The sequence below is a fragment of the Pelophylax lessonae genome, assembly GCF_965119305.1.
Source record: "Pelophylax lessonae genome assembly, chromosome: 4".
NCBI classification, from domain to species: domain Eukaryota; kingdom Metazoa; phylum Chordata; class Amphibia; order Anura; family Ranidae; genus Pelophylax; species Pelophylax lessonae.
The window spans coordinates 482,799,629-482,943,807 of NC_138771.1; the positions used below are offsets into that span (position 1 = coordinate 482,799,629).

Sequence of the window (144,179 nt, forward strand, 5' to 3'; positions counted from 1 at the left end):
CTTCCTGGGCTCCTCCATTTTCTTGATATTGCTCCAAACCCTTTTCCAAATTGATTGCCGATGTGGCAGCAGGCCCAGCTACACTGCAACAACCTTTGCCACAGAGTACCCTGCATGCTTGCTCAAGATCAGCCTCATCATCATGAGGGTCCCCTCCAGTGAAAACACCATGAACAAGACCACCCCACTGGCTGGTGGGCTTAGATAGGCCTGGGACACCTTGGTGGGTGAGTGGCCTGCATTCTTTTGTCTTTTCTGGCCATTGGGTACTGGAGTTGAAAACTGAACTTTGGTAATGGGCTTAAGTCTCCTCTTTCTTGGGGTACCCCCCTTGGCCACCGCCTAGTGTTTTTTTTCTGCTGTAGCCTCCAGCGCAGGGAGCCCAGGCCCCCATACCGGTGGGACTTACAGTAGGTGGATTCCGCCGTGTTATCTTTTCACATATGTTGTTTTATGGTTACTTAGAATTTTTATTTATTTTGGTACTTTCAAATGTTTATCTGGTATACTGTGGGTTTGGGCCGTCTAGGCTTTGGGTGCATACTTTTGGCTTCAGCCACCTATAGATGTCTCCACGACTACACAGGCATTGGTATAACTATTTGTAGTCTACCATTATGGTACAGGCAACAGCCACCGGTGACCCCCTTCTCCTGGTTACTATCTTAATGAACAGATGCAGTGTCCTCATTTTATTTTCCCTTGTCCCCTTCTATATGGCCTGGTTATTCTCTCAATTCATATAACCGCTAGACCTGTTTCTCACCATGGTGATGAGGCCCTAGTGTAGGCTAAACCTGCCAAGCTCATCTTATAGCTTGAGTAATGAAGATTGGGCCTCCAGTACAGGGGGTTTGCCTAACTGAATATATATGTTCTCTTCCTACTCGCTTCCTATCAACAGTATGTCATTTTGAGGATGAAGCATGGAGCAGTTCTGATATAAAGCCTAGGGCTGTCTTACTATTATGATGTTGTGTTTATTGTTCTTTTTGCTTTGCTAAGCTGGCCAGGCCCCAGTGGGTGATCCCCCACCCCCTCTTTGCTTCTAGCCCAGGCACTGAGTCAGATGCTGAGGGGGTGGGCAAGGCTCAGGGGGTTGCGTCTCCCAACCCACTTCCTCTGCTAGCTTTTCAACAACCTAATATACAGCTCTGAGTTACCTTACCAATCGCCAAGTTAGGATCCGAACCCTTTTCTACAGCTTCCACTTTCCCCCACATAGGTCTTGCTCCTAACTATGTTTTTCCCAGGATGGGGGCATGTGATTTTTGTGTTTTCCACTGTTTCCCTTTGCTCATTCTCCCATGACATTTTGATGGATGACTGTCAGGTCACAAAGTTATTCATGCTAAATATGCTCCCAATACTAGTCAACTTGGATTCCTGGAGGACTTCTTTGAGCGTCGCTCTGCCTTTGGGGAGAGTCTTTAGATAGTTGGGGGAGATTTTATTGTGGCCCTAGATGCTCCGTTTGACATTTCCAGGGATGCCTCCCCCTTGTAGGTTGCCATCTTACGCAGACTTAAAAAATTACTTATGCCACTACAATTAGTGGACATATGGAGAATTTATTACAACAACGCACGATAATACACATTTTATTGACCACCTCATGACTCCTAATCCTTCTTATATTTTCTAGTACACCTGATTTGAAAGACGGACATAGGCACTACTGTATTATTCGACCATGCCCTTGGTCATTTTTTGATCGCCCTGGGTGAACGCCTACAGCCTAGGGACATTTTGTGCCTAAACTAAAATTTAATCCAAAACCCCTAATACGTTCAGGAGGTCCAAAAGGCCCTGTGAGAATATTTTGCCTTGAATACACCTTCGGATGTGTCTCCTCTAGTTTTATGAGAGTCACATAAATGCTCAATTTAGGGAACGAATGTGGATAAGTGTGTACTGTTTGGGTGTAAACTACATTTTGTTTGTTAATTGCACTGTTTCTAATGGAGCACCCTTATAGGTAGGTGCTAGAAGAAATAATATAGTTTTTGGATCTTTCTGCTTACCAGAGAGATTGCCAATTAAAGTTATATATCTCTCTGCCTACCAGAGAGCAGAATCTGCTAGTGAGGTCTGCTCATGGTGCTCAGGTGCAGCTCAGTTTGTCTGAAGTGTTTCACACTGGTCCAATAGAGAGGCATATTGGACAGTGAGAGGAGATTTGACAAATGAGTGCACAGGCATTTAGTACAGCCCTAGTATTTGGCAGAGGAAAGTGCCTTGGTGCATGCTGGGATACTGTATAAACGCCAAGGGCACATGTACTCAGGGTCTTTCAGCTGGAGAGCAGGGTCCCGGAGAGAGGGGGCAGCTGCCCCTCCTCTCTAGAAGCTGCCATGCGGCCTCAGGTGGTCGACCTGAGGACCGGAGAATCAGACAGGAGCTGAACCCAGATGTCCTGCAGAGCTGACTAGAAGGGAGACACTGGAGAGGATCTAAATCTGCCTACAGTGAGTACAGATCTGTGTCATGGGGCCTGTTCTAAGAGGGCCACCCCTTCTGTAAAATCTGCAGGTAATCAGAGAAGTCCAATAAGTCATCACACAGCAAGCCCTATGGGAACAGTGCTACACTAATAAAATATGTTTTAATGCGTTCTGATGTATTAGGCTGCCCAGGGAATTAGGAAGGGGTTAAGACTGCTGACTCCCAGGTTCATGACTCTGCTTCATTGTGGTGGGCTATGAGTACAAGGGGAGGCAGCCTAGCTGCTTACTTAGCCTTCCACATAAGAATAGACTGGAAGGACTGCTGAAGAAATGTGGTTCTGCTCTTAAAACATAGCCTCTCTTTTAGGGTAATCAGTCTGGGTGCCAGAAATTGGTTATGGACTCTGCTTAAAAGACTACTTTATCTAGCGGTATAAACTGGGTGGCCTAAGTTAGGATGAACTAGAGATATGTATAGAGGGATCTCTGAGAGACTGTATTATATATTAATTCTGTATCTGCTGGAAGTTTCAAATAAATGTGCTAAAGTTCTAAAAGTGCCTGGTCTGAAGAACAGGGTTTGTAACAGAGATGAAGAGGAGTTTAGGAAAGAATGCAACCAAAGGTTAACGAGTGATGAAGCTGAGAAGTGATAGGCTATATTGCCATTGCAGTAAGTGAGTAAGAGGAGTGTTGGGGGCTAAATAGTGTGACTTGGCAGAGATGACGGTGTGCTCTGGTAGTGAGGGAGTTTCTGAGCTTAACCTCCTCCCTACTACACCATGAAGTACTTCTTTATGTCTTCTTTATGTCCTACATCCTAGCCTTTCCTGAGGGATCTAGAAAAAGATTGGTGTTATCTAAGGAACAATCTGGTTTTTCAATAACTCTTTTCCTGACCTTCTGTAAAAAGGGGTCATAAACTTCTGGTGAGTTGCCATCCTTTTTTTTGAGCAATCGTGGTGAAGGAATCAGCAGACAAGATTATCTAGAAGCATTTTACTTTTGGTGTTGGGATTGTCACATTGGACTTTTATTATACATAATTGTATATTTCAGCACATTTGTGACCACACTCCAGGTGGTCTTCATGCACGTTATTGTTGTTATGGTTTAATTTATGTTTTGTATTTATATATATATATATATATATATATATATATATATATACCCTTTTGTTTGTATGTTGAATGTACTGTATATACTGTTACTAATTGTTTCTTTTATAAAGCTTTTCTATACTGGTGTGCACCTGTATGCTTGTGGTTAATGTTATATGCTGGTTGCAGTAGTTCTTCTGCTTCCAATTACTTTGACTAATTACTGGACTAATTACTGGTTAATTTCCAAGGAAGGTAATCCCCTCTGATCACTGACCTGGATGGAGGCACTGCCAGCTTTATTATCATTCCCACTCTTCCACATAGCAAGGGTTCTGGTTCTGTTATTTACCTACAGATTTAGTGCCATACCGTGCTTGGGGATGGCCATTTCTCATATCTCCTGCAAAGGAGGGCTACATTGGTACAACTGTTCATCTTCAAATACACCAATAGCAAGGTGTGTAGGGTCAGACTCACAGAGTTCAATTGATAGATGCGTTTAAACTGATCATTTTGTTGAAGTCATAAGGTGTTTGTTTTATCTAGAGATCTTATTATTTGGGGTGTTTTCAATACACTTGGTCAGGTTTTTCATTTTCCACCAGCCATGGGACTTCCATAAACACTGTAAACCTGTACACAGTAGAAAACAATGTCTGTATTATAGCAGTCCAGAGGCACTGACAGAGCAACACTCCCTATACTGCCTATGTCTGTACCAGTAGATACAGCCAATGGATCAATCTCAGTTAGGCTGAATCATTTTAGGCAACCATGGCCATTTCCCTGATGCCAAAATCACTATCACTAAAATAAGAGCAAATTTATTAAAAACAATTATGTGACAACGCAGTAATCACATTGGATGGACCTCCATCTAAATCTGGCGATACCTACAGGGCCTGTTTGGGTGATTTGTTTGGCTCACAATTCTGCTTCAGTCTGGTGACATTGACATCAGAATTTGGGAAAAATTTCTACCATGTGAACTTCTAACTCCTTCCTCTGCAGATTACGAGGAAAAAAAAAAAAAGAGCTGAATCATTCTAATCAGTAGATTTCTGGCTGTTCCAGCTCTGCCAGTTGTTATTATTTCACCTATTCTTCTGAGTGCTGAGCTGCACTCCGCCGTTATTTTTAACAGAAACTTACGATAAAGAAAAGCTTCTGCTGTATGCAGTTTTGCCTCTAAAAACAATTTAGTTTTGAAACCCTCTTAATTTCTGCTTGTTTTAAGTGCCAACAGAACCATCTGCCATCTGGCGTTTGCTGCGCTGCTACGGCAGGTGGAGATGAAATTTATTTAAAAGTTCTTTGTTTTCCCATCCGTCTCCCGGCTGGATTCCTTCCTAGCTGCAGACAACGGACCATTTATTGGTGCAAAGAAATGCCAAACATTTTATAATACACAAGCCCATGTCACCATGGCAAAGCCAATCTAAACGACCCATGTCACTGCAGCAGAGCCAATCTGAGCCACCATCCAGGCCTTGTCCACTTGTCACATTAGGATAAAAGTAGTTTAAGCGCTGTTTAAACACAGATATGTACTGCACACTCTGTTCAAGGGCGCCTGCATACATATACTACTCAGTGGCGGCTGGTGCTCAAAATTTTTTTTTGGGGGGGGGCGCAAACAGAAAAATGTAATAGGCATTGCTTTGCGGCAAAAAACGCTGTAAAAAATTGCGTGACTTTGAGGTTGCAAAAGTGTGCCCCCTTCAATGCAGTGACCAGCGTACATGCCCCCTTCAATGCAGTGACCAGCGTACATGCCCCCTTCAATGCAGTGACCAGCGTACATGCCCTCTTCAATGCAGTGACCAGCGTACATGCCCACTTTCAATGCAGTGACCAGCGTACATGCCCCCTTCAATGCAGTGACCAGCGTACATGCCCCCTTCAATGCAGAGACCAGCGTACATGCCCCCAATGCAGTGACCAGCATACATTCCCCCAATGCAGTGACCAGCATACATGCCCCCAATACAGAGATCAGCGTGCGTGCCCCCTTCAATGCAGTGACCAGCATACATTCCCCCAATGCAGAGATCAGCGTACGTGCCCCCTTACTTACCTGGAGCAGCAGCGGCGGCGGGCGGCTTCTCATCAGTCTCTCGGCGTCGGATTCTCCTCGGTCCTGGCATCGCGTCTCCTCCAGCCCTCCCGCTCCCGTCTCCTCCTCGGCCAATGGCATGGGGTTTGCCTTGCGGCCAATCAGGAAGCGCATATCAGACGCTCTTCCTGATTGGCCAGGAGGAGGATCGGTGTGACAATAGCAAATCATTCGGCTCTGCGCCCCGGGTCCACCCTTTGCATTGCCCTATTAGAGCCTCTTGCTCTACTCAGGTGATGCCAAAAAAAAAAGCCCCATTAAACTCCATTGCGAATGAGAGCTGCTGCATACAAGGACTCCAGTGTACAAAGACACTGAAATACACAGACCGCAGCTTACAAAAAAGCCTGCATACTAGAACTCCTTCTTCCAAGGTCTCCAGCATACAAGAACACATATATATGTACAAGGAAACCAGAATCAGGGCCATTTTTAAGGCAGGGCAAAGGGGACAGATCCCCCGGGCCCCATCATTGTTGTGGGGTCCAAAGCAGCTGCCTTAAACTTGACTACTGCCCCACTTTAAATTCCCTTGTCCCTTGAAGTTTTAGTCCCATGCTGTATCCTGATAGCTCAGTGTGAAATTTTATTACTAATGCTGCCCAGCTCTGCCCTATTGCCGTGTACAGATGACTCACCTGCAGACCCTGTGTTACATGTAAATAACCTGCAATAATATATAAATCGCATGGCATTAATATATAAATAGCCGTGGACCAGCTGCATTGATATGTAAATAAAGGCAGCATTCATATGTATATTATGACCCCCTGAGGTCATATCCACCTTCACTTCTGCTGAATGCTGTCCACTGGGGAGGTAAAGAGACATGCTTGAAAGTCCTTCCTGGTCATTAAGCCTACCATCAGCCTGTTCTGCAAAGGTAAGCAAATTGGAGGTGGAACCCTTTTTCAAAATACCATGGTGGCGCAGCACCGTGAATTATGGTGAATGTGAATACACACATCTCAGCAGATTAACAATTAATGCCACTGCTGTGTACCAGCTAAAGGGCAGCACGTTTCTGTGGTGTTAGGAAAGCGATTTTGCATGCGTTTCTGACACAAGAAATGTGAATTCAGGCTAAATGTCTCAGTTACATTGGTAGTCAGTGTAAATCTTCTCATTACATTGGGGATTGGTGTACAACCCTTTCATTCACACTAGTGACCAGTGTGAATGCCCCCCTTACATTGGTTGTCAGTGTAAATTCTTCATTACATTGGTGATCAGTGTACCTTGCCCTTTACATTGGTGGTAAGTGCAGAAATGCCCTTACATTGGTGTTCAGTGTAAATACCTCTTAACCACTTCAATACAGGGCACTTTCACCCCCTTCCTGCCCAGGCCAATTTTCAGCTTTTAGCGCTGTTGCATTTTGAATGACAATTGCGCGGTCATGCAACACTGTACCTAAACCAAATTTATGTATTTTTTTCCCCACAAATAGAGATTTCTTTTGGTGGTATTTGATCACAGCAAGGTTTTTTCTTTTTTTGCTAAACAAATAAAAAAAAGACTGAAAAGTTTGAAAAAAAAAAAAAAAAGTTTTTTTTGTTTATGTTATACAATTTTGTAAATAGATAAGTTTTTTCCTGCACTGATGAGCACTGCTGAGGCTGCACTGACAGGCAATGATGAGGAGGCACTGATGGGGTGGCACTGATGGGGTGGCACTAATATTCGGCACTGATAGGCAACACTGATAGGCAGCACTGATGGGCACTGATATGTGGCACTGATAGGTAGCACTGATATACACCATTGGTGGGCACTGATAGGGGGCACTGCTGAGCACTGATAGGCGGCATTGACGGCACTGATAGACGGCACTGATGGGCACTGATAGGTGGCACTGATGGGCACTGATAGGCGGCATTGACGGGCACTGATAGGCAGCACTGATCAGCACTGATGGGCTGCACTAATGGGCACTGATAGGCGGCACTGGTGGGCAATAATGGGCATTGGTGGGTGGCACTAATAGATGGCAATGATGGGCACTGGTGGGCAGCACTGATGGGGAGGGCATTGGCGGGCAGCACTGATGGGGAGGGCACTGGCGGGCTCCCTGAGCCCTGATTGCCATCCCTGGTGGCCATGGTGGGCATCCCTGGGGTCATGGGTGGGCATCCCTGGTGGTTCTAGTGGCACCCCCCCCTCCCTGAGGGTCTGCACTGGTAATCAACGATCTGATTACCAGTGCAGATCCCCCCCTCTCAGGAGAGCCGCAGATCGGCTCTCCTCTACTCGTGCCTGTCAGGCACGAACTAAGGAAAGCCGATCAACGGCTCTTCCTGTGTACTATGTGACCAGCTGTGATTGGACACAGCTGGTCACATGGCAAAGAGCCTGCGTCAGTAGGCTCTTTACCGAGATCGGAGATGCGGTGTGTCAGAGTGACACACGGCAGCACCGATCGCCACTCTGCGCGCCCCCCTATGACGTCCGGTCAGGATAATGCAACCACTTTCCCACCGTTAATCGCCTATAGGGCTGGCGGAAAGTGGTTAAAATTGGTAGTCGGTGTAGAAGTGTCACCTTATATTGGTGGTCAGTACAAATCTCCTCAACAATGGTTGTGGGTGTAAATTTACCCTTACATGGAGGTCATTGTATATTTCCCCTTACACTGGTGGTTGGTGTAAATGCTCCTATTACATTGGTGTCAGTGTAGAAATCCCTCTTTATTTTGGTTGGGGGGTATACAATCCCCTGTTACATTGTGGCCAGTGCAAAGTGCCCCTCACATTGGTGGTCAGTGTAGATTCCCCCCTCACATTGGTGGTCAGTGTAGAATCTCCCCTCACATTGGTGGTCAGTGTAGATTCCCCCCTCACATTGGTGGTCAGTGTAGAATCTCCCCTCACATTGGTGGTCAGTGTAGAATCTCCCCTCACATTGGTGGTCAGTGTAGAATCCCCCACTATATACTTGCCAAAGATTTCCAGCTATGCCCTACATGATTCAGAGTTTGCCACAGTGTATTGCCTCCTAACTAATCCCATCTCCTCACCACTGCCATTGATCCCATCTACCCCTCAGCATTGCCACTGATCAACCCCCCCCCCCCCGCCCTTCCCCAGCATTGCCACTGTTTCCAGGATTCCTAGTATCCCTAGGAGTTTTCTATCTCTTGATGGGTCCCCTCACCTTCCCAATCCATGGTGTGCAGGCAAGCAACCAATCAGTGGGCAGTAATGATGTGCACTAACCTCTTGCAAACAATCATTGAGCTGTAAGGATATGCAGTAACCGCTAGAAACCAATCAGTAAGCAGTAATAATGTGCAGTAACCGCTAGCAACCAATTTGTGAGTGATAAGGATGTCCAGTAACCTCTAGCAACCAATCAGTGAGCGGTATTATTGCACAGTAATCTATAGAAACCAATCAACAAGCAGAAGCCATGTGATGTAACCTCTACCAAATAAACAGTGAGCCATTATGTGTGCTGTAACCTCTAACAGCAAGTTAGTGAGCGGTAATAATACACTGTGACCTCTGGTAACCAATCTCAATTGCTGCCTGATCTGATTCAGTAAACCGATTTCGAGTCTAGCTGCTATTTATTGTACAGTATGCCTCAGAGCAGGTGGAGAGCGAAATTGCATGGGGGGGCCAAGGAAAATGTCTGCCCAGGGTCCAATCAATATTAAAGATGGCCCTGACCGGAATACAAGCACTTTAGTGTACAATGATACCTGTGTACAAGGACACAGATGTACAAGGACTTAAGTGTACAAGGATACCAATGTAGGAGATTATTTCCTAAAAGTACATAATATAACTGGGTACTACCATTTATAGGTAAAGTTGATCCAGGGAATATCTGATTTCCTCTCGGGAAAATCAGAAAGGAATTTTTTTCCCCTGCTGGAGCAAATTAGATCATGTTTTGCTGGGGTTTTTCGCCTTCCTCTGGATCAACTGTGGGTATAGGATTGTGTATAGGGGATTGTATGATTTTTTTTTCTTTTTTATTGGTTGAACTAGATGGATTTTTTTCAACCTGACCAACTATGTAACTATGTAGACAAACTCCAGTGTAAAAGGAGTGTAGCTTAGAAATGCTCCCATGTACATGGACACCTTTGTACAAGGACATCTGCATACAAGGTCACCTGTGTACAAGGATTCCTGTATACAAGGACACCTATATAGAAGCACAGTGACAAATATGAACATCTGCATACCAGGACTACAGTGTGTAAGCACATTGAGGTATAAGGACTTCAGTGCACAGGGACACCCACATACAAGAAAACCGGCATACAAAGACTACAGCTTACAAATAATCCTGTGTGAAAGGACATCTGCTTACAAATACTCCTGTGTACAAGGATGCCTGCATACAATGACTCCAGCGTAGAAGGAGTGCAGCTTACAAGTACTCCTGTGTACAAGGTGTGTACAAGGACACCTGTGTACAGGGACACCCCCTGCAAGGATTCCAATGTAAAGGGACCATAGTCATAGCATGGGCCTGGCTACAGGGGGGGGTTGCCTGGGTGCAAAATTCTTGAGGGTGAAAAATTTCAAAAGAGCAAAGTTAAAAAGCAACAGGTGGATTGAAGTTCAGCAGCATCTAGACAGCTCTCAGCAGTGAGGGCTATGTGTGCCTTGTGAAGGTTATCTGTGCCTGGCGTGTCACCCAGGGGGTGCAGTGCATGTTGGCATACTGCTACACAGGAGTACCACCACAGTCATAGGCTGACAGAGGGACCTCTACCAGGGTGTGGACATCTTTGAGTAGATGTGGACAAGAGGATAGTGACAGCACTGGAATATGATGGCATGGTAGGCTGGTTCCATTGCGTAGAGCAAAGCTGGCACCTGTGTACCAGTGCTCATCTTGTACAGGGTGGAGACAGGTGATAGGGGGTCAGCTGAGCAGATATAGCAGTCTAGAACAGAGGTCTCCAAACTGCAGCCCGGGGGCCAGATGTGGCCCTTTGCCTAATTTATTCTGGCCTATTTTATCTGGCCCTTTGGGCACTATCTCATCCACTGACACCAACGATGGGGCACAATTCCTCCCAGTAACACCAAAGATAGGGCACAATTCCTACTAATGACATTAACAATGGGGGCACTGTTCCTCCAGATGACACCAATGATGGGGCACAGTTCCTCTTACTGACACCAAAAATGGGGCATTGTTTACTCTCACTGATACTAGGACATTTTCTACTCTCGATGGCTAAAGTCCAGCCCCCCTAAGGTCTGAAGGACAGAAAAACTGGCCCTTTGTTTAGAAAGTTTGGAGACCCCTGGTCCAGAAGATGAGCAGGAGGATGTGGTGGACCCTGGTCCCTGAGAGAGGAGCCTACAGGCTCTCAACGTGCTGATTTTAATCTAAAATTGCTGATCCTGAACTCAGAGAGGATCCCTGGGTGTGATAAAAGAACCTATGTACATTGTAAGGACTCCAGTGTTAAAGGACTGCAGCTTACAAGTACTTCTGTGTACATAGACAACTGTGTACAAGGACTCCAGTGTACAATGACACCGATGTACAAGGACTCCCATTTACAGTGACACTTGTATACAAAGACACCGGTGTACAAGGACTGCAGCTTACAAGTACTCTTGTGTAAATGACACCTACATGCAAGGTTTCCTGTGTACATGGACATCTGCATACAAGGACTCCTGTGTACAAGGCCTCCAGTGTACAATGACACCTGCCTATAAGGACTCCTATGTACAAGGACAACTGCATACAAGGATTGCGGTGTACATGGAAACCTGCGTACAAGGACATTGAGGAACAACAACTCCAGTGTACAATAACACCGATGTACAAGGACTCCAGTTTACAGTGACACGTGCGTACAAAGATGCCAATGTAAAAGAACTTCAGCTTAAAAGTACTTCTGTGTACGTAAATTACACCTGAATACAAGGTCTCCTGTGCACATGGACATCTGTGTACAATGACACCTGTAAATAAGGACACCAGCATACAAGGGCTGCAGCTTACAAGTACTCCAGTGTACAAGGACACTTGTGTACAAAGGTGTGAATTGGCCCACAGAGGGTTTTTTGTTTTTAAGAGGAAAGAAAATTGACTAAATTGTGTGTAGCAAGATTCCCAGCCGTTTTGCTGGATATGGGTCCGCCTGGGTAACCGCTAGCAACAACAGCACATTTAAGCATGTTCTCCAAGTGTGAGCACTGAGACAATGACCAGTCCAGTATCTTTGGGTTTTTATATTTATTGAGAACTTGGATGTGAAAAGGGAATGAGTGGGATACTCCTTTGGCTCAACTATACACAAATTGCTAGGTACAAATGAAAAATGCCGAGTGGCGCTGACTTGACGCTGGCTAAATGCCGGTTGACGCTGGTTAACACTGGCTTGCTGCCTGTTAGCTCCAAAGTGACTTTGGACTGCTTTCTTGAATAAAGAAGTCCTCTTTGAGCTCCCTTAAGCACTCCTTGCTGAGGTAGCTACTTGTACTATAGCTGCACTGCTGAACACTTCAGGGCCCACACCGCACCCCCTTTCACTCACTTATCTTCAGGGCTTCGACACTGGCACCCCCTTTTCTAAGCCTTCCTCTACTGGTTAGCTGGCTCCCGGATCCCTCTGACCTTCTGGAGTGGTCCCCTCTCCTAGGCAGACCCCTGGGCGGTTTCAAGTTTTCACAACACTGTTTTTCCCTGAAACATCTGCCCAGCAGCTCCACTCGGTCCACAGCACTCTGGATCCTCTCTCTGCAGCCCAGCTCAACCTTTGTCCTCTAGGCCGACTGCCCAGGACACCCTCACTAGCGCTGACAGGAGGAGAGACAGCCGTCATCCTCCTCCTGGGATTCTGCTTCCCGCCAAAGACACCCTGTCACATGCTCCCCTCAGACTTATAACTCATCCCGGGGTGCATTGCGGCAAACTCCGCCCACTGAGATAGCCATAAGCCCTGGTGTGTTATTAGCTGGGTTTCCTCCACTGTCCAATAAGAGCCCTCATTGGAAACAGTGGGGAGACTCCCCAGGCTCAACAGGTCACACCTGGAAACATGTGACAGCCTCACTAAATGATCAGGCCCCCCTGATATGCAAACAGGGCCACTTATATATTTTTTCCTAGCACCTAGGAGGGTGCTACATGTGTTTTAATGATGTCAGTTTCAGCTTAAAAAAATGCATCCTAATAAAATGTTGAGTCTGATTCTACAATGAGGAGCTGATGAAATCTGTAGATAAAACCCATTACTTTTTCACCTCACAATGTTATAAAAGCTAGCATGCTATTTAGAACCTGACGCCTTCACAAACTATGTGTCTGTACCCCACATTCCACTGTTATGTTGACTGACAGCATGGCTTGTATAGGAAAAGAACAAAGAAAGAGCCACTAAATCATGGGATGGGTGGTAGGGGCAACACATGGGAAATAGTATGCAGGAAGATGTCAGCTCCATGGAGAACAAGCTCTATCATCAATGTGCCCGAAATGCTGCACATAGACTGGACCAGATTTACTATAGAGAAGTTCTGTAAATGTTCCAAAGCCTAAAACATCCAATAGCGCGTTGGAAAAGTTCATGACTTTGTTGCAGTTCCATGAGCGGGAGTGGGCGAACACACGTTCATTTTAGTAAATGACCCCCAAGGCGGCAGGTGGACGCCTTAGCTCTCTTGCTGCATCACAGAAAACACAATAAATACCCCATTATCTCCTCAGCATCAACACACATAATCAGCTCCGGAAATCTATAAAGTGCTTCACACTCTACGAACAATCTCAAACAGCCGGTGATAAATCTGATTATATTTAATGTGATCTCTAACAAAAGAAATCCAGCAATCTCCTCCAGGGAGACAAATTCGGATTATTATATTTCATTTTGAAGTGAAGCTAATTCCAAACGTTTTGCCCCCTCCAGATGAGAGCCGTCCATCGGCTCTTCTACAGATTTGTGGCCCATTCTGTGGCTGGTGTTGGAGAGGAGTTGAGCGGCGGCGCACTAAGCGGAGTCCTCGTGAGTTAATAACACCTCTGGGGGATTATTGCAGCATCTGGCTGTGACTCACAAAATCCCAGAGGAGTGCGTTTTGTGTTCCCATTATCCCACCCCCCACCGTGTTTTTGTCTCGCTAAAATTACCATAATATGCAGAAATCTGTCCGTGCTGTTCTGTACTAAGCTACCAAAATGTTAAACAATTTCAGCCTCTTAGTTCTACTGTATCCAACCAAATGGATGATTTGGAGCGGACGGAAAGAAACTGTGCAGATGTCTGATGGCTCCTTTCCAGGACTGGTGCCATAAGTAGGCAAACTTCAAAGACATTAGATTGGATGTAGCAGCAAAGAGGTTAAACATATCCGTATTGCCTAACGCCAGGCGACCATTTGTCACGGTCCAAACAGCGGCCATCCCTGCATAAGGACATTTGAATAATAGAATGATAAGAACCTGTAGGGATAGGGGGGGCAGGCGCCACAATAGCCCAGCTCTGTTCATTCACCATTCTTTACATTAATATTAAAGGAAATTACCATAGAAAGTGGTGCTTGCAGCAACAACTTTTGTGTGTATGAATTTTAAAATCTTCTTCTTGACCACATGATAAGCTCCCTCAGCGAACACCAAATTTCTCTCCATTTCTAGGCCTGTCATAGTCATATTTTGTGTATCCCATCCTCTTCCTAGTCTTCTTGGTCTATCTCATAGGTGTGCGCAGCCTAGTGCATTAGGGTGTGCACACCAAAGGTTAAACACACACTACCAATCACTCACGATGTTCATTCAGAAAGGGAGGAAGCCGGGAAATTATATATTTGCCGGCCCCTTTCAACAGCCGGCTGGAGAGGAGAGGAGGGAAGCCGGAAGAGCTGTGGGGGTAAGGGGGATAGAAGCCAGGGCAGTAGGGGGAATCTGTGCTTCACAGGGTGATTAGGGTGTGTCTGGGCACACCTGGCACACCCTGTGCGCACACCTATGGTCTACCTCTCTCCCCTCTTCTAATCCCTTTCTACCTTTCTCTCCCTTTCCAACTCCTGCCCTATTTCCCTTCTTCTTCTGACCTCTTTCTCCCTTTTATTCCCTCCACCCCTGGTCCCCTCCCTTCTGATCTCTCTCTCCCTGTTCTCTTTAACCACTTGCAGACCGCCGCAAGTACATATACTGCGGCGGTCAGCCCCTCACAGGCAAAGTGAGGGAGCGAGCGCGCGCCGCCGGAGGCGCGCTCCCGCGCGGTCACGGACCCCCCCGGCGCTCACTCACGATCGTCCGTGACAGCGGGAGAAAGGCAGGCGGCTAGTGTAAACAAGCCGCCTGTCATTCTCCCCTGTGTAGGAACAGTGATCATACGGTTCTACTATGTAGGACCGTTGATCATTGTTCCTACACCTCAAACCACAGCCAATCACAGTTAGAATCACGCCCCTAGGGACACACACAGCCCCTCCCTCTCAAATAAAGTTAACCCCTTCACTACCAGTGTCATTTTACAGTAACAGTGCATATGTATAGCACTGATTACTGCAGTAATGTCACTGGTAACCCCAAAAGTGTCAAAAATGTCATTTAAGGGTCCGATCTGTCCGCCGCAATGTCGCAGTACCGCAAAAAAAATCGCAGGTCGCCGCCATTACGCGTTAAAAAAAACAACAAAAATGACAAAAATCTTTCCCTTTGTTAGTAAACCCGATAACTTTTGCGCAAACCAATCAAAATACGCTTTTTGCGATTTTTTTTTACCAAACATATGTAGCATAAAGCAAATTGGCCTAAAATGTTAAAAAATTTAAATTTTTACATTTTTTTGGGGGGGAATTTCATATAAAAAAAGTGAAAAATATTGTTATTTTTGAAAAATTGACGCTCTTTTTCTATTTATAGCGCATGATCAACAAATTGCACAGGTGATCAAATACCACCAAAAGAAAGCTCTGTTTGTGGGAAAAAAAGGATGTCAAATTTGTTTAGGTACAGTGTCGCACGACCGCGCAATTGTCCGTTAAAGTCACGCAGTGCCGAATCGCAAAATAGGCCCTGGTCAGGAAGGCGGTAAAATCTTGCGGGGCTTAAGTGGTTAAGGGACAATTGCGCGGTCGTGCGACGCTGTACCCAAACTAAATTGACGTCCTTTTTTTCCCACAAACAGAGCTTTCTTTTGGTGGTATTTTTATTTTTTGCGCTTTAAACAAAAAAAAGAGCGACAATTTTAAAAAAATTACAATATTTTTCACATTTTTTATATATAAAATTCTCCCCCCAAAAAAATGTAAAAATTAAAATTTTTTAACATTTTAGACCAATTTGTTTTCTGCTACATATTTTTGGTAAAAAAATTGCAATAAGCGTATTTTGATTGGTTTGCGCAAAAGTTATTGCATTTACTAACTATGGGAAAGATTTATGTCATTTTTATTGTTTTTTTTTTTACTAGTAATGGCGGCGATCTGCGTTTTTTTTTTTTTTGCGGGACTGCGACATTGCGGCGGACAGATCGGACCCCTAACTGACATTTTTGACACTTTTGGGGGTACCAGTGACATTACTACAGTAATCAGTGCTAAAAATATGCACTGTTACTGTAAAAATTACACTGGCAGGGAAGGGGTTAACTGTACTGGTGATCAAGGGGTTAAATATGTCCCTAGGGGAGTGATTCTAACTGTGGAGGGGCGTGGCTTGTGAAGTAATCACAGAGACATGTGATCCTATATAGCAGGATCGCATAGCCTCTGTGATCACTTCAGGGAGAAGGACAGACAGCTGTGTTTACATTTTACATCAGCCGTCTGTCCTTCTCTCTCAGCTGCGGGAGATCACGAGTGGCCGGCGGACATCGGAGCCCCCGGTCACACCCACTGGCTCCCCAGCTAACGAGCGGGGGCAGCGGTGCGCGCTCGCCCCCCTTAAGTCTCCTGAGCAAGCGACGTAGGGCTACGCTCAGGAGACTGGTCTCTCTGCATTGAAAGGGGGCACGCTGGTCACTCTGCATTGAAAGGGGGCACGCTGGTCTCTCAGCATTGAATGGGGGCACACTGATCTCTCTGCATTGAATGGGGGCACGCTGGTCATTCTGCATTGAAAGAGGGCACGCTGGTCTCTCTGTATGGAAAGGGGGCATGCTGGTCATTCTGCATTGAAAGGGGCACGGCACGCTGGTCTCTCTGCATTGAAAGGGGGTATGTTGGTCATTCTGCATTGAAAGAGGGCATGGCACGCTGGTCACTCTGCATTGAAAGGGGGCACGCTGGTCATTCAAACTTGTATTTAGATGCATTTTACTTTAATTACATCAGTATTTTCATAACAAACAATACATGTGCTTAGGGGGTAAGGGTTTCTTTAACCACTTTACCACCGGAGGATTTTCCTGCTAAAAGACCAGGGGTTATTTTGCGATTTTTTACTGCGTGACTTTAACGGACAATCGCGCGGTCGTGCGATGCTGTACCTAAACGAATTTCACGTCCTTTTTTTCCCACAAACAGAGCTTTCTTTTGGTGGTATTTGATCACCTGTGCGATTTTTTGATCACGCGCTATAAACAAAAAAAGAGCGTAATTTTTGCAAAAACAACAATATTTTTCACTTTTTTTTATATGAAATTCCCCCCAAAAAAAATGTAAAAATCAAAATTTTTTAAAATTTTCGGCCAATTTGTTTTACGCTACCTATGTTTGGTAAAAAAAATCGCAAAAAGCGTATTTTGATTGGTTTGCGCAAAAGTTATCGCGTTTACTAACAAAGGGAAAGATTTTTGTCATTTTTGGTGTTTTTTTTTTTAACGAGTAATGGCGGCGATCTGCGATTTTTTTTGCGGTACTGCGACATTGCGGCGGACAGATCGGACCCTTGACTGACATTTTTGACACTTTTGGGGGTACCAGTGACATTACTGCAGTAATCAGTGCTATATATATGCACTGTTACTGCAAAAATGACACTGGCAGGGAAGGGGTTAACAGTATTGGACAGGGAGGGGTTAAGTGTGTCCTAGGGGCGTGATTCTAACTGTGCAGGGACAGGTCTACTAGTGTAAAAACAAAGATCAACAGTTCTACATAGTAGAACTGTTTGATCTTCACTTTTACACAGGGAGAACTGACAGGTGGCTTGTTTACACAAGCCGCTCTGTCTTTCTCCCGCTGTACCGGCGATCGTAGTGTGACCGGCGGACATCGGGTCCGCCAGTCACACTCCCGCACTCCTCCGTGAACGAGCCTCAGCGGGCGCGCGCCTCAGCGGGCGCGCGCCCGCCCGCTATTGGCTCTGGAAGGAGTGACAGGCGAGCGACGTAGACCTACGTCACTCTGCCTGGCCGGGGCCGACTGCCGCAGTAAATATACTGTGCGCAGTCGGCAATCGGTTAACTAATCTAGTGGAAGAGACTCGAGTGCTAAAATCCCGCGGGTTAGGGGGCGCAAATTACTTGCCTTGCCCCGGGTGCTGACAACCCTCGCTACGCTATCCTGAATGTATATATTGTTGCATCATGGGCACTCTATGAAGTCAATTAGGAAGGTGGATTCCCCTGGCTATATTGAGCAGAGGTGGGGGACTTGAGTCACATGACTTGACTTAAGTCACCAGTTTGAGGACTTGAGACTTGCTTGACTAAAGTTAATAAAAGACTCGACTTGACTTTGACTTGGTATTCATGACTTGAGACTTGACTTTGACTTGGTATTCATGACTTGAGACTTGACTTTGACTTGAGACATATGACTAGAAATGACTTTACTTTTTTAAGTTATTAAATATTTGCATTTTCTATAAATGTGTTAAAGCAAAATTAATGTGTCTGTTATGTTTCTGACACCATAGTCACTTAAAACACCTCAGTGTGTTCTTATTTTTAGGACACTGGCTGCTTAACAATGGAAATACTTAAAGCGGAGTTCCACCCATTTTAGTATGTAATCCCCTTTTAAAATGCTTTTACCAATGTGAACTATTTTATAGGCGATTATGTCACTAGACGATTCGCAATTAGTTTAAGGGCCACCCTGCCACAGTAAATGTACAGTGGGAGGTCCTTAAGTGGTTAATTGGTACTAAGGGGCCCAAAATGTGCCAATAAAATATCCCCCACACCATTACACTACCATCACCAGCAATTGTAGCCTCAGTTTCCTGTGCTTAGCTGACAGGAGTGGCACCTGGTGTGGTCTTCTGCTGCTGTAGCCCATCTGCTTCAAGGTTTGATGCGTTGTGCGTTCAGAGATGGTTTTCTGTATATCTTGGTTGTAACGAGTGGTTATTTGAGTTACTGTTGCCTTTCTATCATCTGGGACCAGTTTGTCCTTTCTCCTCTGACCTCTGACATCAACAAGGCATTTTCCCCCACACAACTGCCGCTCACTGGATATTTTCTCTTTTTTTCACTCTTCTCCGTAAACCAGAGAGATGGCTGTGTGTGAAAATCCCAGAAATACTCAGACCAGCTCGTCTGGCACCAACAACCATGCCACATAAAGCGGAGTTCCAGCCTCCCCTCTCCCCCTCCAAAAATTAAAAGTCAGCAGCTACACATACTTGTCCTGGAGTCCAGCGATGTCGGCACTGCAGCCGATGTTTCCATCGACTGTCGGGTGTTGCCGCCGCCATTGCCGGTGAGGGAACCTGGCAGTGAAGCCTTGTGGCTTGACGGGCGGGTCCCTAATGCGCATGCGCGAAGCACGCTGTGCATTTCGGATTGGCTCGGCGGCGGGGAAAGGAGGAGGGGGTCAAACTTCTGAGGGACAGTGCCTTTAGCGCCGTCTCCAGGAAGTGGGGAAGGGTACCCGTTCTCCCCTCCCCCCTGAAAGGTGCCAAATGTGGTACCGGAGGGGGGGGAGGAAGCAAATGAGTGGAAGTTCCACTTTTGGGTGGAACTCCGCTCTAAATCCCTTTTCTTCAGCAAGTTGTCTTTGCCCCATCTAGATGCCTAAATGCATTGAGTTGCTGCCATGTTATTGGCTGGCTGATTAGAAGTTTGTGTTACCAAACGATTGAACAGGTGTACCTAAAAAGTGGGTGTATATTCTTAGCTCAAAAAAAGTTAATTCTCTTGCTCTCAGCTTTTTCCAAATTCCCCCCTTTTTTTTTTTTTGCTGCGGTGATCTGACTTTCTATTAGAGGGTGGATAAGTTCCCACTTCATGGTCCTACTGTAGGTAGGAATGTAGCCGCCCTCTCTTGCTCAATCCTGAGATGGACTATTGGAATTGCTGTGTGCATAGAGCAGTATACATGGCTGAAAATAACATGAGCATGAATAGCAAAGATTTTTTGGGATGTTGGGTTGGAAAGCAAAATTGCATGGGGGCCCCAAGAAAATGTTTGCCCGGGGTCCAATCCATATTAAAGACGGCTCTGCTCTCTCCCATACCCACTCTACCTCCTCTCTCCTCCTCTTCCCCCTTTCTCTCTTCCACTGCTGTTTCCTACTGCCTCTCCCCCTCTCTTGTCACCCCTACCCTCTCCCTTACCCTTCATTTCCTCTCTACCTTGCCTTCTTTCTCTTCTTTTCCTACTTTTCGCTCTTTCCCATACCTGCTCTACCTCATCTCTCCTCCTCTTCCCCTTTCACCTCTATGTCCTACTTCTGCCCCTTCTCCGGTTGCTTACCCCTCCTGCCCCCCAGTCTCTCTCTCCCTTGCCGTCTTTCTTTGCTTTTCCTTCTCCTCCCCTCTGTAGTGCTAGTCCCACCGGGGCTGCTGATCTTAGCGTGTTCTCCCCCAAACAGCACAGAGGCTACCAGACACCAAAGCGCCAATAAACAACCTACGGGTTGTCATTTTTGTGGTTTATTGCTGATAAAACTTGTAACAGGAGTAGGGGTTGGGGGCATGGGATACTCTAAAATGCTCAGCAGTAGAGAGTAAACAGAGGACAGTCTTTCTAGCAGTAGCAGTAGTAGCTAATAGTGGACTATCCAAGGCACCAAAGCTGAAAAGTATGGAACAAGTCTTTGGGCATCTGGTTACCTTGCACCAGTGCGCAACTATCAGTACCCAGTGCAGCTTCCAACACACAGTCTCAGGGACAAATCCCCAGGACAGCTGCCCCTTGCCGGCTTCCTTCAGGCACAAACCCAATGAGTGAGATGGAGCCTCTCAGGACCAAATCCATTGTTACATAGTAGGTGAGGTTGAATAAAGACAATAGTCCATCCAGTTCAACCTGTGTAGGTGTGTGTGGCTGTAATCATCTCACATACCCCTGAATGTTCTGATCCTTGAGATGCACGTCCAATAGTCTTTTGAAAGCCACCATACTACCCGCAGAAACCACCTCTTGTGGTAGAGAATTCCACAATCTTGTAGCCCTAACAGTAAAGAACCCCCCACGTTGCCTGAGGTTAAAACGCTTCTCCTCTAATAGCATTGTATGCCCCCGAGTCCTCATGCAATCCCTTCGACTGAACAGCTTTTTTTTTAAGCTGAGATCCCCATTGAGATATTTAAAAATTGCTATCATGTCCCCCCTCAGGCGTCTCTTCTCCAGGGAGAATAAATCAAGCGATTGCAGACGCTCTTCATAATCAAGGTCCTCTAATCATCTAATTCGTTTAGTTGCCCTTCTCTGGACTTTCTCCAGCTCCCACACATCCCTTCTGAGGACTGGCGACCAGAACTGGACAGAATACTCCAGATGTGGTCGGACCAGAGTTTTATAAAGTGGAAGGATTATAGTCTTATCTCTGGAATACATCCCTTTCTTTATGCATGCTAATATTCTGCTAGCTTTGGCAGCTGCCGCTTGACATTGCATGCTGTTGCCTAGTCTATTATCAACCAAGACTCCCAGATCTTTCTCCATTTTTGATTCCCCTCCTAACGTGTATTGTGATTTTATGTTTCTAGTCCCCAAGTGCAGAACCTTACACTTCTCTACGTTAAACCTCATTTGCCAAGTCGTTGCCCACTCCGTTATTTTGTCCAGGTCATCCTGTAGGATATCTGCTTCATGCTGTGCAGTTATTGCCCTGCCCAATTTTGTGTCATCTGCAAAAACTGATATAGAACTACTGACCCCGACCTCAATGCTTTATTATGAATAAATTGAACAAGGTTGGTCCCAGGACTGAGCCTGTGGTGTGGTTCTGCAGTTCCCTCCAGGAAATTTACTAGACACTGATAAATGTTCAGGCTGGTCAGTTTGAATCTCCCACCCTAAGCTCTGGAAGCTTCTTCCAGTGGCAGAAGGTAATAAAACTCCCAACTGTGAGACACTCAACAGGCCAGACCAAACAATCACTGATCCCTTAATAACAGAAGGAGCCAAAGCTCAATTTACCCAGTCACCTTTGTTAGAAGGGTGCTACACCTCTTTTCCCCCATACTCTACCTCCTCTCTCCTGCTCTTCCCTCTTCCCTTTTTTTCTTACTCCCTCCCGCTCTCCTGTCACCCCTGCCCAATTCCCCCCATTAATCTTTCTTCTTAATCCTTCTTTCTCTCTTTTTCTTGCTCCTTGCTATACCTGCTTTACCTCCTCACTCCTTATCTTCCCTCTCCCTTTCCTACTTCTGCTTTCTTTCCTGTTTCTTCCCCCCTCCTGCCCCTCCAATCTCTCTTTTCCTTGCCCTCTTTCTCTCCCTTTCTCAATCATTCCCTCCCCTCTTCTATACTCCCTCTACTTCCCTCTCTCCTCTCCCATTCCCTCCATTATCTCTGTTATGTTTCTTCTGTCTGTGCCTCCTCTGATGTCTTTCAGGGCTATAGATATTTAGAGATACACACAGTACCCATGTATTGGACCCCATAAGGTCAGCAGAGGAGCCCAGGTCTGGCAGGGGCTGCCTGTAGGTCAAGTGCAGCAACATCGCTCAGTGGCGCACACTCCTCTCTCTCCACTACCCAGTGTCTGCTGGCTCTATGAGCTCCTTCATATATACTGCTCATGCTCCCCATATATCCCATACCTACACCCACCTGATTCTGTGTTTTCACTCATTCCAAGTCTAGTAAATATGCTTCAACTTTCAACATCATTGGGCATCTACCCAGGATCCTTAGGGGCTGCCCTGAGCGTGATTGCTTTGAAGTTTGCTGTAAGCACGTCCACTTTGTTTCCAGGGATCTGTAGCAGCTTTTATGAGTGACTGGAGAGACTGTGCAACTAGACGCACTTCCGGGCAGAGGAACATCACACGACGTCACTTCCTGAAACCACCGTGGAACGCATGCCGGCAGCGTACGCGGAAGTGGGATGATTCGTTGTGATACTGCTATTTTCCAATGCTGATTATTACTGCACTTTTGTGAGTAGTTTTATTATATTTTATTGAATAAATACACCCTACGGGCTTCACTATGTTTGGCTCCTTCCCCTTCTTTTTAATACATGATTGAGGAGAGAGCATAGAGGAACAGGAACAGAAGTGCCTGGAGGCTGTGCTGGACCCATCCATCCAGGGAATATTGTCACAGTTTAAGGCTTGTTTATATCCCAGGTCTGGTGAGTGCATCCCCATAAGGGTTTCTTCCTTGAGAGCACTTTGGCACCTATGTGGAATACTTTGAGCACCTTTCCAGCACTTTAGTTCCAGTCAAGGGAACCATTTACTTTGTACTGCACTACTATTCAGTAATCTTTGCACCATTTGCATTGTTTGCACCATGGACATTTCATGAATGCACTTTACTCATATATGCACTTTATGGTTTATGAATTTTGAATCAAAGGCATCTATTGATAACGTCTATGATGACGAAACGCGTCAGACACGTTTGACGCACGCAAGCACGCCACCGCCGCGGCCATCTTGGATTATCCACGCTGTATACAAACTTATCATATATGAGTACCTACATTTTTATATTTAATATGGATGTATTCATGACTGGGGTTCCTACAATGACTTTCCAGGCTTTGAATTTTGAGCAGCAGATAATGGAGGTCCCTCTCTGTAAAATGGCAGGAGGGTTACAATGGGTTTATTTTAGCTCATATGTAGTATAACAGCAATATGCAAGGTGCATTAATGAATGGCAACCACTTGCACAGTCACTCACTGAAGTGACTGTGCAACTAGACCTCTCCATACAGCCTGCCGCATTGGCTGTACAGGGACCCCATGATTTCTATTAGCAGTCCTGCACTTGCCAGTCTCACAACTCCCCATGTCTCTCCGCTCTCTCTCCAACTCTATTTCATAGATCTCCAAAGTATTTTAAACATAACATGGCAACAGGTTAATCTGAGCTACCAAATCGTTCAGTCTATGGGCATATTCATGACTGGGGGTCCTACAATGACTTTCCAGGCTTTGAATTTTGAGCAGCAGATGATGGAGGTCCCTCTCTGTACAATGGCAGGAGGGTTACAATGGGTTTATTTTAGCTCATATAAAGTATAACAGCAATATGCAAGGTGGCAACCAATCAGCCATCAACTTACTAGAGCCAGAGAGGGTCTAACTACATGGATGATGTTCATTACCAGATCTCTGAAATGGAGTCACAGACGATCACCTGCAAACAGAGATGCAGAGATCTTTTTGCAGGTGAGATAGAAAGGGGTTAAGACAAGAAAACAGTTTTTAGAACACTGTATTCTGCCTAGGAGATGCTCAGCAACTAGTAAATACTCACAGTATGAAGAGATGTTCAGTGACTGGTTAATACCCACTGTATGAGGTGAACCAAATACTCTGAAAGCGGGAGTACCAAGAGACACCTTTGAACTGATTCCCCCCTTGGTCTCACCTCAGGACGGCCTTGCGCCTCCCCATGCACACTGCCAACTTCTGACTATGTTCTCCCAATTATTTTGGGAAAGTATTGATTCCAATTTAATTTAGTGATCCTAGCATGAGTGGCGTCTCAGAGGAAGCCATAATCAGGGCCTGGCCTGGAGGTGAAGAGCCGACACCAAGGCGCTGTCTATCAGTGCCGGCGGACCAGAGCAGAGGTCATTCGAAGGCAGATTAATTTTTGACGCAAGAATCGATGGAAGATGTTTCTCCTCTCCACACTGAATCGTGTAATTTGCTGTTTATCTTTGGCTTATTGAGTTGGGAGAATTGTTAAATCATACCTTTCAGCTCTTTAATTTAAAATGTGAGTTTTAGCGCTCCCTCCTGTCGCAGCGCATAAGTCTTCGGGCTGCGGCGATCAGCCAGATGGGCTTCGCGCTGACACTGAGCCTGTGTCGAGGCCTCCAGGGTGATGTTAGCGCACTTTGGAGTACTTGCTCGTTGCTTGCGGCCGTAGATCAGCTGATCTCTGGGGAAATCAGAACTCGTCATCGTTAGTTGTATCGTTAGCTGTGGTGTCTCCCGCCGTGTCCGGCACATGACAAGCATTGAGGCGCGAACTCTGCTCTCTGAAGCTTCTGCGGCTCCGATAGGCGATTATTAATGTGAAAGCGCAGGAAGAAAAGACGCAATATTCCCATCCAAGCACAACAGGCTACCAGAAAATGGCAGCACAACGAGGCCTTAGTCATTAAAAAACACATGTTGTCAGGGAACAAAATACTTTTTTTATAATGGCCAATATTCATTTAGTCTTTAATTTACGTTTGTTAGTAGGATTGGATGAATTAGGCAAAATGTTTGTGTATACAGATTTACATACACAAATACACTGCTCAAAAAATGTAATATTTAATCAGAGTTTAGCATCAAGTCAAGTAAACTCCTGGGATATTGATCTGGTCAGTTAAGTAGCAGAGGGGGTTGTTAATCTGTTTCAGCTGCTTTGGTGTTAATTAAATTTACAACAGGTGCACTGAATGGGCAACAATTAGATGGCCTCCAAAACAGGTGGAGGCCACTGACATTTTTGTTTCCCTACATATCTTTTCTGACTGTTTTTCACTAGTTTTGCATTTGGTTAGGGTCAGTGTCACTACTGGTAGAATGAGGCGATACCTGGACCCTATAGACGTTGCCCAGGCAGCCCAACTCCTCCAGGATGGCGCATTAATATGTGGCATTGCCAGAAGGTAAAAGCATGGAGGAGATTCCAGGAGACAGGTAGTTACTGTAGGTGAGCTGGACAGGGCCGTTGAAAGTACTTAACCCATCAGCAGGACCGGTATCTGCTCCTTTGTGCAAGGAGAAACAGGATGAGCACTGCCATAGCCCTACAAACTGACCTCCAGCAGGCCACTGGTGTGAATATCTCTGACCAAACAATCAGAAACAGACCTCATGAGGGCAGTGCCATCTTAAGAGCATTATAGGCCCCCGGGCAATGCCGTGCACTGGGGCCCCGTCTACACAATCACCCACGAGAATAAAAATGCAAATTATCGATAAGGTGATATTTATTGGTACAGCAGTGCCAGGCTAATGAAAGCTTTCAAGTTCGACGGCTGGGTCCAGTGAACACAAACACAGACGGGAGTCAGACTCGACTGTCCTGTGTGTGTGCCCGTTCCCGTGGAGGTGGACAGTCATTCCTGCAGTTGTAGGCTCCCCTCCACGGCCCAAGTGGCCTGACAGCAGCGCAGGGCCGACAATCGCTTGCCCCCTGCTAAGTTCAGCTGCGGGATGCACACGGGAAATGGAACTAATGTTTGGCTGGGGCTGGGTCACTGGGCTGGTGGGGCCCCCTGGGCAAGTGGGGCCCCCGGGCAACTTCCCAGCATGCCCATTCAGTAAGATGGCCCTGCATGAGGGTGGCCTGAGGGCCAGACATCCTCTAGTGGGCCCTGTGATCACTGCCTGGCACCATGGAGCTCGATTGGCATTTGGCACTAAACACCAAAATTGGCAGGTCTGCCACTCACGCCCTGTGCTTTTCACAGATGAGAGCAGGTTCACCCTGAGCACATGTGACAGACGTGAAAGGGTCTGGAGAAGCCGTGGAGAATGTTATGCTGCCTGTAACATCGTTCAGCATGACCAGTTTGGTGGTGGGCCAGTGATGGTCTGGGGAGACATTACCATGGAGGGACGCACAGACCTCTACAGGCTAGACTTCCATTAGGTATTGGGATGAAATCCTTGAACCCATTGTCCGAGCCTATGCTAGTGAAGTGGGTCCTGGGTTCCTACTGGTGCACAATAATGCTCAGCCTCATGTGGTGAGAGTATGCAGCCAGTTCCTGGAGGATGAAGGAATTGATACCATTGAATGGCCCTCACGCTCGCCTGACATAAATGCAATAGAACACCTCTGGGACATTATGTTTCAGTCCATCAGGTTGCATCTCAGTCTGTTCAGGAGCTCAGTGATGCCCTGGTCCAGATCTGGGAGGAAATACCCCAGGACACCATCCGTCGTCTCATTAGTAGTATGCCCTAACGTTGTCAGGCATAAATACAAGCACATGGGGGCCATACAAACTACTGAGTACCATTTTGAGTTGCTGCAATGAAATTTCAGCAAAAGGGACTAGTCTGCTGCATCATTTTTTCACTTTGACTGCGGGGTGTCTTCAGCCCGCTGTAGGTTGATAATTTTCATTTCCATCAAACGTTATAGCATCCTTTTGATCCTAACACATTACCCAGTCCATATCAGTATAGCTATCCAGCATGATAATTTTCCCCATTGAGATCTGATGTGTTTTTAAAGTGTTCCTTTAATTTGTTTTGAGTAGTGTATATACACTATCTTGCCAAAAGTATTGGGACACCTGCCTTTACACGCACATGAATTTTAATGGCATCCCAGTCTTAGTCCGTAGGGTTCAACATTGAGCTGGCCCACCCTTTGCAGCTTCAACTCTTCTGGGAAGGCTGTCCACAAGGTTTAGGAGTGTGTTTATGGGAATGTGTGACCATTATCATTCTTCCAGAAGTGCATTAAGGTCAGGCACTGATGTTGGACGAGAAGGCCTGGCTCGCAGTCTTCACTCTAATTCATCCTAAAGGTGTTCTATCTGGTTGAGGTCAGGACTCACTCCTACAAAGTTGGGAGCATGAAACTGTCCAAAATGTAAAAAAAAAAAAAAACCCTGAAAAACAACCCCATACCCTAATCCCCTCTGCACTAAATGATTTGGACTAGTGCACAAAGCAAGGTCCAAAAACACATGGATAAGCAAGTTTGGGGTGAAGGAATTTGACTGGCCTGCCTAAACCCTGACCTAAACCCGATAGAACACCTTTGGGATGAATTAGAGTGGAGACTGCGAGCCAGGACTTCTCATCCAACATCAGTGCCTGAACTCAAACATGCGCTTTTGGAAGAATGGTCAAACGTTGTTGTTTGACCAACCTTGTGGACAGCCTTCCCAGAAGAGTTGAAACTGTTATAGTTGCAAAGAGTGGGCCAACTTAATAGTGAACCCTACAGACTAAGACTGGGATGTCATTAAAGTTCATGTGCGTGTAAAGGAAGATGTCCCAATACTTTTGACAATATAGTGTATATATAGATAGATATAGATATATACAGAGAGGTGGGAGTGGAGAGTGCAATAGGGCATGTCAGCAGGAGGCAGAGAAACAGCATATACTGATCTTCCCATTCAATGACTGTGCAGGGCTGTGTGCCAGCACAAGTCTGACCATTAGAGGACAGGCAGCACAGCCAGAAAACTGACCACGCTGGGAAAGCTATGCTACTATGCCTAGTGTGGCCAGTTTAAAATAGAAAAGCAGGGGGACTGGCAGGATTGCCAGGTATTTTACACAAAGCAAGCAATGCAAACAGAACAGATATTTTTCAACACAAGATCATGGTACCACAGGCACATATCAGGAATATAAAATGTTGGGGTAGCAAACACTTTAAAGATGAACTCCAGGCAAACAGCTAAATACACATATGAAGTACATAGGGGTTGATTTACTAAAGGCAAATAGACTGTGCACTTTGCAGGTGCGCCCTGCAAGTGCAGTTGCGCCAGGGCTTAGTAAATTAGCAGAAGCTCTGCTGACTTCCATCATCCAATCATGTGCAAGCAAAAATGCAGTTTTTTTTTTTTTATTTTCCTTGTACATGATTGGGTATTGCATAGGGAAGCTTTACCTCATTTACTAAGCTTTGGAGCAACTGTACTTGCAGAGTGCAACTGTATTTTGCAAAGTGGAAAGTCTATTTGCCTTTAGTAGATCAACCTCTGAGCATATAAGCGAGAAGCCATAAAGATTCATATAGCACAGCCAGCCTGATGAGCAGACTTTTCTCTTCTTGTGGCTGTAATTGGGCAATGGAGGAGCAGCAGCAGACTGAAGAACTCAACGTTATGCTCTTTCCTCTGTCAGCATGTATGAATATAGGACATCTGTTTTCCCATATCCTGCCTCTCCCTCTCCTAGTCAAAAAAGTGCTGTACAGGGGAATGATAGAAGGTCGATATCAGGACATCGCCAGGTTGATTGCACTGGTCACGATTAAATTACATTCAATTCGCATGACATACGAGTGTGACCGGCTCTCAATAGAGCCGGTGCACACAGCTCCGGGGTGGCCATGGTTTGCACTGGAAAAGGATCCTGTGCGTCTTTGACTTCATTTCAGGTCTTAATTCAGGCAAAATTCAGACCTGATTCGCATCTTAAACGGTGAACAGGGAAGCACCAGACTCCCTTCTGCGGCCACGGCCAAAGCTTGTGTGAACCCAGCCTTACTGCCTAGTGTTTCAGGTTCTATGACCTGCAAACCCCGAGGTGGTCTTCTGTCGTGACCCCTTGTGCTCCTTCATTAAATTGGTCCTGAAGAAATCAGACTGGTCCCCAGATCAGCCATCCACATGCTACTGTAAATTTGCAACCTTAGCTAGAAAAAGAAAAGCTAAAATCTGATTGGTTGCATGGGCGTCCGCAGGTAGGGGCAAGGGGGGGAAAATGCCCCCCCCCATTGGAATCTCAACCACCTCTTTAAAGTGGTTGTTAAGCCACTTTATACCATCCTTTCTGGTCTGTTTAATAATCCTGTGTGCCCCTGTGTCTGTGTTTAAAAAAAATAAGGCATTCTTTTCCAGTTTTCAGAGTGCCGAGCACCGCTCACATGCCCTGTCGAGTCTCTCCTCTCCCTGTCTGACAGCTGCCTGCAGCGGGTGGGGCCGAGGATTCCTCGCTGTCGTCAGTCGGGAGGGGAAGAGGAGGGGAGGAGAGAGGCAGCGGGTCATGTGAGCAGCGATTGGCGCTCTGAAAACTTGTAAAGAACGGCTTATTTTTATAAAACACAGACACAGGGGCACACAGGATTATTAAACAGACTGTGGACAGGGTATGAAACTTTAAATGAAACTACAGCAACAGGAGGGGCACTGACACAGGAGCAGACAGGCAGGGAGGGAGGGGGGAGAGAGAGGACAGAGGAAGACAGGTGAGCTGCGGATGACGGAGGCACGTAAACTGACCACAAAGTCAGGGCTCCGCAGCTGTGGTATACCGTGGTCAGTTTACAGAGGGGAGGACATAGCCAGGCAGGATCAGCCAGGTATTTAGGTGATACTGGGGGGCCAAATTACACAGCATAAGCACTGTGCTGTATAACATGCTTTAAGGGAACAGGATCATTTTTTTTAGGTAACAAATGCTTTAAAAATAAATGCTGCTGTTTGCCTTTTAAAAATAAATACTCAAAATAAGTATAATGACTAAGCCCCTCCCCTTCATGACATTGTTAAAAAGGGGCGGAGCATGGTCGACCTTAAAATGATGCCCCCCCCCCCTGAAAAAAGTTCTGTGGATGCCCATGATTGGTTGCTTAGGGTAACATGAGCTTTTCCCCTCTAGTTTTATGTCTCAGAATTGTGGCTGGAAAATGTCATGTGATCACTTCCCTGTAAAGTTATTGGCTGCAGAACCACACTGACATCAGCAGATACTCCCTGATTAGTGCAATCTGCACCCACTGGCAGGATGGCAAGCGTTATCTTTACTGTTCCTCATTGGTTTTTCTCCCGTCAAGCAGCCACAATAGTCCGCCAGCTCACATCCTTCTAGTTAGTGCAAAGGCTGAATAAAATATTGGAATATCCCTCTCAGAAGGTTCAGCCGGCAGATTTGTGCCGTGCCCATCGGCCCAACGTCCTCAGCAGTAACTTTAGTCGCAGAAAGCATTAGGAGGCGGAATCTGCAGAAACAAAACCAAGTGAGGGACCCGCACTTTCCTGCCAGAAGGATACTGAAGAGGCATTGTGTAACCAAGTTAGATGTACAGCCTGCACTGGGTGCACAGGCCACGTTAGAAAAAGATTATAGTGTTTTTAAACGTATATTGTCAGATTTGAAGTAATAGAAATGTTTCTTTAAAGGGTAAGGAACTATGCCCCAGTCGCTGTACTATGGCGTTGTTTACATCTCTCCCCTGGCTTCTCAATCTGACATCTCCGAGCGCACAGTTCAGCCCCATTGAATTCTTTGGTAGAGATAGACAGATCGCCTCCTATCCATTTACAAGCCCCAAATAAGTCCTTCCAGTGGAGGGATGTAAACAATGACATGACAAGGATTTAGGGGGTGGGCTAGACCTATTTGTGCGGGTGAGGGCAAAAGGGTAGAGAAACTTTGTGGGAAAATTTCCTTACCCTTTAAAGCAGTATTAAACCTAAGCAAACATTTATCATATTGCAGCTTACCAATTCTTAAATGTGACGGCTGCATTTGTTTTCTTTTTTAGGCTTTCACTGCATTCAATATGTTGTATATTAAACTCATAATCCCTGTACTGCATTACCTATGTTGTACAATATACTCCTGACCCCTGCACCATATTTGGTATGTTGTACATCATGCTCCTGACTCTGACAATGTTTAAGCTATTTTTTAAATGATACTTCTGACCCCTGCACGGTATAAGCTGTGTTAAATGTTGTACTCCTGTACTGCATTTTCTATGTTGTACTTTATACTCATAATCCCTGCACTGCATTACCTATGTTGTACATTATACTCCTGATCCCTGCACTGCATGTGCTATGCTGTACTCTCTACTCCTGACCCCTGCACTGTATATGCTATGCTGTACTCTATACTCCTGACCCCTGCACTGTGTATGCTATGTTGTACATTATACTTCTAACCCCAACACTGTATATGTATTGTTTTACATTATACAGTACTTCCAAACCCTGCACTGTATACACTATGTTGTGCTTTATACTCTTGACCCCTGCACTGTATATGCTATGTTATACTCCTGACCAATGTATTGTGTACACTACATTGTACATTATACTTCTGACCCCTGCAGTGTATACGCTATGTTGTACATTATACTTCTGATCCCTTCACTCTATAAATATGCTGTGTTGTATGATATAACCCTGATCCCTGCACTGCATTTGCTATGTTGTGCATTATACTGATAAACTCCTGCACTGCAATAACTATGTAGTAAATCATACTACCTGACGTTTTACTTTATTCTTTGACCCCTGCGGTTTATATGCAATGTTGTGCATTATACTCCTATTATACTCCTAATCCCTTCACTGTATACGCTTTGTTAGATGTTATACTTATGAACTCTGCACTGTTTGTGCTATTCTGTACTTTATACTCCTGACTCCTGCACTATTAATGGTATGTTTTACCATATACCTCTGACCCCTGCACTGTATATGCTCTGTTTTACATTATAGTCTTGACACCTGCACTATGTACACTACGGTGTACATGATACTCCTGACCACTGCACTTTATCCACAATTTTGTACATTATACTCCTGACCCTAGCATTGTATATGCTTTGCTGTACTTGATACTCCTGGCCCCTGCAATGTATACGATATGTTGTATATTTTACTCCTTCCCTATGTTGCATTCTCTGCACTGTACATTATACACCTGACCCCTTCACTGTATATGCTATGGTATACTCCTGACCCCTGCACTGTATACACTATATTGTGCATTATATTACTGACCCCTGCACTGTATACACTATGTTGTGCATTATATTTCTGACCCCTGCAGTGTATACGCAATGTTGCACCTTATACTCCTAACCCATGCACTGTTTGCTATGTTATACTCCTGAACCTTGTACTGTATACACTGTGTTTGCTATGTTATAGTCCTGAGCCCTGTAATGTATACATTGTGTTGTACATTATACTCCTGACCCCATGTACTGTATACACCGTGCTGTATATTATACTCCTGACCCATGTAGTGTATATGCTCTGTTGTACATTTTGCTCCTGACCCCTGTGCTACCCTATTTTGTACGCTATAGTGAGCTAGGTGACAGAGTCCTAACTAGTTTTATTACAAACAATTTTTCCCATCTACACTAGCCTTTAACCTATGAGCAGCCACAACAGGTGTTGTAGTACTCATCAGCAGGTCAGTGTCAAATGCAAGTGTGATTGCATTGTAACTTATCACTGTATTCTCTGCTAGAGCTGTTGAGGTGCTGCAATTATAATAGACTGTACAGACTAAAAGTTGAGTCTAGTTAAACTAATACATAAATCATTTTACTATTGAACAATATCTTATTGGCTGTTTCTGTCCTTATAATGGTGAATCTTCCTGTATATACAGTATTTTAAAATTAAATTGTATAGTAGATTATTGATATGCCTATTCGTGCATATTTTGAATGCTCTGTCCCTTATAAAAACATATTCTCCTACACAGAGAGCTGTATATGCTATCCTAATACAGCGAGGGGGGTGTCGATTTTGTAATGTTTTGGAGGTTAAAAGATATATATACAATATCTCACAAAAGTGAGTACACCCCTCACATTTTTGTAAATATTTTATTATATCTTTTCATGTGACAACACTGAAAAAATTACACTTTGCTACAATGTAATGTCGTGAGTGTACAGCTTGTATAACGGTGTAAATTTCCTGTCCCCTCAAAATAACTCAACACACAGCCATTAATGTCTAAACTGCTGGCAACAAAAATGAGTACACCCCTAAGTAAAACTGGGCACAATTAGCCATTTTCCCTCCAAGGTGTCATGTGACTCGTTAGTGTTACAAGGTCTCAGGTGTGAATGGGGAGCAGGTGTGTTAAATTTAGTGTTATCACTCTCAATCTCTCATACTGGGCACTGGTTCAACATAGCACCTCATGGCAAATAACTCTCTGAGGATCTGTAGGATTATGTAGATTGTTGATCTACATAAAGATGGCCTAGGCCAGTGATGGCGAACCTTGGCACCCCAGATGTTTTGGAACTACATTTCCCATGATGCTCATGCACTCTGCATTGTAGTTGAGCATCATGGGAAATGTAGTTCCAAAACATCTGGGGTGCCAAGGTTCGCCATCACTGGCATAGGCTATAAGAGGATTGCCAAGACCCTGAAACTGAGCTGCAGCATGGTGGCCAAGACCATACAGCAGTTTAACAGGACAGGTTCCACTCACAACAAGCCTCGCCATGGTTGACCAAAGAGGTTGAATGCACGTGCTCAGCGTCATATCCAGAGGTTGTCTTTGGGAAATAGACATATGAGTGCTGCTAGCATTGCTGCATAGGTTGAAGAGGTGTGTGTGTGTGGGGGGGTAGCCTGTCAGTGCTCAGACCATATGCCGCACACTGCATCAAATTGGTCTGCATGGCTGTCGTCCCAGAAGGAAGCCTCTTCTAAAGATGATGCACCAGAAAGCCTGCAAACAGTTTGCTTAGGACAAGCAGACTAAGGACATGGATTACTGGAACCATGTCCTGTGGTCTGATGAGACCAAGATGAACTTATTTGGTTCAGATGGTGTCAAGCGTGTGTGGCGGCAACCGGGTGAGGAGTACAAAGACAAGTGCGTCTTGCCTACAGTCAAGCATAGTGGTGTCATGGTCTGGGGCTGCATGAGTGCTGCCGGCACTGGGGAGCTACAGTTCATTGAGGGAACCATGAATGCTAACATGTACTGTGACATACTGAAGCAGAGCATGATCCCCCTCCCTTCAGAAACTGGGCCGCAGGGTAGTATTCCAACATGATAACAACCCCAAACACATCTCCAAGAGGACCATTGCCTTGCTAAAGAAGCTGAGGGTAAAGGATATTGACTGGCCAAGCATGTCTCCAGACCTAAACCCTATTGAGTATCTGTGGGGCATCCTCATACGGATGTCGTCATGGAGGAGTGGAAGAGGACTCCAGTGGCAACCTATGAAGCCCTGGTGAACTCCATACCCAAGAGGGTTAAGGCAGTGCTGGAAAATAATGGTGGCCACACAAAATATTAAAACTTTGGCCCAGTTTGGATATTTCCACTTAGGGGGTGTATTCACTTTTGTTGCCAGCGGTTTAGACATTAATGGCTATGTTTTGAGTTATTTTGAGGGGACAGCAAGTTTTCACTGTTATACAAGCTGTACACTCACTACTTTACATTGTAGCAGTGTCATTTCTTCAGTGTTGTCACATGAAAAGATATAATAAAATATTTACAAAAATGTGAGGGGTGTACTCACTTTTGTGAGATACTATATATATATACTGTATATATATATATATATATATATATATATATATATATATATATATATATATATATATAAATATATATATATATATATATATATAGATGCAGTTGTATATTTTGTTTTGGGAAGGGGTTTATATATTGAACCGTATGATTTTTTGGAAACTAAACACTATAACGTATATAACTGAATTAGTTAAGCCGCGTTGCCACTTTGGGGTTACTTGGCAAGGGGGGGGGGGGGTCCTAATATGTACTTTTATTTTAAAAGCAGAGCTCCAGCTATCCCCTCATATAGAAATGGAAGGTTTAGTGGTTTTTAGGGCCCCAGATGACATTTGAGAGAGTGACTTTCAGTGCTTCCCACCTATTGCATGATGTGATGGGGGATTTTTGATGTGAATGGGGGGACTTTATAGTGAAACTGATGTTAAGGAGGGAATCTGTGATGTGAAAGGGGCTGTAATTGGGGAACTCTGGTATGAAGGGGGAACTCCCCCACATGGCAACAGGGAGAGGGTGACATTTTTATCCAGTGCAGATGTCAAGTGTCCTTTAGCCCAAAAACTACAGTTCAGGATTTGGGTGCCATGAAACTTTGCATACTTTTTACAAGTGTTGTAACAGAAAAAAGGTAAAGAAGGCTAATACATGTACTTTTTGTCAAAGTCACAAAGAAATGCAGGGAACTAGTATTTCCTGTTCACTCCTGCACCTGTGTACTACCCAGAAGTAAAGACAGGCATTACTTTGGGACCATGACTTGTAGTACAGAAGCATGCTGCTAAAATAGGGAATACTGGCTCCCTGTATCTTTGCCAGACTGTCATTTATTCATACACAGCCATTACCAGCAGAGAGACCTGGAGAGACAGAAAGACAGGGAGAGCTAGCTGGAAAGAATAAAAGAATGGTATGTCGACAAATGTCCCCTAACTTTTTTCACTACACCCCCAGTTCAGACAAGCTAGTCTCTTTGGAGGGCCATGTGTGCAGTCCAGTCTGGTTATAATGGCTGGCTAGTCACTGAATTAGAAGGATGGCCCAGGGCAGTTTGGCCAGTGAAGGCAGAATCTAACATCCTCACTATATGTGCCACCCACCAAGAGAAAATGAAGACCTGTCTATACTCTGACCAAAGTCTGTGGACTCCCTAACTTGCCTCCTGTGATCCCCAACTGCCGCACTGTCACACTCTGCGACTATTTCGTTTTTGGTGACTCACGGAATGTGTGACTTTTAAGTCCTCAGTTCTTAGCACCAGGCCACATTTTCTGGTGTCTGGGGGCACTGATAGCGACACCCACAAAACCTGCAGTAATTCCGGGAGTGGAAAAGAATGAGTCAGGGAAACACACAGGGCTCAGTCAGTGAAAGCATATACGGGATGAATTACACACTGAGAATCCATTTCTTATTCTAATCTGCAGCCTTGAACCATCCACCTCCAACCCATAGCCTGATCCCATGTAAAACTGTAAAAGTTACTGAGCATTCAGCAGTGCTGATCTATAAGCAGTGTGGGAGAGATAGCATTGTGACTGGAGAGCTGTTAAGTGGTCTGAGATGTGGCACTGAGAAGGAGGGGGGCTCAGTGACAGTGAGTGATACCATGAAAACCTTCAGAAATGGACACCCATGTCCTCTGATTGCAGACTGGTGACAAACACGGGAAGCGGAGGCCCTTTTATATAACCAACATGTTGTGCTCTTTAATTCTTTGTTCTAGAAAGTTCCAGCTCTGTAAAATTGCTGAAAAATCTGTCAGGCGGAATATACATCATCAACACTGATTGTACCAACAGCAACGATACAAAGAAAGCCACGACGGCACAAACGGTAACACAATAAAACTGTATCCCGTTTGTGTCAGGTTCGCTATGTACACATCGTCTCATGCCGATCACACAACGGGCGAAAGCGAAAGAAAACCGCAAACAAGAAAGTCTGTACAGGATTGTGGGCGGAGCACACCCAGCGTCCAATTAGGGCTCCTGCCATTTCTCAGCGCACCTGCGCCACGTAGCCCTCCTTCAGCAGCCCCTCCTCGTAGTCTGTCTGGCACAGAATCATGTTATTCTTTAGAAAAAATTTGTCCCCAACGCAAAACCTGAAAGAGAAGAACATTCGATGAGTGATAATAAAGTGACAAGAAATTAATCAACAGAAAATACAGAGAAATTGGAAAATTCCTACAATAAGAACTACCGCATCCTGAGCAGTGAATGGAATGCTGGGAGAAATGCGGGAGCAGTGCAGATGGGTGAGGACATATAACTTCCTCCAAGACACACGGTACTCCAGACACATTGCTAGCAGGACAGACACTACCAGGATGCCAGGAGCACCGATGACTTGTATCTCGCTGCGCCATAATATATATATATATATATATATATATATATATATATATACAATCTAAAGCACACATTAATTTCCTAGACCATATTGCTGGTCGATCCTTGTACAATCAGCATCACTTACACCGTTCTCCCCCGTCTCCCTCATGTTTACAATGCTATAATGCTGCTTTAGTGGGTGGACTAAGACTCCCATTTTCTTCAGCTGAATTATTTATCTCCTGCCTTCCACTTGTCCCACAAGTTTGATCTGCGAAATATAATGGTATCAGATGGAAACTTGACTTTTTGTGACTCTCATTTGTCCTCTACGTCTGCTGTTAATTCAGTAGCCAGAGCAGGCGCTCCCTGGAATGTCAAAGGCAGATTTTTTTTTACTGCAGATTAAGTTGTGATATGGCAGTGGATGTCGGAAGGGCAGCGCATTTACCACAGAATTTGTGTATAAGGTTTAATGCAAAGCAGAAGGGATCATCTGTGTGGACCGGGCTGAGCAAACTGTGGTTCAGATAGTCTGGACACATCTGGGGGCTAGTAGCAATAAATGGCTATATAGAGAAGCTTTCCAGACCATGTTATGGAGCTCTCTGGATCTAGGACCCCTTTAGGGGGTATTTGCCAAATGATGGCTCACACATTCAGGAAAGTTGGCTTACAGAATGTTTCCCAGGTATTAAACGTTTGTTCTGGATGGTATTTCTGCCTTCTTTTGTAGGAATGAGTTTGTGTTTGTGCACAGCACTAATAATGGCAGATCCCACTACAAGCCCGTTTAGCTGGCAGTGGATGGAAAAGTATTTTCTGCAAATAAACCCTAAAGTGAGAGGTGACGGAGCTCCGCATAAAGATGCTCACAATACGCTATGCTCATGGTCAGATAATTAAGTGAAACCACACAAACAATCATTTCACAGATATTTGGCAGCCTTAAAACTGGCTGCATTTACAGTGATTGCCGACACAGACAGGGCTGCATCTGTCTTAATTGTAACAGATTAACCTCAGAGTGACCGCAGCTGACCTGCAGGGAACACACGTAATTGCACCATGTGGACTTTCATGGTGGTGGCTCACTAACGCACAGTGGATTGGCGGTGCTGGGGCTGCAATCAGGGAATTGTCACACAGAATACAGAGAGTTTGGAAATTGGCTTTTATGGATCCTTCAGAGGGAGATTTACATTTCTAAAGGGGCGAACAATGGCGCCATTTGCTTTCCAACGGAGCTTCGATGAAGACAGCAGAGAACGGCGTGCTGGAAAAGAACTGAAAAGGATTTCAATTGTTCATCTTTATTGTATGATGTGAAGCTCAGAAACTCGTCCTGATTACCTTCAATTGGGCTGCAGCAAATCCCAAATATCGCAACACAAACTGCCAGATGTAACGTTGAAATGAGAAATAAAATCTGCCAACAAATAGAAAAGCCAAATCCCAGAATTCTGTGTGCAGAACAGAGGCATTTCCTGCTTTTTACTGATTCATGAGCCGCCAAACGGTCTACATTAGCTGCTACTTAAGCTAATAGCTGTTCTGCAGTGACAATTGTTAGTGCTCTTCAATGGGGTTATGAGACAGGAAGACAGACGTGTTCGTTAAATATCTTCCCCCGCTATATTCCACTTTCTCTACAGATTGGTACAGAAGATCCCTACAAACACTTCAATACATATCGTATACATAAAGAGTGTTCAAGTTGCTTCTAATGAATCATCTATGTCTATGGGTGAAGACAAACACCATGCCCCCACTTCACCTACAGAATGGCTTGGGTAGGGTGGTAGCAGATAGGGGTGACACTGGGTAAGGCTGGCCCTTGATAGAGATTAAAGTTTTTAGGGGTGACACTGAGTAAGTTTTGTGCCAGGTATAGATAATTTTGGTTAGGGGTGATACTGGTTTGCTGCTAGATAGGGATAACATTGGTTACAGTACAGGTGACACTGGGTAAGGTTAGTGCAGAGTAGAGATGACAGTGGTTGGGTTGGCATTGGGTAGGGGTGACATTGGTTACGGGTGACACTGTGTAAGGTTGGTGCTGGACAGACATGACAGTAATTAGGGGTGATACTGGGTAGGGATGGCACTAGGTAAGGGTGACATTGGGTAAGGTTGGCACTAGGCAGAGGTGAGATTGATGCTTCTAAGCTAGTTGGCCCTTAGAAGCTAAACTGGAGAGGTATGCTTAGGCCCCTACCCATACCTGACCATACAGCGCACAGGGGTTTCAGGCACACAGCAAACTATGCAGTGTGCAGCTCTCAACATAGTGGAGCCCAACAAAAGTTGGCTATCCAGGGGTCACGTAATGAGATAGCTCCCCAGATTTAAATGGCTGAGCATTGAGCCTCATTATTTGATTATTTTTTTTGCTCTGCAGTGTCTGGCCACCAATAATGAAACAGACAGACGATGAGCAGATGCTAATTGTGCAGAACCAACAAGAGCCTCAGCTCCATTACACAGTGCCAGGGAAGGATTTGTTCTAATGAGAGTCATACATCTCCGGTCCACAATTTAATGCTAGATCTGGAATCTGATTGGGCTGTCAGTATTTCCCCAGCAGAGGTGACTGGAGCGCCACATCATGCCTACTATAAGCTACTCACATTCTCCGATAATGGGATTCTCTCAGGAGCTGAGAAAGAGAATAGTCTCTATGGAAAAGGTTGTAAATACTTTATGGAGTTGTATATGTTCCCCCTGTATAAGATATTGTGTATTTATGTTCTCTGCCATACTGTCTCTCAATTACCTAATCCCATCCGTTGATATATTTTAGATCGCATGATCATCCCCTTTTTTTTAGATGAATTGTAGGGCTTGCCTGGTATGTCTGCCCCCATCCCCCAGATTTCCAGGGGTTAGGGGCAGTTACTGGGAGTTTATCAAAGTTTATAAAGAGCACCAACCTCTGATTACACAGCTGACAGGCAAAGCAGTCCAGGTGGTAGACATTGTCCTTCGCTCGCATCACCATCTCGAAGGCTGGAATTAGTTTACTGCACGCTGCGCAATTTCCCGTCACCCCAAATAACCTGAAGGAGAAAAGGAGGAGGTCAGTGAAGAAGTCCAGATCTGACACAATGCTCAGTTCAAAATATGTCATCAGACTTTTAAACTAGTATGTGAGCAGGGGCTGGGGAGTCATGGAATAAAGTACAATACGTTGCATGATATATAGAATGAAATACAGTATAAAGAGCATAGTATGACATAGAACACTGTATATAGAGTTTAGTATAATATATAACAATGTATAGAGAGTATATTATGATATAGAATACAATATAGAGATTATAGTATGATGTGTAACATGGTACAGAGATTATATAACCATATACAGAGAGTATACAGTAAACCCCCCTCCATTGCGGGGGTTACGTTCCGGACCCAGCCACGAAAAGTGAAAATCCTCGAAATAGAAAAACCCTATTAAAATGCATTGTAGGCATGTTTTTTTTTACTGTCACTGTACGTGTAAAAGCATTTTAAGGTCTTTAAACACACTTTTAAAACAATAGAAACTCATTTATACACATAAAAGATACTGAGAGACATAGCAAGAGCTATGGAAAACACAAAAATATTTCATTTTTAATGATTTATATAGTAAAATAACATTAAAAAAAAAAAACGCAATATACCGGGACCGCAAAAACTGAACCGCGATGGAGCGGGGGTTTACTGTAGTATGATCTAGAACAAAGTATTAAGAGTATACAACACTGTTTAGAGAGAGGCTATAGTTTGACATAATACACAGTATAGCAAGTATGTAGGTAACAATGTATAAAAGGTATAGTATGATATTTAACATGATATAACACAATATACTGTAGAGAGTATAGTATGATATAGAGCACAGTATAGAGAGTATAGTATGGTATGTAACATGGTACAGAGATTATATAACAATGTAAAGATAGAGAGTATAGATGATATGTAGCATAGTATTGAGAATATAAAACAATGTATAGAGAGTACTTTATGATATGCAACACAGTACAGAGCATATAGTAGGATGAAGAACACAGTATACAAAGTATATCTCAAAGTATAAAGAGTATCGTATAATATACAGTACTGTGCAAAATTTTCAGGCAGGTGTAAAGAAATGTTGTAAAGTAAGAATGCTTTCAAAAATATATACTTTAATTGGTAATTTTTATCAATTTACAAAATGCAAAGTGAGAAAAAAAAAGACAAATTGAAATCAAATCAATATTTGAAATAGAAGTGCTGAGAAATACAGATACTTATCCAATATGCCATGCCATCAGGAAGGCGTGTGATTGGCCCCAAATTTATTTTGCAGTAGGACAACAACTCCAAACATACAGCCAATATCATTAGGAACTATGTTCAGGGTAAAGAAGAACAAGGAGTCCTTGAAGTGATGGTTTGGCCCTCACAGAGCCCTGATCTCAACATCACCAAGTCTGTCTGGGATTGCACGAAGAGACAGAAGGATTTGTGGCAGTCTACATCCACAGAAAATGTGTGATTAGTTCTTCAAGATGTTTGGAACAACCTACCTGCCGAGTTCCTTAAAAAACTGCGTGCAAGTGGGCGGTTTGATTTTTTTTGGTATTGATTTGATTTGGATTTCTCTTCTGTACATGTATTTCTATTTTGCTAATTGATAAAAATAAACTATTAACATTTTTTATTTCTGAAAGCATTCTTAATTTACAATATTTTATCTACACCTGCCTAAAACTTTAGCACAGTACTGTATTTATCTCTATAAATGGTATATACAATGTATAGAGAGTATATTTTGGCATATACTACTGTATAGCTAGGACATAACATTGTATACAGCATATTATTATTTATTATACAGGATTTATATAGCGCCAACAGTTTGCGCAGCGCTTTACAATGTGAAGCATATAGTATGATGTATAACACAGTAGAATATAGTATGATATAGAACACATTGTAGAAAGTATTTAACACAGTATATATTATATTATGATATATAACAATAGTCAGAGCATAATATGATATTCAACATGGTATAAAGAGTATATAACAATGTATAGAAAATATAGTATGATTTTGAACATGGTATAGAGAGAGTATATAACACTGTACCGTGACTATTGTATGACATATAACAGTGTAGAAAGTGGATAACAATATTTAGACAGTATAGTATGATATATAACAAGATATAACACAGTACAGTGAATATAGTAGGATACAGAACTCAGAATAAGGAGCATATATACATGTATAGAGAGTATAGTGACATATTACACAGTATATAGTATTTACATTGTATAGAGAATATAGTATGAATATAGTATGATCTATAATACAGTCGAATATAGTATGATGTAGAACTCAGTAGAGAGAATATGTAATGCAGTATAGAATAAAGTATGTTTTATAAAAGCATAGAATGCAAAGTTTACAGAGTATAGTATGATAGAGAATATGATATAGAGATTATACAACACTGTATAGAGAGTATAGTATTCCATATAACATAGTATAGTATGATATAGAACACAGTTTACATAGTATAGTATGAACGAGAATATGATATAGAGAATATAGAACACTGTTTAGAGAGTATAGTATTCCATATAACATAGTATAGTATAGTATGATATAGAACACAGTTTACAGAGTATAGTATGATAGAGAATATGATATAGAGAATATAGAACACTGTATAGAGAGTATAGTATTCCATATGATATAGAACACAGTTTAAAGAGTATACAACACAGTATAGAATTTAGTATGATATATAACAGTGTGGAGAACATATAAATATGATTTATAATACACTATGGAGAATACTGTATAATAGAGAATACAGTATAGAGAATATAGTATTATATATAACACAGTATATCGAGTGTATAGTATTATATGTAACACCGTACACAGAGTATAGTATGACATAGAACACATTATAGAGAGTATATAACACTGTATTGAGAGTATAGTATAACATATAACACAGGAAAATACAGAAAGATATTGATAAAATACAGAAAGATATTGATCAAATAAAATAAAATAAAATAGAACGAGCCCAGAGACGGGGTCCTGGGTGATAAAACACATCGTGAGCAACTTCGAGGAACCTAATACATCCAGTCTGGAGGAAAGAAGGGAAAAGGGAGACATGACTGAAACCTTTAAATACATCAAGGGGGTGAATAAGGTTCGGGAGGGCAGTTTTTTCAATATGAAACCAAAATCAAAAACACGGGGACATGACCTCAAACTAACTGGAGGGAATTTCCAAACTAATCTTCGAAAGTATTATTTTACTGAAAGGGTAGCTGATGCTTGGAATAAACTATCAGCAGAGGTAGTGAGACAGTCAACACTAAATGGCTTCAAACATGGGTGGGACAAACATAACAAGACAATAAGGCTCCATGTACACGGGACGTTAGAAAAAACGTCCTGCAAAGCTATTTCTGACGCCGGGAAAAAGCAGCTGTTAAACGTGCTTTCAGTAGCTTTTTCCATTTGCGTTATTGCACGTTTGGCCACGTTGCTTTTAGCAGCGTTTTTCTGCCTCCATTCAAAATCAATGGTTCCCTATGGGAGCCTATTGATTTGAATGGAAGTCGCACCGCAAGTGGGATCAGACTTGCGGCGCGACCTGCACTGTGAGAATCTTGAGGGGGAACTCCACGCCAAAAATGGGAAAAAAACTGCGTGGGGGTCCCCCCCAGGTTCCAAACCAGGCCCGGTATGGAATTTGAGGGTAGCCCCACGCCGAAAAAACGGCGTGGGGTCCCCCCCAAAATCCATACCAGACCCTTATCCGAGCATACAGCCCAGGAAAGGGGAGGGAACGAGCGAGCGGACCCACCCCCCCTGGACCACACCAGGCCACATGCCCTCAACATGGGGGGGTGTTGGTGCTTTGGGGCAGGGGGAGCTCTGCACCCCCCACCTCAAAGCACCTTGCCCCCATGTTGATGAGGACAAGGGCCTCATCCCCACAACCCTGGCCGGTGGTTGTGGGGGTCTGCGGGCAGGGGGCTCATCAGAATCTGGAAGCCTCCTTTAACAAGGGGGCCCCCAGACCCCCTCCCTATGTGAATGGGTATGGGGTACACTGTACCCCTACTCATTCACCACATAAAAGGCAGTGTATGGAAATAACAACAGGAGACGTTTTGGAAAGTTTATTAAAAAATCTTCATCCGGCTCTTCTTATGTTCTCCTCTCTGGGGTCTTCTGCTGTCCGCTCTTCTTGTGTTCTCCTCTCCGGGGTCTTCTGCTCTTTTGCTGTCCACTATTCTGCTGTCCGCTCCTCTCTTCTTTTCTTCTCCTCTCCGGTCTTCTGCTCTTTTGCTGTCGGCTCTTCTTCTTCCTCCGGTCCTCCGACGACGACGTCTCCGCTGATTATGCCGGTCTCCGCAGCTTATTATATAGCCATTAGGGGCGTGGCCCCCAATGACGTCATTGGGGGCCACGCCCCTAATGGCTATATAATAAGCTGCAGAGACCGGCATAATCAGCGGAGACGTCGTCGGAGGAGGAAGAAGAAGAGCCGACAGCAAAAGAGCAGAAGACCGGAGAGGAGAAGAAAAGAAGAGAGGACAGCAGAATAGCAGAAGACCCCGGAGAGGTTTTTTTTCGGCGTGGGGCTACCCTCAAATTCCATACCGGACCCGAAGGGCCTGGTTTGGAACCTGGGGGGGACCCCCACGCAGTTTTTTTCCCATTTTTGGCGTGGAGTTCCCCCTCAAGATTCTCACAGTGCAGGTCACTGTCGCACCGCAAGTCGGATCCGACTTGCGGTGCGACTTCCATTCAAATCAATACGCTCCCATAGGGAACCATTGATTTTGAATGGAAGAAAAAAAACTCATCACGTTCAGTCACGTTTAGTCACGTTCGGCCGCGTTTCTGCGTTTGAAACGCCGGAAAACACACGTTCAAACGCAAATAATTGCGTTCTAAAAAAAGTCCCTGAACGCAACTGCCTGCAAATGACTGTAAACGACCATGTGTACATGGACAGATAAGATAACATGGAGCTGCGTTCAGGGGCTTCTGAAAAAAACGCCCAACTGCTCCTAAACGGCCATTTCCAGCGTCCCGTGTACATGGACCCTAAGGGTCCATTCACACCTGGGCATTTTTGAGCGTTTTTCAGCTCCAAAAACGCTAAAAAAAAAAAAACGTTCCAAAACGCCCAACAAGTAAAACCCCATTCATTTTAATGGCCCCTGTTCACATCTGAGCGTTTTAACGCCTGAAGCAAAACGCCTGTAGCTGAAAAAAGTACATGACCTTCTTTTTGGGCTGATTACCAGCGTTTTTAATAGATGTCAATGCCTGCCTCCAAAAACGCCTGAAAAAAAACGCCTGAAAATCATGGTAAAAATCGCGTGAAAATGCTACGCTCAAGTGTGAATGAAGCCTAAAGTTAATGAAAAAAAAACAAAAACAAAAAAAAAAAAAAATGGGCAGACTCGATGGACTACTCAGTCTTTTTCTGCCGTCACTTTTCCATGTTTCTATGTAGTATAGAGCGTATATAACGATGTGTATAGAGTATAGAATTATATATAACACAGTATTAAGCTAGTCATAGATTGGTAGAATTTCCAAAAGAAAATTCTTAGCAGAAGAATGTTCTAAAAAGTTCAATTGTTTTTATTGATAGTAGGTCAGATTGATGTTCGTTTTAGACCACAGTGAGAAGAAAATTCGAAGGAGCAGGCTGGAAACATTTTTCTCGAATGAATGCATTTTAACATTGTATGTGTTTTTTGTTTATTAACCACTTGCCGACTGCCTAACGACTATTTACTGCGGCACTTAGCCGCTTACAGGCAAAGTGACGTAGCCCTACGTCGCTCGCCCATGAGCCTGTAGGGGGCGAGCGTGAGCCGCCACCGGCGCGCTCCTGCCCCTGCTCATTTCCAGAGGAGCCAGCGCGTGTGATCGCCGGCTCCGATCCTGCTATGTAGGATCGTATGTCTCTGTGATTACATCCCAAGCCACGCCCCCCCACAGTTAGAATCACACCCCTAGAGACATACTTAACCCCTTGATCACCAGTAAAGTTAACCCCTTCCCTGCCAGTGTCATTTTTACAGTAACAGTGCATATTTATAGCACCGATTACTGTAGCAATGTCACTGGTACCCCCAAAAGTGTAAAAAATGTTAGTCAGGGGTCCGATCTGTCCGCCGCAAAGTCGCAGTCCCGCAAAAAAAAAAAAATCGAAGATCGCCGCCATTACTAGTTAAAAAAAAATACACTAAAAATGACATAAATCTTTCCCATAGTTAGTAAACGCAATAACTTTTGCGCAAATCAATCAAAATACGCTTATTGCGATTTTTTTTACCAAAAATATGTAGCAGAAAACAAATTGGCCTGAAATGTTAAAAAATTTTGATTTTTACATTTTTTTTTTGAGAATTTCATATAGAAAAATGTGAAAAATATTGTTATTTTTTCAAAATTGTCGCTCTTTTTTGTTTATAGCGCAATAAATAAAAATCGCACAGGTGATCAAATACCACCAAAAGAAAGCTCTATTTGTGGGGAAAAAAGGACGTCAATTTCACTTGTACTTGGGTACAGCTTTGCACAACCGCAAAATTTTCCGTTAAAGTCACGCAGTGCCGAATCGCAAAATAGGGCCTGGTCTTTGAGCAGCCAAATCCTCCAGGGTTAAGTGGCTAAAGTCCATTAATTCCAAACTCAAAGTAAATGAAATCTTTCAAATGACATTCCAATATTCTGAGAATGTTTGGACGAATTTTCCTAAAGCCTAGTACACATTAATGGAAAATCAGATGAACAATTGTTCGTTTTTTGCAGAGTTTTTTCAGAATGTTCATATAATGCTGAAAATAAGAATGCCATTAATTGCTCGAAAAAAATTTTAAATGACACTGGAAAACTTCCCATGTACGTAGCTATGATACAGTGTAGGATCGGAAGTGATGTAATGTGCATGTGACCCTTCTAATCATAGTAACAATAATATAATAATATCAATAATAATAATAATAATGAGTAAAATCGAAAATAGTATTAATAATAATAATAATAACAACTATTAAAGCAATTATAAAGGTACAAATAAAAACAAAAAACAAACATGCCTATACTTAAAATAGAATTGCACAGAGCGGTCCCGAACTTCCTCTTCTTGGGTCCCCCGCCAGCGCTCCTGGCATAGTGTAAAAATTTAAATAATGTAAAAAAATAAATATTTTTTTTTTTCTAAAGCACCCTTGTCCCCATGTGCAGTAGTGAACGCAAACGTAGGTCACATCCACATATAGTGTTTCCACCACACATGTGAGGTATTGCCATGAACGTCTGAGTAAAATTAATAATTCTAGAACAGGACCATCTCTGTAACTATAAACTGGTAACCTGTAGAAATTTTTAAAGCTGCCTATGGAGATTTATAAGCACTGTAGTTTGGCGCCATTCCACGCAATTTTAAAGTATGTCATGCTAGGTATCTATTTACTTGGTGTAATATTATCTTTCATAGTATACAAAAAAATTGGGATATATGGTATGTTATGTTTTTTTTTTAAATTCATTAAAGTGTACTATTTCCAAAAAAATTCCATTTGAAAAACCGCTGTGCAAAAACCGTGTGACAAAAAAAATTGCAACGACATTTTATTCTCTAGAGTCTCTGCTAAAAAAATATATAATGTTTGCAGGTTCTAAGTATTTTTTTTTTTAAATACAGATTTTTACAACAAAGGCCTGTTCCCTAATTTTTAAGCATGTCACTTTAGAATTTTTTGTCTTAACTGTTGACCTCCGCTCTCGAAAGCAGTATACTAACGAACAGAAAATCGAACAATCATTCCGAATACAGATATTTTCTTCTGATTTCTAGAAATGTGTACTAGGCTTTAGACTTTTCCTAAGACCTTTTGTTAGAATCTATCTATGTTCAGCTTTAAGCTGGACATACATGGTGCAAATCTTGGCTGGCGATCGACTTGGGTACAGCCAGCATGTTCGATTTTTCATGTGAATAATGCCAGCAGCTATAGCTGCTAGCAATAATCACTGTGTTTTCACCCCCACCCCCCCCCCCCCCCCCGTCTGGAGAAAACAATAAGTAGATTCACTAAGAGATCAATACTGCATTGGATTTTTAGTTAAAATAACTCATGCGGTATTTAGCTCAAAAGTAGTCAATTCACTAAAAAACTTGCGTTATTTACCGAATGTGTTAAATATTTATGTTTTGCGATATTAAGCGCTTAAAATTTGCATTATTTTTCACATTTTTTCGCTATTTTTTGCAGGCTAACACTGCACTAGAAGGCGCACAGCAATATTGTGAAAATATAAAAACATTCTAGTGTGCTTTCATTCACAAAACTATCTCCCTCTGATGAAATGTTACAATTTATTTTCATTCCTGAGTTCAGAGGAGAACATTTTGCACACCGATATATTGTATACTTTTCACTTCATGGCCAGTGCAGAGTTCCTCTAATTGTTATTTTGTACATTTCTAAAATACCACTTGCAAACACCAGGTGATAAATAATGAATGTGTGTGTTTTCTAGTGAAGTGACTTTATTGATTTATCTCATGTTTTTTTGCAGTATTTATCTCACTATTTTAACAAATGTGCAGTATGTTCCCTACATTTGTATTTTACTTTAATGAATTGACTCTTTTATTATCTCATGCAATATTTCCAAAAATGAGTCATGTGACCTTCATATCACATGTGGTAGCCTTTAGTGAATAGACCCCATAGGCTCCGCAGGAGCAATTCCCCCGTCAACAGTGACTGTGTTGATAGGGGAATCAAGCGTTTTTCTTTCCTGCAACCTTGGAAAAAAATGCACCATATACAGTGGGGAAAACAATTATTTGACCCCCTGCAGATTTTGTAAGTTTGCTCACTTACAAAGAAAAGAAGGGTCAATATATTTTTTTCATTGGTGTATTTTAAACGAGGCAGAATTTCAAACGAAAAACCAGAAAAAACACATGAAACAAATGTTATGAACTGAGTTGCAGTTCAGTGCGTGAAACAAGTATTTTATCCCCTACCAATCAACAATAATTCTGGCACCTACAGAATGTGCTCATGTGGTACACAGATTAGTCCTGTCAATATAGGAAGGTGCTCCTAACGACAACTCGTTATGTGTATAAACATACAGTCCACAGCATCTCTTTCTTCCATTTAATCCTCACCATCGTGGGCAAGACCAAAGAGCTGACAAAGGAAGTCAGGGACAAGATTGTAGACCTACACAAGGCTGGAATGGGCTACAATACCATCAGCAAGAAGCTTGGGAGAAGGAGACAACTGTTGGAGCGATTATTCGCAAATGCAAGAAATACAAAATAACCATCAATCACCCTCGGTCTGGAGCTCCAAGCAATGTTTTGCCTCATGGGGTAAGGATGATCATAAGAAAAGTGAGGAATCCACCCAGAACTACATGGGAGGAGCTTGTGAATGATCTCAAGGCAGTGGGACCACAGTCACCAAACAAACCATTGGTAACACAATATGCCATCATGGGTTGAAATCTTGCAGCGCCCTCAAGGTCTCCCTCCTCAAGAAGGCACATGTAAAGGCCTGTTTAAAGTTTGCCAATGAACATCTAAATGATTTAGAGAAGGATTTGGGGAAAGTGCTATGGCCAGATGAAACCAAAATTGAGCTCTATGGCATTACCTCGACTCGTAGTGTTTGGAGGAAGAAAAATGCTGACTATGACACTAAGAACACCATCCCCACAGTCAAACACCGAGGTGAAAACATTATGCCTTGGGGTTGTTTCTCTGCTAAAGGTGCAGGCCAACTTTTCTGCACTGAGGGGCATATTCTAAAATCTTGGATGAGAACCTTCTTCCCTCAGTCGTAACACTGAAGATGGGTCGTGGATGGGTCTTCAAGCATGACAAGGACCCAAAACATTCCGCCAAGGCAACAAAGGAGTGGCTCAGGAAGAAGCACATTAAGGTCATGGAGTAGCCTAGCCAGTCTCTAGACCCTAATCCTATAGAAAATTTATGGAAGAAGCTGAAACTTTTAGTTGCCAAGCGACAGCCCAGAAACCTTAAGGATTTAGAGAAGATCTGTAAAGAAGAGTGGACCAAAATTTCCCCTGAGATGTGTGCAAACCTGGTTACCAACTACAAAAAATGTCTTATCTTTGTGCTTGCCAACAAGGGTTTCTCCATCAATTATTAAGTAATGTTTTGGGGATTAAATACTTATTTTGCTCAGTGTTTTGCAATACTCAGTGATTTGCAACTCGATTTATAACATTTGTATCATGGTTTTTCTCAATTTTTGGTTATTATTCTGTCTCTATCATTTAAAATACACCTAGATTAAGTATAGACCCTTCATTTCATTGTAAGTGGGCAAACTTACAAAATCTGCAGGGGGGGTCAAATAATTATTTTTCCGACTGTATGGCTGGCTTTAGTGATTTGGCTTTCAGGTTGATCCTTATCTAGTATTAGACAACAGTGTGTCGGTGTGTAGTGTATCCCTGTACAGAAACTCCAAGCCTGAAGCTGGGAGCTCTGCAAGACCGGCACAGCCTGTGTCTGTGTAAACAAGGGTTTGTTCACACTGTGTGCATTTCATTGTATTTTCCTACACTGTCATAATGCAAGGGGCAGTAGAAAACACTGGGGGTCATTCACAGCAATATGCTGAATTGTGATGTGCTGAGAGGACACTTTGCATTTTACCAAAATACAGTGTATGGTAATGTGTAATTATGTGTCATATTAAGATACAGAGCACGTTACTTTTTTCTCCAGGTGTGGCCTGACAGGAAACACATTCATCCCAAAGAGAGCAGAGATGAAAAATGCACTAGCGTATGCAGTAATGCAACACAATGCAGGAAGCTGTTACAACAAATTTGAAAAATGTTTCAGACATTTTCATGTGTAACAAGCTGTTAGGCAGGTGCAATGTACACAGAACACTGACCTGTAAACACCTAATGTAAGTCAGTAACAGGTGGCAAAAAAAAACCCCACCCAAAGACAATAGTGGCTAGCTTATGGGGAACGCATCATAAGTAAGCTGAAAAAAATCAACATGTAGAGCAGGGGGTCTTCAAACTTTCTAAACAAAGGGCCAGTTTACGGTCTTTCAGGCTTTAGGGGGGCCAGAATGTGGCCACAGGAATAGAAAATACTCTAGTGTCAGTCGGAGTAAACAATGCCCCATCATTGGTTTTAGTGGGAGGAATAGTGGCTCATTGTTGGTATGAGTGGGAGGAATAATGTCCCATCGATGGTGTCATTGAGAAGAATGGTGCCCCATCATTGGTATCAGATGGAGAAAACGTGTCCCAAGGGCTGGAGAAAGGGAAGCAGAGAGCCACATCTAGCCCCTGGGCCACAGTTTGGAGACCACTGATGTAGAGCTTTGTAAAAGCACAATGATATGTACAGTATGTGCATAAGTCATAGGAACTGTTCTCTCTGTTCAGCCATGTTTTAAAATATAGCTTTACCTTTGTCTCTAGGTGAGACAAAGGTTGTTTTGAGTTTTGTATATAGTAATAAGAAACGCCGCCTAAGGAGACACTAACCTGTGCGAGATGCTGCAGATGTCAGGGATACCTTTTCCTCGCCTTCCAATAAAAGGGATTTTTTTAAAAATCCTACCATCAGAACCAGAACCTGTCTCAATGAAGAGCCTTGGACATGTCTTCTGCAATGGCTGCAGCGACAGTGACACCATGACATGGCTGTTGCTATGTAGTGTTTCTCCCATTTACAGGGAGCCTTGTATTTTAATCAATGATTGGCTGAGATGGAGATCATGATGTAATCTGCCCATTTTTCCATTTTGGAAAATCAGAGGAAGACTTGTATTAATTCATATAACTACAAGGCTTCCTGTGAATGGTTGAGACACACTCAGCCCGACTCTATTTTGTTCCAGCAGGAGATGGGAAGTCTCCGTACAGCGCTGTATACAGTGCTGACAGAGGCCATATCAATAAGTAAACGTTTGTTTGGTCCAGCTTGGCTAAAAACTCACCTATAGTTGGGTGTTAAGGTGAGGGCTAGTGAGTTATGTTTATCATAACTTACCCTGTCTGTACTGAGCTGGCAAATCTTCATAATCAATTGTAAACTTTATGCAAACACTGCCTGTCCTCATGGTTAAAGGGATAAAGATGTTAAAGCTTGGGTTAATACACTTTAAAAAACAAAACTGTCCATCATTCCGTCCCCTAATTGCACATTGAAAGCAATCCAAAAATGTCTATAGTGTCCTGTATAAACCCACTCCAAGGAAACAACTAGAAAAGGTAAGAAATATTTTTAAAATTATTTTTAAGTATGGTGAAAGGGAACAAAAAGCAATCATGTAGTAAGGATTTTTCAAATTTGACTGCAAAGATGAAAACACACTTCTTAAGACCTGATTCACACAGCCTTCAGCTTGTATACGAGCAGTGTGAACATCAGGCTTTAATGAAACTTTCATCAAGCTTGTGCAAGGCCTTTGGCAAGTTTCAAGAGGCTTTCTCTAAGCCTTTAAAGTGCCCTCCCGCTCCGGTTTGTGAATGTTCTACAAAGATCTTAACGGAAGTGCTGGTTATCACTTTAAAAAAGTTGCTAGCAGGCTTCAGCAGACTTTCAACAAGCTTCTAGTAGTGCTGAATCTTGCTAGCAGCTTGTTTAAAGTGGCAATCTTTCTGTTAGGATCTTCAACATTTACAAATTCGAGATGAATGATACTTTAACAGCTTCAACAAAGCTTGCTGAAGGGTCTGCAAATGCCTTGTAAAAGCTTGCTGTTCACACTGCTGACGTCTGGTGTGAAGCAGGTCTAAATTCAAACAGGATACAAAGGCAGAAACCAACTGCTATGGGTAATTCCCTGCCTATGCCAGGAAAACCGGAAGCAAAAACCAAAGCACTAAAACGATTTTCAAAGTACAAAATTGCAAATGATTGTATGAATCCAGAAAGCTAAGAACTGTTGGTTACCAACACGAAAAATAAACTCTATTCTGGACAGCTGAACATGGATGGAGATGCTAACCTCCAACAGAAGATTGAGTACAAAATAAGTCTGCCACAACAGAGAGACTTTTCACTGAGAAATAGATTGCACACAGTCTACGGAAATGGAGCCTCTAAAACAGAATCCTAGAAGTAAAGGAACAGAACAGGGTAATACTAATAGCAATTAAAGAATTTCTAAAAGCAATTTTTTTAAAAATAAAATAATAAATATGTTATACTTACCTGCTCTCTGCAATAGTATTGCACAGAGTGCCCCAAACTTTCTCTTCTGGGGTCCACTGTCAGCGATTTTGGCCCCTCCTCTTCTGTGTCTGCCCCCATAGCAAGGCGCTTGCTATGGTGGCAGCAGACTTGCAGGCTCGCTCCCAAGCTGGGGTTTGCATGTCCAAAGACACACACAACATGACTCGGCCCCGTCCCCCCTCACAGGATTTGACTAATGGTAGCCAATGGCTCTTGCTGCTGCCCATGATGGCAAAAAAAGACCAAGAGGTCTATCGAGTCTGCCCCATTTTTTTGTGATATATATATATATATTTTTTTTGGCCAAGCATAGATCTATGTTTGCCCCAAGCATGTTTGAATCCAGTTGTTTTGAGGTTTGAGGATGTCAAATCCATATGTTCTTTTTTTTTTTTTGTTTTTAGTTGATAGTACATAGACCATACGCAACAATTTTTAAAAACAGAAGCATACAGGGATTTCCAAGTACAATGCCATATTCCCAATGTCTTGCAATTCAACCTATTTTGTTTCTAACACAAACGCTTAACTTTTGATTCCCTTCCTTTTTTGTTTTTTTCCCTTCAGAAAAAAAAAAAGAAGGGGGAGGGAGGGGAAACAAGACTAAAGAAGAAAAAAAAGAAAGAAAAACACATGAGAAAAAAAAAAGGGAGGAGGATTATGGTGAAAGTCCTGCGAAAAATAGGTATTTAATATATCTAGCATATCGTATTCTACCATACTTTACTAGGAGTCTGAAATGAAATCGTAATACAGTGAAGTCGTTTTCAATTAAAACCATTTTGCCCATGTCTTAAAATATCTCCTGATTGGGTCTGGGGGAACGAAGAGGATTTCCTATTCTCTATATACTCTTGAATATTTACTGCTTTATGCAGTATTATTGAAATTGTCATAGGTCCGCTACTCGGTACCACTCATACAAAGTCTTATTTTTTCTTGATCCTGTTGTTTAATTATATCTGACATAAGAACTTATACATACTTTCTTTAACAATGACTATTGTTTGTTGTTCACCTCACTGTTAATATACCACAATTTTTTCACCCAAATAAAAAAGTTTGTATACAAAAAAAAAAAAAAAATTGTCTCCTGATCAGCCCCCTATTCCTACGTTAACTCTTCCATTAAATGGAGATCTTTAACCTTACGTAGCCATTGGTAAATGGTAGGTATCGATCGTTTTCCCCAATAAGATGGAATTAGGGATTTGCCTGCATTTAATAATTGTGGGATTATGGGCGCCCTATATTGACCTATTGACTCTTTCGTACAGTATAATAGGAATCAAAAAACAAGTAAAATGTCCCGCACTCAGGTGCTGCATTATAGAGAAGGCTGTGTTGCTGGCATCTAGGCTCTTGCTGCCTTCTCAGGACGATGGGTATCCACATGGACTAGAAACATAGAAAAACAAGAGAAAGGCGCACCGACCTAGTGCAATATCATAAGACATTTATTGGAAAATTGAAAGGAATGCCATACATTATACTCACAAAAATATGCCTAAAATATGCATACAAAAACTCCTTTTGCAATCAGGAGACCTCCAGGACAGGGATGCTTTTCAGTGATGCAGGAGGACTGGAAGTTGTCCGTGCTGATGGGGCTGGCGCGTTTCAAGGGAGAACCCTCTTCATCAGAACCATTCCTTTTTCCATTCCATTTTCCAATAAATGTCTTATGATATTGCACTAGGTCGGTGCGCCTTCTCTTGTTTTTCTATGCCCATACTATAATAGGAATGCCAATGGTTCAGGTCTGATTACTTCCCCTTGTATCAAAGAGATCATTTTCCCACTTCCTCCCAATACGGACCAATCTTAGGGCATGTTATCTTATGTTGCTCGGCTTCTACATTGTGCATAAAGGGTGAATTTGACATATACATAGAGTGCAATTTCACTGGATAAAAATAGGTTGATACTTTTTACTACATTTGAATTGGGGTATACAGTATCTCAAAAAAGTGATTACACCCCTCACTTTTTTGTAAATATTTTATTATATCTTTTCAAGTGACAACACTGAAGAAATTACACTTTGCTACAAAAAAAAAGTAGTGCTGGAAGCACTCATACGTCTGTTTCCCAAAGACAACCTCTGTATATGACGCTGAGCACTTGCACTCAACGTCTTTGGTCGACCATGGCGAGGCCTGTTCTGAGTGGAACCTGTCCTGTTAAACCACTTGGCCACCGTGCTGCAGTTCAGTTTCAGGGTCTTGGCAATTTTCCTATAGCCTAGGCCATCTTTATGTAGAGCAACAATTCTTTTTTCAGATCCTCAGAGAGTTTTTTGCCATGAGGTGCCATGTTGAACTTCCAGGGACCAGTATGAGAGAGTGAGAGCGATAACACCAAATTGAATACGAGTCACATGACACCGGGGAGGGAAAATGGCTAATTGGGACCCAACTTGTGGGGTGTACTCACTTTTGTTGCCAGCGGTTTAGACATTAAAGGCTCTGTGTTGGGTTATTTTGAGGGGACACTCACTACTTTACATTGTAGCAAAGTATCATTTCTTCAGTGTTGTCACATGAAAAGATATAATAAAATATTTACAAAAATGTAAGGGGTTTACTCACTTTTGTGAGATACTATAGATACAGAAGGTATATAGAGACGTGAATTCACACTGTTTTGATACTACTTGTGTGTTTTGACACTGTATTGTTTTTCTATTCTAAAAATAGCAATTAAGGAAAGATTTAAAAAAAAAAAAGAAATTTCAATGTCAACTATACAAAGTGTGGGCTTTGTAAAACACGGTAAATAAAATTATGAGCTTGTCTAATGACCTGGCTCAATAAAGCTGTACAGACTGAAGGAAGTAAAATCCGTTACCATATATACCATATTACGCATGTGTCTCAGTACTCATAAAAAAACCTAAAAATGGGGGGTGGGGGGTTTACTCACCTAAACTAGAAAGGTAGGGGAAAAAAGGGGAGGGGGTGGAGAAAGGAAGAACAGGAAATGGAAAGGATAGGGTAAATGCTGGTCATGTGGTAAGGGGCCCCACACAGCAGGTGGCTGGCCCAAGTGATGCTGTGGGCTGGAAAGGGGTAGGTCCGGTTCTCAGTACAAAAAGTCCAATCCAAAGGTGTCCCGCTAACATTATGGGTATCAGATCAAGTTTTTTAGAGCTGTATACTCTGAGGAGAAGATAAAAGCATGCCAGTAGAACCATTCTTTTCAAAATGTTACCTCTCTGTTGCAATGAAGTTTTCCATTTCATTGTTTTTCCTGATTTTTGCTAGATATAAAGCGATTGAGGGTAGTTGCCATTGTTTGCAGAAAATAGATATGCAACTTTTTGCTGCTATCACCAGAAATGGAAAAAATAGAGCATCTTACCAAGGACATCATGATGATGTAGCAGTAGGAAGGCAGGGCCCAAGGGACCCAAGGGAAAACCAAAAGAATTTTAAGAAACACCTGCACTATGTCAGTGTATAATATTAAGACTGCACCTTTTCAAAGGTTGCCCTCTTGCTCTATTACCCCAATATACTGTACCACTCACTCACAGCGCTGTCCCTCTATCTCCCCCTATATGGGAAAAAACAAACAATATGAACATTTTATCACAATAGTTACATACAGTGGATATACAAAGTCTACACACCCCTGGTCAAATGTCAGGTTTCCGTGATGTAAAAAAATGAGACAAAGATAAATCATTTCAGAACTTTTTCCACCTTTGTTGTGACCTATAAACTGTACAACTCAGTTGAACAACAAACTGAAATCTTTTAGGTGGAGGGAAGTAAAAATAAAAAACGAAAATAATATGGTTGCATAAGTGTGTACACCCTTAAACTAATACTTTGTTGAAGGACCTTTTGATTTTATTACAGCACTCAGTCTTTTTGGGTATGAATCTATCAGCATGGCACATCTTGACTTGGCAATATTTGCCCACTCTTCTTTGCAAAAACACTCCAAATCTGTCAGATTCCGAGGGCATCTCCTGTGCACAGCCCTCTTCAGATCACCCCACAGATTTTCAATCGGATTCAGGTCTTGACTCTGGCTGGGCCATTCCAAAACTTACATTTTTTCTAGTGAAGCCTTTCCTTTGTTGATTTGGATGTATGCTTTGGCTCATTGTCATGCTGAAAGAGGAAGTTTCTCTTTATGTTTAGCTTTCCAGCAGAAGCCTGAAGGTTTTGTGCCAATATTGACTGGTATGTGGAACTGTTTACCACCATGCTTCACTGTGGGTATGGTGTTCTTTTGGTGATGTGCAGTGTTGTTTTTGCGCCAAACATATCTTTTGGAATTATGGCCAAAAATTTCAACCTTGGTTTCATTAGACTATAACACATTTTCCCACATGCTTTTGGGAGACTTCAGATGTGTTTTTGCAAAATTTAGCAGGGCTTGGATGTTTTTCTTTGTAAGAAAAGGCTTCCATCTTGCCACATAACCCCATTGCCCAGACATATGAAGAATATGGGAGATTGTAGGCACATGTACCACACAGCCAGTACTTGCCAGATGTTTCTACAGCTCCTTTAACCACTTGCCGACCGCCGCACGACTATCTACGTCGGCGGTCAGCCCCTCACAGGCAAACTAACGTAGGGCTACGTTGCTTGCTTGTGAGGGTCTAGGGAGCGAGCGCGCGCCCCCCGGGGCGCGCTCCCGCTCCCGCGTGGTCACGGACCCCCCCGCGCGTGTGACCAGCGGACCCGATGTCCGCCGGTCACTCGGCGATCGGCGGGGGAGAGGGAGAATGTCAGGCAGCTTGTGTAAACAAACTGCCTGTCATTCTCCTCGCTGCAAAGACACTGATAAAACGGATCTGGTATGTAGATCCGTTGATCAGTGTCCTTACAGCTAGAGCCACAGCCAATCACAGTAGAAACCACGCCCCTAGGGACACACACAGCCCCTCCCTTCCAAATAAAGTTAACCCCTTCACTACCAGTGTATTTTTACAGTAACAGTGCATATATATAGCACTGATTACTGTAGAAATGTCACTGGTAACCCCAAAAGTGTCAAAAATGTCAGTCAAGGGTCCGATCTGTCCGCCGCAATGTCGCAGTACCGCAAAAAAAATCGCAGATCGCCGCCATTACGCGTTAAAAAAAAAAACAACAAAAATGACAAAAATCTTTCCCTTTGTTAGTAAACGCGATAACTTTTGCGCAAACCAATCAAAATACGCTTTTTGCGATTTTTTTTACCAAACATAGGTAGCATAAAATAAATTGGCCGAAAATTTTTAAAAATTTTGATTTTTACATTTTTTTTTGGGGGAATTTTATATAAAAAAATGTGAAAAATATTGCTATTTTTGCAAAATTGACGCTCTTTTTTTGTTTATAGCGCGTGATCAAAAAATCGCACAGGTGATCAAATACCACCAAAAGAAAGCTCTGTTTGTGGGAAAAAAAGGACGTCAAATTCGTTTAGGTACAGCGTCGCACGACCGCGCAATTGTGCGTTAAATTCACGCAGTGCCGAATCGCAAAATACCCCCTGGTCGGAATGGGGGTAAAATCTTCCGGGGCTTAAGTGGTTAATGTTGCTGTAGGCCTCTTGGAAGCCTCCTTTACCGGTTTTCTTCTCATCTTTTCATACATTTACTGGACGTCCAGTACTTGATAATGTAACTGTTGTGCCATATGTTCTCCACTGTACTGACTCCCTTTAACATGAGTTTAAATGTGATTGCCTACAGTAATTCTGAACACAGCTACATCCCCAGTTATAAGGGTGTCCCCCCCCCCCCCCTTCTCCAAAGGATTTCAGTTTGTTTTTAAATTAAGTTGTACAGTTTATAGGTCACATTAAAGGTGGGAAAAGTTCTGAAACTATTTATCTTTGTCTCATTTTTTTTACGTCAAAGAAACCTGACATTTTACCAGGGGTGTGTAGACATTTTATATCCACTGTATATACATTAAATCGCTCCAAATCAATGTTAAAAGCCCCAGTTTTCCAGTGCCGTGTGCACAATATTATATCATAGTCTACCAGTGCAGTTTCTTCTGTCATTCATCCAACAAAGTGTATCCAGTACAACTCTCATGACCCCAATGTTCCCACACTCATCAGAGATTATTGACCTCTTGTAGTATATCAAAAGGGTCTGCCTCACTTTTGAAAATCCCCCTCCCGGGCTTTTCAACATTAATTGTGCTCCTTCTTATCTAGGATTCTCCTCAAAATCCAGTGGCAGCTAGTACTCCTCAACTCAAATAACATCAAGGGGACAAAAGGGAAAAACTATAGTGCAATAACAGTTTTTACCTTTAATAAATAAAAAGCTTTCCATCTGACTCACTTTCATGTATACAAGTAATGGCAAACCGACCTGCAAGCACTGGCATAGCATGTGCTCCATGGTTCTGAATAAGCACAATGTAATCGTGTGAAACACGTCAACCTCTGTATCGGCTACTGTCCTGTGGTATTTGTCATGCACTTTGTTTGGAAAATTCAATAAATGGACTTTTGGCATTCCTGTGTGCATCTTCCTATTTTCTCACATATGCTCTATGGCTGGCAAGCCAAGGCGTGCACCTGTGAGAAGAGTCCCATCCATCCAATTAATTTCCCTGGATCTACTTATCTGAAGCGGCTTCTCTCTTTTTCCTATTGTCATGTGCTCCATGGGCCAGAAATGACAATATAGGAAGCCCTGCCCAACACGTTTCAACCTGACCAATGTGAGTCCTTAGAAACAGGTGTTTCTGGTTCAGTTGTTACTCCTTATATATGCTATTTGCCGCCCACTATATCCATCAATTTCTCTTACACCTACTTCCTCCCAATGATTTTACATAATTTCCTAATGGGTGTACATGACTTTCTCATAATTGCCCCGCATTGCTCTTGTATCCTACTACCTATGCTCGGTTTGTATACAAAAATTAACGCTAGATACATAATAAATACAGCTAAAAAACAACTGCCAAAATCCTAAAGAGTAAAGCCAATAAAATATACAATAAAAATACATTAAAAACATATTGTTGAATCGCATGTCCCTTATTTTATTCTTCAGTAGCATTTAGTGTGTACATATCAAAGGCTCCCAAGTGAGTTTGTAATCTGTAAATTTCTGGGTTATGCGGCGTACTTCCGATAAAAAGTCCTGAAGTCTACTGCATGTCCAAAAGATATGGAGCATGTCTCCAACCTCCTCCCCAAATCTCCATGCAGAGTGGAAACGTCTCGTCGACTGGCAGTATTGTACCATCTTTTCAAGATTTTAAATCCCAGTTATCCCCTAGATATTTGGAGCATATGGAGATTTTGTATGAGAAGAGTATCCTCTCAATCTGCTTGCTGGAGAACAATGAGCTCTCTGTCCCATTTGGAGATTAAGGCAATCTATTCTGAAACCTTCCGAAAGAGAAAGAAGTAATCAATATGTCAGTGAAACAGTGTTATGTAAAGGAGTTTGGTCATTACAAAACTGTTCTAAAGGGGTGAGATTGTGAGTAAAAAAAGGTGCCCTGGGTAAGGATGCCAGAAAACGTGACAGCTGGAGTTTGTTCCAGAAAGAGAAATAGGCAAGGGCAGGGTTCGAAAATAGCTGTGATCTAAAGGGCCAGTGATCTGCGGTCACAAAATGCCTGTAACAATTCTCTGTGTTTCACTGCCTAAAACCAAAGCTGGAAAGTCCTGAACTGGAAAGTGTCCTCTAACAGCCTGGGGAAGTTAGTTCCCAAGTACCTATTATGGCAGCTCATCCATTTAAATGGAAAGTTGATCTTGAGATGTTTAAGGAGTCTGGCAGAAAGATGTTTTCTGGAAGCTGATAAGGAGGTTGGAGAGGGATCCATATTAGCCAGTTTGGCTAGAAGATTCAGGAAGCAGATTACAGAATTTGTGAAAAAAACAGAAGATTATCCGCATTACCTGTTACCTTGAAAGGACTAAAGGGCCAGTAATATCAGAATCATTTCAAATTTTAAGAAGGAAAAGTTTTAATGTTAGTATGAAAATCAAAAGAAGGAGGGGGCATCCCTGCCGAGTTCCATTTGTTATAGGAACAGGGAAAAGAAGTGACCATTTGCTTTCACTTGGGCAGAGGGGTTTGAATATATGGCTATGATCCAATGTGGCATTCTTAGCCCTATGCCCAGATGGTGCAAGGCCACTGTCAAGAAGGCCCAACTTACCCTATCAAAAGCCATTTCAGCATCAGTGGATAGGAGTAAGAGAGGAATCTTCCTGGAGATCCATATTTAACAGTGAAATAGGCCTGTAATTATGTCATAATAAAGGGTCCTTCTCCTCTTTAGTAATTACCGAAATATGTGCTCTGATTGTGTCCACCGGGAAACAGGTTCTGGACCCTACAGTGTTATATGTGTTCAAAAAGTGTGGTGACAATAGGTTTGCAAAGGTTTTATAGTACAAAAAAAGAGCAGTCGTCTGGCCCTGAGGCGTTACCGGCATGCATTTGTAACAGAGCTTTTTCTAGTTCCTCATCAGTGATTTGGGCATACAGCTTCTCAAAGGCTGGGAGGCAGGGTGTGCCAGCCACTTCCAGATAATTTTTAATATCTTCCACCAGTAAAGACCCTGGTTGTGTCGATTGGGAAGCTGAGATATTGTATAAGAGTGATAGTACCACTGTAGACCAGCAGCAATGTCTTCAGTAGTGTGTGTTTTACATTGGTTTGTGTCCATACCATGCCATGTTTGTACAATGATGGTATTCGCTGTATCATGAACAAGGGAATTCAGACAATCCCGTAGGGTCATGTATATTGCAAGCCATGAGCCCGCCATGGTTCTTTTGTGCGCTGGTTCTAGGTTCCGTATATCGTGGAGGAAGGTGTTGATTTGTTTCACTCTCTTTTTTGAGCTGGGTTCCCAGCTTGATCAGAGCACCTCTAATGTAGGTTTTATGGGTTTCCCACACAACCACATGGTCAAAGTCCAGTGTGACATTTGTGGAGAAAAAGAATTGTAATTCTTTAGCTACCTCCTCATAAACTGAAGAGTTTTGTAAAAGAGATCTAATAAGATTACAAAGCCAAGGTCTGGCCGGTGAAGAAATTAAGGTTTTTTCAAAGAGATGGGAGTATAATCTCAGGTGGCTATCATACCTATGGAGGCCTGCTAAACTCTTGACAATAGTAATTGGTGGATTAGGAAGAAGTCAATCCTTGTGTAGAATTTGTGTGGGAGGGAATGAAACATGTAATCTCTGCAATCAAGATGGAGGATTCACCACACATTAACCAAATAAAGAGCACGTAGGTTTTTCTTTATGCATCTAGGGGCAGAGTAAGAAAGATGGGAAGAGGCGTGAATAAGGTCCAGGATTGGTTCAAGGGTATGATTGAAGTCACCGCCCATGATTACAGAACCTTCTGCGAATGTACAGTTTTTCGAAAATGGACTTTAGAAAGGTAATTTGGTTTGAATTAAGGAGATACAGGTTTACCAGCATGTAGACCACATGGCCAAAAGCTTCTTTCAGGAACAGGAATCCCGGAAAGTCCATGGAACAAAATTGTGGAGCACAATACTGTATTGTCTCCCTTAGATCGCAAGTCGTGTGAGCATCCATGATGCAGCTTTCGGTAGTCTCTATTTTAAAGTTGCGGGATCTTATATCATATCAATATCATGTATGTTTCATATCTAAAAAGGATAATAGATTTTTATCATGATTATTAAGTAAGACAAGTTGGAGCAACTGCGCTGAAAAGGTAGGCATTCTTGGTTGTATGGATAGGGTCGTTAGAGAAAAATCGGAGGGGAAGGGTGGTCTATAGGAAAAGGGTTTCAGGAGATGGGAACAAAGAAAGACACAGGAACCCCCAGAGTAAGGGGGTTGCATCAGAGAAATGAGCAGTGGTGTGTGCCCATGTGTGCTAGAAAAATATATCAACAGAGACATATATCATGGATTATAACCGAAAACCAAATTTGCAGAATAATGTCACTGCTGTAAGAGTCACAAGTGGCACAGCCCTGAATAAGACCTCCTTTGGCACAGAGGTAAGATCAAATAATAGTAAAAGTACAACTGGAAGTCCATCGACTAGGAATCTAAACAGCAGGAGGTGCATGAAGTAGAACTATTTGGCTTTTTAAAGAGAATAGTTTAACTCACATAATGTCGGGAAACTCGTCACTCCATTGTGATGGTTGTGAGGATAAGCATTGATTCCATCTAGGAAGCAGCTGCAGGTGGAGGGGTTCAGTCACTAGGAAGGCAAACAATTTCAGAAAGGTCTGCATGCTGCCGGAGAGAGAAGGAAGCGGGACCTTTTCTAACGACCAGGTTGAAATGGAACCCCCAGCACTATGGAAGACAAACTGATGAATATTGTCAAGAAAAGGTTGCATCATCGCTCTTCTTTGCAGAGTAGCTCTGGAGAGGTCCAATAAGATTTTACTTTCCACTCCGTCAAAATGAATGCACCCTAGTGTTCAGGCATTTTGCCGGAATGTCTCCAATGTCCACCTTATTGCAAGACACTGCCTTTCTACAATTGAATCATTTTTTAGGCTTCCGGTTCCAATACACAACATGGTGCTCCTTTCCCCTAACTAGCTTGGATAAGACCAAACCCAGACTCAGATTTGAAGCATCCATTTGTACTGGAGACTCTTTCTGAAAGTATGGGGCTACTAAGGCTGGTTCCTGACATGAATCACGCTTCAATTGGCAGAATGCTGCTTCTGTTTGTAAACTCTAGTGGATCATTGTGAAGGTTTTTACATTTGTGAGGTCTGTCAAAAGCGTGACCAAGCAAGCAAAGTTGGGAATAAATAGTCTATATTATCCCACAATGACAAGAAAGGAGCATGCCTGCTTTTTTTCTGTGGGAATGGGGTCATTTTTGGGTGGCTTCCACCTTGTTCTCCTGTATTTTGATGCCTCTGCCTAACATGTACCAGAAATATGGGCTTCTTCTGGTCCAATGAGGCGTTTCTCACGGTTCACTGTGAACGTCACCTTCCATAGGGCATTAGGACTAATTTGACATTTTTAAAATGTCTTTTCCAGCCCCAGCTACAGATGATGATATCATCCAAGTAAGTCACTGAAATTTCCTTTGCTCTCTCAAATGTGTTCAATGCAACTCAAGTAGTGTTGGGTGTGGGGATCTTCCTGAATTCTCTGGTTCACTGTCAAAGGTTCTCTTTCCTTCCTGGGTTTGATCAACATAATAGATTTTGTAGGGCTTTCTCTTTGTGGGCTGGTAGACCTTAGTTTTCCTTTCCCACCTTTTCAACTATTTCAAAATTTCCCTGTCATTTTGCTAGGAATTTGCTGTCCACAGTTGGCAACAGCACAAGAACTCGATCACCAGGTTGAAACTTTCTCACTTTGGTGGACCAGTTTTACAATTGGCATTGAGCCTCTTATGCATCCTGGAAATGTTCAATGACTATGGACATCGCATGTACCATTCCTTCCTGCATTTGAGCAATGTGTTCCACGGTGCTCCCATTGAGCATAGTATCTTGTCCCCACGTCTTTTTAACTGCATCCAATAGTCCCTGGGTGTGTCACCAATAAATTAACACAAAGAGCAAGAAGCCCATGGATGCCTGGAGAACCTCATATGTGGCAAACAACAAATGGGGCAGAAAATAATCACAACCATCTTTTTCAGCCACTTTCCATCCCATAAAAAAAATCATCTATATTAACACTGTGATCTGGCCTGGCAAGGATCAGACTGGAGTCCCTCATCACAGTACTAAAAAAAAACCTCCAAATCCAGCAGGTCTAGCTTAAGAGAGGAGGTCTCAGATATGGCCGCCAGTGAACAGTGAGTCTCTAAAGGTTCAAATAGCTGCTGATGTGTGGCATTAGTTATTTTATCCTAGGGTTCCTGATTACCTTGGGAGGCTTCTAGGACATTACATTTTTGTTCATATAGTTCCCACAATATGGAGCAGTCTCAAACCCAACAACAGGTCAACCCGACATCACTCTGGCCCTAACTTTAGCAATGAACCTTGTAGGATTTTCTATCAACCCACCAGTTCTAAGGAGGTTTAGGTGTTCGGGTGCTTTTGGCAGGAGTATTACTCCCTCAGGTAGAAATATTGTGAACATTTGCTCATACCTTGGTCCTGGGGTGCGCTTCCTTCCTCTGAAGTGGCTCTATTATTGATAAAGCATCCCCTAAAAAGTCCTCCATGTAGGTGTTTGGTTCCACCTCACCAACCATCTCATCCAGGAATTGGGGTTCTGCATGGATTATCTTCCTTTGGAAGACCATACACAAAAGGCCTTAGTGAGTCACTTAAAGTTGCAGCCAGTCTGAAACTGATGCATCGGGGTATAAAGGGGTGCACAGGCAGGTTAAAGAACAAATATGGCTCACTCTTTGAGGTAAAAGTCACTCCCAATATTTTAGCCTTCAACAGCTTGTAGTCACATGCCATGTCAAAGTATGCCTGCTGTGGCTAGCACATGTGTGCAATCCACTCAAATAGTGTCAGGCATAAAACTCCCCACCATGGTAATTTTTTGTAGGGCTTTCTGTGGGTCAGTTTGTGTATGGAAACCATCTTGGAGCCTTGTAGCTTACTGGGTTACTGCATTTTGTGGGACCTCAATCTGTCTGGCCAGCAAATGGTCTGCCTCTTGTTGTACAGCATTGGCGAGTGTCAGCTGCTTGACTAGCTCTGTCATCCCTTTCACTGCTTATTTGATCATGTGTGGGTTTAATCCAGGACATGGGACTGACCTGCACTTCTCAGTTACCTTTCTTTACCAATTGTGGGAATTGGAGGAAAGCGAGGGCTCTGCCAGAGATTTCCAGGTTTAACCCCTTAAACTTTCTGTGCCAGAAACATTATTAGACAGGTATGTGTGATGATGTCTCTTCTGTCTGTAGCAAGATGACAACACCTGGATGGTGGAAGGGCCTCCAAAACAAAACAGGTTTCAGCTACACATAAGTGTAGGTCAGTGTGTAGTCAGATATTGCTGTGAGTCGTGTGTGGACAAATCTCACTATTAATGGAGGCGGCTGGATCTTGTGCAGTAAAATCTCACTGTGAGTGGAGACGGCCAAGTCGTTGCTTGATCATCGCTGAAAGGGTATTTATGGAAAGCAGACTGAATGGCTGGCATGTGCTGTAGGGATCAGTGTGTTCGCTGCTATGGCTGCTGTTCTCTCCACACCTCCCCAGATGCTGCCACCTTGTGTAGGGAATGCCATTGATACTGCATATATCCACAGCCAGCAATCTTCTATTTTAGTGGCATCTTGAACAGTACCGGTCAGTGCATGAAGTATACATAGAATTTGGAAATAGTTTTACTGTACTGCAGGAAGTCCACAATTGGTCTGTCTAAAGTATAATAATTATAATTATTTAATTTCTCAATCTACAAAAAGTATTGACTATGTATGACCTGCCGCTGCTGGCCACACTCCCTAGGTTTGGCTGTGTCAGGAGGCAGTTGTGTCCTGGGTCAGAGGAGATGTTTAGGGATATGGGTAGGGCCCCCAATGTGACAATAATTGTACATGTATTCAATATAGCACTGTGAGTTTCTCACTATCAGCCAATGTTGATGTCAATCTTTGGATTTATGCAAAATTGATATCTTCACCCAACCCCAAATCCAAACTGAAATGCCATGCAATTGTTCAAGTCTAGCTCATAACTTTTTGTGGAAATGAACCCTCTGTGTATGGGCCCAAAACACCCCTGTAGAATATTCTCTGTAGAATATACATGTAGAATATATGTAGAATATAGTCTCCTCAGCCTGCTCACAGAACATTATTTGATCAACCACTTAAATCACATGTACTACTCTGTTGCTCTTGTTATTGTGGCAGGCCCCATAATGATATTCACATCCAACATGAAAGTAACAGTGCTGTAAAAAGCTTTGTCTGTATATAAGGGCCACAAGAGAAGGCACCTCCAGCAGAAAATAGACACGAGTACCAGTGAAGGGCAAATAAGGGGCTGCAAGATGAGGACACACCAATTCATAAAAGGAAATTATTATAAGATAAGAAGAGTGACCTATTTACAGTAACCTCTTAAGTAAGGGCCTGTTCACACCATCATTTTCTAAGCGTTACAACACAAGATCACAGCATGCTAAAGAAGCATGAAAATTATTTACTATTTTAATTTATTAAACTCTTTACATCAGTTTTTTTGCATTAGGCGGCAATGTGTTACATTTCTGAAAAATCCTGTTTGCTGCAATTTTTGTGTATTTTGGGAAAAATGCAAGTGACATTATAGTTACAATATAGTCAAGAGCAAGGGAAAAATCAGTGAGAATGCACTAGAAACACTAGGTAATTTAATTAGCGTGTTTTTCAAGTCACAGGTCAAATTTCCCACGTAGAAAATGCATGTAAAATGCCTGAAAAATGCCTCTTGCAATATGCTACATTTAATACGACGCATTAAAATTGCACTAAAAACATACTATGAGCTTTGAGGAAAACGGGTGTGCATTTTCTAATGCGATAGTGCGAAAAGGGCTTAAGAATAATATCAGATAAAAAAGTATATGTGTGAATGGGGCCTAAGAATAATATTAGGTAAAGAAGTATTAGTATTATTTACCAAGAACATCATAAATATAACAAGAATAAATCCTTAATGAAATAATAATAATAACAACAATATTAATAATTATATTAACAATAATAATATCATCATGTGTTTGGGGTACTGCAGGTCTTCTCCAGGTAAATTCTTCACTCGTGAAGCAGAAGACAAAGAGAAATGGCGTTGGAGTGTCAGACAAGCCAGAAGGGGCTGTGGTTTCCATTTGTCCCCCAATTTCAGTTGCTTTCGCTGAGCGCATTTATCAGCTGCCTGATTAGAATTTGTTTCTACACAAACCATTGATCATGGGCCTATTACTAGGCAAATGACAGTTAATTACCCAGTACATTAACCGCTGGGACCTGAGCCCTGCCCGCCTGCCATCACTCACTATGATAAATGAATCGCGCTCAGTAATCCATGTCCAGCTCAGCGCCGGCGGCCGCACAACGCGGCTCCGTCTCACCGGCAGGGCCGGGAAATCTATGGCAATCTGCATAATTACAAGCTGCGGGTTAATAACAGACAAATGATTTGTTGCAGCTAAACAAAGTCCTTGGAATAGGCCGGTGGATGTCAGCGAACAGCGGCCTGCCGGAGGAACGTTCCGGAGTGGGAGACCCTCCGTGGCCTCCAACTTCCTTCTGATGGTTTGTAGATTCTGCATGTATGATCCAGGAACAATTGAGGGACTCCCAAAGCGGCTTTGTGCTAATTACTGTATGCGGCATCGGGGGGATTGCACGGACACAGAAGGTTCTTGCGTGGCACGCTGTCTGCGCCTGGCTGGCGGCTCCATCACTTTTCATCTTGTGACGGACTCTGAAGAGCTAATGATGAATTATTGCCATGCTGCGGGGGGGGGGGGGGGGGGTTGGGGTTGTGAGAGAACTGAACATTTCAGTGAAGTGCCAGGGCTCAGAGTGCGCACATGCGGAAACCTCATTCATCGTGAGACGTGCACATTTCCCTCCTCGGCTGGACATCCATCCCGAGTACTAATCACATCAATCTTATCACTCTCACCACCATGTATACCGTGACGTACTAGACCGTCAACTGCACACACCTGCAGCCATCCCAGGACAGAAATATACGTCTCATAGGTAACTGAGAGTTCACAGAGGACTGGTGCTGCTGGCACAGAGGGGGACTCAGTGCTGGCACCGCTGCTCTGACTTCCAGTATAAGTGACACTGACAGAACAAGAGCTAGTTGTTGCAATGTGAGAGAAGGGGAAGATCGGGGGGTGAGCGACACTGAAAAAACAAGGACCAGCAACTGTTGGAATCTGAGAGAAGGGAAAGAGGGGGGTGAATGACACTGATATAACAAGGACTTGCTGTAGAAATGAGAGAAAAAAGAAGAGCAGGGGTGTGTGACACTGATTAAACTAGGACCAGCTGCAGAGATGGAAGAGTAGGAAGTGAGTGACACTGATACACAAAAAAAACATGACACCTACACTAATACCCAGAACATCCTATAATTGAAAAGATGTGTTTTCAGATTGAGGACAGTCTATTAAAAATAAATACATTAAAATAAAGCTAAAGCCCTCATACAAATTGGCCAATGGCACTTTAATGATGCCCTCCAACAGTCCCTGAATCTTAACAAAGTCCTGGTGCCCTGCAGATCAAGACTGTAACCTGCTCACAACATGACCTGTGCACAGGAGGTATGTTGGTGCGGGATGCATGTTACCCAGGCAGTGGTAAAGACACCAAGGGCTCAGGACAGGCAGTAGCAGTGATAGTTGCTAAATGGATCCATCAAAAACCCAAGGAGAAGAACAGGACACTCAAAACTCCAGATGGGAGGCAACAGAGCAGACTGCTGCAACAACATTTGGGAATACTTAGGTAAGTGTTTGTGAGAGCTTATTTTAATGTGGTGTGTTAGAGTGCCTGTGTTTGGGTGTATGTGATTAGTGTTTGCAAAGGTTTTATGGGTTGAGTTACTAAAAGCAAAAAGACTGCGCAGTTTGCGAAGTGAAGTTGCACTCTGCATGTGCAGTTGCTCAAGAGATTAGTAAATGTGCAGAAGCTCTGCTGACTTCCATCAGCCAATTATGTGCAAGCAAAAACGCTGTTTTTTTATTTTCCTTGCACATGATTGGGTACTCTTGCAGGTGAAACCTTACTCATTTACTAAGCTTTGGAGCAACTGCACTTGCAGAGGGCAATTGTACTTTGCAAACTACACAGTCTATTTACCTTTCGTAAATCAACCCCTTAGTGTATACGTTTGGTTAGTTTGTATGTGGTATTGTGTGCGCATACCTCCCAAACATATGAGATTTCATGGGACTGTCTGACTGGGATTTAAACACAATACCAATTGGGTTTATTTACTAAAGGCAAATCCACTCTGCAATGGAAGTGCACTTGGAAGTGCAGTCCCTGTAGATCTGAGGGGAAGATCTGAAATGAGGGGAAGCTCTGCTGATTTCTATCATCCAATCATGTACAAGCAAAAATGTTTTTTTTTAATTTTATTTGAATTGACCCTCCAGATCTACAGCAACTGCACTTCCAAGTGCACTTGCAGTGCACAGTGAAGTTGCGTTTAGTAAATCAACCCAAATGTCTCATGGATCCGAGTTGTGTGTCAGCGCTTAACTCCTGTTCTATCAAGAAACAACAAAACAAGGCATGGAAAAAATGTCAAGTAACCCAAGTGTCCACTCACCTATTAGGTGTTGTCACTGTAACCAAAAAACAGTCACAGAAAAAATAGAACCCCTAGTAATAAAATTACCTGGGTAAAAAGCAGTTACTTCAATGACAATAGTCGTGGCTGGGTTTAATCATAAAAAACATTTTTTATTAAATTATTATATTGAAATTTCAAATTTACCAAAAATGATGGGTACTAAACAATGAACCCCCCAGCATTAGAGGACATCACATAAGTTAAAAGGGCACACGGGACAGTGCATGACAGACAAACAACCACAAGACACAAATATTAATACTGTCTGGATGCCAAGTATTAGAAAAAACTGTGTTGCACCACAGCAAAAAGCCATTATTATGAAATGAAATGATTAATAGTCAATGGACTAAGGTGACATCTCATGTGTAAATCCCTTGGGAGCTCCAGTTTGACCTTGCCAATAGTAGCACTTAGCAATTTCAATACAAAACTCACTAAAACATGATGGCTAAATAGTCAATACTAATGGTATAAACTCTAAATGGCAAAAGGACATCTGCTGTTTAGCATTAAGAGTTTATACCATTAATATCATACAGTGTACACAGTATATATGGTCTGACCATGGTTCTTTAAGCCACACCCAATATTCAGCACAACTTAGCTATGCTCATTTTCAGCAAGGTACACAGAGCGTATGTGCTCTCCATTCCAAGCTGTCCCTCATTCTCAAGTTACAAAGTTGGGAGGTAAGGTTTAATAGTAAAGTTTGGCTGGTTCTCTTTTACAGTACCACACTGCATTGTCTTAATACTTTAATGCAAAGTCATGCCAGAAAGCACAAAAACAATTCAAAACCACAACCCCTTATTTCCTAAACCCCTTTCAATCTCCTATACGAAGTCACAAATAGCCACAAATATTGTTCAGTGGCTGGACAGTAAGCATGTAGCTTGGTTAGATCGCAATGTAAGAGGGAGAGACGAGGCAAGGATTACACTTTACCGTTTAGTCTTTAGCATCAGCAACAAGGGTTTTGCAGTCATTGGCTATCCAAGACTTGTTCAATGTAATAAAAGTGAGTCAGGTTACACTGTCAGGGGACAGGCATATTGGATTCTCTCATGGAGCCCACTGGCTGCAGGGCAAGCTAGAAGTTCCAGTGCATGTTGAGCAAGTTCTGGCCGGTGTATACCCAAAAGTAAATGAAAAAATCTTCAATTCTGAGAGCATCCCCATCAGCCCTAGATCAAATGTAGTCAGCAGTCATGCATATTCAGTTGTTAGTGGCCTGCAACCAGGCCTGGTCACTGTGGTTTGAAAATCTTTCTGAGGTAGTCAACGCAACTTCTACTCCTTCTGTCAGGGATCAGAGAATTGGAGGCACATCAATCACCACAGTGGAACTTGTCACCGTCAGGAAATGTGGCAAAGAGGTTCTTACACAGCACTGCCTCCAAGTGCCATATTTTGGGCTACCTCTGAGATGGTGGCAGTCGATTAGCCAGTTTACCCTTGTACCCAGTAGGATAGACCCCCTTTGCCACAAATTGCTTTTAGCAGAGGACTCTGAGTCTTTGGTGTTGATGGTACAGCATTGTCTGCAACAATCTCAACCCACCCATGTATAGGGTTTTAGAGAGGCAAAGCATTCCCCTTAAAGTCTGCCTTATTTCCTCCACCTCTTCACCCCCAGCCCCCAAGAAAAACCTGACTTAGGAAGGATGCTGCTAGACAGTATGAGTTTAGGAAAAATCTGCAGAAGTTTAAATCTTCATTTTAACCCCGCACAGTGCAGTCCCATGTCCCTCTTCTCTGCTTGATATGGCATACCCTAAGCAATCGAAAACCCCTTGTGAGACCTCCCTCCCTTTCACTAGAGGCCACAAATAATACTGCAGACACAGCACAAGAATCTTGTGGAGGGGGTGGTGCATACACCTCTATGGGCCAGCACTGGAGATAGCAGTGGCCATACCTGTGTGGCAAAGCCATCAGATGGATTAGTATGGTAGTATGGCTGCTTCCTCCAGTCCTTGGAAAGCTGCCACTGCCACTGGACAAAACCTTCTAGCTGCTGTTCTACCTCTCTCCCATAATTTTCTTGTCCAATCATTAGCACCCACATTAGGTCTGCCACCTTATCATTTCCCTTTTCTTATCACTTGGCAGTAGGCTTCAGCTCCTGGAGCATCACTGTGTCTTGCTGCTCCCCGTCTGAAGTTCCCACCCTCCATGGTCCTGTTGCTATCTTTCTCATCCTAGAAGGAAGAATGCTTGCGCATGATCAAGCTCATCTTCCTGTAGCAAGTCGGTGATAACTGGCTGCTTGTTGCAAGCTTATGGGGCTGTGGCAGGATTTACAGAAGAGAGGGAAGAAGAGGTCGCATTAGCAGCACTTGAAGACAACTGGCTGCACTGCTCCTGGAAGAAGAGGAAGGCTTTGTGAGCCACTTAACTTCCTCCTGCACATGCTGTAGCTTTATAGCATATCCACCCTGAAAGAAAGAAAAAGCAGACGTGCCCAGCTTCTAGATGGTCTGGCAGGATCACTGCCTTGGTTTGCAGAACATGCTTGGTACCTGCTACCTCCATATGCAGAAACTCTGATTTCCATTTTAAACGCGCCTGATATTTTTAAACAGATGGCTGCCTAAATTGAAAGGCAGGCAAGGCAACAGGGGAGTAAGGATGCAGTGCTTTGGTGTACACGACTACACAAGTATGCAATGATGTGCTGCAAAGGGCAATAGGGGGGTACAGAAAAATATGGAGCCCACCACACTGCAATCCACTGTAATTTAGTACAATATTGCAACTAGCTCTCCCTACACACAGGCTGTCAGCTGTCCCTAAGCTACTGCAACACACACAGACAAATGGCTTTTATAGTGAAGCCCCCCCCCCCCCCCATTATTGGACAGCTGTGCATTATGGTTATAAAGAATTCATCCTGCCAAATTCCACCAAAAATTCTATGGGATTGTGAACCTCGAACACACAGGATTTGCTTCAAACCCATAGTAGTGAGGAATGTGAATCTCATTCCTACTGGTGACAATAGCAGTCACTCTTTCCTTTCTCCCTCTGTCCTTCCATGTATGGACCTCTGTGTATACAATACAGAGCATGGATCTCTGTGTCTACAGTGCAGTGCATTGATCACTCTAAATAGAGTACAGCGAATATATCTCTTTATGTGGTAAAACAAGTAGATCTCTCTGTTTTCAGTAGAGTGTATGGATCTGGAACTTATCGCTTACACTATCATCCCACCACAGCCACATACTAGTATTTGGACTGTGAAAGAAAATCAGGGTAGCAAACAGAAACAAAAATGCAGAAAGACCATACAGATATACTGTATGTATCTCTACTAGTAACTGAGTCACTAAGCACAGAGTTGCAAGGAGAGAGAGAGAGCTGATATCAGCACCTGGAACATCCAAGGCCTGAATTCTTCAGCCCGTTGGATTCAAAGTAGGGATCGACCGATTATCGGCAAAGCCGATATATCAGGAGCCGATATGCACTTTCCCCGATATCGTAATCGGCCCCTGAGGTTACCGATATTTCGGGAAAGTGCATGTACTGGAGTGATGCCTGCAGCTAGAGGCATCACCCCGGTACCGGTGTCCATAGCCGATGGTCGGCTGTCTTGTAATGACAACTGATATGGCTGAGAAGCCGCTCGGCTGTCATTACAAGGAGGTGACGTCCCCCCCCCGCACAGCCTTCCGCGGCTCGCCCGATGCTCCCGTCCCACTAGGAGACCCGGGCAACCAGCCTGCATGGCCGCCGAAGAGAAGACACGATCAAAGCCGCATGCGGCTCTGATCAGGTCTCCATGTAAATACCCGGAAGTGATGTCATGACATCACTTCCGGGTACTCTACGCCAAATTAAAAAAAATTAGAGCATTCAAAACAGCCAAACTTTTTGAATGCTTTTAAGTGCAGAGGAGGGGTTTGGGGTCTTTTAGACCCCCAGATCCCTACACAAGAGTACCTGTCAAAAAAAAAAAAAAATTTTAATGTACGAAAATATCGGCCAATAGTTTGAAGAAGCTCATTAGAGAAAAAGCCATATCTAGATAGATGCAAATTGGCTCCACCCTTACCTCTCTGTCTTTCCTTTACCTGCATACAGCATACATCCCCCTACTTCAGTCCAGACAGCTATGAGGTTCTACAGAGGCCTCTCCCTTCTATTCCATGGGGCCGAATCATCAACTGGGACCTCGATGGCAAAACAGGCACAGGGAACAGGCATAGAGAAGGACTAGGCATCTTCTGATCTGCAAACTACTGTCATGAATATACCAAGAAACAATAATCAAGATAATAATAATATTAGGGATCAAGAGGAACATGCTCGAAGTCTAGGGTTCAAAACTTGACTTAATGAACCACTTTTTTTCTGCTGTCACTTTTCTATGTTTCTAGGTTAACACTCAATGGCCACAGCAAAGGAGACTCTCCGGAAATATATACAATAAAATTCCATATAGGCAGCAGTGTGATGGACTATTCCATCACAGATATGGGTGTTGCACACACAGATGCCTTTTTTAAATCATTCAATTGATACACCCATGAGACCACAGCCAAATACTTACTGTAGTTCCATAACACTAATATCTACAAATTTCCACTAGAACTACATTGTCTAATCTCTGCAGTCCTGCATCCTATGATCCCAGCATCATTGTTCAAGCCTTTTCTTTCACAGGTTTAGAAACTGACCCATTTAACTATACCTCTGTGTCATGGACTGGGGTACAGAGGGTACAAGGACAAGGTAGGCCAGAAGATTTACAGCGCATCGCTATCCATCACTTTTCCTCAGAAATTGACCATCTCACTGGCAATTTATCACAAAAATCTCAAATTCTGAAATTCGAACGAAGGAAACAACTGAAAACCGCATGTACACATGAATATCCAAGCTGCCACCACTCACAACTTATACAGGCTTGTGAGAAACCTTGTGCGTGACACCTCGAGTCACTACACTCTGCCATACGGGCATCACAGACCACACTCATTGCACTCTCTAGTATTTACAGGTAGGGATAAGCTGAACTTACCTGGGTTCTGTACACAAGAGAACCGCTAAACTGTGCTGAAGTGCTGAATCATTAAAATTATTTCTGGCCATTTTCAAGACTAATAGGCAAGAGATTCCCCAAAAATGGCATGGGAGCTGGGCACTGCCCTTTGGAACATGTACTATTGCAAAAAAAAAAAAAAAAAAAACCTTTAAAATATATCAGTTTTAATAATGCTTAAAATGAAACAGTAAAAATGCTAATTTCATTAAATTCAAGTAGAAAAGGGGCACTGCATACAGATTTTAAATGGATCACTGGCTCTGATTCAGCAGCACTCCACAAATACAGTCCAATGAGAGTGTCAAACAATTGTTCTAGAGTACAAAATTTTATTGATAAACCTAGCAGAAAAAAATCCAGCCCATTTTGGGGGCCAAACAGACCCCTTCATCAGGCCTACAAAACAATATAAAAGTTATAAAGATATAAAAGTAAAAAGTCACAAGTATATAAACAAATATACAAGTTAAACATAAATATAAAAGTCAAAGTGTAAATATCCATTTGCCTATAATACCGGATTCCAGTATATTGCCGGCTTACATACAAATACCAAAGATCATAACGCTTCATTTGCAAGATTTCGTATCTGCTCACTATAGCCCATTTGATATTTTTTACTTATATAATTATTTTATTACTTTTTACATTTTTTTTTCTGCTATTGATTTTATAATTAAAAACTTCGGCACTCTCATTGGACTAATGGACTCACTCTCATTGGACTAATGTGCTTTGGGGATGCCCCAAGGCCTCATCCACACAGAACTTTTCTCCTCTAAACAGCAGATGTATACAATGTACTACAGCAAATGTTACAGAGGTAGTTAGTTAGTGTGGTTGAAAAAAAAGACAAAAATCCATCTAGTTTATCCAACAGAAAAAAAAACACACACAACTAGCAAACCTTCATATACAAAATCCTATATCCATAGTTTATCTAATGAAAGGCAAAAAAACCCCTTATAAAACATTATCTAATTTTCTCCTGTGGGGAAAAAATTCCTTCTATTTTTCCCAGGAGGCAATCAGATATTCATTGGGTAAACCATCCCTAGTGTTATTATCTATAAGTATTAGTATCCAGTTATATTTTGTTCATTTATGAAATAATCCAAGTCCTTTTTACTACTGAGCTGGCCAGAACTAGTTCTTAACCTCCCTGGCGGTATGATTATGTCAGGAATTATGTACCAAAAGCGGTACAATTTTTTGCATGGAAATTTGGCGTTATGTATTATGGACCTACAATTCTTAGTAATTACTGACTTAAACCTGACAAAACAAGAGTCTAGTAGACATCCCAGATGTGATAAATTTGAAACACAAACGCATGAATTATAATCAAATCAATAATATAATTTTATTATATAATATATATAATAAAATTATATTATTGATTGGATTATAATTCATGCGTTATATATTATTTATATATGTGTGTATATATATATAATATATAACGCATGAATTATAATCGAATCAATAATATCATTTTATATATATATACATATATACACATATATACATATATATATATATATGCATATATATATATATATATATATATATATATATATATATATATATATATGCATATATATATATATATATAGTATATACCGTATTTATCGGCGTATAACACGCACTTTTTCCTCCTAAAAATGGAGGAAAAAGCAGCAGTGCGTGTTATACGCCGATATTAAAAAAAAAAATGGCCAGGAAGCATCGCCGAGAGCAGAAGGGGCGGGCCCGGCCGAGGAGAAGGAAGGACTAGCTGTCATTAGAGCAGAAGGGGGCGGGCCGAGCCGAGGAGAAGAGAGAACGAGCGAGCGCAGTCATCGGAAGTCCCGCCTATGACAGACGTCACACGTCTCGGCAGAGGAGGCGGGACTTCCGATGACTGCGCTCGCTCGTTCTCCCTTCTCCTCGGCCCGCCCCCTTCTGCTCTTACGGTATGACAGCTCGTCCTTCCTTCTCGGCTCGGCCCGCCCCTTCTGCTCTCGGCGCTGCTTCCCGGTCTTTTTTAAAACAAAATGAGGTTAGTTCCAATGGCACTTGCGATGCTGCATATTTGGACATTGCGCTTGCTAGGCTGCATGTATGGACACTTGGTGGGCTGCATGTATGGACACTTGGTGGGCTGCATTCATTGACACTGCTTGTGGGCTGCATGTATGGACACTGCTGGTGGGCTGCATTCATTGACACTGCTGGTGGGCTGCATATATGGACACTGCTGGTGGGCTGCATTTATGGACACTGCTGGTGGGCTGCATTCATTGACACTGCTGGTGGGCTGCATATATGGACACTGCTGGTGGGCTGCATTTATGGACACTGCTGGTGGGCTGCATTCATTGACACTGGTGGTGGGCTGCATGTATGGACACTGCTGGTGGGCTGCATTCATTGACACTGCTGGTGGGCTGCATATATTGAGGCTGGATATATGGACACTGCTGGTGGGCTGCATTTATGGACACTGCTGGTGGGCTGCATTTATGGACACTGCTGGTGGGCTGCATTTATGGACACTGCTGGTGGGCTGCATGTATGGACACTGCTGGTGGGCTGCATTTATGGACACTGCTGGTGGGCTGCATTTATGGACACTGCTGATGAGGATGCATTCATGGGCACTGGTGATGTCATTTGATTTAAAAAAAAAAATGTTCTGAGTTCAAAGCTGTTTATGTTAAATTTAAGCTTTTTTCCTGAAATTTCTCTCCAAATATTGGGGTGCGTGTTATACGCCGGCGCGTGTTATACGCCGATAAATACGGTATATAATATAAAATGTGTTATGTTTTTGTGTTTGTGCAACGTTTGAATTTCCCTCCCAGTTCCGATCCCATGCAGCATTGCTGCTGCAGGGAACGGAACTAGGAAGTCATCACACCGACAGACGAGCGGCGGGGATCTCGGCTGGCGGTCACAGCAATGAGAGATCATCGCTGGATCGCCAGGAGAAGGTAAGAGACACCGCTGCGCTCTCTGCACATCTACCCCGAGCGTGACTCGGGGATACCGATCCTGGACTAAAAAATACACCCCGAGTCACGCTCGGGGATACCGCCAGGGAGGTTAAGAGAGAATATTCCCCATTTTCACAGCTCTTACTGTAAAGAAGTCTTTCTGTATGTGGAGGCAAATCTATTTTCCTCTAGACGTAAAGAGTACCCTCTTGTACTTTGTGATGACCACTATATGAACCAATGAACCACTTATGTATTTATACATGTTGATCATATCCCCCCTTAATTGCCTTTTCTCAAGAGAGAACAAATTCAGTTCATCTAATCTTTGCTCATGGCTGAGCTCTTCCATTCCTCTTATCAGTTTTGTTGCCCTTCTCCGCACTTTCATTATTTCTCCTATATCCTTTTTGTAAACTGGTGACCAAAACTGAACTGCATATTGCAGAAAAGGTCTTAGCCCCAGTTCACACTTATGCGATGCGGGAAGGCTGCGATTTTGCAGCCTGTTCCCGCATCGCAAACGCACCCCCGGCAGTTCACACTGCCATATGCGATACGCTGGGGGTGTCAATGTAATCTTAACGACACCCCCAGTTTGATCGCATATCGCAGTGCGATCATGCCGTTCGCACAGGATCGGATCGCACAAGTGTGAACCGATGTGCGATCCGATCCTGATGCGGCTGCAAAAAAGGGTCCTGTGCGTGTTTGCTGCGGGTGCGGTGCGAATTTAGCCATACAAAGTGTATGGCTAAACTCGCACCGCACAGCAGATCGCATGTAATGAAGGAGCAGTGCGCTCCGACATTACATGCGAACGCCGCAGCCGCAGAAATGTGAACAGGCTCTTACTTATGATTGGTACAGAGGTCAATACCTATTTTAATATTAAGTATTAAAATACTAAAAAAATAAGTATTTTTCTAGCTTTAGAAGAAACTGCAGCTTGGCACTGCATGCTATTATTAGGTCTATGGTCTTCCAGAACAGCCAGATACTTCTCCACCATTGATTCCCCTAGTTGTACTCCTCCTAGTATGTATGATGCATGCTGCATGCATGCATGTTAGCATTACTTTATATTTATCAACATGAAACCTCATTTGCCACAATGTTGCTCAATTAAATAGTGCATTAAGGTCTGCTTGTAAGTAGCAGGCATTCTGTATGGATGCTATTTGACTACATAACTTGGTGTCATCTGCAAAGGCTGAAATGGTACTTTTAATTCCACACTCTAGATCATTTATAAATATATTAAAAAATAAGTGCTCCCACACAAAACCTTAGGGTACATGATGGGTGTAGCTACAGGGGTCGCAATGGTGACCCTGCCCATGCTCCAGGGGCCTCCTGCGGCCTCCCTGTCAGATTAGGTTTTACAGACCCTGGACAGGAGCAGGGGTGGCATTTAGAAGAACCGATTCCCTTTCCCTCTAGCAGCAGCTAAAAGCCTGCTTTTCCTCCTCTGCCTCCCACTGGCATTCAGCTGCTGCAGGAGGAAAGGGGATCGGTTCCAGTAAATGCTGACCCTCCTGTCAAGATTCTTCTTCCTTTGCTGCCAATGGCTGCTGTGAAGAATGTTTCAGGGTGGAGACTGGGGGAAAGAGCTGGTAAATATGTCAATATGTGGCAAGGATGCCCCACTCTGAACTGGTAGTTGAAAGTAGTGATCGACCGATATCGTTTTTTTATTGCCGATACAGATATTTTGGTCATCACATATCGGTATCGGCCGATATTTTCGTACATTAAATTATTATTTTTTATTTTTTTGACAGGTACTGTTGTGGAGGGATCTGGGGGTCTAAAAGACCCCAAACCCCTCCTCAGCACTTAAAAGCATTCAAAACGCCAAGGTGGGATGGGAGACCCGGGCGAGCCGCGGAAGGCCGCATCAGTTGTCATTACAAGACAGCCGACCGTTGGCTATGGACGCCGGTACCGGGGTGATGCCTCTAGCTGCAGGCATCACTCCGGTACAAGCAATTTCCCGAAATATCGGCAATATTGGTCACCTTGGTGGCCAATTCCGATATATCGGGGAAAGTGCGTATCAGCCCTCGATATATCGGCTTTGCCGATAATCAGTCGATCCCTAGTTGAAAGCAGTGGGCTTGTATGTGAATCTAAAAGTCAGAAGGCCCGTCCATCCTGAGCAGGGCCCAGGCTGGACCCTCTGAGTTTCCTCAAGTAGTGTGTGCTTCCTCAAGTGGAAGCAGTAGGTGATAGTGGGTGGGCCCCACACCAACTTTTGCATTGTGATCCACAAGCTATTCCTCTGGGGTACACCACTAATAACCTTGGACCATTCAGAGTCTGAATAATAAATCACTTTTCTATGAATATGGTCTTTTAACCAGTCTTCTATCCATTTTCAAAATTAATTTTCTAAGCCTGTAGATTTAACTTACACATTAACAGTGTGTGGGGAACTGTGTCAAATGCTTTTGCAAAATCCAAATATACTATATCCACAGCCAATCCTTTGTCTAAGGCTGGTCATACATTATACAATGTTCTTGTAACATTTTCCTTTAGATTTACCAAGACCATATAAGATGAGGTCAAACCTAAACACTTTCAATTTGTATGCAACCAGCCAGGCCCCTGCACTACATAGTTAAGGTATATGTAAAGGAAATGAAATAAGAACATTAAAGCGCTGCGCAAACTGTTGGCACTATATAAATCCTGTATAATAATAATAAGAAGAAAATTGTATGGCCAGCTTAAGACTTTGCTTACTTCCGCATAAAAAGAAATAACATTTTTTTGACAACTTCTGTCTTTCATGAATCCATGCTGTCAGCTGCTTCAAATATTCTTTTCTTGCAAAAACTCTTCTATGTGGTCTTTTACTGAACTGTCGAGACTTCCCATTTAGAGAATTTAAACGAACAGGTCTGTAGTTACGTGGTAAAAACTTTGATCCCTTTTTTAAAAATAGGCACCACATTGGCCTTACGCCAATCCAGTGGTAACAATACAGTCATTAAAGAGTCCCTAAAAATCAGATACACTCGCCTTTAAATGACAGAGCTCAATTCTTTTAGGATGCGTGGGTGGATGCCATCTGGTCCAGGTGCTTTATTCACCTTTATTCCGTCTAAATGTTTCTGGACCATATCACTTTTAAGCCATAGTGATTGATTTGAGGCTATGTCAATACTATTCCCATTATGGACTTGAACTGCCCTGTTTTCTTTTGTATACACAGAGCAGAAGAAGGTATTTCATAAATTTGTCTTTTCTTTGTCCCCAGTCCCCAACTCTAAATTATTTTGTAATAATTTTGTAGACTACATGCTCAGACCTGACCTTTTTACTGTTAATATTTTTACTGTTAAACTGTTAATATATTTCAAGAATTTTGGGGGGGTTTGTCCTACTCTCTTTTGAACCGTGTCATTTATTTTGAATTTCTGTGGCATTTATTCCCTTTTTTACATATTCAAATGTGATATTTAGGAAAAAAAATACCCTGCCAGCTTGATTTTTCTTTCTAAATAAATGAAATGGGAACTCCCCCTCCCAAAATACTTACCATTTCTGTTAAGCCTAGTATACACTAGTAGTTTTCTTTTCGTTCAACCCAGCAGGCTGAATTAAAAAAACCTGACAGCTCAGAAGGAACCGCTGTACTAACAATCAAATGTTAGTACTCCCCTGCTGTTCTATTGTGTTCTGACAGGGGGGCGGCCTCCCTACCAGAACACTCTGGTCGGTGGGGAGTCGGTCAGCAGACCTTTTTCAGTCATGCCCCTTTGACAGGTCTATCAGATTGGCTGCCATACACACGGGCCGAATGTTGGCCGGTTTCTATTGAACCTGTCAATGTGTGTACAGGGCTTAAGGGTCTGGTTTTTATTTTGGGGCATTTGGGGGGATTGTCCCCATGCCATTTAAAAAAAAAAAAAGAAGCAGGCAGGAAAATGTAAATGGCCAGCACATTTCTTTTTTTTTTTAATTTCTAAAATGTCAATTTTGCTGTAGTACACCCTACATCAGGAATGCCAAAAAAATTGTGGAGGGAGTCTTTTATGGATGTTTAGGGGGAACAGCATTCAAACCCGCATCTGAGCATGCAGCCTGGATAGAATATGGAAGAGGGGCAAGCATGTGCCCCCCCCCTCCTGAATTATACCCGGCCCCCTAAACAGTGGCAGGGTACTTTGTCAGGGGGTCAGCAACCTTGTCACCATGATGATGAGGACAAGTGCCCCATCAGTGGTTGCAGGGTTCTGTAGACGGGGGCTTATCTGACTCTGGAAGTCCCCATTAAAAATTAGGGGGAGCCTCAGATACGAGAATGGTTTAAAGGTAAATAGTACCCCGACTCATTCACAAAAAAACAGTACACAGCAAAAAAAAAAAAAACTCTTTGACAAACCTACTATAAAAAAAAAAATAAATCTCACACGTGTCAATCACATCATTGAGCAAAGCAGATCCTTGTCTATTATGATGAACAACACCCACCGACCCACTAAAAGGAAAAACACGCTGACCCACCACACATGTTTGTTCCTGTCGCTACCAATTGCTGAATGACAGGGGCGGGTATGGTGGTTGATGACAATGACCAAATATATCTATGGTCACTGACCAAATATGACCATGGCCATATTTGGTCAGTGATGTCACCCACCATTTCTGCCCCACAGTTTACACGGATGACAGCTGAATGGGCTGGGTAAGGAGGTGTCAATTGATGCTAGCTTCTGGCCTGAAACAACCAGCCTGAGTGGAAAGTATCCCTACCATATGGTCGAGATCCACCCAGAAGCCTGGATGGGCATCTGGCTCATCCTCTCAGCGATCTGTTGAGCGATCTGCCTGAGTCAGCCCCTCTCATCCCCTCCAGTGCCCAACGCTTTCCTGAACGCTGGAGGGGAAGAGTACAGAGCTAGAGACTGACCGCCCCAGCTCTCTTCTCAGAGTGGAGGGGAGAACTGAGCAATCAGCAGTGTTTGATGGCTAAGTCCTCATCACAGAGTCGGTGGGGGACACATGCAGCATCGGATCGATGATGCATTCACCTACGGGAGTATAAGGCCCCATGCACACGGGACGTTTTTAACGCCACTGTAAGCAGCGTCAGGCGTTTTCTTTTTGCAGCCTAAAAACGCCCCTCCATGTTATTCTATGGCCTCATGCACACTCAGACGTTTTTGAGCTGTAAGTGGCTTAGGCGTTTTTAGGCTGCAACAAGAACCCACCACCTGCGCGTTCTGAGGACCAGCGTTACAGCGTTAAAAACGCCTGACGCTGCTAAAAGCTGAATAACTTTGCTATAACGTTGCTTAACGTGCGTTAAGCCACGTTATACGTTTTTTTTTCTTCCATTCAAAATCAATGGTTCCCTATGGGAGCCTATTGATTTGAATGGAGGTCGCACCGCAACACCGCAAGTCGGATCCGACTTGCGGGGTGACTTGCGCTGTGGGAATCTTGAGGGGGAACTCCACGCCAAAATGGGAAAAAAACGGCGTGGGGTCCCCCCCAAGGTTCCAAACCAGGCCCTTCGGGTCTGTTATGGAATTTGAGGGTAGCCCCATGCCGAAAAAACGGCGTGGGGTCCCCCCCAAAATCCATATCAGACCCTTATCCGAGCATGCAGCCCGGCAGGCCAGGAAAGGGGAGGGGACGAGCGAGCGGCCCCACCCCCCCTGGACCACACCAGGCCACATGCCCTCAACATGGGGGGGGTGTTGGTGCTTTGGGGCAGGGGGAGCTCTGCACCCCCCACCTCAAAGCACCTTGCCCCCATGTTGATGAGGACAAGGGCCTCATCCCCACAACCCTGGCCGGTGGTTGTGGGGGTCTGCGGGCAGGGGGCTCATCGGAATCTGGAAGCCCCCTTTAACAAGGGGGCCCCCCAGATCCCGGACCCCCTCCCTATGTGAATGGGTATGGGGTACACTGTACCCCTACCCATTCACCCCATAAAAGGCAGTGTATGGAAATAACGACAAGAGACGTTTTGGAAAGTTTATTAAAAATCTTCATCCGACTCTTCTTGTCTTCTCCTCTCCGGGGTCTTCTGCTCTTTTGCTGTCCGCCCTTCTTGTCTTCTCCTCTCCGGGGTCTTCTCCGGGGTCTTCTGCTCTTTTGCTGTCCGCCCTTCTTGTCTTCTCCTCTCCGGGGTCTTCTCCTCTCCAGGGTCTTCTGCTCTTTTGCTGTCCGCCCTTCTTGTCTTCTCCTCTCCGGGGTCTTCTGCTCTTTTGCTGTCCCCCTCTTCTTGTGTTCTTCTCTCCGGGGTCTTCTGCTGTCCCCTCTTCTGCTGTCCTCTCTTCTTTTCTTCTCCGGTCTTCTGCTCTTTTGCTGTCGGCTGTCGGCTGTCTTCTTCCTCCGGTCCTCCTCCGACGACGTCTCCGCTGATTATGCCTATCTCCGGTCTCTTCAGCTTATTATATAGCCATTAGGGGCGTGGCCCCGATGACGTCATCTGGAGGCCCCGCCCCCTCATGTCACAGATGACGTCATCCCATTTTGGCGTGGAGTTCCCCCTCAAGATTCCCACAGCGCAAGTCACCCCGCAAGTCGGATCCGACTTGCGGTGTTGCGGTGCGACCTCCATTCAAATCAATAGGCTCCCATAGGGAACCATTGATTTTGAATGGAAGAAAAAAAAACGCTGCTAAAAGCAACGTGGCAAAACGTGCAATAACGCCAATGGAAAAAGCTACTGAAAGCACGTTTTTACAGCTGCTTTTTCCGGCGTCAGAACTAACTTTGACGTACGTTTTTTCTAACGCCCCGTGTGCCTAAATGTTTATTTCTCTTTTAATGTATTACTTCCCACTGCAGCTGGTGTTGCTTAGAAGACGATGAGCTTTCCGTTTGCTTGTTTGCCGAATGCTGAACAGGCAAAGTTTGGACCCAGTTCTACTTTGTTCCTAACCTCATCCCTAGTTCCAGGTTAGCTAAATGAGGTAATATCTTAGTTAGTGAAAACACTAAATTATAGTCTCTTTACTGACAATAATCTGCATCAGTCGGATTGGCTGTCTCGCTCTCAGCCAAGCAATAATAGAAACACAAGGACGCAGCCACGCAATGCCATCTCACACAGATTAGCACTGAATTTACAATCAAATTTGTAGGCACTCATGATACAATACAACTAAACACTTAACAGTCACTTCAGATTTGTGTATTCTTTAGAGAATTAAAAAAACAGCCTAATCATTTTATATTTAATATCCTCAAAATGGGTATTGTAAAGACACTTACAAAAAGTAAAAAACAAATATAGAAGTTACAAAGAAATACTTGTGCAATAAGCATTAAAAATAAAATGAATAAAAACCTAAAGATAAGGTATTTCTCCTGCTCTGTGGGTTGGATGGAACACACAGAATCATACCCCCAAAATTGATGGGACCCATCTCATATAATGAAGATTTTATTGTGAATTTCAAATGATACCAGTGAGATCAAAGTGAAGCTACCACTCGCCTGGACTATCCAATGGGATGGAAAAAACTGGCTGTTTAATTTTTAGCACAGTTAGGATTTTCGTTAATAATCTCCAAACCCTAATAACCGTTAAGTGTTATGAATTATGAAGCTGAAATTAAGCCAAATGGCCTCGGCTGTTGTTCTCCTAAGTGTAGAGACCAAACAGGAAGAATTTACACCTAGCAGAACCAGTTCCAACATGAAAAGAAGTGATTAATAACTTTCCCATATTCTACAACAAAACTGGCTTATTTGGAGTCTAATATGTTTTCCCTTTGCAATCAGACTTTTTCGGAAGGTTCTAGAATTGTGCATTGGATAGTATGGGACTTTTGGGTTAATTAACTTTTCCAAACTTTCAAGGACTGAAATACACACATTTGTCTCAGAGACCAGGTAGGAATATTACACCTAGCAGCCGCATAGGCTGATGTGTCCAGTGAGAAAACACACAGGGTCTAAAAAATTATCTTTGCTGGGAAGGTAGACAAGTTGAACATTTGTCCTTCCTTCTGCATTGTTAAATGTTATTTATATTCTACATTAACTTTGCTCCGACAGGATCATAGCAGGCCTGTAGTGTGATCTTCAAAATTTTTATCAAAATTTGGGGTGGCTTAATTAGCACTTCTGCTTTTCAGCAATAGGACCCAGTTTTAATCCTAGTCTGGACTACCTGCATGGAGTTTGCATGTTCTCCCTGTGTTTGCGTGGGATTCCTCCCACACCCCAAAGACTTGCTGGTAGGTTAATTGGGTTGAAAAAAAACCTCCAAAAAAAAAAACCCAACCACTGGAAGATATCTCTCAGATAAACTATTTTTGGGAAATAAGTAATCAGCTTGGTTCAAGACCCAATAAAACAGCATCCCCATCCAAAATGTCTACAAAGGTTTCCAAAAACTGGAGCTAACCTTGCACAAAAACACACAATGACAAAACTAAATGATAAAGAGGAGAAAATTCGGGGTTATAAAAACCCACTAAACACACATGTCCCTGGACTCATCTCCTATCCCCTTTATTTTATCCCTTACCCCGATAATGTCCCTGGATTCATCTCCTATTCCTTTTATTTTATCCCTTACCCCTTATAATGTCCCTGGACTCACCTCCTATCCTCTTTATTTCATCCCTTACCCCTGATAATGTCCCTGGACTCACCTCCTATCCCCTTTATTTTATCCCTTACTCCTGATAATGTCCCTGGACTCACCTCCTATGCCCTTTATGTCATCCCTTACCCCTGATCATGTCCCTGGACTCACCTCCTATCCCCTTTATTTTATCCCTTACCCCTGATAATGTCCCTGGACTCACCTCCTATGCCCTTTATGTCATCCCTTACCCCTGATAATGTCCCTGAACTCACCTCCTATCCCCTTTATTTTATCTCTTACCCCTGATAATGTCCCTGGACTCACCTCCTATCCCCTTTATTTTATCCCTTACCCCTGATAATGTCCCTGGACTCACCTCCTATCCCCTTTATTTTATCCCTTACCCCTGATAATGTCCCTGGACTCACCTCCTATCCCCTTTATTTCATCCCTTACCCCTGATAATGTCCCTGGACTCACCTCCTATCCCCTTTATTTTATCCCTTACCCCTGATAATGTCCCTGGACACACCTCCTATACCCTTTATTTTATCCCTTACCTCTGATAATGTCCCTGGACACACCTCCTATACCCTTTATTTTATCCCTTACCCCTGATAATGTCCCTGGACTCACCTCCTATCCCCTTTATTTCATCCCTTATCCCTGACAATGTCCCTTGACTCACCTCCTATCCCCTTTATTTTATCCCTTACCCCTGATAATGTCCCTGGACTCATCTCCTATCCCCTTTATTTAATCCCTTACCCCTGATAATGTCCCTGGACTCACCTCCTATCCCCTTTATTTCATCCCTTACCCCTGATAATGTCCCTGGACTCACCTCCTATCCCCTTTATTTTATCCCTTACCCCTGATAATGTCCCTGGACACACCTCCTATACCCTTTATTTTATCCCTTACCTCTGATAATGTCCCTGGACACACCTCCTATACCCTTTATTTTATCCCTTACCCCTGATAATGTCCCTGGACTCACCTCCTATCCCCTTTATTTCATCCCTTATCCCTGACAATGTCCCTTGACTCACCTCCTATCCCCTTTATTTTATCCCTTACCCCTGATAATGTCCCTGGACTCATCTCCTATCCCCTTTATTTTATCCCTTACCCCTGATAATGTCCCTGGACACACCTCCTATACCCTTTATTTCATCCCTTACCCCTGATAATGTCCCTGGACTCACCTCCTATCCCCTTTATTTCATCCCTTACCCCTGATAATGTCCCTGGACTCACCTCCTATCCCCTTTATTTTATCCCTTACCCCTGATAATGTCCCTGGACTCATCTCCTATCCCCTTTATTTAATCCCTTACCCCTGATAATGTCCCTGGATTCATCTCCTATCCCCTTTATTTTATCCCTTACCCCTGATAATGTCCTTGAACTCATCTCCTATCCTCATTACATCATCTCTCACCCTGGAAATTTACCTGGACTCACTTTAGGAATAGACAGTTAGATAGTAAAAGGTGCAAAGTCCTGCAGCAGCATAGTACAGGGTATTTTAAGGCCTCGTGCACACAGGGCATTTGATTTTCTCCCCTGAACGTCTTTTACTCCTTGCAGAATATAGCCTCTTAAAAACAGAGCCCAAGTGCTGGTTCACATTGATGCGGTGCGGGAAAACACATGTGATTTGGACAGGAATTGCACCACATTGCTGTTCAAATCACATGCGATTCTTTGCAGTGTGATTTGAGCCCATTCATTTTGTGCAGCTCAAATCGCACCGCACCTGCACGAAAAAGGTGCATACACCTTTTTTTTTTTCTGCTGCACTGGAAGCAGATCACATGGGTTCACACCCATGTGATCCAATTCAGCCAATCACACTGCATTTTATGACCGGTTTTTGGGGTGTCATTAACATTGACACCCACAGTGGCTGGCATGAACGGAGTGCGATTGTAAAGTGTTGCGGTAAATGCACAGGAATCGCTGCGAACCAGCCACGACATCAGTGTGAACCCGAGACTCAGGGCTGGTTCACACCACAGTATTGCAGTCTGGATGTTTTTGCTGCACTCTGGTGCGTGTTTGATGCATTTCTAATGCGTTTTTCCCCTCTCTTTTTTTCCAAAGTTTTCTGGGGCTTTTTTTACTGTGTTTGATCTGTTTAGATTCCAGTGCAATTTTGTTCCAGTACAGTTCTGTGCAGAAATACTGCAGCATGTTCTACTTTTTTTTTTCTGCACTGGCACTGGAACTGAACGCACAGGTGTTAACTAGGCGATTTGATATAATCTACTGTCCATGTGTTTTTATTGCAGAAAAAAAAAACGCACTGGAATACATCAGGTATGAACTGATCCTAACACCGTGTATTGCACACGTTTAGACACATCAAGTGTTTGAGCGTTAATTACATTAGCAAGAATATGAATTTATTCTGCCCATTGGAATGAATGAATGCTCAAGTGCTTAAATACATCTAGCATTTAAGCGTGTTTGGATGCGTTTAAACGCGTTTACACATGTCAAGTGTTTTTCCTGCTCAAAAGCTCCTCTCCTAAATATGTGATGATGTTTTTCTTTTCCAGTCTGTAAATGCTCCTCTTCTAATACACTTGTAAATGCCTATGTGTGCACGGACACATAGGGGTTGGTTTACTAAAGGCAACTAGACTGTGCAGTTGCTCCAGAGCTTAGTAAATGAGCAGAAGCTGTGCTAACTTCCATCATCCAATCATGTTCAAGCAAAAATGTTTTTTTTTTTTTATCTTCCTTGTACGTTATTGGGTATTCTTTGCAAATTGAAGCTTTAGCTCATTTACTAAGCTCTGGAGCAACTGCACTTGCAGAGTGCAACTGCACTTTGCAAAGTGCACAGCCTATTTTCCTTTAGTAAATCAACCCCATAGGCTAGCAAAGAGGTTCTTGTACAGGCTATAAAAAAATGCCAAACACCTGTAAAAGAAGCAATTTCTTTATGTATTTTTTAGGCTCAGTGTGCCTATAAGAGGCCTAAACGAGGATACAGAGAAAGAGAGAGGAGAGAGAAAGGGGTGAAGAGGGTGTGGATGAGGAAAAATAAAAATATTGATTGGTTTGGGGGTATGTAGAGCTGTACCTAACAAGATGAACCTCTCCAAGCTGGGGTTGAGTATACAGGAACCCTGATGTAACTTGTGATGTTATTTTTTCTGCAATTAGGATGAGAAGGTGAAGCAGCATACATCCACTGTAGGTCAGTAACTTCTCTTCCCCCCGGTTCTGCAGGAAATGTGTGCGTAAGTATGGAAGTGGGGTGTAAAGTGTTTTTTTTGACTGGGGGGGTGGGTTGTATAGCAGATGTCTTAGTGGTATTACAGTACATGCAGGGGTATGCATCATATATGGATAGAGGTGATCATGACAATCTGATGGCAATCAAACCTCTGACAGGAGCAAATATTCACGGTAAGGCCATTGAGAGCTCCTTTACAGTTGCTGTGCAGCTATCAGCAGTTCATTCACAGAGACTATCACTGATACCAGGTGACACAGGTGGGCACAAATCTGCTTGTCAACTTTTGTGACTTATAGGAATAAGCAGATCCATGAAAACATGAGCAAGCAGAGACTTATAAGAACAAGCAGATCCATGAAAACATGAGCAAGACATACATAAACATGATGGAGGCACACATAAGCATGTAGAGATACATTTGAGCATGTAAAGACACATGAACACACAAGAACACTAGTGGTTTTACACTGGCTACTGTTGGGATTTATCTGTATACGAAACAATTTGTGCTTAGCTCCTGAAAGCCATCTTGTCGCCCCCCTACGACCATGTGAAGGGCAACAACTCCACTGCCAGTTATTTCCACATTTGCAGGTACTGCACCCTCCACACATTTTAGAAGATCTACTAAATGTCGCTTCCTAGCCACGAGAAAGAAAATACTTGTGGGAAACGTCTGGAGGGTTCGTCATGAATTTACCACAAACAAATAAAATCAAATCTCTGGCAGACCTAACACAATGAAGGTGCAAAACTTCTCCAATATAGAGGGACCACTGCAAGGATTCCTGGACTTTGATGGTCCTGCACAGAAGATACCTGAGAGGGGATAGAATATCCCAGAGATGACATTCCTGATATACATATGAGCACAATGTTGCACTGAAAAGAAAAAAAAATTCCAAGCTGATCCCCACCTGACTGCCATTCTCTGTGACTGTACAATTATTATGAGCACCTATCCAGATTGTAAAATCACTCTCTGCACTAATCCTGAATGTACAATCATTCTCCACAATAACAGTGATTGTATAGTCATCCTCTGCACCCATCCTGGTTGTAGGATCATTCTATGCACCGATCCCGACACGAATATCATTCTCTGCATTCATCCTGATTGTACAGTCTTTCCCTGCACCGATTCCATTTGTTCAATATTTCTGCACCTATCCTGATTGCACATTCATCATCTACACCGTTTTTGATTGTACAATCATTCTCTGCATATATCCTATTGTACATTCATCATCTACACCTATTCTGATTGTAAAATCATTCTCTGCACCTATCCTATTGTACAATCATCATCTACACCTATTCTGATTGTAAAATCTTTCTCTGCACCTATCCTATTGTACAATCATCGTCTACACCTATTCTGATTGTGAAATAATTATCTGCATATATCCTATTGTACAATCATCGTCTACACCTATTCTGATTGTAAAATAATTATCTGCATATATCCTATTGTACATTCATCACCTACACCTATTCTGATTGTAAAATCTTTCTCTGCACCTATCCTATTGTACAATCATCGTCTACACCTATTCTGATTGTACAATCATTCTCTGCACCTATCCTATTGTACAATCATCGTCTACACCTATTCTGATTGTACAATCATTCTCTGCACCTATCCTTTTGTACAATCATCGTCTACACCTATTCTGATTGTAAAATCATTCTCTGCACCTATCCTATTGTACAATCATCGTCTACACCTATTCTGATTGTAAAATATTTCTCTGCACCTATCCTATTGTACAATCATCGTCTACACCTATTCTGATTGTACAATCATTCTCTGCACCTATCCTATTGTACAAACATCGTCTACACCTATTCTGATTGTAAAATAATTATCTGCATATATCCTATTGTACATTCATCATCTACACCTATTCTGATTGTAAAATCTTTCTCTGCACCTATCCTATTGTACAATCATCATCTACACCTATTCTGATTGTACAATCATTCTCTGCACCTATCCTATTGTACAACCACCATCTACACCTATTCTGATTGTAAAATCCTTCTCTGCATTAAAACCTATTGTACAATCATCATCTACACCTATTCTCATTGTACAATCATTCTCTGCACCTATCCTATTGTACAACCACCATCTACACCTATTCTGATTGTAAAATCCTTCTCTGCACCTATCCTATTTTACAATCATCACCTACACCTATTCTGATTGTACAATCATTCTCTGCACATATCCTATTGTACAACCATCATCTCAATCATTCTCTGCAACTATCCAGTTGTACAACATTCATCTATATCTATTCTGGTTGTACAATCATTATTTGCACCTATCCTATTGTACAATCATCTACACCTATTCAGATTGTACATTCTCTGCACCTATCCTATTGTACAACCACTATCTACACCAATTTTGATTGTACAATCATTCTCTGCACCTACCCTATTGTACAATCATCATCTACACCTATTCTGATTGTACAATCATTCTCTGCATCCATTCTGGTTGTACGATTATTCTGTGCACTGATCCTGATTGCACAGTTTTTCTCTGCACCTATCCTGATTGTACAATTATCTACACCTATTATGATTGCACAATCATTCCCTGACATATCCTATTGTACAATCATCATCTATACCTATTCTGATAGTACATTTATTCTCTAAATCTATCCAAATTGGAAATTCATTTATTGCATCAATCATGACTGTACAATCGTTCTCTGCACCAGTCCTGGTTCTTCAATCATTCTTTGCACCTATCCTGATTGTACAATCATTAATTTCATCGATCTAGATTATATAATCTTCTGCACCAATCACCACTGTAAATGCATTTTCTACATTGATTCCAACTTGACAATCATTGCCTTCACCAAACCAGATTGTACAATTTAAATACTGCACCTGCCCTGAGCCAGCGAACTGTAGCCAATGTAGTCACTAACAACAAATGATGGCACAACAAGAGTTAGAATAGCGGCCAGACACCGATAACACTGCTGATCAGGAAAAAAAAGAGCCCACTGAGCCCACACATTATTATTAGTAGTTGCAACATTATAATGCAGTCAGTAGAGGACCTGAGCAAGTTGAGCAGCACCGCACACACATATAGAACCCTACTCAGTGCTACAATCAATCCACCCTAAACCGGGGGTTTCCACTTCTCCAGAAATGTTCCCTATCAGCATTTTATGAACATGACAAAATACAAATGGGATAAGAAATTCTCATACCACTATATGCAGCTAAGTATACACATAATGTTATAAATAGTAACACTAAGCATATATATGCACACACACCTTTGAATAATATTACTACACATATATATGTATACACACCTCTGAATAATATTATTATGCATGTGTAAACACCCCATAATAAAATAATACGCATATGTATACTGTACACATTGAAGATTCAATAATGTAAGAGGTATATGTACCTCTAATAAACATACACTATACTACACACTATAGTACTACAGTATACCATACTTTACTACTCCATACTCTACCTTAAAAATTATTATACCACATCACACTATGCTATATATTACTACACCATACCTTAATATATATTGTCCTTCTATACCATACTAATCCTTTTATAACTTACTAGACTATACTACACCATACTATTCCTTATTATATATTACTATACCATGTTATATTATGCTGTACTATATATTATTCCGCAATACCTTTTTATTACTATAGCAAACCATACTTTATTATACTACATCATACTATCTACACTATACCCTATTACTATAGTATATTATATTATATTCTACACCATATCACACAATACTTTATTATATAGTACTATACCATACCATACTAAAGCCTATTATACCTGTATATTACTATACAGTATTATATTATACTTTCATTTTTATCACTATATCATATCTTACTTTAGTATATATTACCATACTATACCCTATTATATAGTACTCTACTATACCATATTATATATTACTATATTATACATTATTATATTTTACCATATGGTACTATATTTTATTATACTATATCTTATTATATATTACAACACCATACTCTATATTACTATATTATACAATAACTATATTATACTACACCATACTATCTATACTAGATAATATGTATTACTATAGTATAGCTTATACTACACTATACTAAACTATACTTTATTATTTATTACTATACTATTTATTGTTATACTATATTATATCTTATTATAAGTTACTATACCATACTATACTATATATATTACTATACAGTACTTTATTATATATTACTGTATATACAGTACTAGGATATGTTATATATTACTATGTGTCAATGTACTATACAGTGCTTTAAGGTAGAATAATAGAACATACTATACTTTATTGTACTATACATTACTGTGATATACCACATTGTATTTCTATGCTCTACACTACTATTATCAACTTATGCTATTCTATACCATATTATACAGCACTGTACAACTCCTTACCATATCATATAATACTGCACATTACAATAACATATCACATTTTGTACCATACTACATATTACTATACCATACGATAATATACATTAACATATATTACTATACCATACTATACGATATGATACGATACAATACTACACATTCCTTTACCATATTATATGCTACAATACTACACAAAACCATACATTACTTTGCTGCACTATGCTACAAATTACCAAAGCTTACTACACATTTTTTTTAATATACCATATAGTACAACACTACTATTATACCATACCATACTACACATTATAATGCCATACTTTAAAATAGTACACATTATTTTACCATTATATTCATTACCATACCATATGGTACAACACCAAACTTCATACTACTAAACCTTGGCATATTACACATTATTGTAACATATTATACAATACTAGACATTACTATACCATACTATACTGTCTTACTTCTCTATATGTCAGAAGTAGAGTTAAGCTGTGATATGTAAGGAAGTGGCGACTGCGTGGAAGTCGGCACCCCTTCTTATACCAAGAAATAAATTGTCTAATTTACACTCACAGAGTATGTTTTCATTAATTATTTTATGGAAATGTACGAAGGTTTACTTTTATAAAGCCATTCAATTCAATTCAGCTGGATTTTTCTCTGTGTGAGTGGCCAGTGAAGCGCTTGTCTAAAGGATGTCCAAATTGCCACCTGAACAAACAGATTGCAGAGCGTCTAGAGGATGACCATAAATTATAAAGGCTCATTCATTGTTAATATTAACACTGCGCTCTAAGAAATAGATACATTTTGTTTAATTCTGAAAGTTGCTGGTACTGCCTGCACAGTTACAGAAAATAACAAAACAACACTGTCAGAGATCTGCGCAGTTCTGCGGTACGAGGAAAATAAGTAACACTTGCTGGAAATGATTGTCAGCTCAGCTGCTGTGCTGAAACCAGGGGTAAATGGTGGGGTGGTGACACTAAATGCATGCAACATAAACAAGCTGCAACATCAGAGATGGACAGAGAACTTCACACAGAACAGAACCCTTAATAGACTCATTATCCATACATCTTCATAAATGCAGCTACTGGACTCTCCTCCGGGAGGCGCCACACTCTATCTGCATTCAAGCCCAACATTAATAATCATAAAACTTCACCTTTTATCTTGTCCTTGGCTGCAGAATCCCTTGCATTCCCATATTACTCACCATATAGTGTTATAAAAGATAAGATAGTGGATTGCCAACAGCTCCCTGGTTGCATTCTGTGTGGGGTATAAAAGATGGATGGCATGTTCCCGGACTTATCAAAAGAGGCAGAAAATGACCTCTGACAATTACTGTCAGCTGATTTCACCCTGCATACCCTGGATAAGTAGTCAGGGCAAACTCCGAGCCAGGTAATAGCTAGCTAGTATATTATCACTGTTAGAGACCCCTGACTCCTGGTGCCTCTTTACCTGTTGGTAAATAATACCTTTCAGGCTGCACACAGCTGGAAGGACAGGTACCCAGATGGAAGAGCAGAGGGACTTGGATGGAAGGCCAGGTGGCTCAGGATGGAAGAACAGGAGGCTCTGGATGAAACGATAGGGGGACATGAATGTAGAACAGGGAGTCCTGGATTTAAGGACCGGGGGACAAAGAAGGACCGGGGACATAGATAGAAGGACAGGGGGACCTAGACAGAAGGAATGGGGGACCTAGATAGAAGGAGAGGGGATCCACAATGCAAGGGGAGTAGGACCTGCACAGAAGATATAGAGGAACCTGAATAGATAAATTATGAACCTGGATGGAGGGACTGACCAGAAAGGATGGACGAAATGACTTAGATGAGAGGACAGGAAAACCTGGGTGAAAGGACAGAGCGACCTGAACAGAAAGATGAAGGGACCTGAATGGAAAGAGAGAGGAACCTAGATAGAAAGGCAGAGGGATAGGTATGGAAGGACAGGTGGCTCTGGTTGGAAGAACAGAAGGACCTGGATGGAAGGACAGAGGGAACTGGATAGAAGGACAGAGGGAACTGGATGGAAGGACAGAGGGAACTGGATGGAAGGATAGAGGGAACTGGATGAAAGGACAGAGGGAACTGGATGGAAGGACAGAGGGAACTGGATGGAAGGACAGAGGGAACTGGATGGAAGGATAGAGGGAACTGGATGGAAGGACAGAGGGAACTGGATGGAAGAACAGAGGGAACTGGATGGAAGGACAGAGGGAACTGGATGGAAGAACAGAGGGAACTGGATGGAAGAACAGAGGGAACTGGATGGAAGAACAGAGGGAACTGGATGGACAGAATTGGATGGAAGGACAGAGGGAACGGGATGGAGGGAAAGGGAGTCCTGGATGAAAGAACAGGGAGTACTGGTTGGAAGGAAAGGGGGTCTTAGGTGGGAGGACAGGGGGTCTTAGGTGGAAGCACAGGGGGTCTTAGGTAGGAAAAGGGGTCCTAGATGGAAGAATAGGAGGTTCTGGACAGAGAGACAGACAGACCAAAATATACAGAGCTCTGATATGTAAATGGATGGTACAAAGTCAGGGACACTGACTGGAGTCCAGTCGTAATTATATTGGAACAATTTGGAACATGCTATCACCTTAGGTAATCCCTCCGACACAAGATCAGATTGGCCTTGGTGTATAAGGTGGATCCGACCTCCCCGAGACGACAGTCGCAACATGCGCACTTCAGACAGTCTTCATGCCAGTACTTGTCCAGGGCCTTCAGCAGGTAGCGGTCCTTGATCTTACGGTTGCAGCCAGCACAACCTTTCGGTTTGGTGTCTGGCTGAACTGAAAGCATTTGTATACCTGTAAGGAGAAGACACGCATGTTACTCATGTGCAGTGACCACACAGCATGTTATAAATCCAACGATGGGGACATTGTACATCATCAGATCCAGAGGTGCCCTGCAGGTATGGCGGACTACCCATGAAGTCCAGACCTACAGAACGGGACCCCTGAGAGGGGCTGGCAAACAGATGGAACACAAATAACGGGAAATTCTTTGAGAAATCAGCGGTGAGATTCTGAGGGGAGAATAAAACGCTGCCGCTAACCTTTCCGCTCAGACTGACTTGACAGCTTAAGAAGAGAAATCATAATTAAAGCGAGAAGTAAATAAGAGGCTTTGCTGCTGCTCACAAGCTGGGAGAAGCATCTCATTTAATTGCCCAGATTGTATTGTGCGCGGCGTGCACGCTTGATTGCACGCATTATCCTCTTGTTCTGCGTCACTCATCCACACACTGCCAGATAGTTAACACAACAAACTATTGCGGTACACAAAGTGTCTTTCGTTCCCTGCCACACACTGGCTGTCCTGGAGCACCTACCTGGCCAGAAGGGTGAGGGGTGAGCGCGCACAGGCGTTTTGGATCCCGAAGGGAAAGAATTTGTCTAGGGTGGCCATTCACGTGCCCAGGGACATCAAACAAAAGCTGAGCCCCCTCTTTTCCCTGGCCTTCACTCCCCGTCTCTCTCAGCGTCCCTGCAGGCTGCACTCTAGTATGGAACAACAATGCCCGGATCGCACAGCTCTGCCTCCCCCACAACCCCCCCTATTTTCTTTTTGAGCAATGAAGCTGGGAACCAATTTGATTCCCCTTTCTCCAATGCAGCTGCAAGGCTCACAGATACTGACATTTTTCCACTCTTATCAGTTTAATTACAGTTACCATAGCAGCAAAGTGCTGGTGCTTGGCAAAGGCCAACAAGAGATTTGCAAGACTGACTTCAATTTTTGACGCAGCTCAAATACAAAAATACACACATAGACAGACAGACAGACAGACACAGATAGACAGACACACAGACAGACAGACAATTCATAGGAACACAAAGAGCCGCCCGCCACCATTCAGCCTTCGCCGTGACCGCACTTCAATGTCACCACCAGGACCTGAAAGAAGCAGTGTGACCCAAAGAGCTGACACTTCATCATACACATCGCTCTGCTTCTACCTACCAAAACTTTTCTCCCTTTTGTGCATGAGTCGGTGAGAGCAGACCCTCATTGGGCAGCAGCTTGGGGGGGGTCCCTTCTTGGAGCAGCTGGACGAGGCTATTGTTTCCCCCTGACACAATGTCACACACAGGCCGACACAGTGTGCAGATGAGGCCGCCACTGACAAAGCCACATGCTGCTCTCTAACTCCGGAGTAAATCCTCTAATCCTGCTCTCCCTCCGCTGCTGGCTGCTGGGCTCCTCTAACAAATGAGGAGTCTGTCACATGCAGCTCGTTCAGCACTGGGGGAGGGGACAGCTCCCAGCCACAGCCTGACTGGAGGACACAGGCACAGCAAATGCCAACTTCTCCGGGCTGGGGGGGCTGGGGGCAGAAGACTTGGGGACAAGGCGACCCTCCCCACAATACCCCCCCCCCCCCCCCCTCCTGGGTGCACTCCTCATTCACACTGGAATGGGTCAGCAGAGAGCCAGGAAGGTTCCGACTCCTTATTAGTACTCTACCGCCAACATTACAGTGGAAGAAGCGCTCATTGCATTGCAAACCTCTGAGGCGCCTCACTCAGCAGATGTGTTCACCAACAGCAAAAAAGAGCCCTGAAATAAGGTGCAGCCAGCAGGACACACAGCGCAGCTACAGGTGACTGACTGACTGACACTCCTCACAACTTACCTATCACAGGAGGAGCACACACACCACAACTTACCTATCACAGGAGGAGCAGAGCAGACACCACAACTTACCTATCACAGCCAGAGGAGCAGAGCAGACACACACCACAACTTACCTATCACAGGAGGAGCAGAGCAGACACACACCACAACTTACCTATCACAGCCAGAGAAGCAGAGCAGACACACACCACAACTTACCTATCACAGCCAGAGGAGCAGAGCAGACACCACAACTTACCTATCACAGCCAGAGGAGCAGAGCAGACACCACAACTTACCTATCACAGCCAGAGGAGCAGAGCAGACACCACAACTTACCTATCACAGCCAGAGAAGCAGAGCAGACACACACCACAACTTACCTATCACAGCCAGAGAAGCAGAGCAGACACACACCACAACTTACCTATCACAGCCAGAGGAGCAGAGCAGACACACACCACAACTTACCTATCACAGGAGGAGCAGAGCAGACACCACAACTTACCTATCACAGGAGGAGCAGAGCAGACACACACCACAACTTACCTATCACAGCCAGAGGAGCACAGCAGACACACACCACAACTTACCTATCACAGGAGGAGCAGACACACACACACACCACAACTTACCTATCACAGGAGGAGCTGACACACACACACCACAACTTACCTATCACAGGAGGAGCAGACACACACCACAACTTACCTATCACAGCCAGAGGAGCAGACACACACCACAACTTACCTATCACAGGAGGAGCAGAGCAGACACCACAACTTACCTATCACAGCCAGAGGAGCAGAGCAGACACACACCACAACTTACCTATCACAGGAGGAGCAGAGCAGACACACACCACAACTTACCTATCACAGCCAGAGAAGCAGAGCAGACACACACCACAACTTACCTATCACAGGAGGAGCAGAGCAGACACACACCACAACTTACCTATCACAGGAGGAACAGACACACACCACAACTTACCTATCACAGCCAGAGAAGCAGAGCAGACACACACCACAACTTACCTATCACAGCCAGAGGAGCAGAGCAGACACACACCACAACTTACCTATCACAGGAGGAGCACACACACACACCACAACTTACCTATCACAGCCAGAGAAGCAGAGCAGACACACACCACAACTTACCTATCACAGGAGGAGCACACACACACACCACAACTTACCTATCACAGCCAGAGAAGCAGAGCAGACACACACCACAACTTACCTATCACAGGAGGAGCAGACACACACACACCACAACTTACCTATCACAAGGAGCAGAGCAGACACACACACCACAACTTACCTATCACAGGAGGAGCACACACACACCACAACTTACCTATCACAGGAGGAGCAGAGCAGACACACCACAACTTACCTATCACAGCCAGAGGAGCAGAGCAGACACACACACACACTCATCAGCAGCAGCCAGACATCACACAGCACAGGAAAGGTCACCCAGATATTACTCAGCTCACAGCCAAAATTCTGCACTTGTCACAGAGATGAGAGCAGGTAGGTACTTCCTCCCCCATCTCCTCCCTCCACTCCCCCCCTCTCCCCCTCCCCACCTACCTCTATATACAGCTGCCCCTCTGAAAACACATTCACATCTCTGGCTTCTTTACTAAAATCACAGCAAGCAGAAGAAACTGATGTATGGACTACAGCTCCCCTCCGTGTGCCAATCCTACACCCTGTTACTGCACCCTATTAGTGCATCCCATCTCTACACCCAGTCACTGCACCCACTCCCTACACCCCGTCACTGCACCGTATCAGTGCATCCCATCTCTACACCCCGTCACTGCACCCTATCAGTGCATCCCATCTCTACACCCTGTCACTGCACCCTATCAGTGCATCCCATCTCTACACCCTGTCACTGCACCCTATCAGTGCATCCCATCTCTACACCCTGTCACTGCACCCTATCAGTGCATCTCATCTGTACACCACATCACTGCACCCACTCCCTACACCCCATAACTGCACCGTATCAGTGCATCCCATCTCTACACCATGTCACTACACCCCATCACTGCACACTATCAGTGCATCACATCTCTACACCCAGTCACTGCACCTTATTACTGCACCCACTCCTTACATCCCGTCACTGCACCCTATCAGTGCATCCCATCTATACACCCCATCTCTGCACCCTCTCCCTACACCCCGTCACTGCACACTATTACTACACCCCTTTACTGCACCCTATTACTGCACCCAATCACTACACCCCATCACTGCACCTTATTACTGCACCCACTCCCTACACCCCGTCACTGCACCTTATTACTGCACCCACTCCCTACACCCCGTCACTGCATCTTATTACTGCACCCACTCCCTACACCCCTTCACTGTACCTTATTACTGCAACCACTCCCTACACCCGTCACTGCACCTTATTACTGCACCCACTCCCTACACGCCGTCACTGCACCTTATTACTGAACCCACTCCCTACTCCCCATCACTGCACCTTACTACTGCACCCACTCCCTATACCCTGTCACTGCACCTTATTACTGAACACACTCCCTATACCCTGTCACTGCACCTTATTACTGTACCCAATCCCTACACCCCATCACTGTACCTTATTACTGCACCCACTGCCTACATCCTATCACTGCACCTTATTACTGCACCCACTCCCTACACCCCGTCACTGCACCTTATTACTGCACCCACTCCCTACACCATGTCACTGCACCTTATTACTGCACCCACTCCCTATACCATGTCACTGCACCCACTCCCTACACTCCGTCACTGTACCTTATTACTGCACCCACTCCCTTCACTCCGTCACTGCACCCTATTACTGCACCCACTCCCTACACCCCATCACTGCACCTTATTACTGCACCCACTCCCTACACCATGTCACTGCACCTTATTACTGCACCCACTCCCCACACCCCGCCACTTCACCTTGTTACTGCACCCACTCCCTACACCCCATCACTGCACCTTATTACTGCACCCACTCCCTACACCCCGTCACTGCACCTTATTACTGCACCCGCTCCCTATACCATGTCACCGCACCTTATTACTGCACTCACTCCCTACACCCCCTCACTGCACCTTATTACTTTACCCACTCCCTACACCCCGTCACTGCACCTTATTACTGCACCCACCCTACACCCTGTCACTGCACCCTCATCACTGCACTCTGTTACTGCACCCTATCCCTACAACACCTTACAGCACCCTATTACTATGCCTGTTCAGTGCACACTATCCCTGCACTTTATCACTGGGCCCCATTCCTACACTTTCACAGCACCTTATTCCTTTACCTCCTCCCTGCGCCCCTCATCTATTGACTCTGTCACTACACCCATCCCTACACTCTGTTCTTGAACTCCATCCCAACATGCTAACAATGCACCTGAGGCCGGGACAACGGGTGGGCGGCCGCCTAGGGCACTGTGGTATCATGAGAGGTGAGGGGGCACCACAAGGGACTTGGGAGTTAAGGGCATATGTGTTAAAAAGAGGAAATTGGGGGGGCAGGGGGGTAGAATTGTTCTAGGAGGGCAAATTTGGGGAGGTGTGCTAGGAGTGCTCATTTGGGGGGGATTTGTGTTGGGAAGGGGGGATGGGGAAAGAGGATTTGTGCTATAAAAATAATATGGTAGAGGGGAAATATTTTTTTGGAGAGGGGGGGTATTTATGCTAGTAGGGATAATTGGCGGCATTTGTACTAGGTGGCGAAATCTGTCTGTGTGTGTGTGGGGGGGGGGGGGGGAGATTGTGCTAGGATGGGGGAGAGGAATTTGTGCTGGAAGGGGGGATTTGGAGTGGGTAGAGGATTTGTGCTTGGAGGGGAAATTTGAGGGGTAGAAGGCTTGTGTTAGGAGGGGGAAGATTTTTTTCAGGGGGGGGGGGATTTGTGCTAGGATGGGGGAGAGGAATTTGTGCTGGAAGGATGCTAGCAGGGATAATTGGGGGCATTTGTACTAGGAGGTGAAATTTGTGTGCGGGGGCGGGGGGGGGGGGTTTGGAGTGGGTAGAGAGAGGATTTGTGCTTGAAGGGGAAATTTGAGGGGTAGAGAATTTGTGCTAGGAGGGGAAATATTTTTTTTCGGGGGGGGGGGGGGATTGGAGTGAGGCGGGGGGAAGTTATGTGCTTAGAGGGGAAATATGAGGGGTAGAGACTTTGTGCTATGAAGGTGAAGAGGCTTTTTTTTTTGGGGGGGGGCAGGGGGATTCGTGCTGGGGGCGTATGGCATATGGGGAGCCAACAAAATTTAAATAGAGAAAGATGGGGCTTTGCGGGCCAGTGGGAGTAGAAGGATCAGACACAGAACCAATTTATAAAACCATATAACATTTTATTAGTTGCGAAGGTAAAAAGGCATGGATTACCATGCACATGTTACAAGAACAGACTAACATAAAGCAATTGTTAAAATCAAGCAAAGTGAGTCATTAGCAGTATAGAAATACATCCCGTAAAGGGAACAAAACCAAAAAAGCCTGTGTAGGATGGAGGATAGGTCTCAGGGTGGAATGCGGTCAATGTAGGTCCCCAGCAAGCCGACGCGTTTCGCTCAAGGCTTCCTCAGGGCCTGAGAGACCATGACAGACCGGTATTTCCTTATTGGTAATGACTCGAGAGGTGACAACGTTGTGGCGACACAGATACTGATAACCGTCACTGCTTCAGTATTAGGAATACAATCTCCATATTATATCTGCATTTATATTGTCATTGAGCGGATTTGAATGTTTAGACCCTCGTTTACCATAGGAGCAAAGCTTTAGATATATACTGATGGCAATTTTTTGGGAGCTTGAATACCCAATTCCCTTTGATGTACTTGAATTATTTGAAGATATAGATACTCAGCGTTAGATATAAAGGATCTACAGAGCTGCACTTCACGTGTCAGCCTATAGTCTCCTCTTTCTTTAGGTACACCCAGGGGAGTGTACCTAATAGGCTGACACGTGAAGTGCAGCTCTGTAGATCCTTTATATCTAACGCTGAGTATCTATATCTTCAAATAATTCAAGTACATCAAAGGGAATTGGGTATTCAAGCTCCCAAAAAATTGCCATCAGTATATATCTAAAGCTTTGCTCCTATGGTAGACGAGGGTCTAAACATTTGAATCCGCTCAATGAATATATAAATGCAGATATAATATGGAGATTGTATTCCTAATACTGAAGCAGTGACGGTTATCAGTATCTGTGTCGCCACAACGTTGTCACCTCTCGAGTTATTACCAATAAGGAAATACCGGTCTGTCATGGTCTCTCAGGCCCTGAGGAAGCCTTGAGCGAAACGCGTCGGCTTGCTGGGGACCTACATTGACCGCATTCCACCCTGAGACCTATCCTCCATCCTACACAGGCTTTTTTGGTTTTGTTCCCTTTACGGGATTTATTTCTATACTGCTAATGACTCACTTTGCTTGATTTTAACAATTGCTTTATGTTAGTCTGTTCTTGTAACATGTGCATGGTAATCCATGCCTTTTTACCTTCGCAACTAATAAAATGTTATATGGTTTTATAAATTGGTTCTGTGTCTGATCCTTCTACTCCCACTGGCCCGCAAAGCCCCATCTTTCTATATTTAAATTTTTGTTGGCATTCAATAGGGGTAAGGGCCCAAACTACACGGCAACCTTTTGTGTGGCATATGGGGAGAAAGAGAGGATTTGAGCTGGGCACACATGTAGATTAGTGCTCGATTTGTTTTTGTTTGTTGGGGGGGGGGGGGATTCTGGCTGACACATAGTGCTCAAACATCTTGGGGGGGGGGGGGGTGCAATTTTGCATGTTCGCCCTGGGCTCTAGCTGATCTTGTCCCAGCATTGAATGCACGCCATCCCTACACACTGTTACTTACTGTACCCTTTCACTGCACCCAATCCCTACACAATGGTCACAGTACCCTGTCACACCCTTCCTACATCCATCGCTATGTCTCTGTACCCCATCACTGCAGAAGTTGCTGTACTAGTCCCCAACAATACACCTGTAACTGTACCCCCTCACTACATCTGCCAATAAATCCCACTGCTTCTTTCATCAGTACACCCGTCAGTCTACCCATCACTACAGCTTCACTTCATTCCCATCACTGCATTCCATCATTACACCAGTCACTCTACTCATTGCTATATGTTTCACTTCATCCACATCATTGCACCCCATCACTACAGCCTTCACTCCCCCCCCTCACTACACCCCTTAACCACATGGTATCTCACACCCCTTCCCTAGATTTAATCACTACATGCCCATCACTACACCCCATCTCGATATGATTTAACTTCAGCTCCTTCACTACACCCTTTCTCTATATTTGATCAATGAATCCCCATCACTAAACCCCATCACTGCATGGAATCACTACACCCCATCACTGCATAGTATCACTACACCCTATCACTGCATGGAATCACTACACCCCATCACTGCATAGTATCACTATACCCCATCACTGCATAGTATCACTACACCCTATCACTGCATGGAATCACTACACCCCATCACTGCATAGTATCACTACACCCTATCACTGCATGGAATCACTACACCCCATCACTGCATAGTATCACTTCATCCTTATTACTGCATTTATTTACTTCATCACTACATGGTGTCACTTCATCCCAATCACTACACCCCATAATTGCATCATATCATTTCATCCCTAATCACTGCACCCCATCACTACACCTTATCAGTTCATTGCTATCTCTGTACCCCATCAGTACATTGTATCACTACATTAAATCACTTCATCCACAGCATATCAGTTCACCTTCTCACTACAACCCATCAGTAATAATTTTATCCCCATCACTGCACCTGTCACTCTACCCATCATAGCACCCCATCACTAAATCCCCTATCTAAAACCCACCACCTATACCTTATCACTATAACCCAGCATTGCAGCTGTTACTAAACATTACCTGTCCATACAGCTTGCACTTTAACTCTGATCACTGCACCCCATCACTACATCGAATCCCTAGACTCCATCATTATAGGGTATCACTTCATCTTCATCACTACACTCCATCAGTACATTGTATTACTCCATCCCGATTGCTGCACCCTATATCTACATCTATTCACTTCATCCCTGATCACTACACCCCATCCTAACAGCCTTCGCTGCAACCTATTAATGCACCCTATTACTACATCCTATCACTTCATCCCCATCACTGCACCCTACCCAACATTGCATCACTTCATCGCCATCACTACATTCCATCACTAGATATCTCCATCACACCAGCGCTAATTTTCCTTTACACCAACACTTATATCTCCATCACACCATTGCTAATATTCCTTTACACCAACACTGATATCTCCATCACACCAGCGCTAATATTCCTTTACACCAACACTGATATCTCCATCACACCATTGCTAATATTCCTTTACACCAACACTTATATCTCCATCACACCAGTGCTAATATTCCTTTACACCAACACTAATATCTCCATCACACCATTGCTAATATTCCTTTACACCAACACTGATATCTCCATCACACCAACTCTAATATTCCTTTACACCAACACTTATATCTCCATCACACCAGTGCTAATATTCCTTTACACCAACACTAATATCTCCATCACACCATTGCTAATATTCCTTTACACCAACACTGATATCTCCATCACACCAGCTCTAATATTCCTTTACACCAACACTTATATCTCCATCACACCAGCGCTAATATTCCTTGACACCAACACTAATATCTCCATCACACCAGCTCTAATATTCCTTTACACCAACACTGATATCTCCATCACACCAGCTCTAATGTTCCTTTACACCATCACTGATATCTCCATAACACCAGCGCTAATATTCCTTTACACCAACACCAATATCTCCATCACACCAGCTCTAATATTCCTTTACACCAACACCAATATCTCCATCACACCAGCTCTAATATTCCTTTACACCAACACCAATATCTCCATCACACCAGCTCTAATATTCCTTTACACCAACACTAATATCTCAATCACACCAGCGCTAATATTCCTTTACACCAACACCAATATCTCCATCACACCAGCTCTAATATTCCTTTACACCAACATTAATATCTCCATCACATCACTTCTAATATTCCTTTACACAAACATTAATATCTCCATCACATCACTTCTAATATTCCTTTACACAAACATTAATATCTCCATCACATCACTTCTAATATTCCTTTACACAAACATTGATATCTCCATCACACCAGCTCTAATATTCCTTTACACCATCACTGATATCTCCATCACACCAGCTCTAATATTCCTTTACACCAACACCGATATCTCCATCACACCAGCTCTAATATTCCTTTACACCAACACCGATATCTCCATCACACCAGCTCTAATATTCCTTTACACAAACATTGATATCTCCATCACACCAGCTCTAATATTCCTTTACACCATCACTGATATCTCCATCACACCAGCTCTAATATTCCTTTACACCAACACCGATATCTCCATCACACCAGCTCTAATATTCCTTTACACCAACACCGATATCTCCATCACACCAGCTCTAATATTCCTTTACACCAACACTAATATCTCCATCACACCAGCGCTAATATTCCTTTACACCAACACTAATATCTCCATCACACCAGCTCTAATATTCCTTTACACCAACACTGATATCTCCATCACACCAGCTCTAATATTCCTTTACACCAACACCGATATATCTCCATCACACCAGCTCTAATATTCCTTTACACCAACACCGATATCTCCATAACACCAGCTCTAATATTCCTTTACACCAACACTAATATCTCCATCACACCAGCGCTAATATTCCTTTACACCAACACTGATATCTCCATCACACCAGTGCTAATATTACTTTACACCAACACTAATATCTCCATCACACCAGCGCTAATATTCCTTTACACCAACACTAATATCTCCATCACATCAGCTCTAATATTCCTTTACACCAACAGCAATATCTCTATCACACCAGCTCTAATATTCCTTTACACCAACACCGATATATCTATCACACCAACGATTATATTCCTTTACACCAACACTGATATCTCCATCACACCAGCGCTAATATTCCTTTACACAAACACTGATATCTCCATCACACCAGCTCTAATATTCCTTTACACCAGCACCGATATCTCCATCACACCAGCTCTAATATTCCTTTACACCAACACCGATATCTCCATCACACCAGCTCTAATATTCCTTTACACCAACACCGATATCTCCATCACACCAGCTCTAATATTCCTTTACACCAACACCGATATCTCCATCACACCAGCTCTAATATTCCTTTACACCAACACTGATATCTCCATCACACCAGCTCTAATGTTCCTTTACACCATCACTGATATCTCCATCACACCAGCTCTAATATTCCTTTACACCAACACTGATATCTCCATCACACCAGCTCTAATGTTCCTTTACACCATCACTGATATCTCCATCACACCAGCTCTATTATTCCTTTACACCAACACCAATATCTCCATCACACCAGCTCTATTATTCCTTTACACCAACACCAATATCTCCATCACACCAGCTCTGATATTCCTTTACACCAACACCAATATCTCCATCACACCAGCTCTGATATTCCTTTACACCAGGGATCCTCAAACTACGGCCCTCCAGCTGTTGTAGAACTACACATCCCACAAGGGATTGTTAAACTCTTACATTCACAGACATGACTAGGCATGATGGGAATTGTAGTTCCTCAACAACTGGAGGGCCATAGTTTGAAGACCCTTGCTTTACACCAACACAAATATCTCAATCACACTATTGCTAATATTCCTTTACACCAACACCGATATCTCCATCACACCAGCTCGAATATTCCTTTACACAAACATTGATATCTCCATCACACCAGCTTGAATATTCCTTTACACAAACATTGATATCTCCATCACACCAGCTCTAATATTCCTTTACACAAACATTGATATCTCCATCACATCAGCTCTAATATTCCTTTACACCAACACTGATATCTCCATCACACCAGCTCTAATATTCCTTTACACCAACACCGATATCTACATCACACCAGCTCTAATATTCCTTTACACCAACACTGATATCTCCATCACACCAGCTCGAATATTCCTTTACACCAACACTAATATCTCCATCACTTCAGCTTTAATATTCCTTTACACAAACATTGATATCTCCATCACACCAGCTCTAATATTCATTTACACCAACACCGATATCTCCATCACACCAGCTCTAATGCTTCTTTACACAAACCCTGTTGTGTACACTTGGGAGGAATTCGGAGAATTAGTGTCTCGTTCTTAATTACACGTATGAAGAATTTTTGCGTGTTACCATTAATTTTGATTGGCCCGTCGAACGCATGATTACACAAAAAATGTAGCACACATACATTTCTGCGCACATTCTGGGGCAATGCACACCGGCTGCACTAAACCTATTTATTTATTTTTTATTTTTTGATAAATCATAATTTTTCAAAATAAAAGTCAGACATGTCATGGGGCACCAATGCTTACAATACTGCGTGGTGCTTGTTAATCACACTGCGTATCGCCGGTTCCTTCCTAATATACTGCGCTGGCCACCTACGGACATTAACACCACAATCTGCAGAAACAAAATTGCCCCCCAGTATGCAAACTGCCCCATCACCATATGTTCTCCTCCTCCAAATATACAGAACAGCTCTGAAGATCGACAGCCACAACCCCCCCCCCCCCAATCAATCATCACCCCAAATCCCCCTCGTTATGACCTCTCCCCTCCTTCGATATCTGCAGTAGAATGGAGGAGAGAGGAGGGGGACTGGGAGAGGAGAAATAAAATCACAACAAATGGAACAGCTAATGAGGACAATTAAATTAATTATGTTGAAGGAGATGAGGCCCCCCCCCCCACCCGAAATCCGTGTGATCTGTTACCCCTCGCTGCTAACCGCCGTGCCGTAATTCACCGCTGCTGATTAGAGCATCTATGCAAATCTTTGTTTAAATCATTCAGCTAATTAAATGATGGGATTATTCCTACAGTGACATCATTCCTGCTAATTAGCACTGTTTGGACTCTGGCAATAAGAGCCCTGACAGAAAGCGCTAACCCCTCGTGTGCCGCCTGCCAGGCCACTGTTCTTGCTTCTTAACCCCTTCCCTGCTGGGAGGCGAGTGCTCTGCTCTCTGGTTGGTTAATGGGTTGCTTAGATTCTCAGATCAGTTAACTCATCGGTACTGGGCAGCAAAGAAGCAGTCTGGAACCAGTTAACCCCTTCAGTGCAGACGTCAGGAAATTATGGGATTTAACCCCTGACACACTGGGCAGTATTCTTAGATTGTTTAACCCTTTGCACACTTTGTCTAGAAGCCAAAGCCTGTGGGGACACATCTTAATTCCTGTGCACATTAACCACCTATGTTCAGGGTGCAAAGGTCACTTCCTGACATCATTAACCCCTTGGTTACCAGAAGTCCTGCAAACACCGAGCCACCATTCAGCCACAGTGACATCCCTCCTCCCAAAATGTGCTGATAATTAGATGGGTGACAAAATGCTCCTCTTTCCACACTGAATGATGAAATGCATTAAAGCTGACACTGCATTACCTGCCAGTAATTAGGTTTTGTCAGGAATTAAATGATTTGAAAGCAGTTCATCTCCCCAATCATGCAATTTCCAGCCACACTTCTTCCCTCTCTGTGATAGAGAATAGCGGCTTCCTAATCATGGGAATTATTCCCAGTAACGGTGTAGACTTCCCATTCTGCGAGAAGCGAGTAAATCTGCCGGACAGGAATTTAATCATCCCTGAGAAAACACCATTTACCTCCCCCCCCTGCCCCCTCCTCAAAATCTCCCTGCGTTCAGCACAAGAAGTAAAAAGAAACCGGGACGTGGCTCATTCATCCGGACCAACGGCACAGCAGAATCCAAGACAAATCCAAACTTAATGACACTGCGACTTCCCAATGGGGCAGCGTAGCCAGGTCTCATTACCTTTGGGTTCAGACAGGCGACGTCTAGAAGAACGACTCACCTTATCTCAGGTGCAAGATTAGAATTTCCAAAGTTTGTCCTCCCCGCAGTACGGCACTGTACGGGATCTGATGAGAGGTGCCAGAAAAGTAAAGGTTGAAGCAATCGCACTTTCACGTCTTTGTGCTGCAGAAATGAAATGATTTGAGTGAACTCCAGAGCAGAACAAGTCAAAGTGGCGAGTGTGGGGGAGGCGATGGTGCCAGGTCTGTGATCGGCTGCCAGCAATGGCCCTTCTTCTCCTTCCACGAGTAGTGAACACAGAGACCTGAGTGGGCCAGCGTTCACTATTTAAATACCTCAGCAGGTCCCTAGTTAGCAGCTTCCTTCAGCTCATCCAAGAAGCTGACAAGTGCTGTTAAGGAAACTGTACATGTTGCTCTAATGGACCTCATTAAGTCCTACTTACAGATGTTCTCTTAACATAATTGATCTGCGGTGAGTTGAGAGGACTGCAACTTATTCCCTAGCCCCCAATTATGGTTGGGTAATTAGATCCCCAACCTCCGATTTTTCACATTCACCCTTCTAACATTCCAAAATATCAAAGTATCTCTTTCACACAAAAGCTGGAGTCTCCCCCTTGCTGGACCCGCAGTATTGACAGTCAGATCTCCTAACCTTTTGTACAGACGCCACTTCTAATGGCGCGTACCGTCCACTGACACGAGCGCCTTTCCAGCATCGCTTCTCTTTTTAACCCTCAGAAACAAAAGGGTAAAAAAAACCAACTTGTATAGATTGTACTTGTGATAAAAGATTGCAGTGATGGGACTTGGCAGCTCATCTACTCTTCTAATGTCTTTTTATGTGGATTAATTCCTCAGATGAAAACTTTAAGGAACAATGAAGGAGAGCTAGTTCTGAAACGGTGGAGAGAGAAAAAAAATTAGCGAGCACACCTGGGACAGATGAAGCCAGACTTGCGCTTTTATAATGCCAATCAGCGCGCCTGTTATCATGCCTCTAATTAGGAAAGCAGCCTAAAACAGGGAGCACTTGGGGAAATGGTAATTCTGTGGTTTTGCACTTAAAAGGGGAGACATTTCTTGCACTGTAGAAATCCGGGATTGGGAATGACAAGTCCTTTAACTAATGGGGCGGATTCAGAGCCCTGTATGCTGCATCTTCTCTGTGTCTGATTCATAAAAAGTGGACAAAGTCTGCGGAAAGCAAAGCCAGCTCAACCTGAACGCTGCAGATCTCTGGGGAGCAGAAAGTAATAGAGATCATTGTTAAGCCCCACGCAACAAATTCCTTACATTTGCATCTCAACGTGATCATTAAGAAACCAAAGGAGCCAAATCAATTCTGGACCAGTTAGAGGCTGAAAGGATAGTGTGCAACTAGCATCGTGGCTTGGGCAACTGGATATGCAATGATAGAAAATGGGGGGGGGGGGGGGATTAAAGAGAAGCTTGCATCAGGGCTTGTGCACATAAACTGTGTGCTGTTATGGAGGATTAAGGGAATGGAATATAGGGAAGCTTGAATCAGGGCTAGTGCACCTGGACTTTTTGCAGTCATGGAGGATTGGTGGGGGGGTGGATACAGGTATCGGGTTTACAATTTTTTTTTTTTAGGTCATTCAGAAAATGCTTTACTTATAAATGGTTGCATGATCCATTATGGCGTTATAGTATTTGGTGGATGTTGCCAGTGAGTTAGAGCTTTGGGTCCGCTTGCATCTATGTGAACGCATTTATGGTATTTTATACATGTCAACAATCTCTAATATGCATCAACATGCACATTTATTGTACTTTCTGTCATCCTACAAAGTGGGACGAGCATTAAAGACTGACCTGAAGCGGGCATCACAATGCAATAAAACGCGCATTACAGCATGTTTTTACCATTCTTTTCTTGGGGTCCCTTTAAAAGGTGCTATGAAAGACATCTGAAGCCCACACAGTGAACAATCCAGAAATGATCCACTGTAGTCCTTTAAAACAAAAAAAAAAAAAACTTGATTTCAGTAAAAAAAAAAACCACACAGATCTGAAAAAGCCTTTCTGGATGTTTTAGTGAGTGATCTTCCAACCAATAATGCTGACAATTTCTACTCATGAATTACTTCATACACAAATATACCCATAGGTGTGCGCAGCCTATTAAATTAGGGTGTGCACCCCAAAGCTCGAACACACGTGTTTGTGTGTGTCTACATATATATGACCCCTGCACATTTATCTTCCTGCCGGCACATTGAAAGGCAAGTGCCTAAAGACTTCTCTTATGGCAGAGCCAGTAAGAGAGAGATTTTTCCCATCTTCCTACCAGCACAAAAAGTGATAATGTTAATGTACATGGGGTGATTAGGGTGTGCCCAGGCACACCTAGCACACCCTGTGCACACACCTATGAATATACCCACAGAGCTGTAAATAGACATCATGCTGCCTAGGCAGGTTGAATGATCTGTTGTATAAGCTCCGCCCCTTGTGTCAATTGATTACATTAGTAAAATCTGATGGTGGAATGTGCTATTAGAAGAAAGAGGGGGGTCTGCTTTATATTCACAGCTATTTATCTATTTATTGGAAAAAAACACCAAACCAGGGGCTTCATGTTTACAGATTTATAAAAATCCTTCTGGTCCCTCTCGTAATTCGTTTCGGTCTGAATACAAATTCGAACACATTTTGTGGTTATTCAGGGATTCAGATGTATCCATTGAAATTCATCAAAATGAGTTTTGTTTATTCGTTTTCTAATAAATTCCAAGTTTTTAGAATGATTTGATTAAAGATCAGAGAAAAAATGATCAACCGATTCTAATTTTGTGTGGAGAATAGCTGGTTGTGAAGAAGCGGGTCAGGAAGCCAGCTGCCACATCCTTAACATCCAATGACGCATAAGCTGTCACCCGGCTTCCCCACTGACAGCTGAAATGTAAACAAAACCATGCCTTCAATACAAAAATGGTAAAAAAAAAAAAAAAAACGGCGCGGGGTCCTCCACAGACCCTTATCCGAGCAAGCAGTCTGGTAGGTCAGAAAATGGGGATCGAGTGAGCGCCCCCCCCACCCCCTCCTGAACCATGCCAGGTCACATGCCCTTAACATGAGGGGAGTGCTTTGGGGCAAGGGGCGCTCCCCCCCCCACTCCAAAGCACCTTGTCCCCATGTTGATGGGGACATGGGCCTCTTCCCGAAAAACCCCAGGCTGTGGTTGTGGGGGTCTGCAGGCAGGCAAGGGGACTTATTAGAATCTGGAAGACCTAAGATCCCAGCCCCCCTATGTGAATGAGAGTGGGGTACATTGTACCCCTACTCATTCACCAAAAAAAGTTTCCAAAATTATTGAAAAAAGTACAGTTTTTTGACAATTTCACATGGGGGCAGGATCTGGGATCTTGTTAGAGGGGGCTTCAAGATTTTGATAAGCCTCCTGCCCACAGATCCACACAACCACCGCCAAGGGTTGTCAGGCCCTTGCCCTTTAAGTGAAACAATACAAATGAAAAACTCCTTTAAATATAGTGCCTGGGGGGGCCCTTAGTCTGCCTGTAAAGTATTACATATGTACCATGTATAGATCCTGCTACAGCAAAAATGACATTTTTAAAGAAACAAGATGAGTCAAATCACATTAAAATTAACGATTGCAATTGCTGGCCTGGCTATTTAAAAATAAATAAAGAAAAAAGCGGCGTGGGGTCCACCCCACCGCCCCAGTCCATACCAGACCTTTATCCGAGCATGCAGGCCAGGAAAGAGAGAGGGGACAAGCGAGCGCCCCCTCCTGAACCATACCAGGCCACATGCCCTCAACATGAGGGGGGTGGGTGCTCTGCTCCCCCCAAATCACCTTGTCCCTATGTTGACGGGGACAAGGGCCTCTTCCCGAAAACCTCGGGCGGTGTTTGTGGGGGTCTGCGGGCAGGGGGCTTATCAGAATCCAGAACCCCACTTTAACAAAGGGGTCCCCAGATCCTGGTCCCCCCATATGTGAATAAATATGGGGTACATTGCAGCCCTACTCATTCACCAAAAAGTGTCAAAGATAAAGAAAAAAAGTAGATGGCTTTTGACAAGTCCTTTATTAAAAAAAACTTTAAAAAATAAAAAAATAATGTCTCCCGATATAGATCCATCATTAATCACGATGCCCGGAGCCACCGCTGGACCCAAAAAAAAAGCTCCGTCCCTTCAGCTAATGGGGAAGCCTGCTGACAGCTGATGAGTCGTCGGTTGTTAAGGACACGGCGGACGGCTTCCCGGCCCACTGCTTAACAACCAGCTAATCTTCACACAGAATTCTAATTGGTCTGAAAATTTGGAATTAGTTAGAAAATTAATATACTAAATAAAATTTAATGAAAACAATTCTGAAACCAAACTAAACTAATTCCGAAACAAATATTATAATATAACGAACATATCCGAAAAGAAAAAAAAATGTCCGTTCTGCACATGTCTACCCTTTACTTCTTCCTTCTCTTCTGTCCCTGCACTCCCTTCCCTTCTTGTACTCAATTTTGTCCCTGCACTGCCTTCTGTCTTTTCACTCCTTCCCTCTCTTCTGTCTCTGCACTCCGTTCCCTCCCCACATTTACCTATCTCCATGCAGACCCTGATAATATAGAATCGGACACATACATGTTTAAATCACTCTCCTCCCATCAAGCACACGTCGTTTAAACCCAAATCAAACTTTTATCCCACTCAATCTAAGGGCCCATGTATAGAAGCCTTTTATCGAGTGGTGTATTCAGAATTTAAAAGTATGTGCAACAAAGACCTACTCACACATTCAAAACATAATCTTACATTAGCCGAAAGGACAGCTCTTGAGGCCTTAAAGACTAACGCTAATATTTCAATCAAACCAGCCGATAAAGGAGGGGGCATTGTAATACAAAGTAAAGAAGACTACATAAACAAAGCTCTAAGATTGTTAGGAGACCAGGATACCTACATTAAATTACACCAGGACCCTTTGCCAACATTTACTATGGAAGCTAATACACTGGTAAACCAGGCCCGCAAAGAAAACATCATCATTGCCCAGGAAGCGTCTTTTCTTCTAAAAAAGTATCATCATAATCCATACTTTTATCATCTGCCAAAGATCCATAAAGACAATACAACACCACCAGGCAGACCGATTGTGGCCTCTATGGACAGTATTACCAGCGGGTTCTCGCAATATGTGGATTTTTTCCTCCAACCACTTGTACAGGACCTACAATCATATATCCGTGATGGGACCCACCTTCTGGAATTGTTGGAAGCGTACAAGTGGGAATCCAACTACTCATGGCTGTCCTTAGATGTCACATCATTATATACATCTATTCCACATCACGTTGGTATACGAGCCGTACAAACGTCTTTATTGGATGATCATACTCTTCCCACCAATCAGATTCAATTCATTCTAGACGCTACATCTTTTTGTTTGACCTATAATTATTTTCAGTTCCAAGATCTTTTTTATCTCCAAGTTATCGGGACAGCTATGGGTACCAATTTTGCCCCGTCATATGCGAACCTCACGATGGGATACTGGGAATCCTCATACATCTGGACCCAGAACCCCTACATGTCACATATCGCCTTTTATGGGCGATATATTGATGACATTATTATCATCTGGGCTGGTGACACGCAGGATATACCTCTATTTGTCAGCCATTGCAATAACAACGACATGGGCCTTTCATTTACCTCGATCCATGATAAGGACCACCTGGCATTTCTGGATTTGGATCTGTACCATGAAAATGGTCAGATCTATTCGAGAAACTACTACAAACCTACTTCTGGGAACTCCTTTCTCCATTAAAATAGCTGTCACCATCCGCGCTGGCTAAATAATATACCCAAAGTTAGTTCTGCAGATTACGACGCAATTGCGTCAAGCTTGCGGACTACCAGGAACAAAGTCTATCCTTGAAAAATAAGTTTTCGGATAAAGACTACCCAGCGTCTTTGGTAGAGGAGGCCTATGCTTTGTATGACACCCCCGATCCGAGGAAGTCTATAAAAACCAACAGTCAGGGAAACATCATACGCTTTACCACCCAGTTCCATAGCCAATACAAACGCATGGAACATATTATGCGCAAACATTAGTCAATACTTCAACAGGACCCTCACCTAGCTAATTGCATATCCAATCAACCCAGGTTTTCATACAGAAAAGCCCCAAATATTAAGAGCCAGATAGCCCCGAGTAAGCTTCGTTCCAGAAAACATACATCCCCCTCATTCAAATTATTCTCCATTATCGGAATGTATTAGTGCAACAAGCCTCTGTGCCTCACTTGTAGTTTCGTCCAAGATGGACAAAAAGAGTTTTCCGTCAAGGGTAAAATTTACCCCATTAAAGAATTTTACACTTGTTCTACGGAACATGTGGTTTACTGTCTATCCTGCCCCTGTGGCCTACATTATGTGGGCCGCACTATACGGCCGCTAAGACAATGCTTTGGAGAACATCGCCGAGCAATTCAGGCCGGTAAAGACAACCACAGTGTACCTCGACACTTCACAAAACACCACAATAAATCTAGTGCTGGCCTAAAAGTATGGGTCATAGAGTCCATTCCCCCCACCTTTTCTGAAGCAGAGAGGTTCGTGCGTTTATGCCGCAGAGAAACCTACTGGATTTATACCCTTGACGTTTTGTCACCTGGGGGCATAAATGAGGAATTAGAAATTAATACGCTATTACAGAATATCTTTTTGGGTCTCTTTGAATATTATTTCGTGTGCGTTTTTTTATTTATTTATTTATATGTGTATGTATATATATATATATATATATATATATATGTATATATATGTATGTATATGTATGTGTGTATGTTTTTTTTATATATATTTTAATACATTTTTTAAATATTTTTAACATGGTAATGCAGTATTCACATGTGCGATAATTGTGCAATGGTTACCAGCTTTCAGGGGTATGCACATGCTGGTATCAATTTCCTATCCATTTATCTTCTGCCTGAATGCACCTGTCCCATTTAATAATGATTTCAGTTGCCTACATAAATGTCCTTTTACCTCCAGCGGGTGGAGGTCTGACGAAGGAGCTGAGCTCCGAAACATGTAACCGCCCACCACCCGCTCTATTGGACACCAGCCGCTGCATCCACACCCTGCCTTCAGGAAATCTCATGCTGACCAGGCTGAGACACAGACGAAAAGACGCATCTATCGGAAGCGGATCACCGGATGTCCTCATTTCAACCGCTCAGCACAGCGGATAGGAAGACTCCAGACAGATCTTTGCTATGCCCATGTCACATTTACCAAATGTGAGTGCTTTTATACTTTTAACCTAATAAATACTCAGAGCCTACTGCACTTAGAGGCGCCTTGTCTTTTTATATTTATCACTTTCAGAGCAGCTTCTCCTCTCCAGTGCTGCCGAAGTGCAGTGTCTCACCTAAAGCCTGCTGTATTCCACGGAAGCGCCCATACAACATACCCTTGACCTCTCTCCATGCACCCCTTTGCCTCTCTAAATTTCCTTCTTTCCCTGCACCCCCCCCCCTCTACACTCACTTACATTTTTTCAGCCCCTTCCCTCCCTATACTCCATTCTGTCCCTGCACCCATTTCCCTCTCTACACTTAATTTTGTTCCTGCACCCCCTTCTGCAACAGCTTCCCTCCATACACTCAATTATGTTTTTTGCATTCCCTTCTGTCTCTACACAATTTCCTTCTCTACACCTTTTATGCTGAGCACCACCTTCTCTCCCTGTACCCAATTTCTTCTCTGCACCCACCATTTTCTCCCTGCACCCTCTTCCATTGCTGCTTCTCTTTCCCTCCCAGGAGTCCCAGCACACAATTCCTTCCCATCCTCAGGTCATATAAAATTGTACAGAACAGAACTGAAGCATCCCATACTTAAAAAGAAAAAAAAAAAATGGTTATAAATGAAACAAATTTCAAAACATATTGTAGGAAAGGCATGGTTCCATGTACAACCCCCCATGTTCTTGAGGTCTGTTTCTGACTAACCCACTTCAATGGATAGTCCAACTCTGTGATAGGCCAATTGAAGGAGGGTGTGGCCACAAGAAACACTTACAGAAGACACTCAGCACTGGTCCTCTTGTTCTGCTGCTACATCTTCATTAATAAAGCCTCCAGGCAGCTCAGAATATCTTGAAGACATCACCGGCAGGCTGATCTTTGCCATGGTACATCCTTATGCTCCAGGGAATTCTAGAAAAGGACTCTACTATTTACCAGGCTTTACCTGGGACCGGATGGACAGCTGAGTTTACAGTCTCTTAGCCCAAAATGATCCTGCTCAAGACAGCAGCTGAGAAAAGGAAACAGAAACAGCAGTATCATGGGGTAGGGATGCACCGATCCGATATTAGGATTGGATATCGGTGCCGATACTGCCACAATAGCTGGATCGGTAAAATTAACCAATCCACGGGCCGATCCGGTTTGTTGAGTCCCGGCTCAGCCGTGCCTTACTTGCACGGACCCACCGGTCCACGGGCCGATCTGGTTTTGCTGAGTCCCGGCTCAGCCGTCCCTTACTTGGTGTAGTAGTAGTATGGGATGGGAGTCACTACTTCCTGTATAGGTCCAGTTCACAGGCGGAGTGATATCAGATTTACTCCACCTTTGAATGGAGGAGCCATACACATAAAGCAGCAGCTTTGCTCTGTACTGCAGCTGCATGCATATTGTGTATGTGTGTAGTTCCGGATTGGTATCAGCAGATACACAATGCCAGCTATCGGTATCGGGACAAGAAAAGTCGGATCGGTGCACCCCTAATCATGGGTATGTATCAAAGGTGGGAACAACAAAATTTATAATGAAAGTATACTGGACAGCCACGTAAATATCTAGTGAACATTTAAAATGAACAGACACACCAAGAGCAGTTTTGATATAAAGCATAAAACAAAACTTCTGGACATCAAAATACATAAAGCTTCTTACGCATAAAAGTTACCATAAACATGAACAAGACTCAAACATACACTCCTATTCCCAATATCCCCAAAAAAAGGTTGAATAATACTTAACTCTGGCAACAGCCATACTTGCCAACTGTCCTGTTTTTGCAGGGACAGTCCCGGCAAATAGGAGCATGTCCTGGGTAATTTACATTGTCCCTTGCAATTTATTTATATTTACATATTACATTTTTTCTATGGTCACACCTGAGCACATTTGACAAATTAGAATTGCAGGGAATTGTGAGGAGAATTTTAAACTTTAGGCAGAAGTAGTGCAACTGAATTGGAGAATTATTCCAACTCTGCTACTTAAGTTTGAAATTCCCTTTTCAATTTCCAGTAACTCTCTCTTTATTGAGTAGACCCTATAATCTGATGATAAGTAGGCGGAGATTAACTATGCAGAGTAGGTGGAGCTTCAGGGAGGTAGGTGTGGTAAGTAATTAATAGCTGTGCTGCAAATTGCCCCTTAAAATTCTTTTCAAATGTTGGCAACTATGGCAACAGCTTGCACTCAATATCTGGAACAGGACAGTGAGGAGGTTTTTTGCTGCATGCTTTCCTTCCACAGCTCCAAATACGAACCTCTCAAAACAAACCTCCCTTTCCCCCATGCTAGAGACTCTATTTATAGCCCTGTAGACCAGAGACCACCCACAGGATGTAAATATTCCCGCTGACCACTCACAGGTTATTTTGTGAGTAATGTCAGCAAGACATGGTTGAACATCCCCCCAAAACCACATGATCAATTGGATATGCAGCAGACATCTTTACACACAACGTCAAAGCTCACCAAACAACCTATGGGTGAGAGATAATATTACACATGTATGGGAACATTTGTCATGAATCAGTTATAAATATCCACAACTGATACAGGGTAATAGTCTGCAATGACTCTATATGCAGCCGGCTAAAGGCAGAAGCTGAACTGTGAATGGTTGGGGCAGAATAACAAATGTAACAATTTCTCCACTCAGAACACAGCAGGAAGAACGCTGATGGTGGAAAACAAATCCCAAACTTTCCAAAATATTACAGACAACCCTGTAGACTGCAGAGACATTTCGATACATCCTGAATCATTCTGATTGAAAGTGAACACTGAACCGATAAACCTAATTTTATCTGAAATTAATTAAAATCTTAATTTCTTAAATACATTTTTTAGTGCAGCTAGTGTAATTTACTGAAAGAATCCTGATTTTAGCCACATTTTAGCACTCAAGCTGGGAGAAGGAGAAGCAGCACTAGTAGCTAATCAGACTCTTCAGCATTGCACATGCGTTGACAAAGAGTGATAACCTCATTTATATGCTGCTGCCCCGTCATTGTCCAGGTCGGCAATCAGATGGTGTAATTGGACTAAGTTATGCTGCTGCTGCCATATTGGAGGTCAGGGATTTGGGAAGGCAGTCTGGCAAGTCAGTGTAAATAGCAAAACCTAGTAGAACACTTTGGCAAGAATTCAGATTCATTGTTAAATAACCCAAAAATGGCACTATTGCTCCTTGAAGTGGATTAGGCTGGTCACAGACATTTAGATGACCAAGTAATAATTGGTAGTGACACATCTACCTGCCTTACTCAAGTTGCTGCACAGATGATATGAGGTTGATAAGCTGGAAAACACCTGTGAAGATCTAGCAATGGCTGGCTGGTCTTTTATTACCCTGGAGCCAATTAGCGGTGGATCCTGGGAAGTGATGGAGGTATTAGGGCAATAACTGAATGGATATCAAAATGCATGAGGTCCCCCACATGCTGGAATACAATTTAACATCTATGGTTTGCTTGTGGGCAGTCCAATAGGTTTGAGGGATCCAAACCCCCCCCCCCACCACCACAACCTCAACAATGATAGTGGAGCAATCTTAATTTTACCATGAAAATGGCCAGTGTAATAGAGGATAAGTATGAAATAAAGGCGTTTCTCTATACAAATAGGCCCCGATTATCAAAACACCCTAATTTTGATCCATTAATACCTCCTTCCTAAGCTATGTGTGGTCATACTAGTGCTGCCAGTGAGGGGAGGATGGGGACAGTTCTTTTCTTCTCTATTATCACCTCATGTACAGTAGTCCTGGTCACCTCTTCTTAAATTCAACGGTTAACATTAAAAACAAAAGACATGTAAAGATCCAGGGAGCAGAACTGACTTACACAACTTCTGTTAATCATCTTGCCTTTGGTCTCTCAGCCACCCTTCTCACCCTACTGCTGGTAATCAGCTTTTTTTGGGCGTTCTGCCCTGTACATGGAACTGCCTGACACCTGCTGCGTGAAGTAATAAGACAAGGACTTTATGTCTATGCAAAGCCCTCTGAGTGAGAAAAGTACTTGTAGCCACTGATTGCCAGCGCCTGTTGTTCTGTAATTGATGATTAACTGTGGGAGATGGTAGAGTAAGCAAGTCAGCATGGTAGAGCACATCAAATATGACCAATATATGAAAATGGCATTTAGTGACATCCAGTTTTGGCTTGTCTAAATCTCTGCGTTCATCTGAATGAGTTACTTGGAATCACCTACCTAATTACTGAGTATGTATAACAATTTTGTGAGCAGTACTGTATGACCAATGAAGCGTGTGACACTTGTTTCCATGAAGACTCATTTTCAGTATTTGTCCTGGTATAAGTATCGTTTTCATTTTGTACTATATGGATTAAAACTGGTTAGAATTCTGTGTGCAGATTGCAGGAGATAAAACATGGAGGATTTAGAATTTCTTAAAGTATCCTATTACAGTCTCATTTTAAGGGAAATTAGCTGCTAATGATTTTTTTTTTTTTATTTTTTTTTTTTAGAGTTCACCATTTAGATGGATTATCTCAAAATGGCAGAATCTTCGCTAAACAGGCATAAGCTAAGCCTCCTTTATGGTTCTGACTGGTCTAAACTCATGAAAGATAAAATTTGATTGACTGAAATGCTTCTCTTACTAAAAAAGCCCATATTTGCTTAAAATCTCGTGAAACGTCATATTTTGGGCAAAAATTACTTTGTACGACAATACTTTGAGCTAGATCACCATGGTGATATCTAGAGATGAGCGGTTTATAGTCTGGGCCCGTGACTCCATCGGGATGAGGGTTTTCAAGCACATGGCAGAAGTCTAGCAGATGTTGGCCACAATCAATGAATTTCAGAGTGAAGAGATTTGTTCCGGATCGCCTCATGCTGCAGTTTTCTGGATTCAGGACACGGCAAATAAATAAAGCCACCAAAGCCTTTTTGTGCCTGAAAACAGATTTTTGTTCCATCGTTGTTGTAATGGAGTCACATCTAAAATAGTGTTTTCTACCAAGGTGGACCTATGCTTATAGATTTGTTTGCCCAACAGAGATTCAAAATGTGACAAAGCAAATCAGTAGTATTTGTAATTCAGATTAGAGCAGCAGAGCACTTTGATAGTGCCTAGGCTCTTTCTGTTCTTCACAAACACCAATCAGGAGTTTGGCATATCCTGTCCACTCTAACCTATTTCTGTTTTACACTGGAACCTCCGAGGACGAAGTTTAGGAACATAAAGACTGTGCAATGGAGGACAACATAGGTCTAGGAAGGGGAATAGCTGTGGAATATTGTCAGTGCTATATTATTCATCAATGATGCGTCTCCCAACCATTGAAGAATCAGGTGGTCAGAGAGTGGTCCACTTCAAGGGGCACCATTCCTTATTATCATCAAAAGAAGTCATTAACTTTATTGGAACCTGTCAATCTGACCTACTGAGACCTGAGTTGGCTATCTATCACGACTGGTGTGTCTGCATCGCCTCTGCTTAATTATGCCTGATCTTCCAGCAGCCTTTGTGTTTCTGGAGCCTCTGGTCAGTCATGGCTTTTAGCTCTACTGTTCTCTGTCCGTTGTTTTGTTTCTTCCAGGAAGTTCTATGTGATTTGTAGATTCTTCTCTGTACAACTTTCTTCCAGTCCAGTCTTCCTTCTGTTCTTTGGCTTGTTGTTTCCTGCAGGTCTGGCACCATTCTCCGTTTTCCTCGGTGCCCAGTGTATTTGCCTCTCTTTTATTTTACGCTAAATAACTAACTATATCTTTCCTTGCCTTAACTTGGTAAGTAGCCGGTATGCAATTACTGTATTCCCAGTTTCTTGGTGACATTAATTCCCAACTCCTAAGTTTCTGGGAAGAAGGGTAAACCACTTACACCACATCTTATTATAATCATTATTAACCCTTGTATTATTTTTTTCTAGCAGAGAGCTAGGATAGCAGTCACCTGGTGGCATCTATCCTAAATCCCCATCCCCGCTGCCCATTTCGAACTGCAGCCTTTCTAGAAAACATTTTGGTATGACAATGAGATCGTTGTATTCCCATCCCATTCTGAGTGATGTGTGTTCTGGTCCCAGTTTGTAAATTCTCCTAAGTCCTCAGATTGGAGAAGAGACAAGAGGAAACAAAGGAGATTTACTGGCCGGTTAATGAATAGAGCTTCTCTCAGAAATAGATGTGAATAACGCTGGTGTTTAGGATCTGCAGATTTCCCCACAGCCGCAGCCTTAGAAACTGCCAGAGCTCCACTTTTATCAGCGTAATGTTGATTTTAATTAAAGTGTGCGATTTCAGATATTGTTAAATGGAGTGTGCTGAGTGAACACAGTAATGTACCAACTACCTCTGAGACTGCTTCACATTCATAAGCCATTAGTCAGAAACCATTAAATAACAATTGGCTCCATTCAGTGCTGAGCTCGGCCCTTCCCGGTGTTAAATGGGAGATTATATATCACTGATTAATTCCAATTATAACGGCGCTAGCTTCACGAGTCTGCTACCACCTTTAGATTGATTATATATATATATATATATATATATATATATATATATATATATACATATATATTAATAATACACATTTTATATACATTTTATTAACAAAGAAATGAAAATTAAAATCAATGGTTCATAAAAGTAAATAAGAACAGTATTTGCATTTTATTGTATTCTATAATAATTTAAACATGAAAGGTTTTTATGCGAGTTATAATTTATGCACAGACATTTCAGTGCCGGAGGGGTAACTAAGAACTTACCAGAGGGTGTTGAGTTAGTGTCGGATGTTGGGGGAAGGGAATTGGGCTGTTAAGTATTTTGATGATGGTAGGCTTAGGTGGAAAGGGGTGGGATGTTGGGATTGGACAAGTGTTTTGGGGGGGGGGGGGGTTTGGATGTGTAGGGTAGGGTAGGTTGATGGTTGAATGAGAGAAGTGTCACTAGTCTGTGGTAGTGAGCCCTTGTGGATCTCCAGCTCAGGATTCCCCGGGGCATAGAGTCTAAGCCCCAGCTTGCTTCTTCATCAGAGCCCCTAATGGAGGGGATGGACTTGCAGCAAGCTGGAACCAGGTTGCGGCCCCCAGGTAGGCCCAGCTGAGAATGCGGAGACCCCAGACCTGTGCAGAGTACAATCAGCAGACTAAAGGATATCCAGGAGACAAGCTAAAGTCAGGGCAGGTAGTGAACAAACACAGACGGTAAACAAAGCCGGGGTCAGTACACGGTTAATAAGACACAGTAGGTAAGGGGTATGCAAATGGGAGCTCAGAGAACTGTGAAGTTGCTCAGGCGATGAGGGTTACTCTGAGCATGTTTTATACAGACAAGCCAACAAGGAGGCTTGTCGAGCCAGGAAGTGATGGAAGGGACTGGAAATAAAAGCCCACAGAATAGCAGATGATACCCATAGGTGAGCACAGCCAGACCACATATGTGAAAGGAAGCAAGGTTGAAACTCTGCAGCAAGGATGTAAGAGTATACAAGCAAAAACTTCAGGCTAACTTGTGACAGGAAGGATATTGAGAGTAGGAGGGTGTTGGGTGGGGATGAGAGGGAAATTAGTAGGGGTAGGATGTTGGGGGAGGAGGGAGGTTGGGTGAGGGTGGGTTGTTGGTTTAAAGAGGTTGTAAACTCGTATAAATTTTTTTTTTTTTCTTACACCCTGCAAAAGAAAGACATAATGAGCTAGTATGCATCGCATATTAGCTCATTATGCAATACTTACCTCAGAACGAGCCCCCGCCGTGCCGCTCACTCACCTCTATGACGGGCGACATGTCTAGTCGCCCGTCTTCCGGGATCGCGGCATCCGGCCATCTGATTGGCCGGAGCCACGGTGACGTCACTCCCGCGCACGCGCGCGGGAGCCGACAGTCACGGCACGGGGCTCTGAAGGAACGGCACGATCGGCCGTTCCTTCAGAGCGCATGCGCCAGTGACGTCACTGGCGACATGTAAGGTAAATATCTCCTAAACGGTACATGTTTAGGAGATATTTACAGTACCTATAGGTAAGCCTTATCATAGGCTTGCCTATAGGTACAAGTTGTAGAGGAGGGTTTACTTCCTCTTTAAGGAGAAGATTAAGCTGGGATAGGATACTGATGATTGAGAGGGGTGAAGTGTGAGAGTTGAATGAAGTGGGATACATAAATGTTTTTTTTTTAATATTTATGCTGACATTATGCTGAAAAGCCTATGCCATTTTTGATGCTGTATCAGTTGTGGATATTTTTAACTGATTCATGACAAATGTTCCCATACATGTGTAATAATATTTCTCACCCACAGGTGGTTTGGTGAGCTTTGATGTCATGTGTAAAGATGGCTTCTGCATATCCAATCGACCACATGGTTTTGGGGGAAGTGCAACCATGTCTTGCTGACTCACAAAACAACCTGTGAGTGGTCAGCGGGGATATTTACATCCTGTGGGTGGTCTCTGGTCTACAGGACTATAACTAGAGTCTCTAGCGTGTTGGAAAGAGAGGTTCATTTTGAGAGGTTCATTTTTTGGAGCTGTGGAAGGAAAGTGTGCAGAAAAAACCTCCTCACTGTCCTGTTCCAGATATTGAGTGCAAGCTGTTGCCAGAGTTAAGTATTATTTCACCTTTCTTTGGGATATTGGGAATTAACACAACTGAGCGGGGGCGGGAGCGCGCTCGCCCCCTAGAGGCTTGTGGGCGAGTGGCGTACCCATACGTCACTTTGCCCAGGAGAGGCTGACTGCCGCAGTATATAGTCATGCGGCAGTCGGAAAGGGGTTAAGGTACTGAGCATTGAGAGGTGGAGCAGGCAGAGAAGATGACCAAGCCAGATGGGATGAAGCAGACCAGAAGATCGGATGATTTCCTGATGGTGGCTGAACTGGAGAGGACTTTCACCTGAGCATTTCCTTATGACCAGGTGACGGACAAGGGATTTTCATCATTTTGTACAGGAGATGCAGGGGCCGGGGGCATGGTGCAGGAGATGCAGGGGCTGCGGGCATGGTGCCGGATATGAAGGGGCTGCGGACGTGGTGCAGGAGATGCAGAGGCTGTGGGCATGGTGCAGGAGATGCACGGGCTGTGGGCATGGTGCAGGAGATGCAGGGCCGTGGGCATTGTGCAGGAGATGCAGGGGCCATGGGCATGGTGCAGGAGATGCAAGGGCTGAAAGCATGGTGCAGAAGATGCAGGGGCTGCGGGCATGGTGCAGGGGCTGCGGGCATGGTGCAGAAGATGAAGGAGCTGCGGGCATGGTACAGGAGATGCAGGGGCTTCGGTCATGGTGCAGGAGATGCAGGGGCTGCGGGCATGGTGCAGGAGATGCAGAGGCTGTGGACATGATGCAGGGGATGCAAGCATGGTGCAGGAGATGCAGGGGCTGCGAGCACTGGTGCAGGGGATTCAGGGGCCGCGGGCATGGTGCAGGAGATGAAGGGGCTGTGGGCATGGTGTAGGAGATGCGGGCATGATGCAGGGCTGTGGGCATGGTAAAGGAGAGGCAGTGCTGCGGGCATAGTATAGGAGAGGCAGTGCTGCAGGCATGGTACAGGAGATTCTCCGTACAGGAGATTCTCCTGGAGAATCTCCTGTACCATGCATGCAGCACTGCATCTCCTGAGGAGATGCAGGGGCTGCGGAGGGGTCTCACTTACCTTTTGGTGAGGCGCATTGCATTTAAAAATGGCGCCCCCGGGGGGCCAACACATCACCGCGCATGCACCATCTGCCCAAGAATAGCCAAGCGTGTATGGGCTTTCCTGAGCGGAGGGCGCATGCACAGTGTACCTGTCCGGCTGACCGCGGCCATTTTTTTTTTTAGGTGGCGGTGCACAGTGTGTTTCCTGCGAAAGACCTTCAGAAATATGTGTTTTATAGCGAGGACATAAAGTATACATATATAAGACATACATGATACAAACATGGGGTCCTTCTATAGATCAAATGACAGCAAGAATTTATATTATTCATACATGGGGTCCTTCTATAGATCAGCAGGGATGCTTATTATAGATACATGAGGCATATTTTTTACATACTTTATAGTGTTCTTAGGTCAGATGACAATGAGGACGAATATTATACATACATGGAACTTTTCTATAGATCAGATGACATAGAGAATGTATATTATACATATACAAGACTCATAGTATATTATACACATATGGGGTCCTTCTATAGATCAGATGACAGTATGGATGTGTATTATACATTTGTGGGTCCATCTATACATCAGATGACAGCAAGAAGGAGGAATATTATACACAGATAGTATGTACATCATACATGTTGTACATGGGGTCCTTTTATACATCAAATAACATACAAGATATAGAACAGTGAGGATGTATATTATAGATAGGGAGGGAGTCCTTCTATAGATCAGATGATAGTGAGGATGTATATTATACAAACATAGGATGTACAAAATGCTGTACATACCTGTACATGGTATTCTTCTATAGGTCAGACTACAACACGGATGTATATTACACATACAGGATCTCTCAAAAGTGAGTACACCCCTCAAATTTTTTAAAATATTTTATTACATCTTTTCATGTGACAACACTGAAGAAATGACACTTTGCTACAATGTAAAGTAGTGAGTGTACAGCTTGTATAACAGTGTAAATTTTCTATACACTCAAAGTAACTCAACACACAGCCATTAATGTCTAAACCACTGGCAACAAAAGTGAGTACACCCCTAAGTGAAAATGTCCAAATTCAGCCCAATTAGCCATTTTCCCTCCCCAAAGTCATGTGACTCGTTAGTGTTGCAAGGTCTCAGGTGTGAATGGGGAGCAGGTGTGTTAAATTTGGTGTTATCGCTCTCACACTCTCATAGTGGTCACTGGAAGTTCAACATGGCACCTCATGGCAAAGAACTCTCTGAGGATCTCAAAAAAAATTTTTTTTCTCTACATAAATTTGGCCTAGGCTATAAGAATATTGCCAAGACCCTGAAACTGAGCTGCAGCATGGTGGCCAAGACCATACAGTGGTTTAACAGGACAGGTTCCACTCAGAACAGGCCTCGCCATGGTCGACCAAAGAAGTTGAGTGCACGTGCTCAGCATCATATCTAGCGATTGTCTTCGGGAAATAGACATATGAGTGCTGCCAGCATTGCTGCAGAGGTTGAAGGGGTGGGGGGTCAGCCTGTCAGTGCTCAGACCATACTCCACACACTGAATCAAATTGGTCTACATGGCTGTCGTCTCAGAAGGAAGACTCTTCTAAAGATGATGCACAAGAAAGCCTGCAAACAGTTTGCTGAAGACAAGCAGACTAAGGACATTGATTACTGAAACCATGTCCTGTGGTGATGAGACCAAGATAAAGGTATTTGGTTCAGATTGTGTCAAACATGTGTGGTGGCAACCACATGAGGAGTACAAAGACAAGGTTGTGCTGCCTACAGTCAACCATAGTGGTGGGAGTGCTGCCGGCACTGGGGAGCTACAGTTTATTGAAGGAACCATGAATGCCAACATTTCCTGTGACATACTGAAGCAGAACATGATCCCCTCCCTTCGGAGATTGGGCCGCAGGTCAGTATTCCAACATAATGACAACAAACACACCTCCAAGACGACCAAACTGCCTTGCTAAAGAAGCTGAGGGTAAAGGTGATGGACTGGCCAAAAACACATTAAGAAAATATTTCACCAGACCAGTTCATGCGCTGACCAAATGCACACTCCAAGGCTGGCTGGTAGTCTTTTAGAAGAAAAAATGCACACTTTTCCAATGCAAGGTTGTTGCAGCTCTCCTTGTTTCCACTGGGTGGCATCTGTACAGAAATTACAAAAGCGCACAGCTGTCCTCGCATAATGTCGTTTTAATGAAGACAATGAACAAAACTTATGTTTGATGCACTCACATATTTCCAGATGATACAGGGCATGTACATCAATAAATTCCATTTTCCTCTCCCGGGTAGCCCCTTCAAGTGGTATGGAGCTCGATCTCCGCTTCTAGTATGCCCGATGACGGGGCTCAAGTCCTCTTCTCCAAGGCTCCCAGCGTTCTCAGCCCAGTGCGTCTGTGTCCAGACCAGCCGGCTTGGCCGTCATTGCGCATGGGCGTTGCGGCCCTGCCGGAAGGCTATATGTGGTAGGGGAGTGAAGAAAGGGGACGATGTTGCATGCCCACTGTGTTGCTATGATGACGCGTTTCGGAGGCAGCGCCTCCTTCCTCAGGTCACGCCCACACTAATATCCAACCTCCTTTTAGTAGAAGTAACCCCTTCTTAAAGGGGGCATACCGGGGAGAGTTTAATCACAGTAAGGAGGGTATAAAAGGGCTAAAAAGCAACCTTACAAACAATTAAGGATACATTCAATTATCATAATGGGTTAAAACATTAAAAACTTTAAAATCATGTTAAAAACTTATTAAAAACCCTTAAAAAAACGATTAAATAGGTACAATAGGGAGGAAATTTTAACCTCTGGTTACAAGATTTATAATACTTTTACGTGTGAAGGTAAAAAAAAAAAAAAAAAAAAAGATTACATTTTTTTGGGATATATAAACATGGTAATTTTCAGATAAGAATACTGACCTCTAGTTCTTCATTTAGCCCCACTGAGGAATTAAGTGTGAAAATCCAAAAGGTCTCTCACCTACACAACCATGAGAATCTCTCCACCCTCAGGGAGAGACATGGGTGTGGCCTCAATACCAAACAACTCCAGACATTCCGTACTGCCTCCGTGTACCTCACTAAAATGCAGAGGAAGACTATGTTTGTCCCTTTTCTGCTCTATGTAGCGACAATGTTTACCAAACCTAGTACGCCTGGCCCGAACTGTCCTCCCCACATAGAGCAAACCACATGGGCACTTTAGACCCTCTAAAGACAACCTTGGGCCTCTTTGGGAGTACTCAGCTAAGGGCAGAATCCTTTCTAAAATAGGCCAATGTTTCTGGATGGCCTTCTTGATGGCCCAGTGTTGGTCATTGAACCCAGTGATAAACATTATATCACGAGGGCCCCCGACCAACATTTTGGACCTGGTGTCTTTAGACAAGCTAACAATGTGAAGAGCATGGTTGCACCAAGTAGAGTTAAGGTTAAACAACGACAGGTTAAAGACATCCCCATGTTCCTGAACATGTCAGGATCTTACAAATGCAAACTTAGTATATGTAAGGCCTGTTCGTTTTCCCTTGGGCCAAGGGAAACAGATGTTTTTCCTGAAGGATGGACAGTCTTTCAAAATCCAGCAGTTCATCTATTGTAGTACTCAACTTGTATTTTATGGTCTGAAGTGCCCATGTGGTTCTCAGGCGCACTGGGTTAAGAACGCTGGAGCCTCGGCGAGGAGGACTTGGGTCCCGTCATCGGGTATACTGCGAGCGGCGATCAAGCTTCGTACCACTTGAAGGGACCACCTGGGAGAGGAAAAGAGAATTTATTGATGTACATGCCCTGTATCATCTGGAAATATGTGAGTGCATCAAACATAAGTTTTGTTTATTGTTTTTAGTAAAATTATATTATGCAAGGGTGGCTGTGCGCTTGTGTCTCCTTTTGTAATTTCTGTATGGATGGACTGGCCAAGCATGTCTCCAGACTTAAATCCTATTGAGCATCTGTGGGGCATCCTCAAACAGAAGGTGGAGGAGCGCAAGGTCTCTAACATCCACCAGCACTGTGATGTAGTCATGGAGCAGTAGAAGAGGACTCCAGTGGCAACCTGTGAAGCTTGTGTGAACTCCATGCCTAAGAGGGTTAAGGCAGTGCTGAAAAATAACCACACAAAATATTGACACTTTGGGCCCAATTTGGTAATTTTAACTTAGGGGTGTTTTTACTTTTGTTGCCAGTGGTTTAGACATTAATGGCTGTGTGTTGAGTTATTGTGAAGGGACAGCAAAATTACACCGTTATTCAAGCTGTACACTCACTAATTTACATTGTAGCAAAGTGTCATTTCTTCAGTGTTGTCACATGAAAAGATATAATAAAATATTTACAAAAATGTGAGGGATACTGTACATATGATGTATCTAATACATATACGGTATCCTTCTTTAGATCAAATGAGAGTTATTGTCTCCTGGTTGTTGCTTATACCACAAATCATATAACACTGACAGTGGAATCTCACTGAGAAACAATACTAATACACCATAACACGGAGGAGCTGCGTGGTGCATAGTGTCTTTGGCCGGGGATCTGCACACCATTTTACAACCTGCACTTTGTTGGGGGAAGTATTTATTGTGACCCCGGAGAGAAGTGAACTGTACGCTGAAGATTCACACATTTAATACATTCTCAGTAATTGCTTTACGACGCCCTGTGTGGTCATTATGCCTGACCTTGTAACTCTGTTTATTCGGTTAGACTAGTATAATGGGTGATGTGTGATGGCACAAAGCTGAGAATTCAGTTACGTCCGGAGTTCTGTGCTCTTTTGATTTCACTTTATGTTCTCCCTAAGCAATTAAAAAACAATTAATCTTTCCTGCTAGGAATTAGGACGTGCTGATTGCAGCACCCTCAGTGTACTCCCCCAACAGATATGACATGTTTATCTTCTGCTGCTCAGAGCGCTGGCAGATTTCTACTGAACGACTCAGACAGCATCCTAATACTGCAGGCACTTACTCACTCACCTTCCAGAAGAAGAGGGAGGCATGATCACTGATCTTAGAGGTCCAATTATGGGTGGAGTCTGAAGGGCAGAGCCAAATATTGGCTTCTAATATTTTTAGTGGGTTTCTCATTGCTAATATCTACTTTATGCTATATATGCTTAGAGAAAAAGCTTCATAAAGGGCACAGCAGGGATTCAGACCCCAGGACTCAGAATAGGGATGGTGGGATCCCCTCTCAATAAGCATAGCAGGTGTGAAGACCTGGGAACTAAGCACGAGGATGATTAAGAATCCTTTATAATAGGCACAGCAGGTGTACAGAACCAGGAGCTCAGCACAGGGATGGTAAGAACCTCTCATAATGAGCACAACAGGTGTACAGACCTGGAAACACAGAACAAGGATAGTGTGAATCCTTCAAAATAAGCAAAGCAGGTTTGTAGACCCAGGAACTCAGAGTAAGAATAGTGAGAACCTCTCAGAATGGACAGAACAGGTGTACAGAATTGTGAACTTAGCACAGGGATGGTGGGATCTCCTCATAATGGGCTCAGCAAGCGTACAAATGCTGAAACAATGCCTACATGTATATTTAAGTATTTGCCCTGGGAGGGGTCATCTATCTACACAGTTAATTCAGCTATTGGTTCATTTGGCTGGAGGGCGAAGGGCTCACACCTCAGAGGACATTTCCTCAGTATTTTGCTCCTTTTTCCGATTCCTCTACAATCTCCACATAATGCTCCAGCTTCTGACCCCACTGAGTCTGGGGCCGCAGAGGAATACATTCGTAATTCTGGTATGCCCACACTTTCGACGGGCCAAGGTCTTGCTTTAGAAGCGGAGATTACGGAGGCTGAATTGTCCTCTGCTCTGGCTCAGACTAAGCCTCACAAGGCTCCCAGCCCCGGATGGGTTTACTCTGACTATCAGACTTTCACCTCCTGTCTCAACCAGCCTCTGTTGGCGTTCCTTAACTACCTCCCACCCGGGCCATTGTAAATATACGGCCGGGTGGGAGTCTCGTCCTTCTGAATGGACGTTCCGGAACGTCCTTCAGAAGGAGAGAGATCGCGCCGCCGCGGGCACGCGCAGCGGCGCGATCTCGATGTGCCTGTGTCGCTCGGACACACGGCAACAACATTCGGCAGGAGGGCCCTGTGATTGGCCCTCCTGATCACATGACAGCTGTGTCCAATCACAGCTGTCATGTAATGTAAATACAGCCGTTGTAACGGCTTTGATCTCTTCTTTTCCTCACACAGATCCTGTCAGTGAGGAGAAGAAGAGACAATCTGTGCTGCAGCCAGGGGATCAGTGAGTTTGAAGCATTTTTTTTTGCTAATTACACACTGATCACCCTGTTAGTGCCCCCAAAACACAGTGTCCCCAAACACAGTGTCCCCAAAACAGTGTCCCCAAAACACTGATATAAAAAATCATCAGGCGCACATCTGTCCGTGGATCATCCCGCGCACACCGTCACCTGATCTGCTACACCTGTCTGATCTGACACATCTGTCCGTGGATCATCCCGCGCACACCGTCAACTGATCTGCTACACCTGTCTGATCTGACACATCTGTCCGTGGATCATCCCGCGCATACCGTCACCTGATCTGCTACACCTGTCTGATCTGACACATCTGTCCGTGGATCATCCCGCGCACATCATCACCTGATCTGCTACACCTGTCCGTGATCTGACGCACCTGTCCCAGTGAACATCTGCCGCATCTCACTTCAACACCTGTCCCAGAAATCATCTGTCCACATGGTGAAAAAATTTCATAGCGGCGAGGAGGCTGTCCAAATTATTCAGAGTATGTCGGATGAGAGTACCGGGGAACTCTCTCCGTCAGACTCGGATAGCGAGTATGAGCCAGTAGAAAGCAGTAGCTCAGAAATGGAAACGGAGGATGACAGAATCCTTACAAAGAGGATCAGGAGATTTGAGCAGGCGCAGGCTTCCACCAGCAGCGCAACAACTCCGCAGGCATCCACCAGCCGCGCAACAATTCCGCAGGCATCCACCAGCCGCGCAACAACTCCGCAGGCATCCACCAGCCGCGCAACAACTCCGCAGGCATCCACCAGCCGCGCAACAACTCCGCAGGCATCCACCAGCAGTGCAGCAAGACCTAGTGCAGTGGCAAGCGCAAACAGGGCATCATCCCTGCATGACAGGCCAGCTGCTGGTAACGGGGCGTCCCACCCACAACGAGGCAGGGCCCATACTAGCCTTCCGGATGTTCTGTTATATCCGACATGGCTGCCCGATACTTCAGCAGAACCTGTAATTCCCCCTTTTACAGCACAGCCAGGCCCTCAAATCCAATCGGATAATGTAACCCCACTTTATTATTTTCATTTGTTTTTCACGGATGATCTGCTGAACTACATCGTGGAGCAGTGTAATCTGTACGCCAGCCAACATATTGCCAGCAATCCGGATTCATCCTATGCCCGCCCCTTTGTTTGGAAACCCCTCACCGTGGAAGAATTTAAACTTTTCCTTGGACTGACCCTCAACATGGGTCTGACAAAAAAAAATGAACTTCATTCCTACTGGTCTACCGTACCTTTCCATCATATGCCAGTCTACTCCTCTTTGATGCCCAGACACCGTTATGAAATGATAATGCGATTTTTACATTTCAACGACCAGTGCCTCCCCCAAAATCATCCAAATTATGATAAATTATTCAAAATTCGGCCCCTAATCAATTTTCTTTGCTCCAGCTTCAAGCAAATGTTTACCCCTGATAAAAACATTTGTGTGGATGAATCCCTAGTCCACTTCACCGGAAGGCTTGGGATAAAACAATACCTCCCAAGTAAACGTGCCAGATATGGGGTAAAGTTTTACAAAGTATGCGACAGGGCCACAGGCTACATTTTTGATTTCAAAATTTATGAGGGAAAGGACAGTCAGATAAACCCCCCTGGGTGCCCTACCTATATCGGGACAAGTGGCAAAATTGTCTGGCAGCTGATTGAACCACTGCTTGGGAAGGGTTACCACCTATATGTTGACAATTTTTATACAAGTCTCCCACTTTTCCGCCATCTATACCTAAAAAAGACTGTGGCCTGCGGGACAGCACGGTCCAACCGCAAGGGCTTCCCACAGAGATTGATCAGCCAAAGATTAAATCGGGGGGGGGGGGAAAGCCAGTATGCGCAATGAAGAGGTGCTAGCTCTGAAGTGGAAAGATAAAAGGGACGTCTACATCCTTTCCACAATACATGAGGACACCCTGGTGGAACTTCAGACAAGACGAGGTCCCATCCAGAAGCCAAAATGCATCCATGAATATAACCTATTCATGGGGGGGGTGGATATGAGCGACCAGCTGATGCAGCCCTAATTGGCCACCAGGAGATCACTGTTCTGGTATACAAAAGTCGCCATTTATATAATTCAGCTAGCCCTGTTCAATTCCTATGTCATTTTTTCCAAGTGTACCCAAGGATCCCTAACCTATTTAAAATTTCAAGAGGACGTTATCATGGCCCTTCTCTATCCCCATGGCCACCCCCCGAACAAATTCGCTCTGATGCATTAGCCAGAATTCATGAAAGGCACTTCCCGGATATCCTCCCTCCTACCCGCACAGGCCGCAGACACCAAAAAAAATGTCGTGTATGTTCAAGTAGAGGAATTCGCCGCGACACCAGATACTACTGTCCCCAATGTCCCTCCCAGCCAGGCCTCTGTATTGAAGGGTGCTATCGTGTTTATCACACTTCAGTACACTATTAGTAAAGACATTTTCCCAGTTTCCACTATCTGCTATTTCTGTGTATGACCCGGACTGTTTATCGACTATGATGTGAAGATATTTTTCCAGTTTCTGCTATTTTTGTGTATGACCCGGACTGTTGAATGACCATTCTTTTTGCCTGCCTCCTGGAACTGATTATTTGCTCTGCCACTGTACTATTCAACACAGGGGTCTCACACATGTGAGGGGATCCAGAATAGAAATTCCGAATGGAGAAAACTTTTTTTTCTCCAGGTTTTTGTTTTCTCGGATTAGGGTCTGGATCTCGGAGGCTTCAAAGAGATTTGGGTGGGAGAAGCCTCTACCCCTGTCCTCAGGTCTTACCTGACCAAGGCCCCCAAGCCTTATAGTGCTGCCTGCTGCCACCTGAACTGGCCATGCCTATGCCTGCCACCTGAACTGGCTATGACTATGCCTGCTTACTGAACTACTGCCAGGACCAATACTTTGGAATATCCCTGCCTGCTGCCTGGAAAATTCCTGAACATCTCCATTGGCTGCCTGGACCAATGCTTTTCCTGTGCTGGGACCGTATTCGTGCCTGCTAAAACCACAGGTAATCATTATTTTTTACCCTTTGCTCAGCAGAATGTATTTTGGGTTGTAATTCTTGATCTGTACATGCTATGTGTTAGAAGCCTGACTGTGCTACTTGGATGTTGGGCCTCTGTATGTGGCCAGGCTGTGGAAAAGTGTCACACATGTGGTATCGCCATACTCAGGACGAGTAGCAGAATGCATTTTGGGGTGTAATTTTTGCTATGTACATGCTTTGTATTAGAAATATCTTAGAAATGGACAACTTTGTGTAAAAAAAAAATACGTTTTTATTTTTTCCACATTTTCCAAAAACTTCTGGAAAAAAATGACATCTTCAAAAGACTCATAATGCCTCATAGAATATACATTGGGGTGTTTTCTTTCCAAAATTGGGTCAATTTGTGGGTAATTCCATTGTCTTGGTGCTCCAGGGCCTTCAAAAATGTGATAGGTACTCGGGAAATGAAATGTGTAATTTATGCCTTTAGAATGCCTGACTGTGCTATTGGGATGTTGGGCCACTGTATGTGGCCAGGCTGTGGAAAAGTGTCACACATGTGGTATCGCCATACTCAGGACGAGTAGCAGAATGCATTTTGGGGTGTAATGTTTGCTATGTACATGCTATGTATTAGAAATATCTTATAAATTGACAACTTTGTGTAAAAAAAAAAAAGTTTTTATTTTTTTCCATATTTTCCAAAAACTTTTGGAAAAAAATGACATCTTCAAAATACTCATCATGCCTCGTAGAATATACATTGGGGTGTTTTCTTTCCAAAATGGGGTAATTTTGTGGGTTATTCCATTGTCCTGATGCTCCAGGGCCTTCACAAATGTGATAGGTACTCAGGAAATGAAATGTGTAATTTATGCCTTTAGAACGCCTGACTGTGCAACTTGGATATTGGACCTCTGTATGTGGCCAGGCTGTGGAAAAGTCTCACACATGTGGCATCGTCATACTCAGGACAAGTAGCAGAATGCATTTTGGGGTGTAATTTTTGCTATGTACATGCTATGTATTAGAAATATCTTATAAATTGACAACTTTGTGTAAAAAAAAATACGTTTTTATTTTTTCCCACATTTTCCAAAAACTTGTGGAAAAAAATTACATCTTCAAAAGACTTATTATGCCTCATAGAATATACATTGGGGTGTTTTCTTTCCAAAATGGGGTCATTTTGTGGGTAATTCCATTGTTCTGGTGCTCCAGGGCCTTCAAAAATGTGATAGGTTGTTAGGAAATGAAATGTGTAATTTATGGCTTTCGAACGCCTGACCGTGCTACTTGGAAAAGTCTCACACATGTGGTATCGCCATACTCAGGAGGAGTAGCAGAATATATTTTGGGGTGTATTTGCAAGTTTATGTATGTCATGTGTGAGAAATACCTTGTTAATTTAACAATTTTGTGGGAAAAAAAAGAAAAAAAAAATCTTCATTACCAAAACTATTGTGGCCAAAAAATTGCAACTTCAAAAAACTCACTATGCCTCTTACTAAATACCTTGGACTGTCCTCTTTACAAAACGTGGTAATTTGGGGGGTATTTGTACTCTCCTGACATTTTAGGGCCTGAAGAAATGAGATAGGTAGTCAGTACATCAGGACTGTTAAATTTTCAATGATACGTAGCCTAGCTTGAGGGCGCTCTAACTTTCACAAAAACCTATTTTCATACACTTATCAGGATTTTTTTTACCAAAGACATGTAGCAGAATACATTTTGGCCTAAATTTATGACAAAATTTGATTTTATTGGATTTCTTTTAAAACAGACAATAGAAAATATAATAATTTTTTTTTTTCGCTATTTTTTTGCTTATATCACAAAAAATAAAAAATCCAGCGGTGAATAAATACCACCAAAAGAAAGCTCTATTTGTGGAAACAAAATGATAAAAAATTCATTTGGGTACAGTGTAGCATGACTGAGTAATTGTGATTCAAAGTGCGAGAGCACCGAAAGCTGAAAATTGGTCTGGGAAGGAAGGGGGTTTAAGTGCCCAGTATTGAGGTGGTTAATGCAATCAAAGAGGATGGGATCATGCCGGTTGATTCTTTCCCGGCCTACATCACCCTGATTCATAAGGAAGGGTAAGACCCGGCGTCTTGTGAGAGCTATCGCCCCATTGCCCTCTTGAATGCCGACCTGAAACTGTTTGCCAAGATATTTGCCAACAGGCTCTTGCCACATCTCCCACACCAGATTCATTATGACCAGGTAGGTTTTGTCCCATCTAGGGAGGCTAGGGACAACACGACACATGTGCTTAACCTCATTCATTCTGCCCGTTCATCTCACTGGCACATGATTCTTTTGTCCACAGATAAGGAGAAGGCCTTTGACAGGGTGGCGTGGAATTTTATCCAGGCCAACCTGTCTCAAGTTGGCCTGGGGCCCCCGGATATTGCGGTGGATTCTGGCGCTCTATTCCTCCCCCTCAGCGTCGGTGAGGGTCAATGACTGGAGATCTGACTATTTTCCAATCTCAGACAGCACCCGCCAGGGCTGTCCGTTATCTCCCCTGATTTTTATCCTCACGTTGGAGCTGTTCCTATCTTCAATCAGGCGTAACCCGGACATTTTGGGAGTTCGGAAGGCCGCGGGCCATTATAAAGTAGCTACATACGCAGACGACCTGATCTTCTTTGTTACCAACCTGAGTATCTCTTTACCGAATATTCTTGACGCTTTAAACATCTACGGTAAGCTGTCTAATTACAAGACAAATATCTCTAAGTCTGTTGTTTGCCTTATCTTGATATGTTTTTACATGTGAAATGTGTGTTTCTGTGTGCGATTTCTCAATAAATTTTTCTCTTGATATAAAAAAAAAAAATATCTCTTTACTTAACATTTCGGCACCTGTAGCTGTCGAGAGAGTTCTTAGGACATTGTTTCCCTTTCATTGGGCTGACAGATCTCTCAAATATCTAGGCGTGCAGATCACTGCTGACCCATGTGACCTCTTCCAGTCCTGGCAAACGCTAAAGCTGACGTGGTTCGGGCGTTGTTCTGCACTTAAGATGAATGTGTGACCTAGATTACTTTATGTTTTACAGGCTCTACCGATTCACGTCCCCTTCTCATTTTTCAAACAAGTGCGGGTCTCCCAGAATAAAAAATCACACCCTTTCTCTGCCTAAGTCAAAGGGGGGCATCGGTCTCCTGGACCCCCTTCGATATTACAGAGCTTCCCACCTTATGCGGGTATTGGATTGGCTTTGCAATGCTGTTGCCAAGCAGTGGGTGCTGATGGAGGGAGGGGACGTCAACATGCCTTTGCCTCTTATCCCCTGGCTTTCCTCCAGTCCCTCACAGAGTTGTATAAAGTACTCGAAACCCATACTTGAGTAAAAGTACAAGTGCTTGATCAAAAAGTGACTTGAGTAGAAGTGGAAGTGCTCGATCAAAAAGTGACTTGAGTAGAAGTACTAAAGTATTCAACATTTTTTGTACTTAAGTATTGCAAGTAGTTTTATTAAAAATTTTGCTACTCAAGTACTGAAAGTAAAAGTACAAGTACTAAAAAAAAAAAAAAAAAAAAAAAAAAGTACAAGTACTGTGTTATGTAGTTATTAAAGAAAGAAGTCAAAAGTTTGAACATCATATTGTTTTTTATTATTTCAAATGCAGCTTTTATTTATACATACAGTAGCATTTATTTTCGTATGCGCTGATAATACACATGTTTTGAGCTTCATGAAACCTGCCATCTACTGTTCTGGCAGTGGTAATTATTATAATTGTAACGAGTAACTATGCAGCAAAAAAAAAAAAAATATCAGAGTAGAAGTATTGAAATCATTGAAAAAATGTAGTGAAGTAAAAGTGGAAGTAGGAGAAAAAAATTCTACTCTAGGAAAGTACAGATACCTCCTTTTGGTACTCAAGTACAGTAGTGAAGTAGTTCTACTTAGTTACTATACATCTCTGGTCCCTCAGACCTAGTTTCTAACCACCCTTTGGTTGGGGCTACTCTTAGGGAAGTTAGGCTGATACAATGACATTCCCATGTAGCACCTCTGCCCTCCCCTATGACGCCCATTCTGGGAAATCCTGAATATCCCCCGAGGTGCATGAGTGCCAGGGTGCGGAAGCTGGCTGGGGTGGGGAAACCCTTTTGTTGGACATGTGGCCGAGGGGAGATATTCCATCTCCTTTGGCAATGGCTGGCTGGACTGATTCCCCCCCTAGATCCCCTTAGCATCATCCAAGTCATGCACTTTCTCCAATGTTTCCAGAGGTTGGGATTTTCTCCCCGACCTCTGATGCTGTTTGAATCCATCTGCAAGAAGGGAGAGCTAATCAGACACACCCTATCCCTGCTTTACAATTTTCTATTGGATATGGATGAGGGACAACGACTTACTTTCGTTACGCAATGGGAGCAGGACCTAGGCATCTCCTTCATGCCCAAGTAACTTGACAAGGTTCTGTCACTAGCACACAAAGCATCCATAGCTAACAAATATCAAGAAGTGGGATACAAAATTCTCACGAGGTAGTACAGGGTCCCCTCATTGCTACACAGGATGGACGCACAAATTCCAGATAGATGCTGGAGGTGTGACTCTGAGGGTGGGACGATGCTTCATATCTTTTGGGCCTGCCCCTTGCTCAGGGGCTTTTGGGATGAGGTATCATCCGTCATCAAACAGTTAACTTCTGTCGAGGTGAGAGATAATCCTGCGTTGTGCTTACTTCATCTTTCAGGGAGGCAGACCCGGAAATACAGAAAGTCCCTGACAATCCAACTCCTTAATGATGCAAAAGCCTGCATACCGGCCATGTGGAGGCAAATACAGCCCCCCTCGCTTTTATTATGGTTCTCTAAAATGAATGACATACATCACATGGAGTTGCTGACGGCCACTTTGAATAATACCAAGGAAAAACTGGGGGACCTGTGGCAGGCTTGGGTGTACTTTACTGGTACTGAGGCTTATCTTCAGGGCAGCGTTCCAACTGACGTTTGGATCACGTGTCGTTTTTCACCTGATGCTCGATTTAATCTCCCTGGTCTGATCTATTTTTGCGTGTAGTCCTCCTGGTCCGACCGAACCCCATCCCCTTCCCCTCTTCTTGTTTTTGGTTTATCCCTTCCTCCCTCTCTCTCTTCCCCCTCATCTTTCCCTCTTGCTACTCTTCTATCCCTGGCATTATACACACATGGTTATCTGATGGTCTACTGATTCTTATGGTTTTATCCATATATCAGTGTACCTCTCGGGAAGAAGTTACGTTGGGTGAGCTTGGACACATCTTGATGGTCTATCTCATCAATACTTCACAAACTGAATCTGTGCTCTGAGAGGGACCCAAGTTATATAAAAGGAACATTTTTCGGCAAAGTACTCTCGTTCATTATGATGCTTTAGATAGCCGGTATGTTACGTGACTTGCATTTGTCTATGGACTGTTTGGTTTCCTATATTTGATGGCTATTTTCACATTTTGCTGTTTTTGTCACTGTATTGTACTTTTGCTTTAATAAAGAAATTAAAAAAATCAGCTATTGGTACCTTGAGCTTCCAGAAGTATGGCACTGAAATAGATATCACATGGATGCTGTCCTGCTTGGTTTCCATCTTTATCACTAAGAGGTGGAGAATATAAACAGGCCTCTGTTGGAACACTGCAGAAGAACTCCAGCTGATACGACACAAGCAGTGTTCCTCACTGACCGCACCAATGTCTCGGAATCAACATCTTCAACGTTACACTAATCAGATAAGTGGTGGCGCTTATTACTGCGAACATGACTGCAAGTGATGGATGAGAGGCCCAGACGCACCGCCAAATGGAGCGCTTAGATTAAAACATACATATTAAAATTCATCGCCGATGTCACCCATGTACCGGCATGGCACGGCGAACACTGAGGGCCGCTGAATGATATGGTAATATTTTCTTCCTCCCAGTTGTAGCTTCGGATTGAAATTTATACACTCAATAAGCCGGTGAAGAATCAGAGGGGATCAT

The 144,179-nt window shown here is 43.3% G+C and overlaps 1 protein-coding gene across 7 annotated transcripts; it reads right to left on the reverse strand.

The window, feature by feature from the left end:
• Positions 1–36,607: 36,607 nt before the first annotated feature.
• LMO3 (LIM domain only 3) lies at positions 36,608–112,482 on the reverse strand. Of its 7 annotated transcripts, XM_082255933.1 has the most exons (5): positions 101,263–101,358; positions 100,617–100,655; positions 97,803–98,016; positions 40,202–40,327; positions 36,608–37,039 (listed from the first exon to the last, which is right to left on the reverse strand). In XM_082255933.1, the coding sequence occupies exons 3-5, from the start codon at positions 98,006–98,008 to the stop codon at positions 36,934–36,936; spliced, it is 438 nt and encodes a 145-aa protein (XP_082112059.1). In that variant the 5' UTR covers positions 98,009–98,016; positions 100,617–100,655; positions 101,263–101,358; the 3' UTR covers positions 36,608–36,933. The 7 variants fall into 7 exon arrangements, with proteins under 7 accessions (XP_082112059.1, XP_082112060.1, XP_082112063.1 ...); XM_082255934.1 differs by lacking the exons at positions 100,617–100,655; positions 101,263–101,358 and adding an exon at positions 111,985–112,482; XM_082255937.1 differs by lacking the exons at positions 100,617–100,655; positions 101,263–101,358 and adding an exon at positions 101,431–101,553.
• Between the last annotated feature and the right edge of the window lie 31,697 nt (positions 112,483–144,179).

Coding starts and splice junctions, on each gene's coding strand:
- LMO3 (XM_082255931.1), bottom strand. CDS start 98,373: ATGAGATGCTTCTCCCAGCTTGTGAGCAGCAGCAAAGCCTCTTATTTA. Junction 98,017..98,267: donor AAGTCAGTCTGAGCGGAAAG/GTTAGCGGCAGC, acceptor TTCTCCTTACAG/GTATACAAATGCTTTCAGTT. Junction 37,040..40,201: donor TGTCAGCTGTGTAATCAGAG/GTTGGTGCTCTT, acceptor CTTCTCTTTCAG/GTTTTGCGTTGGGGACAAAT.